This window comes from Cyprinodon tularosa, unplaced genomic scaffold (assembly GCF_016077235.1).
Source record: "Cyprinodon tularosa strain WSP-4 unplaced genomic scaffold, ASM1607723v1 ctg495, whole genome shotgun sequence".
NCBI lineage: Eukaryota > Metazoa > Chordata > Actinopteri > Cyprinodontiformes > Cyprinodontidae > Cyprinodon > Cyprinodon tularosa.
This window is the reverse complement of record NW_024039224.1, coordinates 405,405-549,583: the sequence shown is the minus strand read 5'-3', so window position 1 is coordinate 549,583 and position 144,179 is coordinate 405,405. Positions and strand designations below refer to the sequence as shown.

At 37.4% G+C, this 144,179-nt stretch overlaps 6 protein-coding genes and 1 long non-coding RNA gene across 10 annotated transcripts in view; 4 read left to right on the top strand and 3 right to left on the bottom strand.

The window, feature by feature from the left end:
* The window catches only part of tbcd (tubulin folding cofactor D), a 32,713-nt gene extending 31,177 nt beyond the window's left edge, over window positions 1–1,536 (top strand). Inside the window, exons 37-39 of the mRNA XM_038302555.1 lie at window positions 842–951; window positions 1,079–1,163; window positions 1,265–1,536. Of these exons, the coding sequence (XP_038158483.1) occupies window positions 842–951; window positions 1,079–1,163; window positions 1,265–1,285 (216 nt within the window). The 3' untranslated portion in view covers window positions 1,286–1,536. The remainder of the gene's footprint in view (window positions 1–841; window positions 952–1,078; window positions 1,164–1,264) is intronic.
* Window positions 1,537–27,261: 25,725 nt separating this feature from the next.
* Window positions 27,262–39,632, bottom strand: LOC119794840. Its single transcript, XR_005282265.1, has 3 exons — window positions 39,549–39,632; window positions 27,952–28,022; window positions 27,262–27,641 (listed from the first exon to the last, which is right to left on the bottom strand). It is a non-coding gene; the product is annotated as an uncharacterized LOC119794840 (long non-coding RNA).
* An 8,060-nt stretch (window positions 39,633–47,692) lies between these two features.
* Window positions 47,693–53,863, top strand: metrnla (meteorin like, glial cell differentiation regulator a). Its single transcript, XM_038302599.1, has 4 exons — window positions 47,693–48,026; window positions 49,402–49,790; window positions 52,811–52,870; window positions 53,459–53,863. The coding sequence occupies exons 1-4, from the start codon at window positions 47,929–47,931 to the stop codon at window positions 53,770–53,772; spliced, it is 861 nt and encodes a 286-aa protein (XP_038158527.1). The 5' UTR covers window positions 47,693–47,928; the 3' UTR covers window positions 53,773–53,863.
* A 15,277-nt stretch (window positions 53,864–69,140) lies between these two features.
* On the top strand, window positions 69,141–77,299 carry LOC119794862 (medium-chain acyl-CoA ligase ACSF2, mitochondrial-like). The gene is made up of 16 exons (XM_038302597.1): window positions 69,141–69,330; window positions 69,625–69,820; window positions 69,907–70,035; window positions 72,161–72,214; window positions 72,322–72,440; window positions 73,999–74,161; window positions 74,258–74,353; window positions 74,436–74,587; window positions 74,667–74,755; window positions 74,824–74,900; window positions 74,968–75,075; window positions 76,086–76,237; window positions 76,317–76,458; window positions 76,615–76,725; window positions 76,829–76,897; window positions 76,990–77,299. The coding sequence occupies exons 1-16, from the start codon at window positions 69,218–69,220 to the stop codon at window positions 77,038–77,040; spliced, it is 1,821 nt and encodes a 606-aa protein (XP_038158525.1). The 5' UTR covers window positions 69,141–69,217; the 3' UTR covers window positions 77,041–77,299.
* Window positions 77,300–77,428: 129 nt separating this feature from the next.
* ndel1b (nudE neurodevelopment protein 1-like 1b) lies at window positions 77,429–86,311 on the bottom strand. The gene is made up of 9 exons (XM_038302598.1): window positions 86,147–86,311; window positions 83,850–83,946; window positions 82,322–82,475; window positions 80,468–80,616; window positions 80,237–80,373; window positions 79,976–80,143; window positions 79,799–79,890; window positions 78,907–79,052; window positions 77,429–78,812 (listed from the first exon to the last, which is right to left on the bottom strand). Exons 2-9 carry the CDS (start codon window positions 83,933–83,935, stop codon window positions 78,731–78,733), a joined length of 1,014 nt encoding a protein of 337 aa, XP_038158526.1. The 5' UTR covers window positions 83,936–83,946; window positions 86,147–86,311; the 3' UTR covers window positions 77,429–78,730.
* A 2,423-nt stretch (window positions 86,312–88,734) lies between these two features.
* LOC119794859 (RING finger protein 222) lies at window positions 88,735–89,726 on the top strand. Its single transcript, XM_038302593.1, has one exon. It carries the CDS (start codon window positions 88,886–88,888, stop codon window positions 89,510–89,512), a length of 627 nt encoding a protein of 208 aa, XP_038158521.1. The 5' UTR covers window positions 88,735–88,885; the 3' UTR covers window positions 89,513–89,726.
* Window positions 89,727–90,908: 1,182 nt separating this feature from the next.
* Window positions 90,909–130,361, bottom strand: arhgap44a (Rho GTPase activating protein 44a). 4 transcript variants are annotated; one of them, XM_038302591.1, is made up of 23 exons: window positions 130,036–130,361; window positions 115,629–115,668; window positions 114,558–114,677; window positions 114,404–114,480; window positions 114,176–114,287; window positions 114,020–114,096; window positions 113,791–113,905; window positions 113,594–113,662; window positions 111,727–111,808; window positions 111,297–111,424; window positions 111,005–111,116; window positions 108,561–108,642; window positions 108,301–108,381; window positions 107,805–107,918; window positions 107,641–107,732; window positions 105,427–105,613; window positions 104,753–104,770; window positions 104,449–104,637; window positions 102,909–103,421; window positions 98,739–98,884; window positions 98,253–98,639; window positions 97,562–97,612; window positions 95,294–95,426 (listed from the first exon to the last, which is right to left on the bottom strand). In XM_038302591.1, the coding sequence occupies exons 1-22, from the start codon at window positions 130,086–130,088 to the stop codon at window positions 97,605–97,607; spliced, it is 2,802 nt and encodes a 933-aa protein (XP_038158519.1). In that variant the 5' UTR covers window positions 130,089–130,361; the 3' UTR covers window positions 95,294–95,426; window positions 97,562–97,604. The 4 variants fall into 4 exon arrangements, with proteins under 4 accessions (XP_038158517.1, XP_038158520.1, XP_038158518.1 ...); XM_038302589.1 differs by lacking the exon at window positions 97,562–97,612 and having other exon boundaries at window positions 90,909–95,426; XM_038302592.1 differs by lacking the exons at window positions 97,562–97,612; window positions 102,909–103,421 and having other exon boundaries at window positions 90,909–95,426.
* Between the last annotated feature and the right edge of the window lie 13,818 nt (window positions 130,362–144,179).

Sequence of the window (144,179 nt, the reverse complement as noted above, 5' to 3'; positions counted from 1 at the left end):
CAGTAGTTAATAAACAAGATGTAAATTATGGATGAGGGGCTAAATTTATCATGAACATGTTCTGTGGTGTTAATGACATTAATGGAAATTTATAAATTGATTGTTGGATTTTGTTTAAATATTTTACAGTATTAGTCTTAGTTTTATTCCTCTGTAGATGTCCAGTTTATTTACAATTTTGTTTTGTTACAATTAGGGCTGCAACTAAGGATTATTTAGCAAATTGATAAATTTGTCGATAATATTTTTGATCAATCAATTAATAATCGGATTGTTAAAGATTCTTTAAAGAAAACTTTTTACAAAATTAAACCAGGTGAAACTCAATCGTTTCCACTTGTGGAGTTCTGGATAGAGCGTATTGACACACAATTTATTTTTTATCTTAAATGGGAAATGTTTATATGTTGTTTTACAATCTTGGTATAATTAAGGCTCTAAGTGTGTCGCTCTGTAAGCTAAATGTATGTTTTAGATCCTCTACCCTCCAGTTAACAATTAATTGATTACTAAATTAGTTTACGAATATTTCAATAATCAATTAATCACAATTAATTTGATTAATTATTTAAGTCCTTGTCACAATATATGAGATGTACTTTCCCCTTTTCAGATCAATCAATCAAAACAAATAATACTAAATCAGAGATAACCTTTTCTTCAGGAGTCCTATTACTGCCATTTATTTCTAGATTTGGTAGTTAAATTGATGTAAATAGATTTTTTTAACCTTTTAAGGAATTGTTATCATTTTAAGTCTTTATTTAAATGTCATATATGTCAAATATATTCATGTTTTTTTAAAATTTCTTACACTTGAATGATTTTCTTAAAACTACAGATAAGAAAGACCACATCCAGCGAGATGTATGAGATGCTTCTGACCTATGATGACGTTACTGATCCAGATGTGCTGGATGATGTCATGACCCTGCTAAGTGACACTAAGTGGTTGGTACCATTTTGCAAAGCAGTTGGTCACAATAAATTCTGCTTTAGAAATGAAAATAAGAATTACTTTATATTGACTAAGTATTTGCTCTGTGTGAAATATTGACACTTTAAATATCCATTTAAGGGAGAGCGACCTCGCCACAGTGCAAACACACAGGAATCAGCTTTGTGATTGGTTAGGAGTCCCCAGGCCGCAGCTGGTTATGAAGGTGCGAAGTAACATTATTACCATAATCTGCTTCTGTTTTTTTTATATATTTTTTTTTATTGTGTGTCAGGTTAACTCTGACAGCTCTCTTTTATTTTGCAGGTCCGTGCCCCGGTTCCGTGATCTTTAATGGATGTTTAATCCTACAGGAGGAGCGGCCTCTCGCATGACTCAGGAGACACTCTTTAGTTATGAGTTCCCTTATTAAGGAGGCCTGCCCATCTGCCAGGAAATGACACAGCTAACTTTACAACCTGTTCAAAGAGTTTAACATTAGTGCAAAATAAAGTAAACTGTCATGGTGGTTTTCCCTTCCAACAGCAACGTTCCTCTCTGTTTTAGCAGTTGTAAAACAAAAAATGTCTTAAAATGTACCTGTTGTAAGTCCTTTTTGTTGTTTTCTGTCAGTAATTCTATTGTTCCACGCTCTGTTTAGGCCTGTTTACTTGTAAGCTGTACCTGGAACAACACAGCTATGTGAAATTTAAACTGTACTTTGCAAGCACTCCGGGGAAATGGTTGCCATTTAAATGTTTTGGCACACAGCGTTGAATGTCACTGAGGCCCCTGCTTCCCCTTTAGGGAAGGCAGACCTACTTTTTCTGCTCTGGCAAAGGTGCCAGTGGTTAAAGGAGTCTGAGGCCTGATAGCAGAGCCTTCACGGTTGCCTGCAGAACAGAGGCCGTTGTGTCACCATTGGTCCAGGCTTTCTAATTAGTGGCTGATAGTGGCCACATTGTGCTATGCAGCCACAATAACAAAGATGCAATTGTTACATTATTTTAGAATTAGCTGGTTTTACTGGCTCGTCATACACAGCCCAAGCTTCTTAAGCTAGTAATCACTATATTGCATTACGTTTTGTTGCATGGTTCACATAACTGTTGATTTTTTTCCCATGGATACTGGGGTTTAAATTACTTTATTCCATGTGTTAGCATATGCTGTGTTTGCGCCTTTACCACATACGTATTGGAAATAACTTTTGAATATTGGCTTTATAAAGGTATAAACATTTCTCTATTATACATAATTTATATGACAGGCCTTGATGATGATATTTGAGGTCATTTTAATAATTAGCTGTTTATATTTTCAGAAATGTATGTAAAATGTGATAATACCTTGACGTTTAATGAATCCAAATTCATTACACATCAAAGTATAATCTCATTTTATGATTGTTTCTATAAATTATTCACATCATTCTTAATGAGGAACTTTCATATATCCAAATTGAGTAGTAGAAAAGCTAAGTTTTAAAATATTTTCTACGAACCCTGGTTGAATCACCAGATTAGCGCCTTGCAAGGATTTTTCAATAATTTTGTTATCCGAGTCTCTCTTACTCATGCAGGCTGCAACCAATGGTCATGTCTTAGTTTTTGTTGATTAGCTTGGTTTATGTATGTTACATTTTGTGTCCTCATCTTTAATAAAGCAAAACACATTGAAGCCCTATTTTTATTTTAACCTTGGCATGAACCAAACATTTATCATAAGGATCAGCTCTTGGTTATTGCAAAATTGTTAAAAAAAGTTGTGTGTTCTGTTCCTAATTTTTTTTACATTAAAAGCTGCACTTGCTACCCTAACAGTTGTTTCTGTGCACAACAAGTTCGTGCACCCTTTCTATCGTAATAACAATCAAGAGACAGCTTTAGCTGCGGATAGGTGGTCCAAAACGGGTACTGTCCACAGAGATGGAGGAAGTCAGATCACCATACTGAGGACAGATTCTCTTACCTGAGCGGTGGATGTTTGTATCTCCTCCAGAGATTCCATTGACCTTTTGGTTGCTTCTTGATAATCTCCTGACCCAAGCTGTCAGGGGAAAGGTCTACATCTTGCTAAGTTTTTTGATGTGCCACACACTTTCCGATTTTGAATGGATGAACTGAATATATCTTAGTACAATACGGCTCTCTAATAGATGGATTTAAATTGAGATAAAATGACACACAGGACTAGAAAACATTACTGTTTTTTTTTTTATACCAACGTAAGGCACCCCTTTTTTTTCTCCTCATTTTTCAATAATTTGCTCCTTAGTTTTGGCCTGTGACAAAAAGCTTGTAGTTATAATCTGTTAAAATGTGAAAAGATTCAAGGGTAAAACTGCTTTTGCATGTCACCAGATTTCTAGCCTATTGTTTTGTCACTTTGTTGCCTGCTGCTGCTGATAAGTGACCAAGCTTTATCACCCTGCCTATGAACAAGGCCACATTCTCCCTTTACCCTCCTCCTCGGGTGTTGTTCAGCTCAGACCAGGTTTGCCCAATATTGCTGCAGCCCATAATTCGACTTTAATTAATTCCCAGCCACATGTAAAATTCCTGCAGTTGCCAATGAAAGAAACGGTGTGTTTCTTTTAAAGGCAGATCGACGGGAAAGCGAGCAGCTTTGCTACAGTGCTTAGGGTGCAGAGGAATGCTAATAATTCAGAAAGGCTTACAGTTCGCTGGCAGTATCCATGGCGATTCCTCCACACAATGGTCGCCTTTTTTTTTTTTTTAAGAGCGGAGTAGGGAGGGGGACCTTTCCCTCATTGACTGACTTTAGTGTGATGTTAGGAAAGACCTTCAACTTTGGGTTTAAGTGTTTGGGTCTAGCTGTTCCTCCAGGTTGAGAATGGATCTGAGTCTCATCCTTAAAACAAAGCCATGATGTTTACACTCATATACAAAAATATTGTTTGGGTGAGCATATCCAGTCTGCTTTTACTGCGGTTCCTTCAGAAACGGAGAGCACAATATGTCTCTTGGATCATTGCAGCATTTCTTTAACAAACAGCAGATTACTGAACTCGTGGAGCAAATGATTTTGATTATAGTTCATCCTCATCTTGTGCGTCATGATCCTCATCCCAGGGGTGGGATGGGCACTCTGAGTACTTTAACTGTTTTACCATAAATAAAATCAGACTCTTTCTTAAGATGTTTGTATATTGTTGTGCAGAAAATCCAAATCTTTCTGATTTTCCTTGTGATCATGTGATTGCAATCGACATCACAGAAAGCACTGATAAGAATCCCTTTTTCTTTCATAATCAGACTCCACTGTGGCAAACGCAGAGGCACATGTCACACTCATGGCCCTCTTGATAAACTTTTGTTTATTAAGTCAGTTTTCTGTCAACTTCAGTACCATAAAATCAGGTCAGTGCCATCTACTGAGCATGAAAAAACATGCATTGCTTTAAATTAGTAGTGAATAACATGGCACATGTTGTTATATGCCTTATGTTTAGTCAGTGAAAACAATCAGAAATTGACCTTTTAGAATTTATTATTCCCAGGTGTTAACCCCTGCTGAGACTTCCTGTGTATGGCCCCGGCACCTGGTGTAAGAGCAACAGCCCTCCTCCTGTTTGCTTGCTGGGCTTCATTAGTGGAGCTCAAGGTCTAAATTGCCCTTAATTTATGGAGTGGACGCACTTTGGAACAGCTGTTGCATCTAGACTGACTTTGAAAGCAAGTCTCTTTCAAGCATGCCAGATGGGCCTTTTTTTACTAAGGATGTTTTTAGGTGAATTCAGCATAAACTTTGAAAAGGGAAAAACAAAAGTTTACGCTTAAGCAACTTTGTGCCTTCTAAAGTCCTTTTTATTAATCTTTTCAAGTGTTAACCTATTTACAAAACAGCTTCAGCCACATAAAAACCTTAAGTTTAACCAGAAACGACCGAGGAAGATAATTATATTACAGATAGAAATAGCAAATATACAGTAATTACATGACTGATAGAAATAGGAGAGAAGCTGTAATTATAAATATGACAGCTGATGCGGTCTCCCTCCAGGAAACCACCGTCCTTATACGTTTCCAGCGTTTTCCACCAGGCATGTGCTCACTGCTGAGGAAATTACCATGTTGTATGGGATAATAGTCATTTTGGACTGCGAAGGCAGCTGGATAGGGTTTTGGGAATGTGGGTTAATTGCTGAGCTTATATTCTTTTATAGACCACAGGTTAATGAGGGGTGTGTTTTTATATCGACCTTGCTGACAATTACCGCTGAATTATTGTTCTGATTGAATAAGAGTTGTGATTCATGAATCAGTATTTGGTAAAAGGGTTTGTCTTACAATGATTATTTCCTTTATTTTAGTAAGATGTGACTCTTGTGTTCATTCTTAGACCACCTCCTTGCAGCAGCTATGTTGTCTTGGTACAATATTTGATCGCCTGCTAAATGTTTTCCGTCCATGATTTTAAAAGGACAGATGACCCTTGTTGAAGAGCTTGCAGTATCCAATTAGCTGCCTGTTTTTATCGCTGTTATTCTGGATGAGTCTGACAGCTGCTATCAGCGTCAGCACCTCCCAAATTCCACATCAGTTTACAGCAGTTTTTTTGCACAAGCTCCAGATTCATGCTGTGTTTGCATTGCTTGTTCAGTGCCTTGCAAAAGTATTCTGACACACTGAACTTTATTGCATTATGTCAGTTTATTACACACATTAGTTTTTTTATTAGGACTTTATGTGGCAACGCATAGCAGTGCATACCCATGTGGACAAAATTGTTGGTACACTTTCTTCAATGAAAGAAAAACCCACAATGTTTATAGAAATAACTTAGATCTGACAAAAGTAATGAATAAAAAATGAACAAATTTAAGTCAGACATTGCTTTTCAATAATTCTTTGACAGAATTATTTTAAAGAAATAAACTCACGAGACAAGCCTGGACAAAAATTATTGCACCCTTAGTTTAATCACTGCAATTAAAACGTTCATGTAACTGTGAGAATTTGGATCCTTTCAGCAGGTATTTTCACTCCTCATCAGCAAATTGTTGTCTCAGGTTTGAAGACTGCCTTCATGTTTCAGCTCTGTCCAAAGATGCACTGGAAAAACAACCTAGAAATAAGTAAAGTTTATTAAATTAAGTGTATTTATCCTTAATTTGAGTAGGTAAATGAAACTTGAAAAAAGATATTGCAATTGTGTTTTCTTATTTCTTATTTATTGTGCTTTCTTATCTTAATCGTAAATTGTCTTATTCCATTGGCGAAATCTTTCTTTTACCTCCTCATTCCAAGAACAAATGAACTTATTTTAAGGAAAAATTTGTTATCTAGATTTCCATTTTTTCCAGTGTGCTCAATAGAATTTAGGTCAGGACTCATAGGATGCCACGTCAGAATAGTCCAATGTTTTCCTCTTAGATATTCTTGGCTGTTTTTAGCTGTGTGTTTTGGGCCTTCCCTTTGCATGACCTATGACCTGCGACTGAGACCAGGCTTTCTGCCACCCTGCTGCAGATTTCTCTCTAGAATTCCTTAGTAGTGTTAAGATATTATTGTATCCTGCAGAAATTCAAGACACCCTGTGCCAATTGAAGCAAAGCAGCCCCAGAGCATAAGGGAGCCTCCTCCATGTTTCACAGTAGGGTTTTATTCTTAATATGCTTCATTTTCCCATCTGTGAACATAGAGCTGATGTGCCTTGGCATACATTTCTATTTCGTCTCATCTGTTCATAGGACATTCTCCCGTAAGTCCTGTGGCTCATGTAGTTTTGCAAATTAAAGTCTGACATTTTTATGATTTGCTTTCAACAATGGTCCTTGGTCATCTCTCATTAAGACCACTTTGGCTCAAACAACAATTGGTGTGATCTGTCACTGATGTTCCCTGAGCTTGAAGTTAATCTTCAATCTCTCTTGAAGTTTTTCTGGGCTATTTTGTTATTATCTGTATTACCTATGTACTGTAGAACTTTCATTTGTTAATTTTTATAGATTTTTTTCACATTAATACTGTTGTCAAATTTAAGGTATTTATTATTGTTGTTTTTTTCTTTTATTAAACATTATTATTTTCCAGTATTTAGAGTTCATCTGTTCCTAAGTAAACTCTTAATAAATGCTACAGTTTATACATCATTGTAGGTTTTGACATTGAACAAACAGCATCAAAAAGACAATGACACACCGCACTCAGAATTAAAGCTGTAGATGATATAAATACAGGATTAAATATAAAATTTCATAAGCTTTAGACAATGGCATGAAAGTAATACATTTAATTTCATGGTTGTATGAAAGAAAATATGGAAAAGTTCAATGAGTGATAATAATCCTTCTGCAAGGCACAGTAGGGCGTTTGTTTTGGAATACAGGGGAAAAGTGATGCTTTTTGGGTTAAGTTCCTTGAACTTTTGGTTTTATATAAGTAGCTCACGGCTGCTTATTTAGTGTTCCTCAGAATTATAAAGCTTCTACTGCTTGATTAGATTTGAATTTGTCTTTTCACAGTAGCTTGATTATGAACATATAATTAAATCTAGGGAAACATTTTTCCCCGTTTTTATAATCTCTCACAGCAGTAATATCACTCTCCATCTCTCAGTGAGTGCATTTAGCCCTGGGCCTGTTTCAGACTCTGTACCTCCTTTTCCTGTCATCATTCCGGCCTTGAATGAACCCTCATGATTGTGTTTATGAGTCTCCCTGCAGAGGCTGTCCTTTTCCTGCTGCTGCTGCTGCTCTTCTGTCTAAATCTATGCTTAAGAGTGACCTCACGAAGACAGCGCACACGTCAGGGGTCTGGCTTGCCTCTCTTTTGGGCGCAAGCCAGAATGAGCTCATCCATGACAGTGACTCCAGCTGCTTGGTTGTAGGAGTTTTGTTTTGCGACCTCCTCGCCTGACCCAGGCAGGAGTTGAGGAAGGAGTTAGTGTGACACTATTCCCAGAAGCGCCATCGTGGGCTGACCACTGGCAGCCTGCCGGCCCCTCGGCGCCTGCGAAGCAGCACGGCCTTGGGTCTCCACAGTTCCCTATGGAGAGGCTCAGTTTGTTCTGGACGCACGCCAGAACTGAGCGATGGGGGGGTGGGGGGGCACAGCCAGGTCAACTCTCAGGGGTGGTCTCACAGTCAATAAGTGTGAATGTATGTGCAATGTCTTTGGAGCCATAATGATTAGCTGATGTTTTTGTTTTAGTGTAATTCTGATGTTGCTCTGGCATTAAGCTGTCAGACTCTAAAATGTCCACGTCTTCATTAAATTTAGAGTTTGTATAGATAGGACTGGGTTTTCAGCATTGGGTTTTCATCAAGGTTTTGGTCCTTGCAGTTTTTCCCATTAATAAGACACTCAAAAATTTGCAAAAAAAAAAAGGATAACAAGCTATCGGGTAGCTACACTAGGCTGAGCTCTTTCACTCACATGTCTTCTTGGTTAACAAAGTCAATGTGGTCTCAATGTGGTAAATCTCACAAGTGTGGGGGTAACTGCAGGTCGGAGCAAAAAGGGAGTGATATCTCTCAGCTTGGCCTCTTTCTTAAAACTCTTCAGCCACTGCTTCCTGAGTCAGCCGTTTGGAATCAATTATCCGACGCAGTCAGAGGTTTAGATAATTAAAAGGAGATGTTCTCCTCGTTCTGTTTCAGATCAATGATTCTTGGGTCACCTAGGGAGAGGAAGTAAACAACAAGACAACGCCATCCCATTTTTTCCCCCTTGGTGTCCTAATAATTTTGGCAGCATAGTGTTGTGCATTTATATGCATTTAAGTCAGTAATGTTTAATTAACTTTCGGTTTGTCATATTTTGTCTTGTAAACAGATGCCCAATGGCCGTGATGTTACGACAACAAATGAAATGTGTGAATCTGAACATGATGATTATCAAACAGCTTATCCTGCACACATATAACATAAATTCAATCCATTCTAAATATAAGAATGTATTAAAAAATATACAACTCTGAGGGAAATGTATTTCAGTTAAAAAACACTAAGCAAAAGAAAAACAGCTAAACTAATATGAACACAAAAGAGATAAAGGGACATATGAAAAAAGGGTTGAAAAGGGTTAAAAAGTGCCAATTAAATGCGATTTTGTTACTGTTGGGTATGGATTATAAAATAATCTATCAAAGAAAAACACACCTGACTGGACCAGAGAGCAAGTTTTCTAAAAGAATGTGAAATAATGTCAGGGTTCTGCCCTTTTTTTAGGTTTATTTTTAGTTTCTATTTAATTTTGTGACTTTGTAGTTGTTTTCTGGCAATGTTGTGTTTTTTCTGTTACTCTCTGTTGCCCCCTTGTGCCAGTTTCATTTCCCCTTGGCTCCCTTCTAGTTACTTCTATCCACACCTGCTCCATATCAGCTCATTAGCCCATCCTTTGTTCTGTTCCCCATATGTACACCACTCTGCAGTTTTCTTCTCTTAATTCCTATGTATGTTCCTCCCCAGAGTCTCCTTGTTATAGTTCCTAAGTTCCCTGCCTATTCACTCTGGATTTATGCTTTTGTTGCCACTAATGCCATTACATTTGCAAACTCATCTCTTCCTCCTCATCTCTGCATTTTGGCCCCACCAGACCTTGACAGAAAATAGCCCAAAGTACCGTAGTCTGAAAACAATATAGACATTTTATGTGTTCGGAAATATTGATTAATTAGTTTAAAGCTGACTGAGGCTCATTATTTTTTTTTTTTACATTTGTTCCTTTTGTATAATATAGAATTCAATCCAAAATATCTTAAAAAGACATAACCTACACTCTTAAACAGGGTTTTATTGGTCCAGCGCTCTTATGCGGTCGATGTTCATATTCTGTTTTAATATATATAAGTATTTGAACACCTTGCTATTTTGCAAGTTCTCCCACTTAGAAATAATGGAGGGGTCTCACTTTGCTTGTCCTCTGTGACAGACATCAACTAAAAAACAAAATCCAAGGAGTGACTCTGTATGAAGCCTATTAAATTGTGTTAACCGCTAGTTCTTCTTCTTCTTTAGTGTCTCTTAACCTCTTACACCCTCAGGGGGTATAAATAAATTTCTGCCTGACAAAAACACACAAAAGTAAATCACTTATAGCCTCACAGCTATTAGATTTAAGAAGAAACTTTTGGTACCTCTGTAAAGGTAAGATGTCATAGAATGGTTTTCTGGTGTCAGCACCATTGTAGCTTTGACCCTGCCTGAAATATTAGGGACAAAATACAAAATATTTTGCATTTTTTGAACCTCGCCAAAATTTTCTTTGAAATAAACATTGCAAAACACTACCAAAATATTATTTATAGCACAAAAAAGTAGTACAGACTTTTAAATCTAAATGTTGTGTAAAAATATACCAAATTTGGACTCAATCAGATGAATCATATTTATTTTAGAATGGTATTAGTGAGAAACTTCTTAGGCGGAGGGGCCATTTTGGCACATTTATCCAAAAATGTCACCAAACTGTGCCAAATGTGTTTTTTACATCAATACTGGGGGTTTGTTAAAATTACGAGGTCACGTAGCAGCTGGACCCACCGGTGGGTCCGTAGGGTTCTAGGGGTTAATGGCTGTGTTTACTAGAGAAGTTTAAAATAATTTTAGATTTGTGACCAGGTGAACTAGTCCAGGTAAATTTAACCATGCAGATTTATCTAAATTGAGGTTTAACTAGGCAACATTTCTGCTTGCAGTTTTCGTTAGCCTGTAAATAGATGATATTCTGCACATCTTGGTTGCATTGGAGAGATATATAAGCTTCTCTTTCCGTCATTAAACTCAGCTGCCTATTCCGCTCTGAGATGAGTGAAAATCCAAGTAGAGTGTTTGAAGTACTCAGACCAGTCTGTCAGCAACCACATCATGTTACTTAAATCACCATTCTTCCTTATTTAGTTTGGTTTGATCTTCAGCACAATATCTTCGCCACATCTAAATGCATAAATGTGTTTAGTTGCCGTTATGTGATTAGTTAATTTACTAATTGTGCAAAAAGGTCATTGTTGTAGCCTAGGGCTGTTGCTAGTTTCTTGAATCTTAGATTTAAATATTTTAGAAATTAAGAGAGGACATAGCTTTTTTTATGAAAGTGACTGAATACTTCAGGGTTTGGAAAAGCAAAGCTGTTTAATGCATGGATATGGGTAATTGTCAAAGCATTTGTTCAGTTTTACATTTACATGTGTATTTATATATATATTTTTTTTTTACATGAATGCTGAGGAGCTGAAGGAAGATACATTTTGTACACCTATCACATAGTGGTGATATTTTAATCTCGTATCTGGAAAAAAATACTAATTTGCTTAACAAAAATCTTCTCAGAAGTATTATCCAATATTTCTACTAAAGTCTCTTTAATCAAGTTGAGTTCATGTCTGAGTCTCCAAAGTTAGTGTCTGTTTTCTGTTTTTATGACAGCTATGAAAACATTTTGTGAAGATCCTCCCCTTGCGTGGGAGTAGAAGTTCCAGTTCCATACCTAAATTTAATTAAAGCATTTAAGGAAATTATCATTTTAAGTCTTTGGACAAAGGTTATGCTAAAACGAGTCAAATATTCAGAGGCACATAGTCTGAGAACATCAATGATTTGTTTGTTGTAATGCAACTGATCTTATCAGATGGCATAAAGTCGGATAAAAAAAAATCAGCAGGAACTGCATCACCAACAAGTTTCATGTGATATGACTCATCTTCCATTCATACATCCTTTATATCTAAATGCATATCTGCAAACCTCGAGTTGCTCTTCACTGTCCATGAAATCACACAAAGTTTGGAGGGTTTTCATCCATTTTAACCACATCATACACTGAGATGGTTTTATGGCTGCAGTAGACAAACCGTGGCTGGTCTTGAACTTCTGACACCCAGCCAGTCACAGGACTCACATTGGATGATAATGTGGCTGATAAAGTCTTTTTGTTTTTTGTTGACAGCAAACTCTTTGCCGTTATATATTTGACGGTCATGTGATGCAAGAGGTATTTTGCTCTGAGACTGCACACTTTCAATTGGCTCTTTGTTTCATCCTCAGCTGCATCCTAATGTTCATATATTCTATTGTGTTGTGCAGTCAGTGAAAAAGATTTTGGAAGAACAGAGTTGAAAAATCCTTGGTTTTTGTCTTGAAGAGGAAGGAACATCCAAGCATTCATAATCAAATTGCTCTGTAGTTATGCATGTTCTCCACTATTACCAATCTTTTTCTAGTTCCTAAGACTTTTTTTCATAAAGTATTTATTTTGAATAAGTTTTCTTGTTTTCTGCTTATCTTGAGAAAAACAGGTTTCTTTTTAGTGTATGAAAAATGATCTGTCCTCCTATTTCTTGCCAAGAAATGCCAAAAGGCATAAATCACTCCATCTTCTGTTGAGCTGTTCATCAAATTATCTACCTGCTTGACTTTTTACTCACATACTGTTTTGTTTTTCATGTCTATCTGCCTGTTAATCTGTCAAATTACTTTCTTTTTACCACATATTTACTTATAGTTCGACTGCTTACATGTTTCCTGGTGCTTTCACTCAAATGTTTATTCTATCATTTATTAGCCAACTTATACATCTACTTGTTAAATTATTCATTTATGCATTCATTCATCTAATGAATTTACTTTTACTTAATATGTCACTTAGTAACTTTCTAAAAGCATTGCTTATTTGCTTTCATAATAACCAGCTTATTTACTTACTTAAAAATGCAGTTACTAACTTACTTATTTGACATCATAAGAATCATTTTTGAGCTAAATCTAGTGGACTTATGAATATTTTTCACTTAACTGTTTATACTTATTCAGTAACAACTTATTTATTTACATTTTATTTCAGCTGTTTATTTTGTAATTACCTTATCTTCTGTCTAAAGTTCTGGGCCGGAAGCCCTCATCCTGCTGCAAACACACACACTGTCCTCCTTTTGAAAGGTTCCAGCTGTTTTTGCCTCATTTCCCTCCATCCTTTATTGAACACAGTGACCAGAACTGTTACCCTGTGCCAGACGTGTGTGGTTTATTAACATGATAAACACCGCACCAGTTACAGAGCTGCCACTCGCTTGCAGCTTGGAGCTTGGAGAGGGGGAGTTAAACAGATGGTTCATATAAAGCAGGCTCTTCCTGCTTGATGTAAAAAAAAAAACACAAAAAAAAGCGTACTAATTAAAATGTTTGTCTTAAACAAAAAACCTCTTCTGTTTCAGCACAAAGTGTTGTTTGTGATCAGGTTTGGAAGGATATTGGTCTGTTTGTGTTTTTATAGAGGAGACAAGAAAGAAATTGCAATGAAAAGACAATGCGCACCCAGTAACCAAAAGTTTGCAGAGAAAAACTCAGATTGTACGTTTGAGGATGAGAAGGCCTCTAGGTCTGATACCATGGTTTTTCTGCCACGTGGCAGGCCTGCAGCTGCAGTCTAAAGTTGAAATCAGCCTAATGACAAGCTCCAATCAGAAGGACTTCTATACACCATGACCATTCACTTTCTTTTCCATCTCTCTATTTCAGAAGCCAGACCAAGGAGGTGGAATTACACTCCAATATGCCTAATTGTTTCCATCAGTGATTTAGGCTAAAGACTAGCAGGAAAGCTTCTCTCCTACCGCTTCAGGGCTTTTTCCATAAGGCACATTTGTGATCCACATCAGTGTCCTAAAAAAAGTGAGCACAAAAGCCTTTGAAACTGTCAGTGATGTGCGTCATTCCTGCTTTGACCCAGTGTAAGCAGTGCAGCGTGTGCTGAATGACTCCAGCTCTGGAGAACAGAGAGGATTCTGAATGAAAGGAGGGGGAAAATGGAGGACAGTTGATGTGGTTGCGGTGGTGTAGCAGTAGCTCTCCTCCAAAAAGCGTGACTTTACTCTAGGAAGTGACTCTTGACTTCCAGTCTAGAATAAAGGAAGTGCATTTCTCTAGAATGGTTAGCAGACGGCTTAATTAGGTCCTTCTCTGTTTGTGCCTCATGTTTCTGATTATGTCTTCTTTACCCCGCTTTTTTAAAACTGTTAAAGCTGATGTAAAGTTTTCCAGGGCTTTTAACAGAGACAAAAAGATGAAAATGCAGGATGTGGGATTCCCCCATGAAATAATCATCCTTCTTCCTGCCTGTCTCTTTATCTGTGCGGTGAGCGGAGGGTGGAGAAAGGAAAAAAGCCAGACAGACGCTGTTTAGAGGATCACAGAGAGGTTTTTTAGTAAGGCTAGCTGTGATGTGTTGACCCCATTAATACACATTGACACCACTGTGAGCCCTGTGAGGCAACAATAGAGTAATGTTTACCGGAAATCCCCATCTGTCTACAGAAAGACCCAGAAAGTGCTCCTAGGATGACCGTATATGTCCTCTGCTTGCCTCAGCTTAACAGGAATCTGACACAAAGCAGCAGACGGTTTGACGTGATCCTTCACACTCTAAATCCCTTTTCCTCAACTTGTTTAACCTATGCCCATTCATGCACAGTCTGGGTTTGTCTTTATTTTACTTCCTGTGCTCCCTCCACCTGTAGTTTCTTGAAAAAGCTAAACATCAAAGCTCCCCCAGCTCACATCCTGGCAGCGATCTTCACTTTGTCACAGAATAATCGACAGCAAAGGTTTGAAAGATTTCACTTCACCCTGTTATCGGAAACACCAACTGATTCTATGAGGTGTAGGAGGAGAAAGTATTGAGGAAATACATTTTTTGAAGAGTTTCTGTCTGGCTTTAGCGCTCATCATAGCACTGAAACAGCTCTGGTAAAAGTCATAAATGTTATTCTCATAAACCTCAGATAATGTACTTGTATCCGTACTTGTCCTTTTAGATCTCAGTGCTGCATTTGACACATTTGATCATAATATTCTTTCATTAAGACTTGAATATTTTGCAAGAATTAAGGGAAGAGTACTACTAACAGTACTACAATTCACCCCTCGTCCAAGAGGATCCTTCAGTTCTAACTGATGTTAACCTGGAAATCCATCTCAGAACAGAGGAGGTGATCTTAGACATAACCTGTCACCTACTTACAAAGCACTTATAGGAACAATACCCAGAAGATTTGCCTCTCACCTGCCCTCACCTGACTCATACTTCAAAGAGGCACGTCACTGAAACCACTCATATGAGGGAGTTAACAACCCATCAGAACCTCCTAACAGTCATCAACACCGCCCAATTACCTCCGTGGCCAATCTAGTTGGAGGGATTAGAGCAACCTTTTGTTTTTCCTCTAATTCTTGGTTACACCTGCAGTATATTAATATCTGTGCTCCCCATCATCATTTAGAACCGAGGAAGCCTCTTGCATGAGAAGCAAAACGTATTCTATAAAAAGTTAGATCAAGTTACCTAAACTGAATTTTTCAAGCCAGGGATCAGTGCTAGGACTAATTCTCATTCCTATATGTATGCTCCCAATCAGCAAGGGATTAATTTCCAGTTTTTCTGATGATACTCAGCTATATTTCAGTCTATAAATCCAGATGAAGCTAACCCATTACATAGACTACAGGCATGTCTTGAAGACATACAAACCTGGGTGACTCTTAACTTTCTGAAGTTATAGTCTTTCGACCAGAGTCTTTGAAAATGAAGATGATTAGTCAGTCACTTAATTTGTATGGGATTAAATTGATCTCAGATAATAAAGTAAAAAATCTTGGTGTTTTGATCAGGACCCGTCATTTCAATCACATATCAAATAGGTTTCTAGTATTTCTTCCAAATGCTGAATATTTCAAAAATGAGAAATATCCTGTTTCCATTGGTGATGCTGAGAAACTAGTCCATGCATTTGTTACTTCAAGTCTGGATTATTGTAATTCTTTACTATCAGGAGGTTTGCAAACTAGTTAAAAGCCTTCATCTGATCCAAAATGATGCAGCTAGGGTTCTGATGAAAATGTAAAAAAGAAATCAGATCTTTCCTATCTAAGCTTCTCTTCATTGGCTTCCTGTTAAACTAGACTAACATTCCAAATCCTCCTACTCACAAATAAAGCCTTTAATGGCCAGACTCCATCATATATCATGGATCTGATTGTTCCTTAAGTTCCTAACAGAGCACTGTGTTCTCAATCTGCAGGTTTACTAGTGGTTCCTAGAATGTCTAAAAGCACAATGGGAGGCAGATCTTTTAGTTATCAGGCTCCTCTCCTGTGGAACCAACTACCAGTTTTAGTCCGTGAGACAGACGCTCTGTCTACTTTAAAGCGTAGGCTTAAAACTTTATTTTTGATAAAGTTATAGTTAGAGTGGCTCAGGTTATCCTGAGCTATCTCTATAGGCTTAGACTACTGGAGGACATAGGGACAACTTCAAATCATTCTGCTTCATTCTAACTCTATTCTCCCTTTCTTCAGCATTTGTTAGTTCAGTCTATAACTTTGTGCTCTCTCAGCTTTTTCTCATCATAATAGCTTTATCTGGACTGTTCCTGTTTGGCTGTGACACCATCCCAGAGAGAATTATCAGATGGGCTGCTGCCATCAACACCTTTGTTTATAGATGTTGTCCTGTTTCTCTGACTGTAACTAATTATAGAAACCTATTAGACACTGAAAAAAGTCTGTGAAACCATCTCTTAACTGATATTTAACAAGAGATGGTGATAAACTGTGGATTGTAGAGAAAAACCTTGGTCTGCCTTTCTATGAATTTCAAACTTTTGGTCATTTTCTTCAGGAACAATTCAAATCCTTAAAAAAAAAAAGTTTCTATCTCCCTTTTCTTTTGTTCATAAATTGGTGGCTGTTTTTTTAAATACATTTTGCTGACTGTACCAAAAAGAAAAAGTTAAAGCTATGAAACACAGAAAAGTTAGTCAAATGAACCACCATGCACAGCATAACTGCATTAGCTATTAGGTACATGTAGTTAATATAATGGTCAATTTTAAGAAAGGGCAGAGAATAATCACTGGATTTTCTTTGTAAGGAAGAAACAATTTCTTTAAAGGTTAATGAAATATTTCTATCAATATCTATTTTACTAAAGGACTTTTAGTATATGTTTACATTAAGAATGAAGTGAAATATATTTGATGTAATAATGAGCAGAATGGAGTAAATAAAGAACTTTAGTTATCCCACCGAAGTTTTTGAAGTTTACTATTTCTGCTAATCACTCTTGAACTTCAGACTGCAGAGTTAAGCACCACTTAATACAGTGAGTAATCTGTAGTCAGCCGATCCACCAGAACAATAGTGTTACTTTGCAAGATCTCAGCTGTACCAATGAGTTTTTCAAAAGGACTTTGAAGAGAAATCCTCTCCAAAAAGCAACGGCTGCATTATAGCAGCTCTGCTGTTTACAATCTCTTTTGCCCTTTGACCCTTCTCCTCCTTCACTGACCCACTCTGCCAAATCCTGTATTTATTAAACAACCCCACCACCTGTCTGTGCAGGAGGAATGTGTGTGCTTTCAGGACTAAAACCGCCGCTGCTGCTGCTGCCAGCCTCCATTTCAGATTTAAAGAAGACAGGGGAGGGAGAGGCAATGAAAGATTAACCACTGGACTGCTGTGGTTTCAGGCCTGCATTACTGGACTATGCAGCCTACTGGTTCTCTCATTAGCCTCGCTCCTTTTCCTTCCAAAATCTTTCTACCCCCTCACTGTGCACTGATGTGTCAGTGGGTTTTTGGTGTACTAAAATAGCCTCTGTCTTGTTTTATTTGTCATGCGTTCAGTAAGAATTCCCCCTCCAACCCACAGCTGGTTCAGGAATGTCCACAGACTCCCCACTCAAGTCTCCACTCACATCCTCACCTTTTTATCCCCCCACTCACTTTTACCGCTCTAGCTCTCCTGAAATGCCCCTCTGTTCTTCTCTTCTTTGCTCATTTTATTTCCCAGCCTCATGCTTTGTTTAGATCTTTGCAGAAATGGCTCATAGGATAGAAAGAAGGGGTGCCAAGGTGCAAGCACTGGACTGTTCACAGCACCCAAGGAGTTGCTGTGATTTCCTCACGTAAGATATAATTGAATTTGTTTACCGTATCTCTTTTCCTCTTAACTTTCCTCATTCCACTGTGAACATATGGCGCATCAGATCTACAAATGTTCTCCTGTCTTTGCATTATAAGGTATTAAAGTCTGTTTTGTAATAAATCGACCAAACCTCAGTTTTGAAGTAACTTAAATACTTTGGTTTTGGGGTTTTTTGTGTTTTTTTTTTTTATTTTTATCTATGCCACTTAGTAACTTCTCTTAATCAGGTTTTCCATCTCCTTTCTGATTCCAAAGCTGGGAGCAACCAAGATATCATAAACAACCTTTGCATAAACCAGAACCCTTCAAGAAAATTCAACTGCTTCTTCAGGGTTGAATCTGGGGCTTAAGGTTGATAAAACAAGACATTTCCGAGATTTTGAAGATGTTCTTCACCTTTTTTTTTTAATCTTTATATAGAGAGATTAACTAAGGTGTTGTAGGAATTAGGACATAATATTACATTCCTTAACCTCAAACAAACTCCTGGAAGTTCCCTTTTTCCTTTGAAGTATTGCAACTAATCTTGTCCCATATATATATATATATATATATATATAGAGAGAGAGTAAAACTGCATTTTTAACCCTTTCTGTGTTCAAATAATATGCTCTCACCCAAATCACGTAAGAATATTCATAATTGTGTGTTACCAGCTGGTCCATGCCCTGAAACACAAACATGCAGGCTAGTGATCCAAAGCAATAGATCTAAACACACTGGAATGCCAGGGCTGCAAAAATAAACCACATGTGTGCAAAAGGAAGTCCTTTAAAAAAATTTCCTTACACAAGTGTGGGCGAGAACAAGCAGCATGGCTGCATTTCATCGGTACTGGATGACTGGCAATAGCTTGCAGTATGATGGGAATGTATGTTTGCACTCTCCTCGGTGCGGTTCATACATCACTTCTGCGATTCCGCGAGCAAAGATCCCTTATAGTCACCAATGTTTTGATGTGCACATCAGGAGGTAATTAAACAGCTTGTGTAGATTTTTAATGGACGTGTGATACTAAGAATACTGCAATTTTCTACATAAAAATGGTTGTATGATTTTCTTTGACTTTGAACTCCTGCCACTGGTCAACTATCAATCATATCTATATTGATAGTAGATTTTTGTGTACATGATTTTATTTTTGCTTATTTTAAATTGCTGAGAGTAGTTCCAGTAGAGTAATCTCTTACATTTTAAAAATACTATTAAGTTTTCTATCATTTAAGCTTATTTTCATTATTGCCTGTTGGTATTTAAAATAAGAAAAACCATCAAGTTAATTTGTTTCATCCAGACAATTAATTTCTTTGTGGTTGGACTCGGTACTGAACCAACTTGTTGTTTGCCACATTCCAAAATAAAACATTTTTCAAGAGGATGCAAAGTTGAACGTGACACTGTTGAAAATTAAGTATAAGGAAGCTATCATTTAGAATTGTAGGAAAAAAATGTCCTTAATAGGTTACACCAGTAACCAGTATCAAGTTTTTTTCCTTTTAACTTTTAATCATATTCTTTAAGCAGTTTTAAAAATAGTGCTTTTACATTTTTACTTGAGTAAAAAGCTTAAGTTGATACTCTAATGCTACTTGAGTAAGAAGCATTAATACTTTTGACATATGCATGTAAGATACCTGATTCACTAGTCGAAGGTCATCTACTTTCTATTATTTGTGGACCAGATCTGACGCTGTCACAGCCATTGACAATGCTCTACATGAGCACCCTGACTAAACAGCTTTGTAGCACAAAATAAATGCAGATTGCAATCATATTACAGCAGTTTTGAAGACAAAATATTCACTTGTTAACCAATGTCCCTAGAAGGAATGAAACAGAATAATGAAAAGTGGTCTCCAGGTCCCCCAGCAGCTTAAACATATAGCAGCAAAAATAAAGCAAACAGCTCAGGATAATCTATTTTGGATGAGGTACGACAAAGGTGAAGCCTTTCTGTGCAAACTATTCACCTGTTACCTAGTGTATCTCGCCCACTACTGGGTGTCACAATAAAGAGGTAATAAGTGTTATTTACTCAACATGTAAGTTGCTGTAATGATACATCTGGTTGGTTCAGCTCACAAACAAATGTAGAAATTAGAAATGCAAAGTTGAAAATATGTCCTCTGTAATAAACTAACATTTAGTCAGTAGTGTCTCAGCACTGGTTGTTTCATAATCAGCTCTTAATACTCAGCAAACAAGAATGTGATAGTGCTGGAACATGCTTACTTTCAAGCTACTGCTATCACACAGATAGCAGCAGCATTTTTGAAGCAGGTTTTCCCAAAGTACAATAAAAACAACGACGAACTACAAGTAAAACATGTGACTTCATCTGTTTTGAAAGATTTACAGACTGAGACCTCCTTCATTTTCCACTCTTCACACAGGAAACAAAGGGAGCGTTGTTCAGAACAGAGAGACTATGGTGGAAGCAGGTTTTTATCGATGAGGTTAGGCCAATGTTAAGGTGGTTAGGTGAATGTGCTCCTTTCTTGTGAACAGAGAGCAGTCAGTTAGTGGTGAGTTTCAGACCTGCTTTTAATAGCAAAAGATTATAATCCTGCCTACTGTGGAGCATAAAGGAAAATTGATTCCTTTCCACAGGCATAAAAGGTTCGCCAACTTACACCCACTGTTTCCAGCTCTTTTGCATTTTGCTTTCCTCTAAAACTTGAGTCACTACACATATTCCGCTAAAATATTACCGTGAATTCCTTCACAGTTAATCACTTAATACAATTATGAGGGGACTCATCCAGAGAATGAAGGCTGCTTTTGTTGAGCCTATGAATTTAGTACGCTGCAATTCTATTGTTCGGCTCCAAAACAAAATAACACAGTAAAATTCCATGAATGCTGCATCTAATGCCTCATGAAATAAACATTAATAGATGCTGCCATGATCTTTCATTCTTCACATGAGCTGTCTTTGTACGAAACAAAGAAGATGAGAGGCATGCAGCAGCCTTGCGCTGGTGGAAGCACTTGTTGATGCTGCTGCTAAAGTGATCCAGATGTATTGGATGGGATGGGACAGGCTGCGTTGCTCTGCACTGAGGTCATTCCTGAAATCCGGTTTCGGATGGTATATAATTTACAGGCTTGCACTGGTTTAAACTTTGAAGACAAATAATAGTAGTAGAGTTGTGTGCAGTTGTTTGGAAGGTAGGAAGCTATTAATGATCCCAAAGGAAAAAAAGTGGAAAAAAACTGGAAAGCAAGCATGTATGGTGTACTTCTTCCAAACTCTTTATTTTATTTGAATTACAGCCTGATATGAGGTGGATAAAAATGGAGATTGTCATTTTTCTCTGCCCCAAACCTTTCACCCATACCTTCCTACTTTATTAATAGACATAAAATATATATCTATTCTCCAGGTACACAGCTTTTATATTGTTAAGACAGTTTACAGTACTGTATTTTATAGTTTATATTTTAACTCTTCACTATGTCATTCTTATACATTTTTGTAAGGTACACATTTGTGTGACCATTTTTTCTAGGATCTTTTTGCTGCTGTGAACACCAGAATTTCCCCATTGTGGGACAATGCAGGAATTTTCTTTTCTATTCTATTCTATATCAAATTATGAATATATCCACACAAAATAAAGCTATAAAAAAAAACAATGTTGGATTTTATTTTATTTTTTATTCTGTACCCATTTTAATATGATACGTTGAAGATTTTTACGATCAGGAGGTAAAGCCCTGCCTTTCAGGTTGCACAGGGCTGCTAATCTTAGACAGATTGACTTTTATTTATCAGTGCCTGAAAGGATTGCTGATAGTTACATACAGCTGCTCAATAACCACATATCTGACTTTTTAAACATATAATAAAGTATTTGTTTTCTGCAGTCAACTGGACTGGAAAGCAGTGTGCAAAGATAATTTAAAAACTAAAGGAGCTTCATAACAGATCTCAGATCTGCTTGGTAAGAAAAAAAAACACATCGTATCATACCTCAGGTTTCCAATGTTTATGGTAAAATTGTATTTGCATGAAAGGTACAAACCAAGTAAAATGAATTTTAAGATATTAACTAAAAATAATTAAATGAGTGTATTAATATGACATACATGAAGTGTTTATTATACTTTTTGCTTGAGCCCGACTATTTAATGAAATAGATCTTGATGAATGTTTTATTGGCAATGACATTTTGATTCTTTCATTTTAGAGTATTTTTTTTCTTCTGCTGTCTCTGGGAAGCCCTAGTCCAGACTTTTTCCACAGTTGCCGTTCACATGTGTTCACTTTACTGCAGTGGTTTGTATACTGTCTCCCCCATTGATCATCCAGACAGGAAGCAGGGTGGAAAACATCTGCAAGATGTCATGAGCAAATGCTGTGAACATTTGTCTTCTTTCAAATTTCACATTTAGAGCAAACACTGTTTGGAAACAGCTAATTCCTTTGATTTGCCGAATAAAAACCATATGATAACATACATTCTATAAAAAAGACATATAACCATTTTTTTTCTCTTGGTCTGACAGTCAATCAAATCTTTTTCTGTTTTAGGATAGCCAAAATGATGGAATAATTTATCTTTGCTATAAGGAATTATGAGAGATTTAATTTTTAAACATTGTTAATTACTTTTTTTAAGTAATATGTCTACATAGACTTTGGCTCCTTCTGAATAACTTACATCGTAACTTCTAGCTGCCATGCCTTCACTTTCACCTTTTGTGGGGTCAAAATTAAGAAAATCTTCCAGGAAAGGAGCTCTGAACTGCTGTGCTGAATCAAGACAGCTTTCTGCCTTACGACGCCGATACACATGGATGACGCTGGTAAAATTGGGACAACAGTCTTCTGGAGAAGAACTATAAAAAATAAGTTGCACAAAAATAACAAACTGCAGAAGTTCGCCATTATAAAATCTGAAACATATCAAGATGCATACATTTGGATGTGTTACATGAGAAGAGTACTTGCGAAGAAATGTATTTTCTTAACTCCATTCCTCTACCTAGCTACTTCCTTACTGCCTGCACTATTCAGAAAGCACATATCAAAGTGACAATGGATGCACTTTTGCTTTGGATTTAGTGACCTTACCGATTTGCGCTATTCAGATGGAGCCGAGACTACTACTTTATGCCTTTAAAGAATTAATAAAATTCAACACCATGATACAGTGACTGTCAGTTTACTCACAATACCTGGGTACACTATAGACACATGCTTAGTGTTTTTTAAGACATATCAAACCTAATTCTTCATACCATGAAAAAAATAAAGAAAATAATTAAAGTTATCTTGAAGAGTTTTGTGGATCACCTCATTGGGTACAATTTCCAGGTGCCACAAAATCTCATGCTGTCTATTATTTCTATTGATAAACTAGAATTGATCCAGATTCATTGGGGACACCATTTTCTTTCTTTATTTTTCATCACCCACCTTCTCAGGTTGGGTCTGGTAACTTTTCCATTGTAAAAAAGTGGAAGAAGGGAAAAAAGGGACCAATCACAGTATGAAAAAAAATATTTAAAAGCTATATATCGAAGTTGATTTAAATCTTTATGCTGTGGTTGGAGAACAGCTCCTTTATTCTTTGAATCCTCCACACATCAAGATCAGCTTAGACAACGTGCAGGTCCATGGATACATCCAGGCTTGCAAAGCGGAGCCCTGCTGTCCTTCCTCATTGTTGGGGAGGGGGCCGCGGGCGTGCTTGGACGCATCAGCCGGAGGATCAGATTGCTTTTGTTGGGCCAGTCCCAGGTCCGCGCTGCTTCTCGTGATATCAAAGGGTCCTGTCAGTGTGTGTTAGCAGAGATGAGAAGAGGTGCAAGCACAGTTCAGTGAAGTGTGATCAGCAGGGACCATGGGGCACCCTCAGGACTGCCTGTGTTAGCAGGCAGAATACTCCACTGACAAGACTGCCATATGATGGAGCTGAGATAGAAAACAAAGGTGCTCTAGATGCTCTGATGTATGAGACTACAGCATCTGTAGTGAGATATGCTAGCCAGAGCTTTTCAATTTAAATGCTTCCGAAAATATTAAAGAGAAAAAAAGGTATCAAAGCAGGAGACATCATAGGTGGAATTAATGCTGTAAGAACCTTTGATAGAGGACTAAATAAGCCTAAATAGGTGGGACTAAATAAGTGCTTTGCAGATTGATCCCATATAATTTCATTACATGTAAAGGGGTAGAAAAAACTTACATTGTTTTAATTTCTGTCTTGCTGAAAGAAATGTGTCCCAAAGGGTGATGTCAACGCCCCCATATTTTAGCAATTTTTTTCTGACAGTGGAACCACTTTTACAGCTTTTACTATGTAGGATTAATTATGGCAAAGAAAATCCTTAGTTTATACAAAATTAATAGTAAAGAAAACCATAAAAGTCTTAAAGAACATCTTGCAGAAACCTCAGATTGTACTCACCAACATCTTTACTATAATTTCAATAATTTAGAAACTGAACCAGTTGAGGACATTTGATTCACAATGGTTTTAATGGGGCATTGTGCCCTAACAAACCCATTGTTTTGCACTTTTTAGCCAAATGTGAATAAATAGTGGCAACTTTTGCCTCATAAAAGAAAATCTAGTCAAAGAAAAGTTCTAAAAGGGAATTCTACTGTAAGACTTCTGCTTATGACAGGACCTTTGGTCATGACAATAATGCTATATATCATCATCTCTTCCCTGTCCAGTTCATAGAGCAAACTGTTCTTAAAGCACAGAGGTTATATAAGAGAGTACAACTACTTTTATAACCGTTATAATTCATGGAAATTGCGAAACCTGACAACATCCAATAAGTCCAGACAATCGGCTGCCGACTGTATTCTCAAAGGAATCGCAGACACGAAGGGCGGAGCAACAACATACTTGTGTACTGAAGTATTTTTTGATGCAAGAATCTGCCATGTTTATAACAGACCTTTTTAAACTGCATCATCTGTGCTAAAAGTCCAGTTCAACAGAAAGTATTACTGAAAAATATACTCCCATATCACAGGATTGGATGTGTGAACAATATTCTCCAGTATGATAAGACCTACAATAGGACAGAGGTTATAAGCAGATAAGGAGAGGATGGTGGAGGTCAGGAGTCATCACACAGGAGGCCAAACATCCTCTCTGATACTACAAAAAATCACGTCCCCCCTGCTGTTGTTGCAGCCAAACCCGAACATCCTCTCTGCAGCACAAACACAGTAAGTGCCTGCCTAACAACCCCTCCTAGTCTGTAACTAATAACATGCTGTGCAAAAAACAACCAATTATGAAAGGTTTTTTTTTTTTATAAAAATGTTGACACTTTGTACTGATTCTCTATGGGAAAAAAAGTTAATGAATATACATTTTCTTCCCTCTTTTAAACGTTACATTTGTTTAAAAGCAGGCTGGTGGGTTACTTTTGAAGACGAAAAATGAGATGTGATAAATTGAAACACTTGTTGACACAGCAAACACTAAAACACGTGTTTTAGCTGTTATTCTTTCCAGTTTGCATGAGCGTAAACTTCACATTTCTTTCTGGCTGTAGAGCAGGTATCACTCATCAGGTTAGCGCTTATGTTTTGGGGGTAACAGCTCCTCGTTTATAGAAGAAAAAAAACGATGTTTCATCAGCAGGTGTGACTCCTGACCCTCGTTGAGTCTCACTCTATCAACGTACCTGGGCCTGATCTCTCAGCCTGTGCATGCAGAGACATGCCACACAGCTACAGTCTTTGTCTGCTCACCTGTCTGCATGGATACAATATCCACTTGGTTAAACAGCAGCAGAACCTCTGACTACTCCTCATCACTCATCTCCTTTGCAAATCCTAGAATAATTTCTTTGAAATTATGGCTGCTTCTAAATCCAAATAATTAAATAGGATTTGTTTATTGTTCCTCTTAGAAAATGTTGGATTTTAAGGTGTTGATTCTTTGGTTAACCGTCCATTTATGACTAATGAGGAGGAGACTGATCGTAAAGCTACTTGTGTTCGGCAGGAATTTGCCGGTGATGTCAAAGCCCAAACATCCACTGGCGATTCACCAATAAGTTTCCTTGATTTATTTTTTGGGGGAGGCAAAGTTAATATTTTAAACAAGGATAACATTCCTGGCGACACTCCTGGAAGACGCAATCACACGCAGACACAAGCATGGGGTGTGCACTTTGATTAAACAGGCAGATGTTTCCATGTGTTTCCTAAACGGATGAAAGGCAAGGGAAGCTCCTCACAGACTTGCATTAGACACAACTTGGAAGGGGACCAGGCAGAACCACCCAGGCCTCCGTGCTGTTTCCTCCCCAGTGAGCCCTCCACACACTAAAATCACACAGTTGGGCTTTATCTCCAGAGGAAGGATCTGGCTCGTGGGGAGCATGTGGGGACATGATAACTTTATCGTGTTGCGATAAGAAAAAAAGTGGTTGGATGATAAAATAAATACCTTTTAAAAGACAAACATATTTTCAACATGTTTATTTTTTGTTTCCTTGATTGGACTACTCTTTGAAAATATTTATAGAAGCATCGTCTTTCTTGAGGATTGCAATTGGCAGTGCCTTAGATCAAGCTACTGGGTCGTTGCCAAACTATTTTAAATCCAGCTTATTAGACCAAAACCATATTGTTTCATTTTGCGGTTGTCAATCTGAGGGAACAAAGATCACATGTGGTTCTCCAAGGCTCTAATCTTAGAGCATTTTTATTTTAGCATCAATCAAGATTTACAGCATCCCTAGAAAATCTTTATTTCTGCATAAACAGATATTAAATAAATAAAGTCCTCTTTATGACTTTATTAGAGTTGCTGGTGAGGTATAAACTATCATGGTTTCTCAGAGAGCTGTGTTCCAAGGACCCAATCTAAACAAGAAGAAGCAGTATTTAGTTTCTCTGACCTTTAGCTTTGGAACAAACCCTCTAAAGGCTTGAGGTGTAAAGAAAAATAAGGTTTTGTTAAAAAAACTTCTGAAACCCTTGAAATTACTTTATCATTTAATTCTTTTCATATCTTAGTTATTTGTCAGTTTTAGACCTTTATTTCAATCTTTGGAATAAATTTTTTTTCTATAATGTATAATAGTTTTTACCCTAATTTCTTTATTTTCTTGTAATAGACCTTTAATTGCCATCTCTATGAATCTTGCTATTCAAAAAATGTACACTGCAAAAAATGTAAATTTAAGTAAGTAATTTTTTCTTAAAATAAGTGCATTTTTTCTTGAATTAAGCAAGTAAGTGAGACACGTTGCCAATGGAACAAGACAATTTACATATAAAATAAGAAAAAAAAACAGCAGACTCTTATTTCAAGTGCATAATATGTTATTATCATATTTTAAGGGTAAAATTGCTAATTCCATTGGCAGATCATCTTATTTTCCAACTCAAATTAAGGGTAAATACAACTTCTTTAAGACATTTGTGCTCATTTTCAGAATGTTTCTTGCAGTGTACCTTGGATTTGAGGTGTGTAAAACATACCCCTGCTGATTGTTTCTGATAAATGCAACATCACTGAAAGCCAGAAACCCCTCGTAATGCCACTGGGAGTCACAGGTGGGTGTGGCACTTACCTGAATGGGCAGATTGTAACAATTATGGTGTTACCTCCACTCATACAAGGGCCTCATTGTTGCATAGTATAACTCTCTGGGCTGCAGTCGGATCTGAGGCTTGGCAAGATGAGAGCGGGAGTGGGTCGAGGTGATGAGAGAACCCAGCGCTGAATTGCCGGCTTTGTTCGCAGGCACATCTAGGGATTCTGGAGCCTGCAATAGACGAAGCTCAAATTTGACTTTTTTTTTTTTTTCACTGAGTTTCACACGGCGTCAGACATGTGAAAGCATGTTTTAATCTTCAACCAGAAATCCTCCAATATCTCTTGCATATAAAAACAAAGGCGCAGCTATAAGGACAAAAGTTATTTGAATAAAGTCTGTATGATTTGAGTTAGATGTGGAAGTTGCTGAGTGCTGCACCTGTACATCATTTTTGCAGTCAACACCCTCCTTTGTGTGTGTTTCTCTACAGTTCATTAGTGGTGTCTGTATCACCTGCTGCAGCTGGTTTGTGATTCACCTGCACAGACGCGTGTCTCATCATGATGACATCTCGGGAATATTAGCAGGTGTGTTTCTGCCAAATGAACCCTGACAAAAGCAAAAGAAAAACAGATTTAAATGCCATGTACAATGCTGTGAAAAAGTATTCAGACCTTACAGACTTCTTCAGTTTTTTTCTTTATTTTCACATTTTAAAGTTTGAGGTTATCAAATAAATTTCAGTATAAGCAGAGTTTAATTTGTTGAAGGGAAAAAGGTAAATAAAACAAACGAGTACTCTTTGTTACCTAAACTTGTTTATGCCACTGCTGTTACTAATGGCTGCCATAAGTTATTTGAGGCAACTTGTACAAACTGCTTAACTGTCTTGGATGGGTCCTCAGTGCATTCTCTTTGTAACTTTGGTATGTTGGATATTCCTGGGAAGATTCAATATTTTCTTAATTTGCAGAAGTGTCAGAAGTATTTATGTTTGTTACTAAAGTAGAAGTATACATAATACTTAAAATATACATCAAAAACAGGTTCTGTTGAAGTTGAAGTGTCAACCTTTTTACTTAAGTAAAAATATTAAACAACCACTTTCAGAATTACTTAAAGGTATAGTGTAGCACTTTCTCAGATTTTTGAAAAGACTCACCCTCTCCACTTAAAAAAAGAAATGCACATACATAACCCTGTACCTGCTCCAGAGAGGGGATGCCTATTAAACATGCACAAGAGCGTGCATGAGCCCATTTCTCCTCATGCATGCTCTGTTTAAAAGTTTTCATCACTCATACAAGCCTACTCTCCAAAAGAAGATTTATAATTTCTCCATCATTTCAAACTCACTAAGTTAAAATGGGGACGAGCACGTAGGACGGCTTTACGTAAACATATCACCAGATGACTGACATTACAGTAGGAGGACCACTTATTTTGATGATCCACCTGGAAAAAGAACATCCTCCATTATACCTTTTGTCATGATTTTTGGTTCTGTTTAAGTTTTATCTTTGAGTTTTCCTTGGTTTTTATTTCAACTTTGTGTTCTAGTTATTTTTTATTGTATTTGAGTTCTTAGGTATTTCTTGTTTGCCCTCTGTTCCTCTCTTGTGTCCGTCTCCTTTCCCCTAGCTCCCTTCTAGGCTCCTCTGTTCATACCTGCCCCCAATCTGCTGATTAGCCTGGTTTTTGGTAAATGGCCTGTACTTATATAGCGCTTTTTCAAGTCAGGAGACTTGACCAAAGCGCTTTACACTACATTCAGTCATTCACCCATTCACGCACACCCTCATGGTGGCAAGCTACATTGTAGCCACAGCTGCCCTGGGGCTCACTGACAGAAGCGGGGCTGCCGTACACTGACGCCACCGGGCCCTATGACCACTATCAGCAGACAATGCAGATGAAGTGTCTTGCCCAAGGACACGACAACACTGAAACTCGGAGCCAGGGCTTGAACTGTCAATCCCTCGATTTCAGGGCAAACTCCTACATCCGACGCCACTGTCGCCCTCTTTGTTTCCCCTTCCCATATATGCATCTCCTGCTCAGTCACTGTTCGCTTGTTTTTTTGTCATTTCCTCCCCTTCAAGTGAATTTTCTGGTTTTCTGTATTTTTGTGGATCCCAAGGATTTATGTTTATAGATTATTTGCTTCTGTTGCCTTTTTTAAATAAATAAATCTGCCAGAAACCACCTTCAACATCATTCTCTGTGTTTGGGTCCTCCTCTCAAACCTTCACCCATCCTGATACCTTTAAAATATGAAACCAAAAGTAATGTACAAAAAATGCCATTATGGATAAAACTTTAGGCTGCACCATAGGGGCCCATTTCACACTACCCTTCCACCGGATTTTTTTCGAGCACTGTTGAGTATTAATGAAAACGAGCTAAAATAAAAAATAAGCCACTACTCTACTTTAAAGATGAAAGTAGTAGATATTACAGATTAGAGATAAGAGTAGAAGTAAAGCGTTTTCTAAGAAATAATTAGCCCAGTAAGAATATCTAACTAACATTTCTAAAGTAAGGTAACAAAGTATTAGTACCTCTTTACTTGACTACCTGTTTATCTATTTATTATAACTCTCCTAATTGGTCATTAGATATAAAATATTTCATATCTCTCTTTAGACTAATCAATGTCAATGGCTTTGTTTCTAACCTTTTTCCAGCATTTATTTAGACTGGGTAAGTTAAGATATTTCAGCTAAAAACATCCCATATTTTTATGTAATTCTTTTGGAAAACAAATTTTCACTGATGAATAAATATGTGAGAATCCTTTTGGTTTTACTTAGATCAGAGATTAAAATCTGTTAGACTAACATTTGTATTTGATAAAAGATAAACAGCTATATTAGGTAAAGAATTTTCCACAGGACATTTCATATTCTTTGATGTGTTGGAGATCTGCACATATTAATAAAAGAAAATATTAAAAAGCTTTGACTAGAGGATCTTTAAATCTTTCCACAGCTTTCAATGTGACATTTGACCTGCAGAAGCGTGTGGAGAAACCGGATCATGTGACTCAGGGAGCGTGTGTGGAGTGTGCCAGTTGTGTGCAGAGAGAAGGCGGGTTGGGTGTTGTAGGTTTGTGCATCAGATACACAAACCGGCTCGACCAGTCGCTGATTCAGCCCTGCTGTTCTACAGGTGTTTGTTTGATTGTTTTGCATGCTGCAGATGTTGAGCTGCTTCAGCAGAGCTAAACCAGCACTCCATACAGCAATACAAACATGTCCACTTTCAGTGATCCCTCAGCAGATACTGAAGCAGCAGCCTCTTTCATCATCATGCGGGTCAAGTCAGGGAGATTATTATACTTGATTCCTTTGATTTGGATTAAACTCAGGGGCAAGATTTTGATACTAGTGTAGCACTTTTGCACTGACAAAATAATTGTATATACTCATACATGACTGATTTCCCCAAGACGCCTATCTGGACGTTTCAGTGAACTGAAAATGGTGTTTTTCATTTTGCCCTATTCGCTACTCAGCCTGTTCAGCTCAAAAAGGCTCATTTCACCACAGGCTCTGTTGGCAGACAGTCGTGCAAGACCTTGAGATGAATAAGTTAGAAAAGACAGCCCTAACAGGTTATTTTTGTGCTGATGTACATTTTGTTTTTTCTTAGCCTCCTGCCTCAGCACGTCTGTATTGTTTTCCTTCATGACACCAACAGATCACTTTGAGTATTTAGCAATGGCCTGAAGAATTACACAACCAAGGAGCAGAGTTTTAGTATTTTTCTAAGCCTAAGTTCACCAATAGAAAAGCAATCCCTTAACAGCACACTGAAAGATAATAAAAAAAATGAAATTCAATAGTTTCATACCCTGGGAAAAATAGCATACTTTCCACTTGGAAACAGTTAAAACAACACCTCTTAAAACTTGGAAAAACATCACCCACAATGTTTACTGAGGATGCATTACCTTTACCTTTCTTTTGGTTTTGGTAGATGGCATTTCCTTTACAAAAACATACAAGGGTTTGAGTTTTGCAGGTTTGAGGTGAAACACTAATAACAAAGATAGAAAATGCAGAGAAAATAACATCTTGCAATAACATGAACCTATTTTCCAAGTTATTGTGCTCATAGCTGAAAATAGTTATACATATGATTTTAAAGAAGAAGAAGAATATAAGACACTCAAATGCAAACAGTTAAATTTCTTTGGATATTTTACCACTTCAGCATTATAGTCTTTAAAAGGGCCAGTTGCAGCTGCATGAATTAAACATCTAATTAATTAATTGACTCACAAAGACCACAGTGCTCTGCTACTATAATCTTACAGATGTTGATTTAGCAGGTTAAGTTGCTTTGTAGACTTAAAGATACCACATGACTCTATTTTATTATCTTTTGCTTCTTGAAGGACTTGATAAATTGTTTTGTTGGTCTGGATTCGGCCCTCAGGCCTTCAGTTGACACGCGATCTACAGACAAGGTTTCTCAAACTTCTCTGTATCATAATTGGATTTTATCTAAAAGAGAAAAAAAGAGGCACAAAAGCATAACAGACCTGCTTTTCTCATTTTCAAGAATTGACTTAAGCTCAATCTGATTGGATGGAGAGCAAAAATAGACTGAATCAAAAAAAAAAAAATAGAGTGTTACTGTATTATAGTCAATTAGGACTGGGGTAAATTGAACATTAGCCATTTTGTTGTAGTTCTTCCTGTATGCTCACGCTTGTATATGATTGAACGTCTGGCTACTTTCACGTCTTGCAGATCTTTTTGCTTGGATTTTTTTTCTTTTTTTTTCAATCCATCTTCTTCAATATTCCTTATATACTCATTGCTCCTACTTCAAGTCTATAGGGAGTGGTAGCCTAGTGGTTAGGGCATTGCGCTTGGCTCTCAGAGGTTCTGAGTTCAAGCCCTACTCCTATGGATTGCCACTCTGAGTCCCTGAGCAAGACCCTTAACCCCACACTGCTCCCTGGGTGCCGCACAATGGCAGCGCACTGCTTCCCCAAGGGGATCAGTTGAATGCAGAGTGTTAATTTTGTTGCTTTCTACTTGTGACAGTGTAATGACAATAAAGTTGAATCCTAAAAATTCTTCATTCTATATGTCTTTGCTGTGTATTTTCATCCCTTTCCCCATCTTTAGACAAACCTTTTATTAGCTTGTGAATTGATAAGTTATTATCACTCACTGTACAAACCACACCAGTGGCTAGACTCTATCTTTCTGAATTTCAGCTCTTATAAGAACTGCTATCCGTCACCAGAGGATATTAAAGAGCTCTTTGTCTTTTAGCTTCATAATCACTCCACAGTGTCAGAATTTCCTCAGATGGCTGCCGCACTGAGTTTATACTGAAACTTGAGTAATTGTTGACCCTCAACAGTTCAATGACTGTTTCTTAAGGCAAACCATGTGCTGATATAAAACTCAGCATGTTCTTAATCACAATACCCCAACTGTTCTCTGCTGCATTCGCTCCTCTCCTCCTTTCTCCTCCTGTGAGCTCCTAAATGGGAACAGAGTTTAACTGTTGAAGAGAAAACAGTCAGATTATTCACTGAAGACGAGCTCAAAACAAAGATACCAATAATCAAGATTTTTTTCTTTCAATCTTTTAATACATAGGCTCATTTAATGATATTTCCATGACAGTTTGTGGTTTATGTTTATAAATATGATAATTTTTTAGAGTCCCTCTGGTTTTGTATGAGAGAATCTTCTTTTTTGAGTGGAAGTGTCTGGATTTATTGTGCAGTTAATCTAAGCCAACGTGATCTTTGACATCTGAAAGTTCTCAGAGACATGGATGAGAACTTTGCATGCATGTTTTTTTTGGTTTTTGTTTGGGCTGGCATGCTGCACAACGGAATAAGATCACATTACCAAAAAAGGAGTAAGATGTTTATGCTCACATTCTTGAACTGATTTGGTGTCAGTTGATTTAGGTAATTTAGATTCCTCCGAATTTTTAAAAAGTACTTTCTTATTCCTTTGTGACACTATTTCCCTAGCTTTAAATTTATAGTAAAATGTCACTAAATCAATTAGTAAATACATGCAGTATTGTTTATCTTTGCACCATGTTACATAAATGTATTGAGGATATATTCTGTTACAGTGAATATATTGGGCCAATCAGAAAACTTCAAATTGTTTCTCCTTCCTCCTGTGCCTTGTTCCTATACCTTCACCTGTCATGGGGTCAATAGTACCGTAAGAACAGGGTAAGAAAGGAGCTTTAGACTGCTGAGCAGAATCCAGAGTGCTTTCCGCCTTATAGATGTTTTTGTGAAACAGGCATGCACATAGATGATGCTGGTTAAATTGGGATGTTAGCTTTCTTGATAAGAACTACAAAAAGAAAATAAAGAAAGAATAAAATTAGCCTTTCAATCCAATACTGGTGGAGTCCAGTGTTGGATTGGTTCATTTCTTACTAGACAGATGTTTTAGGGTGTCAGTTAATTACATTATGTCCAAGCCAGCTGACCTTCTGTGTGCTGTTTCAGTATTCCTTCTCAAGGACTTCCTTGTTTTTGTTCTTTGTTTTTCCACCTCTCCAGATGGTTCAGCATTTCAGTTATCTGGCCTACTGTATCATTGTTTAATGATGACATACAAATGTAATTGTTCTTTTAAGACAGTAAGTTGCATAAACTTAATTCCTCAATCAAAGTCTTGTCACAGGTGAAACGGTGGTTGCAGGATAACAGTCTCCAATAAAGCCAGATTGAATGGAGCCTCTTATTGTTTTTTCACCTGTCTAAATCTGCCCGGTTGTTCATTACTGCTCATCTAATTCACCTGCTGCTGCTTCTATTTATATGGCTTGGTCCTAGCCCTAGGGGCCAGATTATTGATGTTCTTGTTCTAGTGCTCGTTCTTGGGAGCCAGTGGATAGAGTTTTTTTTTTTTTAGCATTCAATAGTGATTCTGATTCCCTGATCTTGTTCTGCCTCTTATCCACTGAGTGTGTCTGTTTATGTCTTGGCTCAGTGAAAAGAGCGTTTTTTTTTAGTGTTACTTAGTGTTCCTGTTATCCTGACCTGTTATTCCTCTCTACCATTGAGCCTGCCTGTTTCCATCTGAACTTTCTACATGAAATATCTGTGGATTCCTGGAACACTGAACCAGCCTGTTCCTATTCTCATTGGTATCCCTGACCGGGCTCCAGACTCCTGGACCTCTGAGCCTTCCTGTTCTGATCTGTTTCCCTGACCTGGCTCGATCTCCTGCTTGTTCTCTGGGGCTGCAGCATCTTTTTCACTCTTGGTGGTGACTGCCGCATCTCCTTGGCAGCCCACCAGCTGGATCCTACCTTGTTCCATGGAGATGAACTGAACTGTTAAACCAAGTTATATGGATACTCATCCTTTGTCAGAGTATCTTGGTCACTAATCTGTTTTTCTCCAACTGGAGTTTCCAGTGATGGGCAGCCGCTGATACCACTGATCTACATCCCAATCTGTATTTAAATAAACACTTTGAATTATCCAACTGTCTTCTTGCCTTGAATAGCGATTCCTTCCGTCTTGCATTCTGACACTGACAGTGCAATCCCTGGCAACTAGATGGCTTGAGATTGTTGGCAAAAACAAGTTTACATAATCTTGTTATCATTGACAAAGCAATGTCTTTTGTTCAAAACTAAAAGAAATTAATCAAACATTTGCCTCTTTTAAATGTGCAACATCGCCAAACTTTGACTTCTTGTAATGAATTGGGAAAAAAAACTATCAATGCCTTTGTTTGATTCTGATTGGACTACTCTAACAGTCAGTTCTAATGCCTTAATCATAAGAATGAGCTGAATCATCTTGAATACATCCAAAACTCTGCTGTGAGGCTGCTCTCATTTTAGAATCCATACATTGGTATTCTGTTGTTTTCACGTTTACTTTAAAATCCTAGTTTATACATTCAGAGCCCTCCATGGAAAGGCTCTTGAATACTCAAGCCCGCTCAAGTTCCATACTTCCTCTCACAGTCTGAAGTCTTTGTTTAAGAACCTGCTGGTGGTTTCAAAGGAGGCGAAGGATCATCTCTCTTTGCAAGATGATTACCCCCTGATGATAATCGAGCCAAATACCTTGACCAAAAATATCTTTATTGCTGAAATCTGTCTTATCTGTCTCTTATGAATCTCCTTAATGTGGACATTATTATTCTTCCAGACAAACAGTGAACCCCACTCTCACAATGCTTTTGTGTTTCACTCACATTCTCCTGGACCTCAGGGGTACAGCCTGCAAAGCCTGCTGAATCAAACCCCTACAGATCCCTGCGACCTCCCCTCCATCACTCAAGTAAACAAATAAATCCGTCTTGAGCTGTCATCAACCAACTCCTTCCTGATCAGTCTGCTTTCTTTCCACAGACCAACCAGAAAGTTCAACTGATTTCCCGGAGGTCTCAGCTTCCAGATTCTTGTTGCTTTTGCAAATAAAACTTTAAAATACTTTGGTTCACTGTGTGATTCCGCGTGTGGTTCAAAAAACTACAAACCAAAATGACAACCTATTTTAAAACCTTAGAAGACCAATCCTTCAAAGATGTAGCACTCCTTCTTTCGAATCAACCACCCCTGTCCTTCTGTTCACTTTAATTGGTTGCGTAGCTTAACAGTTCAGACCTCTTTTTTTATAACAAAACAAGGTGGTTAACTATATGACTATTTGTGCATTTTACTGTATGTATTTTTTTCATTGCTCACTGCTTTGACTCCTTTCTGTGCAAAACAGTATAAGTAAAGTTTTCTTATATCTACAAACAGGGCAATAAAACTGAAACTGTTGACCACAGCATAGTAAAGAAGATTATAAAGGAGGCAAAATATCTCCAAAGTCAAATGTCAGACCGGTAAAGAGGGTCACCATGGCTCTATTACAACCATCAGATGCCATACACATGGTTGTGTTGGGTAAGTGGTGGCAGGAAGCAGCCTTATCATCAAGCTGTGATATTTAAGATGTTGCCTTTAGCAGAGTGGGTCTTGAGAAAAGCAAAAAAAAAAAAAAAAAAAGAATTAAAAAGCTCCTCTTGCAAACCGAACCGAGCAGAATCAGTGAAGCAGTGGATCCTGTCGGAACTACACTAGAGCGGATAGCATCATGAACATTTTGATTAACCAGGGCTTTCCAACTAATAACAAAATGTAGTCATCTTTGCCAGAGAAATGAAAATGAGTGGTCAGTGTGGTCTTGCAGTGAGCACTTATCCATTAGTCCAACACAGAAATAGCTTAACTGGAGAAAAAAATTAAAGCCTCTTCCATGCCCATATCAGTTCCTACAGTATAACTTAACTCCATTTAAACCTATAGGGGAAAAAGAAAGGGGCATAAAACAAAGCCCAGAACATTAATTTATGCATTTATGCTCAGATATTGTAAACTGTTTTAGAAGACTAAGAGCTCTCGTACGGTCATAGAAATTGTGTAAAATAACGTTTCTCTCTAAATTAATACAATTTAGAGCTCTTGTTTTTTCTAAGTGTTCCTCCTTGAGTTGATGTTGCTTTTATAAAGCATGCTTTTATTTTAAGCTTTGAGCTTAAAGCTTTTGTAAGTGGTCATAAACAGCTCAGTTTTATATTAAGATTAATTTAAATTCTAAATTTAAACAATTCTCACAACAATATCAATGTATCATATTGTAATAATGCTTTTAAACATAAAACCATGTTAAAAATAAAAATAATATAATTAATTGTATATTACTAATTTTGGAAATAAGTAATGTGAAGATATGTTTTAAATAGCTTTTTAAATAGTCTATTTGTGTAAAACAAGGTGGTACAAGGTAAGTATAACAAAAAAACAAAACAAAAAAAAACTAAAGTTTCATATTATTTGGATAAATCTCCAAACCTCAGAATGATTCGAAAAGCAATATGTACTGAATGTTGCATTTTCATAAAACCTTGTTTTACTTTCAATTCATCCATTAAAAAAGAAGATGCACAGAAATCTGGGAGGCTGAGGAGCTGATCTCCTCTTGTAAGCCATGGAATTTTGGATATAACAAAGAAAGGAGCCCTTTGCTTCATCTGTTCCACTCCACACCCTCTGGAGTCTATCATGGTTGTCATCTAACATCAACAGGAGCAATGGCTGAAGCTTTTTGTGCCCACTATCCTGGACTCAATGAGCGAATCAAAGGAGGAGCACACCATCAAAGAAAGCTTTGGTTCACCAGGGCATGACGAAGAAGGAGGAGGAAGCAATCCGAATCTGATCACTGAGTCTAATCTGGGGACCGGAAATCGCTTTCAGAGTTTTAAGCAAGCAGGACTACCATCCTTAAAAGGTAATCAGTTATCAATACTAATTCCAATTTTTTCTTGCTCTTGTGGTTTGAAAGTATGCTGAATGGATAATCCTAAAGGCCACATGGACATACAGATCCCTGTCCCTATCCGTGCCTGGTGAAACCTGCATGTAGAGCAAAGTGAATAACACTTTAATTTTGCTTCTATCTTATTACACTCTATCCATTCCAATGAGTTTCCTTTCACACTGACCTATGGCCTCATTTTCATATAACAGCCTTTACTGCTGGAGTTTCTGCTGTGATTTGCATACAAATGTACTGATAAATTAGTAAAGACAACTGCTCAGAGGCATTAGGAATTGACTAGGTTAAGGCGTTGACCCTATCTAATCAGTCTATGGCCTTGTTTTTTTTTTACAGATATCACAAAGAGCATGTTTTCAGTCTAAGCTTTTTCTCCGTACTTTCAGCATGCTCAGTTATTTCCCTCGCAGCTTGACATCATTCAAGGCTGAAACAAAAGACACGCATTGTCTTCGCTGGGTTGCAAAAACTTTGGAGAATTTCTCAGTGAGATCTTCCAGTTGGTGCATTCTTCAGATACGTCATTTTCCTCCCACACGTTTTCTCCCACTGACAATTACTGACCATGGTGAATGGTTGATGCACAGCAAGCTGCATATCTTAGAGTGCTATTCAAACAGGTGTAAAACGAAAGACAGCATGCAGGGTTATCAGACAAGATGCAAACATCATGACTGTCTTTGGGTATTCATAATGCCTCAAAATGAAACAGTTTCTGTTTTCAGCTGTTTCCTGAGCTCATCTGAAATTCTTACCCCTTGGAAAGAAGCCAGGGTAGACCAATAACAGGCAGATGGCTTCGTGATGGTATCAGCAGCTTCCAATCTGCTTTTGCATACCACAACACATCTGACATGCTTGTGTAACTGGAGTTTACAGTGTAGAATAGATGGGAATTTTGAATAAGGAAACAGACCATGACTAGTTTTGAAGATGAGAAGTAAACAGGTTTCCTTAGCATTGATGAAAAGGTTGTCAGAAATTATGCCATCTCAGTAAGAAGATTAGCTCCATCCCAGTCAGAAAATAGCACTGTTATGCTGTGGGGGGAAAAAATTAAGCCGTTTCAGATCAGTACTAGTTACAGAAACCAGCTGCCACTTTAAGGCTGTTAATCTGACGAAGATTGACACCAGGCTTGTTTGCAGCAGTTCCAGCTACATCTGACAATATGGAGAAAACCATTTTGAAATTGTTGGGAATTTATCAAAAATGTAAACATGAGAAATTCCATTTATGTCATAGGCATTGGTTGATGCTTTGTCATACAGCCTTTAGCAGCAATTACAGCCTCAAGTTCTTATGAGAATTGATCTTCAAGCTAAGCGTGCTTAGCTATATTTAGCTATAGTTAAATGGTTTCACCCATTCTTCTTTGCAGGCAAGACAAATAATTGCAAAGCTCCTGGAGTCTTCTTTGCTAAGATAATATCAGATCTCTCTAGTGATGTTCAATCGATTTCCAGCCTTAATGGGTTTGCAACCTTTTATCCCATTGGGGTATCATGTGTAGAAATTTAGGAATAGTTTAATATGGTACGACTGAGAATAAGGGTGTTTTATAAGTAAACACGGAAAAACAGTAGTGCTGTAAATGCTTTGTGAAAAATATCCTTGTTGAGAGCAAACTGAAACCTAAGTCAGATTCAGTCAGTTTATGTAACAAGTTAAAGCTGATTTTGATTTTACTTGTTTTTCCAATGACCAATTTTTAGGGAAAAAGTAAAAGCTGAGGGCTGCTTTTAAGTGACAGCGAGGATAAACAAAAGTTCACTCACCCTGGAAACACATAAAATCGTGTTTTGTCAGCATCTATCTGCTTTACAACTGCTTTTTCACCTGGGGGCAAGCTCTGGGCATAAGTCACACTCAGCAAGAGTTTAGGAGAACAGGCTTGACTGAAAAAACAAAACCCCCTTCCCCCTAGAAAATCCAGTCACCTCCCCCATTCCCATCTCCCTCCACTTCCCCCTACCTCTCTCTGCCCAGCTGCATACTTGAAAACACTTTAATCCCCTGCCTTAAACTGAACCTCTGTGTCTCACTGGTAAATATCTCGATTCTACTGCATGGTCTAGTTTTAAAGAGCACCACATGATTACTTCTTTTTTATTAACATCATGAATGAAGCTTGATGCACCCCCCAACACCAACCCCAACCCCCATCAAGATTCCTAACTGGTGGAGAGTAAGAGCTGAACCTGCCTCCTTTAAGCTGTGATGAGAAAATAACGAACACTGACACAACTGCAATAACAAGAAAAGTGCAATCTTCTCCTCTGGGAAAAAGAGGAGCAGCAATGCTGGTTGTGTAAGGCTTTGTTTCTTCAAACCAGGTCATCGGGAAGGTGCAATTGATGTTATTCCCATGGTTCATAAACATTCTTGTATTTTATGATAATTTGTTTCATCTTCAAAATGAGTAAAATTTTGAATATGCTCAGCACAATCACAGTGGTGACATTTAGAAATTGACTTGATTTGTCTGGATGACAGCTTAAAACCCAACTACTCCTTTTCCAGGGTGCTGGAAAGTGATGTGGCAGGAGGCCTATAGATGCACCATGTATTATTAGTGCAGTCATTGCAAAAATAATCACACATCTCAAAATTACTGTGTTTATAGATATGCACTGGATCATTCTGATGTAATAGAAATACATATGCATATAGAGGTGTTTTAAAAAAAATCTTTTTACAAATAAAAACTATCCATCTAGCAGTTGCAGTACCCCTTTAACAGTGTTACACATCTACAGGCTGAATTTTTCTGTCCATCTTTCTTTTTTAAGACGGTTTGAACTAACAAATATGGTTTGTTTTGATCTATTTCATTGCAGCTTTGGCTGTAGATTCAAGGCTGTTTCGTTGCTGGAGCTTAAACTTCCACCCAAGTTTGAAGTATTTTGCAGTCTTTAATAGTTTAGCAAAACATTTCCCTGTTTGTAATTCCCTCCAGCTTCCCATCACAATGATCAGCATTATTTTCCAAGTTGACTAAAATGATCTAAATATTATTCAACAACCACCAGTAGCCTAAAATGTAGGATTTTAGCCGCTACAAATATAATGCTATCACAATGAAGCTGCACAGTTTGGTGACTACAATGGTCAGATCAGTGGAGCAGAGAAGAAATATCTCTGCAAGCAAATTATTCCTTTCACCTGAGCTGTGAATTTCTGCAGCTCATCCACATTTTGCTGCCTCTCTTATTAATGTTCATATAAGTTCAATTTAGTTTGATGTTTGATTATAGGGCCAGATTGAACACTGATCTGTTCCATCCATCCATCCATCCATCCATCCATCCATCCATCCATCCATCCATCCATCCATCCATCCATCCATCCATCCATCCATCCATCCATCCATCCATCCATCCATCCATCCATCCGTTCTAAATAATAAAGTCTTTATCTTTAAACTTTAAAACAGTTGTGAGTACTATTTAATAAGACACTTATCATTTTAAATTGAATTTTTTCTATTTTTTAATCCATCCATCCATTTTCTTCCGCTTTATCAGGCGCCGGGTCCCAGAGTCCGCAGTCTAAGCAGAGATGCCCAGACTTCCCTATCCGCACACACCTCCTCCAGCTGCTCTGGGGGACCCCGAGGCGACACCAGGCCAGCTCAGAGACATAGTCCCTCCAGCGTGTCCTGGGCCTTGCACGAAGCCTGCTCCCAATAGGACATGCCAGGAACACCTACCAATGGAGGCGACCAGGAGGCATGCAGAATCGATGCCCAAACCACCTCAAATGGCTCCCTTCGAGTTGGAGGAGCAACGGCTCTACTCTGAGCTCATCGCGTAATCTCGAAGGGTGCGCCCAACCCCCCAGCTACATTTCGGCTTCTTGCATTCGGCCACTTGTATTCGTGAATAAAAACACTGATCTGTTGTCAAATAATCTAAATCTTCTCCAATTATTTTTATTAAATGTATCCTTTTACATTTAATTCATCATGATCAACTTTGTGTCGGTCTATCCTTAGAATTCCCAGTCACAGTATATTACAATATAAATTTTAAATATTTGTGTTTCATGTGTAATGCCTGTATGCTAAATCTCAGATCCCTATGTTATGTAAGAAGAAGCATTTGTGTCTGACTTTAGTCCACACAATAAACAACGAGAAATGGTTGTGTTGTTTCGGAGGAACTCTGCAGGTGTCATTATGATAGATCCTTGTCTTACCTGCCTGGACACGTCTTGTGGTTCTTTTTACCTCATCAAGAAACTTCCCAGACAACCTGCAATATGGCAAAGACAACAAAGAGTGCACAGCAAACACCCCCAAAGCCAAACTCCTAATCCAGATTACACAAACGAAGCTTTGCACATTTACTGGAAACAGTGAAGGGTTTGTGTGTTTTTATCGCATATATCACTGCACAGTAAAATTAAAAGCCTATCTAATTATCCATCAGAGTCCCCCCTCCGTTACTTTCTGGTGAGCATGTGTACCAAGCCTGGGCTCGTATCCTGCATGTTGGGTCAGCAGTGTTGACACTTCAGAGCCCTGACTGATTTCATGTTCTAAGAAACTGGAGAGTATAAGTAGCAGTTACAAAATGCTCTGGTTTTCCTTGTCGAACAGGTTTCTTTCCCATGCCAGATGTCATATGCACGCAAAACAAGTTGTTAATAAGAAATCATTGCGCAGGATTCACGACATGATTTATGAGTCATCCATGTTTACTGATGCGGACAGTAGTAACGGACCCCGCTGCTCTGCAAGTCCCTGCAGCTCTCGCGTCACTCAGACACAGAGCTTTAAGGTGTTTTTGCTTCAGACTCATTGAGCCTAGTGATGCTATTTTTTATTATTATCAAAAAGTACTTGTTTAAAGGGATTGTTGACAATTGAAACGTAAAAGTCAGTGGTTTATCATAGAGCCATCAGCGAGGCATGTTCCTGTATTTGAGCTGTGTGGTTTTCTGAATCCCACTAAACTGCAAATGAGTGATTGCAAAAAAATTAAAAATAAACCAGAGGATCTGGGGACCTTATTCCCTCATGTTTTGGTGACTGTCACTTTGTGTTTACTTGACCAACACATACAGCTTGGGTTCATTTATTTTGATGTGAAAGCGGATGTCACTGCGGTTGTGGTCAAATGAGCAACAAACCCACACTTTTACGATTTCAGCTCATATTTATATTCTACAGTAGAAGAAGAATATTGGAACAGTTTTCCAATTTTTAAAAGACTGATGGTCAGTTTTCACAAATGTTTGAAGGCAGCTCTTACTAGCATGGAGGTTTCATGACATTTTCTTGATTTCAAAATATGTTTAAAACTTTTAAGAGTGAGAAAAGGGGCCTAAGAAAAGAATGTGTCTGCAAGTAACATCCTCTTGCAGATATTAAAAAGAAAAATTTACCTCCTTCACCGATTTGGTCAAATGTTGCTTTTAAAGATTCGAAGTCTTCCTAAAAACTATGAGCAATTGATAATATTTGCATCAACCTTAAATTATTAGCTTTCTGTTATTGTTCTAACTGAAAACTGGCTTGCAAAGTAATCCAAAGATTTAGATGTTTAGGTTTCCGCCTTCATATCAATTTTTTTCATTTTGTCCTGGGGGAGGAGTATCAGTTTTTTGCTTTTGAAAAGTTTCAGTTCCTAAAAAAGATCCACGACTTTTTGAACATGCTGTCATAAATATGATGTAATTTAACAACAGTAACCTTAAAAAAATGTCATTTCTGATTTGTAAAAACCTTTAATTAACTACTCCCAAAATGCCATAGACTGTATCTCTTTTTATATTTTTCACCCATGGAGATTGTTTTGGTTTTCTGGAATCACCTACACTGTAGTATTTCCACAATCATTGGAATAGCTTAAATGAAAATCACTTGATTAATGTGTGGGCTTATACATTTCCATCATATCTTTGGAAAATCCTGCTGCAGCAGAGGTGATTTTTTTGAATTACAAATCATCATAGAACATAAGCATCTAGTGCTTCTTTATTCTCTAAACTGAAGCTGAAACTGAATTTGAGATGAATATTTTGATCTCCATCTACTACTTTTTAAAACATGACGGTGCCAGTTTTCTGTCAAATATCAACTTCTTCTCTGGAACCAGTTTTTACATCTTAAAAAAACATTTGTTTCTTTGTTGGTATTTAAATATATACTAGAGAACATTTTACTATCTACATTTTAGATTTTAGGAATCTTAGAATGCTATATAAGTTTTCTTTTTTTATTTTAGTACTCTTTTATTCAATTGCTTGTTGATATTAATGTACTGATGATATTATTTACACCTATATTTCTACTATTCCATCACATCTATATATCAATTGTATAACTTGAAAATGATTTTGTCTTATTGCATTCTAGGAATAAAAAATTATGAACTGAATTAAACTTAAACTGCTCGCATTTCACATTCTGAAGGACAGAGAAGACTGAGCTTTAAGCTCATTAGGTCAATATTAACTAAAATGCTGGAACTTTAATTAAATATTTCCTTTAGATATTTCCTCGTTTCCTCAATCATGATCCGGAAAGACATGGCACTTTACAGAAAATGTATTGCTTTAAAAATAACTTAGAAAACAAGTTCAAATGTCCGTCAAGGAAATTCCACTTCGCTTTAAACAGCATTGTATCACAGAACTGTATTTCCTCAACAAATTCAACACTTCATGAATATTCAACTTGTTTAATAGATGAGCTTTTGCTGAAAATTAGATAGGAAGACTTTATGGAGACATACAGTAGTTTCTATTATTTCCTGTCATCTGTAAGTCCCAAAATAAATCACTATTCAACCTTGAAGACGTGAGGGAATACTGAACAAAGCACGTATTAAGGGTATTTAGAAAGTGACTAAAGGGTGGTGTATGAATTTATCAATGGATGCAACCCATATCACACTTCAAATGTCAAATTATTCTAAATGATTACAGATAAGGAATATCACATATGGTTTGATAAGCTGTTTGTGTTTTTGGTGACGCCAGCATTTGCAGCCAAGTAGATGAGTTCATCATTTATTAAAGCACAAAACCAGTTTATGTCTGGTTAAGTGAGTAATGTGTCAGGAGCCTTTACCACAGAAAAAGGACTCCTATTACTGGCAGGGTCATGACAAACAACTATGGGTAAGCCTTCTCCATAATAAGGTTTCACAATTTGAAATTGTAGTTTCGAAACTGTAACCTACAAAGGAGTTAGTTAGACCGGCTCCCTAAAACAATAGAACTTGCATTTAGAATCTAGATTTATCAGGAAGTTTATATGCATGGGCTTTCTTTCCAGCTGCAGTAGAAGATATGCAAGGGTTCTTCAAAACGGTGAAGGGGAAATTAAATGCAAAAGTCAGAAAATGTATTTTGAAAAACATTTGAAAATAAAAGACCTGTTACCAGTATAGAAGTTTTAACTTTGTGCCTATTCATTTCCTGTTCAGACAACATAATAAATGTTGTTTGCTTATCATGATTTGTTTGAATATAATAGGTTTTCCTAATAAAAATAAACACTTTGCAGTTCGATACATGTTTTGGGGGAAAAAATGTTTTTTTGTTGATTACTTGGATTTTATTCATGAATAAGCTGCAGGTTTTTTTGTAAATATATAGGTATCTATAACCCTTAAACTGTTTTTACACTATCAATAAAAAAAACAAAAAAAGCAACAACACAATTTTAATGTGAGGAGGAAAATAATTCACAGTTAATAAGGATATAAAAAGTATGCTGAGAATTTTACACAAGCCTTTGAACTCATGAAACAAAAATGATAATTAAGTCCAGAGGGACCAGTTGCCTTCATTACCTAATAAGTAAATAGATTTTCCCCATGTTTGATTTAATGTCAGTGTTTCTTTCAAACTGCACAGGCTTGTTAAGATGAAGAAAAACAAGGGAACGACCAGAGATAAAGTTATGGACAAGTCTGAAGCAGGTTTAGGTTCTACAAAGTTATTCTAAACATTAAATATTTGATTGACTACGGTTCTACTTTTCATTAGAAAATAAACTGAGAATAGCACAACTGGAACATTATCATGGTCGTCCACCTAAATGGCCTGGCAAGCAGAGCATAAACATTTTAGTATCCAAGTGGCCTAGAAATTATTTGCTCTGTTACATTTTCTCCAGTAACAATAGAGGGAAAAATCTCCTATTACCTCCTTTGGTTACTTCATTGGCAATAAACAAGCAAATTTTAACCAAATTCTTACAGAAATCAATACATACACACACCCACAAGTTTATAGTATAGGGAAACTCTTTGTATCTACATATTTTCTTTAAAAGCACTGTTGAGAAAAAGAGGAATGGACATCTTCTAGTTTTGAAAATTGATTTGTATCTTGTAAGTATGTTATACGGTGTTGAATGAATTTGAACATATTTTAATATCATTCTCAAATTAAAACAAACAACAACAAAAAACATAATTTTTACCAAATACAGGAAAATATGCAGAGGTGATTCTAGGCCAAATTTACTAGGGTGTCCGACGTGGGGCCAGCATGTTTTCATGGGGGCACAGAAAAGCATAAAAAACAGGGCAATAGTTTATCAGATAAAACATATTAAGAGAACACAGTTACTTGTGGCTGTTACCAATGAAGTAACATTTCCATGTCATTGAGTGTAATTAAATTGTGTGTTTTTCCAATAGAACATTTCTAATATGTACATTTTATTAACCTTAAATTAAAAAAGATAATTTACCATGTAAAAAAAAAAAGAAACTGAAATAATTTGTTGTTAAATATGTATCTACCAAAAGGTGGTCTTTGGAATATTGGGTCAATATACATTTATAAGTTAGGAATACACATTTTGACTTATTTTGAATGAAAATGATCAATTTCAGTCAAATCAGAATTAGAACTTAAGTAAAACAGATAAATTCAGCTGTAACAAACGAGAGTATTTTTTTTCAATGTGGTTTAAAATAAAATTTAGCAGACAGAAACTTTGATTCTATCTCAAGAGAACTGAAAACATCACTTGATATTTGAAATCCTAATTAAAACAGAACTGTAGAGAAAAATTAAAAGGCCCAAGAGAGTTATCAGTCACTTTGTCTGTTCCAGCCCATATTATCATCAGAGACTGTAACAGAGGCTAGAACTAGTTCTATAGTCTATGACTACACATTTACCCTTTTATCATTTTTGTTATAGTCAACTGTTGTTTTCTAATCGAGTACTACAGAAGCACCATAAAGAGCTTTCTGACCAGCTGTCTCACTATGTGGTGTGGAGGCTGCAGCACCTCAGACTGGGAGAAAATGAGAAGAGTGATGAGAACAGCAGAGAAGATCATAAAAGACATTCATCCCAGCGTTGCGTGTCCTGAGCCTGTATAACATTATCAATGACCCCTCACACATAGAAAGCGCTTTGTAGCATTTGATGCAGGCCCAGCAGATTCTGCAACAGTTTCTTCCTCACTGCCATCGGACAGATGAACTGTTTAGAAAGCTCTAAATCATGTCACTGACTCCACATCACACTGATAATACCAAACGAAAATCCTGCATATATGCACCATACATATTTAATGCGTTTTGGGTTTTTTTTGCACCATATCTCTTCTCCCGCATTGTTTACATTTGATCACTGCTGTACTTTAAGAAATGGAAATGTCAAGTTTTACAAAACAATTTGTCAACAATATGACAATAAAAGTTGTCTAAGTCTAAGAGTAAAAATAGCTAAAAGCAATTATAATCTTACTTAAATGTAAATTTGTATATACTCTGCTTAACCCCTGGTTACGTATGATAAATAATAAATCAAAGTTCCTAAGATAAAGAGTGGTTTTGTTGTTTGAAACTGTCTTTTCCGAGCCCGAGGTGGTTCCATAAATGCAGCTGATTGAGCGAACGGGGTGTGACGTGGAGAGAGCAATCAGGGCTGCTGAGGCAGGGCGCGAGCCGAAACCAGTTCACAGTTGTCGGGGAGAGGGACGCTGGGAGAGCCTCTATATGTCCGAAAAGAGACTTTTTATGGTGCTGAAAGTCCAGAAAACAAGAAAAGAGAGGGAGCCCTTTAGAACCGAACAAGCGGAGCAGGGCACATGGAAACATTATGCGTCTGGACAGACGGCGGTGGACTTTCCCAAAGTTTTAGTCGCGCAAAGAGGCAAAGTGAGGCGAGATAAACATGCTCTCTCCGATGCTGGCCTCATTTCTGCCTCTTCTCCTTCTCTGTCGGATTTCTTTCTGTCAGTATTCAAGCGACCAGTGCAGCTGGAGGGGCAGGTGAGGTTCTCTGACTTTACTCTAAATTAAATCCCACCCAAAGATGGTAAATTCATGCGTTTGCAGTGAAAATAAGAGAGGTGCTGGCGGCAAAATGGAAATGATAGATTTAACCAATAGATAATCACATCAAGCATAGAATATAAATAGATAAAACTAATTCTAGAAGGTGGTATTTTGTTAATACATGTTTTTTTTATTTGCAATGACAAAAATCAATGATCTGTGCTCTTATTGTGAAAAAAAATTAGCTTTTACTTTTAAAAAGTTTTCTGAGCTTTTCATTAAAATTTTCATTGTTAAATCTTGTCCAGATGAATACTGAAATGCATATGCATGTTTATATTCTCCTATGTTTAGGTGTCATGATATGACCTGACACAAACAGGTGAAGCACACTCTGCTAACATCCCTCCTTGCAACTGCAGAAACAGATTTATACTTAAACCTACTTTTAAGAGTGATTTTTTTTTTCTTCTTTTATCCACCCAACAGGAGGGCTAAGTCATGCTTCAAGCATCTAAACCAATAATCTGTTATCCATTAGTGATATGCTTGCCTAATCTCCTTTAATTGCATGCAGAGGTGATGAACTTAGATAGAACTTAATTAGAGGCGTGCTGAGGTGAGCCTGGTTATGGGGCTTCAGCTGCATCTGCTCAGCATGTGCCTTTGGTTACTTTAGATCTATGGTGAATTTGAATTTTACTGTCTCTTTTTCAGCATACTGGGCGTTTCTCTCCCCCCCCCCTTCTGAAATAAACCACAGGCTTGGCATGTGTATGCTGATGGCTTCCTGCCTCTGGCTTTGCCACGGAATGACTGACACACTGGAGTTTTCAAACCCCTGACCAGGCATTAAGTTGTGGAGGGAGTGATTTGGTCGTGCTGGCGCCACAGTCCGTAGTGCTGCACGGACAAGTCTCTTCCACTCTCTTTGTTGGTGGTTTGAAACCAAGGGGAGGTTTGGTGCGTGACCGGCATTTGCACTTCCATGCAGCAGGCACTGCTGCTGTTGTCTCCCCCAGAAGCCCCTCTGTCCCCTCCATTCATCCACTTCTCCCTCCAAACTCTTCCCAAAGGCAACCTGCCAGTGGTGCGTTTTGCCAGAACTCGGGGCAGAATAATGTCTTATGGGGAGTGTGTTTGAGCTGAGGTCATGTCGGCTGCTGTGGCTCGTGACTGGTCATGCAGCCAGTCTTGCGCAGGGCCTAAATGCTTTAGAAGGAATGTGGTTTAGTGTCCTTACAGTCTGGATCTGGGTTGTTCCTGGTCGAATAATTAGTTTAGATGAAGTATCACAACAGGGTTTAATCAAACGGTCAGAGAAATTATGATTAACTGCTCTCCTCTCACCCTTTCTTGTCACTTTTAGCGGGTTAACCCATGAAGGCCACACCAGGGATGTGGAGCAGGTGTACTTGCGCTGCTCGCAAGGCTCTCTGGAATGGCTCTACCCCACCGGAGCCATCATTGTCAACCTGCGGCCCAACACCATGTCGCCCGCCGCTGCCCGCCTCTCTGTCTGCATCAAACCCTCTAAGGACTCCAGTGGGACAAACATCTACCTGGATCGCAATGGGAAGCTGCGGCTGCTTCTGCGAGAGGAGGAGCAGGCTGAGGGGAAGGTGCACTGCTTTAGCATCCAGGAGGGGGCGCTTTTCATTGAGGCTATTCCGCGTACGGACATCAGCCGGCGGATTACGGCATTTCAGTATGAGCTGGTCAGCGACAGGCTGAGAGAGGAGGCTCAGTCACCTGCTGGTAAGGTTTATTCCCATTGTGTTGCTTCTGTATTACAACAGTTGTGGTGAACCTGTGGTTATTGAGGTCATGAGCTGTAATACAAGTCATTACACACGGTTTGAGGTACAACGTACATAATAAGGTATTCTAGTAAAGTTTCAAAAGCTCAAAAATTCTACATCCCAAAGCATGCCTTTCCTTAAAGTTATAAACTAAGAAGCTGGATTGGGCTGAGATTTCTGTGTTAATGAAGAATCATGTAACTCTGCCCCTCCCCCACATGTTGCTGTCAGTTACCACGCTGAAATAAGACTATAGTGCTTTCACAGAAGGACAAACTAAGCTCTATATAAATAAATCTGGTCTGCAAAACTTACAATTATAGTGTTAGAAATAGGAGCCCCCCTTTCCTCCTAATAAGTGTTTAAAATTTTTTTTCAGCAGACAAGCTAACATGTTGCAGTCTAGAAACTAACTACTTGAGCATATAGTTTGTCTAATTATGCAGTTATTACAATATTTAGTTGCTCTGTTTATTCCCTGTGTGTTTATGCTTCAGCACCTGAATATAAAATTTATTTAATAAGAGAAAGTCTGCAAAAAAACCAACTACAGTTACATGTTTTTACAGAAAGTCATGATGCTTTGAGAGTCTCATACTGACCCATACCTGCTTGTTTCCTTTGTGGCTGTGGTGTACACTCAGGACTAAATACAGCCATCTGCTGGTGAAAAGCTTTATCAGGTTTAACACTAAACATTTACACAGTAGTTCACTCAAACCAAACTCCATTTAATTTTTAGTTTGGAGGGAAAAGGAAAGGCTGAGATTAAAACCTGAAAAAGTTTTAATAACTTGTCGCCTCTCTGCTTGTTTCACAACTGCACCGTTGCTCTGACACGGGAACACTCTGCTGCGAGCTGTAATTGTTTTCTTTTTTGTGGATAGGCTCTGTGTGTGTGTGTGTGTGTGTGTGGAGGGGCATGGCCAAACACAGGCCTTCCAATGAAAAACAGACGTATATTTTCATACTGCGTACCTGCCAGGCCTGCACAGCTTCAAGCTGCGCAACTGTTGTTTTTTCCACCTCTAGCAAAACATGAGTAGTATCAGACCCTCTTGTTTTTTATGGCTCTCTGGCTTCACGTTTCCAATTCCTGCGTCATTGCTTGGCACGCTGGAGAGTTAAAAGAAATCCGAGGGGAGCCTCTGCAGTGGGTATGAGCCCATGGCTCTCCTCCGAAGCAGTAAAGTGGTATGGGATAGCACTGAGGTGATTCACAAAGACAGTGGTCTCGTGTTGAAGTGGGGCCTGAGCGGCAGATTGATTGCTCCTCTGCTTCATCTGATCATCTTTGGTGTATTTCTTTCCTTTCTCTTCCTCCTCTCTCTGACACGCTGCACTGGGATCTGGTTGCTCACCAGCATGCTGGAATGCATTTCCAACCAGATGTTGGGAGGGACCTCTTGGAGCATATAGACTTATTTACCCCTCTACTCTTTTTGTTCTTCCTTCCTCTAATCAATTCCTACTTCTTCATCTCTGTCATGTCTGTTTATCATTCTACTATTTAGCTTTTGATTCCTTCCCCCTTTATGTATCTCCTGTCTTCTCTTGGCTGTTTCAAGTGGTTTTTGACGCTTCTGAATGGTATTAGCAAGATGTGCTCCATTTCACTGGAATGCATCTGGTCCCAGATGTTGCAGGGACTCTAATGTGTTTCTGCACCCCTCCCATCCTCCTCCGCTCTCTGCTCCTATGAAGTGGTTCTGATCAGAGCAAACGGGGCAGAAGGAGACGCTGACTCGGCTCTTGGCCCATTCCTGCGGTTGTGTTTCATCTTTCATATGTGAGCTCCAGTCGGCTCGGCTCTGTAGGAAAGCAAACACGCCCCGGTCCGGTCCGGGCCGGGCCCCGGCTCGCGGTCCTGCCTGATGCCACGGCAGTGCTCGGACTCACTTCAAAGCAAGTGTGCGCTTCACCCTGTGGCTCTGGGCGAGGTCCGCTCTCTTGAAGTCCACCGTGGGTCCAGCTGTTAGCAAGCCATCAAGGCTCGTCGCTGTCTGACTCTTGACCTCTCCAGTGACGTAGCAGCGCTTTGTGGTTCTGCTCCAGCTGACCTGCTTGCCGTCATTCCTGACTGAAAATTTTCAGCAGTGAAAATGAAGAGGATTGGAGAAAACTTGTGCTTTTTGAGACTTTTTTTCTCAATTAAAATTTCTGATCATTTCATTTTTAGAAATGCAGAGATGATCCACCTGAGTTAATACTGTTAGCCATCCTCCTTCTTTTCTGGACTGACAGGCACTTCTGCTGCACCCACAGTCCACCACTGACCACAAACCTTTCCCTCTGCTGACACTAGCTTTCTCCCCACCTGTTTCTGAGTACCAGCCTACCACTAAGAGAAAAAAAGCCTGTGTCTAATGAGAGCATTTAGCTTTATCTGGCTACAGGTCTATATGAGACGACTAATCTTGTCCCTTACAGCCCTATTCTTTGCACTGTTAACACTTTCTAGAGTTTGGCTGATAAAGTTGCTCCTGGTGAAACTCTGCATTATGTTAGCTTGTGTGGTGGGGCTAACCGAACAGGCCCCATACCATTTCAGTGTGTTTGATAACCAATGCTAACACATTTACAATTAGCTTTAGCACTGCACAACATTAGAAAAGCTCTGCTACTATTACTAAATATTTCCAGTATCTATTATGACTCACTCACTCTTGCCCTAGATACCTCCAGCACTCTTTTTGTGTAGATCAAGCATAGATCTAGTCTAGGATAAAATAATTTATATTATTGGTGTTGAGAATTTGCATGCAAAGCACTTGAAGTATTCAAATTTTGTGCAAATTGGTTTTATATGGATTTATGCCATAATGAATGTTATTCAGTAACTTTAAGATAAAAAAGATAAAACAGATTGATTGAGCTGAGGCTGTTTTCCTTCTGTGGAAGGAAGTGTCAAAGGATTCAGTTGTTCTTTTTCTGTGGGAACGCATACTTATATTCCCTGTTTCTTTATTCTCCTAGCACCCTGTCGACCCTGCACTGATGCTGAGATGCTCCTAGCCGTCTGCACTAATGACTTTGGTAAGTTTTAGTTATGACACCGTAGGTCCCCACCTATCAGAGGTCTGTGTCTAATTTCTAAGCAACAGTTTTTATTAAGCAGATTCACTTTTTTTCTTGAATCGCTATAACAGAAACTTTTAGAAACACTAAAATAAGAGGCAATATCACGCTGAGATTTTTACCATTTAGGCACAAAGAAAAAATGTTTAACTTTTTAGTTTAATTTAGTGGTTGGTGTGCAAAGCGTCAGTGTTTGCTAGTTATTTCTAAATATATCTGTAATGTATTTCTATAGAATATAGATGTTTGATATTATCTCTACCATTTCCCAACATTTAAATCCAGCACTCCATCACTCATGCAGATTGAAACTTTAAAGAGAATAATTTTTGTTCAGTATTTCTCACTTTCTTGGAAATGTATAAACGATAGATTTAATAACCAACTATGCTTGTTACTAAAAATGTGTAAATACTAGTTGTCTTCCCTTAGTAACTGCACCCACACTGAAAAGGGTAATCATTGGTAAACCGAGAGGCTTGTTTATGGTGCATTTATTGATAAAGTCATTTATTGATGCATTCCTTTTTTGTCATTTCCCTGCAGTGGCACGAGGCATCATTAAAGATGTGGGCCTGGAGGAGGAGCACTCCCAGGTGTCTGTGGAGATCAGTCGACTCTACAGACAGAAGACCCGTGTCTTTTTGTCAGGGGGTGTGAGGGTACGAAGCTGGACAGGCAACATTAAAATGCCGATGCAGTGTAGGGTGAAGCCTGGAGACGGAGAGTTTCTTTTCACCGGGACAGTGAGGTTTGGGGAGGCCTGGATGGGCTGTGCTCCTCGCTACAAAGACTTCCTGCGGTTGTATCGCGAGGCAGAACTCCAGGGGACGAACCCATGCCATGTGGACACTGACTGAATGACTCATTAGCTGCCCACATTTGGAAACAGACATTTTGTCAATTGTTGAGGATGGCTAAACTGAAATTTCAAGCCAAGAAAAAAAAAAAGACTGATATGCTATTCCAGTGTTCTCTTGGCTGTTCTGTGACTCTTGGAGTACGGAAATGAAAAATGTTGTAAAGCAGCACATGATGGGAGCTGAACGTGATCAAACTGTGTTCAAGTTGTCTTCTCAAATTTGAGGAGCTGGAGTGTTTTTTTTCTTAAATGTAGCAAAATTCCCCATTGTTTGTTTTTCTATGTATAAAATGTGAAATAATGTACATTTTGAAACGATGTGCTTTGTAAAGGAAAAAAAGAAAGTTTGTACAGATATGCTTTTAATTTCTTTAGGAAAAATGTGTAAATTCAAAGACTCTTATTTTGTTTAAAAAAATACTTGCAATTTCATGCCTGAATTATTTTCTTTTCAGGCTCTGCAGTTGTAAAAGAAAAAAAAAGATGAACCAAAAAAGGAGAAATGTTTTAAAAATAAATTCTTTGAATATCCATGCGAGTATTTTTTAAAATGTTGGTTTTAAAAACCGAGTACATCTTTATCTGGATAGTCAAATAAAAGTGTTATTCTTTATTATTTTACACAAAAAGGGATTCTCAAACTTAATGTTTTCATGAGGGAATTTATTCTGGCCAGGCTGCAGGAATAAAACCAGCACCATGTGTGCATTTGCCTTACATCAGCCTAGAGGTGGAAGAATTTATCCAAAAGGTAAAGAGAGATTGATATCAGAGATTCAGGGTGGATTCCTCTGCGTTGGTTCCTGTGGTGACGGTGTGGCCATGTGTCAAGGTCAATGTGAAAGGCCTCTTTGTTCGAGCAGAGGAGCCCGCTATGAGTAGGTCTGAAGACCAACCTGAATAAAGCCCTGTGACCGGGGACACAGCATAAAGTATGACTTTCACACCGCACTCCTAATTTTGATTGGCATGTAAACCTGCAGCTTTACACAAAGTCCTGCCAAGAACAAAAATAAAACGCAGTTAAGGAAGCATTGTGGCTACAGGAGTTCTTTGTGGGATTAAGATCAAGAGGCCCCAGCCTTTTCCATCTGCCTTTTCGTTTCAAACGGAAATGCACCTAGAATGCATTCAGCGAGGTGCCCCCCTAAGACAGTCACTTCTCCAGACAGAGCAGTGCACGGTGCTGAATTGACTGTCTGAATTCCAGCTGACAGCCAGACGTCCTCAAATTGCTCACTGGGAAATGCAAACAGAGTTTCTATGGTTACAGTCCCCCTTCTTCTGAAAATCTTTTTGCCTTCAGTCTGGCTTCAGGACTTAGAGCTTTGTTGAACAAGGTGCAGGAGGAAGAAGGGCCAGTGATTCGTCCAGCTGACATCCTGCCTTCCTCTGAATTGTACATTAGATTTTGGATCCACATATAAGATGCCCTGCTTTGTCACATGCCATCAAACATCAAATGCCATTAAATTAGCCATATACTTCAAAATCCAAAGCAAATAAAGAGCCTGCTGTGTATCAATAGTTTCCGTTCTACTTCAGGTTATCTTAGTTTTAAGATAACCTGAAGTAGAAGTTTTGACACGACAGAGGATTTAATGTTCCTACTACCAACCAACCTGCTGACTTATTACAGGCCATTAATTGATTTCCTACTTATATTTCATAATTTTCCCAGATATGTTGCTGGTGCCATAATATCCTGTAGGTGACTTATAATAATATAAAATCCTGTAGGATAGAAAATATATATTACTTTGCGTCTGAGAAAATGCACTTTTAGATATTTTAACAGAATATTGGACATCAGACATTTGCTTTTTTTTCTTTATACTTAAGGAATTTCTATAAAGTCAAGATGAGTGCAACAAAAGTCTTATTGTGATAAGTGAACGCATTTGTTTTGCCTTTTCGTGGTAGTTACAGTTATATTTTTGTTGCTGTTGACATAGTATGAGTTATTTCTGAGGTCTGAAAAAGGCTATTTTTTCATTCAGATTTTAATGAATTAATTAAGAGGTATGATCGGAGAAGATCTTGGTTAAGTCATGTTTAACATCCTATTATTTAGTACTACAGGTCATACCAGATATTAAAATTACTCTAAGCAGTTTAACCAGTGTACCTTATCTGATAGGTGTCATGTCTCTGTGCTCAACACACAAGACATCAACTGACCATTGTCGTTATTATTTTTGGGCTTGGGTGGTTTTAAAGTGAACTATAGTTCAGGTCAAAGCAATTTCAAAATTAAACAAATGTTTTACATCATTTTTTGTGGTCCTGTGTGTAAAGAATGAATCTACCTGGCCCTGATGTTCTCAGAGGGATGAAAATCAAACTGGAAATATTGTTTACAAAATGTTAAAAGACTAATTCTGACCCAATATTAGGGTTTGTTAAGAAATTTGGCCTTGGAAACTTGATGAAGAATGTCTCAGACTTTTTACGAAAAAAATGTACTTTTAAATCACCAGTTTCATTCACATAGCTATAAAGAATATTTAAAAAATAATTTATTTGTTAATCAGAGGTGGTCAGAATTTTACTCTGGTTAAAAATGAACTTAATATTGACAAAACTTTTACTACAACAATATGCATTAGAGTACTTTTTGTAAAACCAAGTGTGGCAGAAACTGTTGTAAAAACAAAAGGATAGATAAACTCACTAGAGACCAATGGACAGAGAGAGAGAGGGTAGCTAAGTTAAGAGGCAGGAAAACCCCAGCAGAGAGCGAAGGCCTGCTGTGGATTCTTTGGGAAATGCAGGAATGTGGGGAATGTGTTGACTTCACACACACGGGATGTGCAGCCACCATCCCAACGCTGCTGTCTTGATTAGCCAGAATCAATAGTCTCTGTGCTTTTCTGACTGTGTGTGTATGTGTGAGTGTGTCAGTGTGTGTGCCTGCAGTGTGCATGTGGCCCTAACCCCAGCGCACATAAACACATCACCCCAGCAGCCAGATAGCCACCACCCACGCCGAGAGACAACTCAGTTTGTAGCTGCACAGCTGACATCTGATGATGTGCAAGTGTGACATTTTTTAAATGCACTTCTAACACACTCCACATTGTTTATAATGTCAAATTTTTTCTCTCAGTAGGGATAAAAGTAAAATGTATGTCTTTATTTTGATTCATTTGGATAAAAAAAAAAATGTAATCATCCGTCATCATTAAAAGTAACATTCTCCACATGGTCTTTTTATAAATCTTATGTAAATTTACGTTTTTTAAATCAGTTTGTTGCAGGTAGAAAAATAAAGAAATTATTACATCTTTTAATGCTTTTTTTTTTAAATAAAATTCACATCATTCCTATAAAGTCAAAAAATCTGCAATTATCTTTAACAGATTAGTCAAATATTCTCCAAGAGTTTCTTCTCCTTTTAAGTGATTTTAGACACTTTGTACCAATTTCCTTTAAAAATCTAAAATATGAGAGACTGAAAAGAGGAGGTTTGATTTGCTAAATGCTTACTCTGTACCGTGGACGATGACTAAAGTAATACTTTGAAAGGCATTTGGAAGTTCTCTTCAATTATTTATTAAAACAGTTTAAGTTGTTACAGGTAAACACTTTAAGGCTTTGGCTCTCTACTACATATTAAATATTCTTACGTTTGATCACCACATTCCAAGCTTCTTAATTATAAGATACCATGTGGATGTTTCCTTTGTCTATGCTTTTCTATTGTACAGTAACATGCTGGATTATGAATTGAGGTGTGAGGGGTCTCTAGCAGAATATATGTGAAAGTCAATCCCTGATCCTTTCCCATAGCTAAACATGGTGTTGGCAAGATCATGCTGTTGGGATGTTTCCTTCTGTGGAAACGAAGAAGCTGCTCAGAGATAATAAAAAGCATGGATGACAGTAAATACAAACTAAAGTAGGAAGAAAACATGCTTAAAAAAGACTTGAGGCTAGTGTTAAAGCTCAAGTTCCTGCAGGAAAATTACCATAAATATGCAGTCAAAGCTGCAATATATATATATATATATATATATATATATATATATATATATATATATATATATATATATTGACTACCTTGGTTACAACTTAAAAAATGTGCAATTGAATACATTAGATTTTGATAAAACATGAAAAAAAGTGGTATACATATCTTTGTAAGGGACTTTTGAGTCTGTTGCATTATAAAGATTAACACAGAGATGCTGACCCTAAACACACATGTAAATATGTAAATCAAATGTTTACTGACTGAGCTTATGAGATTTTCCCAAAACATTGTTTATGACTAATAAGATGTCATCATCTGCTGATTTATATAGAACAGAAAATAATTCAGCTTTTTTATCATAAATGTAGTTTGCTTCTATTTAGAAGTGCTATACACTAATTATTTACATCCTGTATAGCTCTTCTGGATAGAAGTGCTATACAGGGGTAGTGCTATAAACATGCAAACCAGTACCACTGTTTACATTTTTTTTAAAGTTAAGTAACTGTTTATGGTTATTGATTTATATTGAAATATATTTTATTTTGCAGATTTTTTCCGCTGAAAAAATTAACAAGAAAACATGAAATGAATAAAAAATTTTGTTCTGTCTTAAAATGATTTAAAGTATTCCTTTTACTTCTCAGTGGTTTTGGTGCTGAGTCATCCCAAAAACAAAAAGAGACGCAAGAGGAGAGATTGTGAGACAAATAAAAACTGACTTACATTGTAGGACTTAGAAACTGTACAAAATCAAGTTCACAAAGTAGGTAATTCTGAAGCTCAGGTTAAGGGATCCATTCATAATAACGTTGCAGTGAAAAAAAAGAGAACTGAGGCTAAAAGTTTATATCAGGCTGTTTTCTATTTCTATCTCTTCCAACTTTCCACAAAGGTTTTACAGCTATTCAGAAAGTCAACTCATCCACAGGTATTCCGAATTAGCTGTCCACAACGTGTACAACTTTATGTCTCAAAGCCCTTTGAAAATCCTTCATGTGTCATCGTTTTGGTTTTATTTAAGTTTCCTTTTAAAATTTTCATTGGTTATATTTACATTTTGTTGTATTCTAGTTGTTTTTGGTTATATTTGAGTTCTTATGTATTTCTTGTTTACCCCTTGTTGCCCTCTCATGTCAGTCTCCTGCTCCCAGCTCCCTTCTAGATTCTTCCTCCCACACCTGTTCCTCGTCTGCCAATTAGTCCTCCAATTGTTTCTATCTCCCATATATACGTCACTGTTTGCTGGTTTATCGTCATTTCTATATCTCTCATATGTTTTTTACCTGATGTCTCCTAGATTTTGGTTTTATTAGATTTTGTTTGTGGACTTTTGGCTTCTGTTGCCTCTTAGGATTATTAAACCTGCAAAAACAGCCTCAGCTGCAATGCATTTGGTTCCTCAAAAAACCTCCTCTCAACCTGACATCATGTTTGCTTATTGATATCTTGTTTTTTTATTAAATCAAGTTAAATTAATATCATGTAAAAATGTGAAAAATCATTTAACACAATTTAATCCTTCCTTTAGAAGAAAAATACTAAAAATAAAATATTTTTCACATATTTCTTTGTTGCGATTTAGGCTACCTGACAAACACAACTTACCTATTAAACTTCAATCTGACAGGGTTTAAAAAATTAAGAATGATTATGACAACATTTAATAAGACTGGTTTTAGCTTTATACAGATCTATGAATGGAAATCCTATAAATACAGGCTTGAGTGGGACATTTTTTCTTATGTAGGGATAATTATTCTGCAAACCTAAGCTGACATCTACAGTGTATTACATTTAATTATACTTGTGAATTAGTGCTGAAGTCTGCATCTATAAGGCAGCTTTCTTCTAATATTTTTCTAATGTTGTCCTCTACCTCTATTAATGAATGAATGAATGAATGAGTGCTCTCACTGTCTGCTCATATGGCCCCCAGAGGCACCTCTGGCTTCTCTGGTTGGTTCAGCATCCTCCGGAGTGGGGGGTCCTGCTGCAAACAGCTTCATATTCAGCAATCTAATAACAGAGAGAGACTCTGGTTTAGAGGACGCCTAGCAAACATGTAGCAAATGGCACTTTTATTTACTTGCCCGCACATCCCCTCCCCCAACAGCCTTCATTTAGGAGCTGTAGCGCCTTTTTCAGCAGCCCCATGGCAACGGCAAGTTCTGTCAACAGAGGTAAAACTTTCTCATGATGTCACTAGAACTATGAAGCACCATAAATTGTTATATTGTTAAAAAAAAAGGTTGAAGGTTGTTTTTTGGTGTACAACATAATGAATAGTCTATCACTACAGACTATTTCATAATTATTCCTAGACCTTAATAGCAAACAGCATACTCATCCCACAGCCCTATCTAGACATACCGTAATCTTGGCACTGAATGAGTGTGTTGTTTTGTGCTCCATGCAACCTGTCATTTATCAACACTTGGTTCTTGTCTGATCGAGACAATGCAATCTGCAAAGGCCCCATTGCTCTCAGGCCTGTCAGTTGCACGGCTCAGAAAGGCAAATCTGCTGTTTGCACAGTCCAATGAGCACCAGTGGGTTTGCCTTGCTTCTTGACTCTTCCTTGGCAACTGGGCCAACCTTTTCTGACCTCTGACCTGGGTTGCAGCCTTGTGATGAAAGAGAAAAATAGCTCTTGTCTAAATTTAGCCATTAAAAGTTGGAGTAGACAGGGCCATGCCCTTATGCCCTAAAAGGAAACACGCATCTTTGAGCAATGCGAGGTGAGAGAGATCATCAGCCAATGGCAAAGACGAGTGCAGAGCGTGATAGATTGCATTATTGGACATGTAATGCTTGATGGATGCCCAAACTAAGGGAATAATAAGTTGTGTGACAGATAGGTAGGAAGTGAATCCTTAGATTTTACTCAGAACCGGATGTGAGCTGTTTGCATATAAGCAGAGAATGATGGATGGCTTTGTGGAGAAAGGTGCATGGTGCAACAAAACACAAAAATATCTTTTCAATTAATTAGAAAAATTTTCCTCTTGTAAGCTACATCATTCTGAAGTAAAATGGCCTAAATGTAGTTTAAAAATATATATATTATAGATTGAACAGCATGAGCATTTATACCCCTTGGATATTTTTTGTTGTTTTTTTTTCAGACATGATACAGCCACAAACTCGGACATGATTTTTTTATGAATACTAAAGTGAAAAGTAATGAAAAGTTTAGAGTGCCTTTGTAAACATATGCTCTGCATCATCTTATAGAGCCATCTTTCAGTGCTAATCCAGCTGCTACTCTTCCTTATATAAATATCATGTTACTTTATCAGATTTTTACATTTAGCGATAGAAATGTTTGCTCTGTATTCTCACTCAAATGGTATCAACTTGTTTGATTGACAGATTGTGCTCAAAGTGTCTGTGAGCCGCAGTTTGAAAGTCTTACAAGACAATAACTTAGGTCTGGACTTGATTGGGCTTTTCTAACAAAATAACATGCTTTTATCTGAAATAAATGCATCAAATAAATGCATCTCTGGCTGCATGCTTACGGTCAGTATACTGGGAACTAAACCTCTTTCACAGTTTTCCAGTTTTTTTTTTTTTTATTCAGTTTATCGTCTTTTTAGCTTCATCTATCTTACCATCTCCCATGTTTTGCATCTGCCACATTACGCTACCACCTCACTGTTTCACAGTGTGCTTGTGGTGATGCATGTGCAGAGGTACTTTTCTTGTAGAAAGAATTTCGCATGAAGGGCAAAAAGTTAAATTCTGATGTCATCTTCTATAGGTTGTTGCAAACTGCAAACATTTGCTTGGGTTTTCTCCTGCCACTGACAGATCCAAAGCTTGGGATGTTTTTGTTTTTAACTTAATCTTAATTAAAGAGTCTTTATGATGCTATCCTTCATATGTCTGTGTATGACTTGGTCCCCAATGTGCTACTTGTACTAAGGCCTTGAAGTAATGGCTACATTTATAATGAGATAACATTTTGCACACAATGTTTATTTTTCATTCATGAAATAATTCTGGTAATTACAATTTAAATACGGAACCTTTATGTGAGGGTAATACTGTAAGTGTTATGGGGAATCTACAAAACTGCACAAAGCTTGCATGTAACTGACAGTTTGAGAAAAGAGAAAGATATTGTTCCAAGTCATGAAGTTGGAGGTCATAATGATAAGAAATAAATAAATAAATAAATAAATAAATAAATAAATAAATAAATAAATAAATAAATAACAAAGATAATATTTATATATGTTATTTATTGTTAGAGGTGGGAAGAGTACAAAAAATATGACTGAAGTATAACATTTTTACTCAAATAAAAGTAGAAAGCATTCATGCAAGAAATTACTTAAGTTAGAAAAAGTATTCGGCAAAATGGCTAATTAGCTGTTGAGTACCTGTTTGCTTGTAACATCTCCTTTAATTAAAAAAATGATTTAATCAAACAGACAGCAGTGACTCTGGTATTCCAAAGCATTAAATTAAACAAAAAAAAAACAACCCAAAAACAAATAGTTAACATGATTACGAAATAGCTCATTTGAGCAGATAACCACTCTTCAAAGTCAAAATATTCAACATAAACTGTAGTAATATGTCAGGAAAGGGTCATTATACCTTACAATAACTCAAGTTACTCGAGGTGGATAGAATAAGCAGAATATTTACTTAAGAGTAGAGACATTCTAACAAGAATATAACTTGTTTAAAGGTTATTAGTTCAATAAAGTACAACTAAATCTAAAAGTGCATTACTCAAGTAAATGTAACTAGTTACTACCCACTTGTTTTTTTAGCGCCCTTTCCAACACTATTACACAATGCTACAAACAAAAGTTTTTTAAAAAAGTCACAAAAGAGTTCAAAGATTAGTTATCAATCATAAAACCTGGAAGAAGCTTACTGTCTGCTCATTCCTAAGGAACATGCAAAAGGTTTGCATGCAATGCCCACTGCACATGCAAATCGCTTTTAACCTTCTAGGAAGAGCTTCTCTGTGCATGCAAACTAGCTAGTACCTGTTTAAATCCATGCAAATGTTTTGAAGACGATGCTCTGAATATACAGTTAGAGCTACAAAAGAAGGGTTTGTTTTGAATTATATTCATGCATTACCAGTCAAACTGCAAATCAGTCGCCAGAATAAAAAAAATTGATGTTCAAACATACTCTCAACACATTCTAAATGAATCTGAGTCCCCTTTAGCAGCAGTTATGGCTGCAAATCTTTGGGCTGGGGTTGGTACACATTCATGACACATTCTTTTGACTATAATATTTATACATTTTGAAAACCATGCATAATTTTTCTATCCACTTCAAAAATCACACACTGTGTGATAGTTCAAAGCTCAACTAGAATGGATTAATGTTAGTGGTTGTAACTTTAAATCTAAAGAAATTCAAGGAATGCAAATATTTTTTTGCAAGTCACTGTAAAATTTAGCTGAAAGCCAAAAACTAAAAGCAAAACTATGGGACAAAGTAAGTCTTCTGCGTTATCTATTCCCTCAGTTCTTAGAGCCACATGGGGTTTTCATTAAAATCATTACAGCTTGTTAAACAGTGTGCCGAGTTCCTGAGCTATGGCAACAGTTATCAAGTGGACAAGTGTTGGCAACAGCTGAATGCTCTTTGGGGAAAAGAATGGCGGAGGCAGGGGAAAGTAGAGCTGCAGGGGGTCATACGCCTACATGTGCACATGCATGCCTGCATAGCAGCTTAAAGGCACAGGTGACAGCAAGTGACCCCTTATTTAGGGGTGAGAAACCTGTTGAGTTGCTCGCGACCTGCTCGTGCTGAAGAGGGTCAAAAGCTGGTCTGATTACTTAGAAGCCTGAATGACTCAAACCTCGAGTGAGTTTTGTTTTGCAGCTAAATCTCTTACAAAAAATAAAACATATCTAAAAATGTTTCTCTGTAGATGTGTTCTCTTGTTAAACTGTCATGGTTATGTTCTCAGTTACCGACAGAGACCATGTGTTCCCTGGTGACATTATATGCAGCTTTTGGTGGATTATCACTGCTCAGCTGGGGAATGTATAACTTTCCTGAAATAGGGAATCAGGATAGAAGGGACAGAAAGTTCTAGATGCCATCCAAAGTGTGATGACAGTTAAAATATGACAGAAAAACATGGGGCTATTCTAAAGGCAATGGTGCTTCTCAAATTCCTCCATCAATGTTTTATGGGACACAATATTTGATTTGGATAAAGGAGACTGTGATATCAACTTTGTTCCTATACAAATCAAAACATGAACTCGTCTCATAAACTACATAAAGAGAAGATTATTCCACCAGACACTATAAGGGCTATTATATGGTTTCTGCATCTGTGTGCCAACTGGGTGGGTTTTACAGGCATGCATGGAAATATATTCATAGCATATTAAAGAACAACTGGACCAAAGGTTTTAAAGTATTAATTTAACTCTAAATAACTTTAAATACATGATATCGTCATAACCCTGGATGGTTTTAAATAAACACATTTTGTTTCTGTTTTGGAGAATTTGTACTGAGACATTGCTTGAAAATTAAACGAAACTAATAGCTAATAGCTGTTTTTTATAATGAAATTTTAGATTCCTTTTTATACTCCATAACATGTATATGGTTTTCTGTACTATAAGTCTTACTATAAGAATTTCATAAGGAATGTTCAAAATGTTTTCACTTTTTCAATTACATTTTTTTTTTAAATCTCTGATTGCCATGATTCTCGCAAATAAAAATGTAATCCTATACTAATAGTCTGAACATCTTTACCTGGTGTTATTTTTCTGAGCTTTATTGAAACACTGTGAAAGTTAAATATTTTAAATGATCAGATAAAGAAACTCAAAATTCCTTTATTCTAACCAATTCTTAGCAATTAAATGACAGACCTTAAATGACTTTCATAGATAGATATTTTAAATAAAACAATCACCCTTGCAGGCAACTGAATAGTTTTCTTGAGAAAAGGTCAATCGTGGCCACATGGGCTTATGATGGCTGATCCTCATTGGGGGAGCAACACTACAGTAGTTCTGGTGTCACACAGCTAAAGATCACCCAAAGACCTCCCAGGCCTGAGTAGAAAAGATTGTAAAGTAGTTATGATCAAAGAAAAAGTTGCGATAAAACAAAGTATTTAATTCCAGGACTGCAGTTTCTTTTTGTTGTTTAAAAGTGTAAAGTAATGATGTGAGGTGGGTAGAGTATTAATAAATTGTACTCAAGTAAGAGTAGCACTACTTCAGCGGTAGTTTTACTTAAGTAAAAGTAGTCATCCAAGAAATTACTCAAGTTAAAGTAAAAAAAAAATGTTAAAAAGACTACTTGATTTCTGAGTAATTGTTGGATAGCATCTAATTTAATGTTATTTAATGTCTAGTTAGAAAATCTATCATCTATCTATCTATCTATCTATCTATCTATCTATCTATCTATCTATCTATCTATCTATCTATCTATCTATCTATCTATCTATCTATCTATCTATCTATCTATCTATCTATCTATCTATCTATCTATCTATCTATCTATCTATCTATCTATCTATCTATCTATCTATCTATCTATCTATCTATCTATCTATCTACCTATCTATGTGTGTGTTTGTGTGTGTATAAACATATATCTAATTTATATTAAATACAGAGAAATCTAATCTTTCTACTAATTTTTGCACCAAAAACTTTAAGGAAGCAACAATTTTCTTCTATGGAAAAAGAACCTCCAGCATAGTCCATTTCAGCAGAATCTGCCTTCTACATTGGGAATTAGAGGACAGAAGGAAAGCAAATACTAAAAAACTCTGAATCACTGGAACAGGGTAACTATTTATAAGAATAAAAATTAAATCACATAGATTCAAATGTATTGCAGACTTAACCTCTGTATCATCAGTAAGAATAGATTATGTAGAAAAGCTTTTGTGCTTGCAGACAAATAGTCCAACAATATTTATTTTGTTTATAGGATGGCCTAATCATTTACACATCATTTAATACAACTCTATAACTCCATATTATGATTTTTCTGGTATATATAACACATGAGGTATCCATTTTGTAACTGCAGATCTTTTAAACACATCCCATTTACTAAGTACAGGCCAAAGTAAATCCACTAAAACAAGATGCTACGGCAGCAGGACAGGAATGAACCAGGGTAGTTTTCATATCGATGCTGCCTTCTGCAGGATGTATTGACCACTGCAGCTGGAATTTACAGAGTCATGCCATGACCTTACAGAAAATGAATAACAACGTTGAGTGAGTTCAAGATACATTTTCTTACATTTAGAGACCGAATCTCCAGTGATGAATTGAGTTATGTACAGTATTAACCCACAACCTAAGCCATAATGACAGTCCAGTGCGTGTGCAGGAAACAGCCGTTATATATAAAATCTTGCACCATGCAGTCCCAGAGAGGCTGCTCTCATTTCCATCTGTGGTGAAATGTAGATTCATGCTGTAGTCAAAACAAAGTCTGAATAAGACGGACACAGCATAATGAAAGGGTTAGTGGATAATTTGTTCTGCAGTCAAGCAGCTCCAAGCCTGATGAATGACTTGGTGTTCTCTAATGTTTCTGTGTAAACTTTGTGTTAGTTGGGTAAAACATTAATTTAAGTAAATGGGAGGGTTTCCACATTTACAGAGGAAAATACACAAAGAAGGGTAGAATGCTCCTGAAAATTCATAGTTCTTTATGTGGAATTGCAAATAGCATCAGATATAGAAAGGTTTTAATCTGAAGGATAAACATTGCAAAGGGCTGATGCTCACTACTTTTTATGTATGTGTGTGTGTTTGGTCCTGTTTCTCACCTAGACATAGCTATGGGCTTAGCTTTCACTATCACTATCTGTATGTGCTCTTTTCGTCCATCTTACATGAAAACTGACTTAGAGCTTGTCTGCTTAGCAATTTATTTCCAAGACAGAGCCACCTAAGGAGCTAGTTTACCATTACCTTCTCTAACTTAGAATATATTTATAGATCAGTGCTTTTTTATGTTGGTTTATACGTTTGCTTCGGTCTCCTTGAACCCCAGTCAGTATAGACAGATGGCCACTCACACTAAGGCTGTTTCTGCTGGAGGATTCCTACTGTTAAAAGAGAGATGTTTCTCTCCACTATTGGTGCATGTATGCTATGTACCAGGGATTGCTGTCAAGTCAATGACTCAATCCAATCAGCCGATTTTCCTTACATAGAAAACCAATCTGACTGCATTGACTCTGCAAATACAACAATGTCAGATGTGTCTTGAAATGACATGGTTTGTGAATGGACAAAGTATAAACACAGTGAATTAAATTCAGTTCAATTCAATCTAAAGATACTTTAAGATTATTTAATGGGAAGTTATTTTAACACAGATTGATTTTTCTTTGTAAAATTATCTTATTTTTTCTAGGGGGCTTCAAAGAACAGAACTTAATGATTTTATTTTTTTAATAATTTGCTCTAATGTCGCTACCACAACAGATGATGGCAGAAAAGATCACTCATATCCAGCATCTTGCTGCAAACCCTCCTGAACCTGGGCTTCTTTAAGGAAAGTACAGTCTGCTTGTTCCATTCTTGTAGACGACTTCACAATTGTGTCTCCAGTCTTGTCAATAATCCAGCTGAACACAGACGTATTCATACTCCTCAACCACTTCCACTCTTTTCATATGATAGTGTTTATTAAAATTCATGTATTTTTGTTTGTGTTCCCAAATACAGAATCTTTTTTTTTGAGAAATTATTAAATGCAATCTGTCCAAAGCTGAAAAAATAGTCATAGATTTCTAATCTTTCTCTATACTGTGAATACTATACTATTAAATTGTTATATTATCTTTTTAACTGTTTGGCACTGTGGATCATTAACTATTAAAGCATTTGCTGTGCTGCATGATGTAACAGTTTGAACATGTAACAGAACTATTCTTTTGCCCCAAGAAGGTCCTCGGTTCAAATTCCAGCAGAAGGCCCCTGGTGCACCATTTACATCATCTCCCCCTCGTGGGCTCGGGTGATCTGGCATCCTCCCTCAGTCAAATAAAATGCATGTTTGGCTTGATGGTCCTGTGATGGTCTCAGACAATTAAGTTGCTACAGCAGATGGATGGATAGATCGCTTTCATGCATGCACACTGTGAGGGTAGGCATTAAAAATATCCACCATGTATTTCAAGGTGGAATACAAACAATGCAGAAATGCAGCACTCCTTATCTTGAAGTCGTTATGCCTAATCCCCTGTTCAAAGGCCAGCCAGTCACCAGCCTTCAGCACAACTTGTTCCACAGTGAAACTTCAGGAGCTAATAAGCAAATGACTCAAAATTTCTGAAATGCAAACAATCAAGGTCAGATGTAGGTTCTTTAATACCAGCAACGGAATAGTCGCCACCTGCTGGTCGAAGTCTGCGAGGGTTACCTAGTACTACTAATCAACTGATTAATAAACCCAAGCACATCCAGAAATCTGATAAAACTCAAAACACTTTAGACTCACTACAGAGTCTCTGAAGTAGGCCTGCCCAAAGTCGAACCTCATCCTGCTGCCCTGCAGGTTTTAGAAGTTGCCCCGCTTCTTCCCTAGACAGGTGATTCCAAAGATTATAGTTGAGGAACATGCCTGTTTAGCTATCAATGGGCATCATCTATGGTGAAGCGGGGAAACCTCTAAAACCTGCAGAACAGCTGGCCTCGTGGGCCGACTTTGGGCAGGCCTCACAGAGTATTTGTGTTTCTTCAAAAGGAGTTACATGACCTAACTGTGTCATATTCTGGGCTGGAATTCAAGTACTTCTAGTACTTCTTCTAGCTTCAGAACATCATTTACTGTAAATCAAATAGGAGGTCCACAAGTCTGTTTCAGTGCAAGGTGCACTTGGAACTATCTGGTACAAAAGAAAGAGCTTATTTTTATTAGTTAAATTTTCCTTTAGGGGCACCCTATACTACTCTTCTTTTATTAACCCTTTATGAGCTGGGCCTAAACATTTAATGCTTATTTTAAATATGATATACTGGCAAACACATAAGTACAAATCTTTAATATTTACCTACTCTTTTACAAAATGTTCAAACATTTAAGAACATATCAAAAATAATATTACTGACATCCTCAGAATCAATGTCTTCACAAGCAGTTGTTGTTTCTTTAACTGTTTAATTTCATTTGTTCCAAGCTATAATAAGGTTAAAGTAAGCACCACAGTATTTATTAACTCTTGGGAAATTTGTAAATTATAAATGTTGAATTTTTGGTTGAAAAATCTAGGTATGTGACATGGGCTTAATAGAGTTTCTGTTATCTTTAGTGTGTACATACCTAGTGAGGGTGAATATAAGTTAATAATTACACATGCTGTAATTAAATCCAACCTGAGTGAACCAGAAGTTTTGCAGAGAACACTCTGCAACCCAAACAGGTTCCTGCTGCATTTACATCCAGCTGACTGTGAGAGCCAGGTGAAATGTCTGCACGGATTTCCTCCTCACTGCTCAGGGTTTGCCCTTACAGTTTCAGATGCTTGGATGTCTTAAAAAGCTGCAGGGCATGGAAACCAGGAGGGGACATTTTTATTCGGCAAGTCACTCTTTTTTTTCAAATAATACATTTTTTTTATAGATGCATTTTGTTTTTAACAATGGAACAGAAAATTGAGGGCTGTTGAAGTTCTTTGTAGAACGTAAAGTATGTGTAAAACATTTAAAGTAGAGTATTTCTAAAGGAAAAATTATGATTTACAAAGAAATCAAAACTAGAATTTAGTGTAGATAGGAAATGATAAATCAGTTACCTGGTAAATTCCAATTTTTTTTTCTTATACATCTTAGAATATCTTACTCTAAACTGATTTGTGAACCTTTTCTTTGGCAGGTCTCTCCATGTAGACAGTCCTCCTCAAAAACCATCCCTGACCACCAGCTACGTCCATGGTACCTCTTCCTATTCATTGCTTCCCTTGACTGTAAGCCAGAGCCTAGAGGCAACAGTGGAACGCTTTCCTGATCGTGAAGCTGTGGTCTTTCTACAGGATGGCATCAGGAAAACCTTTGCTGAATTTCAAAAAGATGTATGTTTCAGAGTTGGTCAATTGAGAAAAGTTTTAATAATCCTGCATTTATTAAGTTACTCTCTGCACCTTTTTTTTTGTGCAAGGTGGAGACGGCTGCTGCGGGCTTGCTTGCTCTGGGCTTGGAGAAAGGCGATCGACTTGGGGTTTGGGGTCCAAACATATATGAATGGATCCTTTTCCAGTTTGCTTCAGCTAAGGCTGGAATTATCTTGGTCAGTGCAGAAACTATCCATATTTACAAGTCAGATGGACATTGAACCTGTCAGAGCCTTGGGGGAAAGCTGTGCAACTGCATGTTTACCAGGTTATCGTTTTCCACATGTTATATTTTCTCTTTAAGCATAACTTCATACAGATAGACTGAAGTAATTTCTAGAACTTTACAAACTCATAATGGCTGGTAACAGGTTTAGTTCTTCGGGTTTTTAAAATGAATGAGCTCATGCATTCAATTATTTCAAACATTTTATGTCGATTTTCTCCAATCAACACAGGGTCAAAAATCTATATACAATTATATTGGGTAGATAAATCTATTTTTCAACTGCTCATAAGCATAGGATAATTTTGGGAGTTTTAAAAAAAAGTTTTTTTATAAATTGTCAGATTTTAGGTTCTTTAAGCAATTTTAATTAGGAAAATAATTATAATATATATATATATATATATATATATATATATATATATATATATATATATATATATATATATATATATATATATATATATATATATATATATATATATATATATATATACGGAACTTTAGTGAAAACATTTAAAAATTCCTGTAGGTGACAATAAATCATTTTAAATTTTAATTATCATCTTTTCCAAATTGTGGTTTTGAAATAACCAAAAAGTTATATTTATTTATGATTTCTTTTTTTATGTAATCTTTTTTCTGCTGAGGTAAAATGACTCAACAGAATGTAACAGTGTCCTTTTTTCCCCAGGAATAAATATTTCAGCACACTCCGAGTCCTTGATATCCGCTCCCAGCCAGTTCTTATCAGCTATATTTAGAACACTATCTCTCAGAAAAAGTAAACACAGGGTTAAAAAAAAAAAAAAAAAATGCAAGCGTATTTGTGTATTTTCCTAGGAAGCATCTAGGTTGGATATGATGATCATTGGCTTCTGTGAGCCTCTGAGATGTGAGCCAGCAAAGAACCAGTGTGATGAAAGGAGAAAGACGAGTTGTGCAGAAGACCAGGAGAGATTAGCAAAACCAATGTTAAACATTTATTTCCATTTATTTTGATTGCTTGTTGGGTTCCTTGCAATTTTAAGTTCCAAGAGAGGACCAGCCAAAGTGATAACATCAGAAACTCTTGGCCTAAATTATGTTTTCTGAAGGGAGACTAAACTAAGGTCTTTATCAGAAAAACGGAATATTTAATCACATTTAATTTGAGAAGTGGTTATATCATGTCTATAAATAGATGCAGTGCAATTAATTCCAAATTAAGTGATAAAATTTGGATTCAGATACATTTTCGTGGTGAATATCTCCTACTTCTTCCATGCTGTTTCCTCCTTTTTCTTTTAATAATGTGAGTAATACTAATATTTATATTAGTATTACTCAATATCTTAGATATTGCACATGTTTAGTTTCCTGTTACCGGCATACCTTGAAAGAAAAATCATTATATTCAATATGTATTTGGGGACTGCTTCCAAAATCTTAAACTTAGATTCAATGTTTGGAGGAACATTTTGTAATAGTTTGTCATTTAGGTCAAGTAGTTCAATCTTTGTCAGGACATAAGAGATTTTTTTTTTTTCCAGAGGTCATTTGGTCCGCTGCTAATTCAGTTTAACGTTTAGAGCAGAGGCTTCCTTCTTTGTCAGGATCATCTCAGGTCACAGTGATGAGAATCTGTCTTTAGAAGTTGACAGTTTCCAGTCCATGGCAGGTCTAACCTTTGGTGCTTTCTGGACTGTTCTTCATCATTTTTTCCCACCATTCTGCTTGAAATGGTTGACATTTGGACAATGCTTCATATTCCAAAAGAAAAATAAAGCCAAACAGACAACAAAACAGTTATTTTCCGGAATATACCTTAATACTTATAGTGCCTTTGACTATTATTAACTGGAAGCTGGACCACTTAAAACAAACTCCACATATAAGTGGTTGAATATTCAGCCAAAAATATGCCAGAAACTGTCTGTTGGCTTCAAGAATCATCATTGAGGACATGCAAAAATATTTGAGGCCATATTATTTTGACTAATAAAGAGGCAAATTGAAACTTTTGCTCCTAATTCCTGTTTTTAAATTGCTTGTAGATCATTCCAACTCAGGGAGCCTTGTTTCTGTACCTACAGGTGTCACTGAATCCAGCCTATCAGGTGGACGAAGTGGAGTTTACACTGCAAAAGGTAATTGGTCACGTCCTATAATTAAATACACAAAACATCTTAAGAAATGCCTTTTGAAACGGATATATATTTTATGTGATGTAACAGTCTAGATTAACTGTGCATAGGTCCAGTGCAAAGCAGTGCTGTGTCCAACCAGCTTTAAAAGTCAGAACTTCTGTGAGATGCTGCGAAAGATTTGCCCAGGAATCGATTCTATGCCACCTGGAATGATCAAAAGCTCCAGGTTTGACAGCATCTATTTCCGTAATGTGCTCTGTTGTTAGTATTTAAGGATAATTGGACCTCAACGCAGCAGTATTCAACCCAACCGCTCCCCATCCAGGCCAAAGAACTGTAAAGTTTAAGTATAATAGATTTTACTTTTTTTAATATTATTTTTGTATTGGAATTGTTACAAAAAATCCTCATTTGTAGATGCTTACAGTGAGAAAAATAAGTATTTGAACAACCTGCTATTTTGCAAGTTCTCTTAGAAATCGATTGCAGTTTCAATTGTCATCATAGGTGCATGTCCACCGTGAGAAAAAATGAAAAATCCAGAAATCACAATTAACAAATATTTGTATGATACAGCTGCAAATAAGTATTTGAACACCTGTCTAACAGTCAGAATTATGACCCTCAAAGACTTGTTAGTCTGCCTTCAAAATGTCCACCTCCACTTCATTTCTTATCCTAAATTAGATGCACCTGTTTGGTCTTTTGCTGCATAAAGATACTAAACATGACTGTCAATCTCCCTTGGACTGGGGCTCCATGCAAGATCTCAACTCGTGGGTCTCAATGATCCTAAGAAATGTGAGAAATCAGCCCAGAACTACATGGGAGGAGCTGCTCAATGACCTGAAAAGAGCTGGGACCACCGTTTCCATGGTTACTGTTGGTTATACATGAAGACATCATGGTTTGAAATCATGCGTGGCACGGAAGGTTCACCTACTTAGACCAACACATGTCAGGGCGCTTCTTAAATTTGCCAGTGACCATTTGGATGATCCAGAGGAGTCATGGTAGAAAGTCATGTGGTCAGATGAGACCAAAATAGAACTTTTTGATCATAATTCCACTAACCGTGTTTGGAGGAAGAATAATGATGAGTACCATCCCTACTGTGAAGCATGGGGGTGGTAGCATCATGCTTTGGGGGTGTTTTTCTGCCCATGTGACAGGGTGACTGCACTGTATTAAGGACGGGATGATCGGGGCCATGTGTTGCAAGATTTTGGAGAACAACCTCCTTCCCTGAGTTAGAGCATTGAAGATGGGTAAACGCTGAAAGAACCAGGGCTTCAACCGACAACCCTCCAGATGCAGGGCAAACTCCTTCATCCATCTCCACTGTCGGCCCAAAAACCCTAACAATTAACTAAAAACACAATATTTTGATAAAATTAAATGTTTGTATTAATTGAGAAAAATCAATCCATCTTTGTTGAACTGAAGCATAAAAAGTGTCGGGCATAAGTTATTTATTTAGTTAGAAATGTTTTTGTCTTTGTAAAGCAAATGCAATAAGGTCACTTATCTGATTTACTGCATATTTGTGATTCTATTTACTATGAAATTTAAGTGGTAAATAGAATAAATGTTGTGCTGATTTCAGTTTGTCAGGGAAAAACTAAACCAAAGAGAACAAAGCTAGCAAAAAACTAATTTGCGGTTGGAGGCATTCAATCATTTCAGTGATCTACTTGTTGGACTCCTATGTTTTTGAATTACTTAAACCCTTTAACTCAGTCAGTTCTGTTGGAGGCTCAGGGATTCTGTTTTGGATCCTGCAGGGTGCCAGAGTTGCGTATGGTCATTGTGACCGACAGCAGACAGCCGGGGATGTTTCATGTGGAGGATGTGATGCAAGCAGGGGAGAGTCAGCACTACAAGCAGCTGATGGACCTGCAGAGCAAGCTGTCCCCTGATGATGCCATCAACATCCAGTTCACCTCAGTAATCTTCATTATAGGCCCTTTTTTTTTGGCACTGTAATGATAGTTTCCTGACATATTGATTAAGATGTTTTTTTTTCTTTTTAACCGGAACTAGGGTACCACTGGGAATCCAAAGGGAACCACTCTTTCCCACCACAACATAGTCAATAATGGATATTTCATTGGTCTGCGTATGGGCTATCACAGCAGAGTAAGTCCTAGTTGTCTATCAGATGTTTGGAACATCCCAATAACTTGATTTTAAAATTGGTGTATTTATGTTTCACTATCAGCCTCAGGTGCGAGCGTGTCTTCCTGTGCCTTTGTACCATTGCTTCGGCTCTGTGATTGGTGGGATGGCCATGGCACTTCATGGCATCACCCTTGTGTTCCCTTCTACAGCTTACAACAGTTCTGCCAATTTAGAGGCTATCCAAAAAGAAAAGTATGTTCCCCAAAGTCCTTATGGCATTCCAGAACAAGAGCTTCTTTTTTATGTCCGTTTGTCTCGTTCCTTCAAAAAGGTGCAATTTTGTCTATGGCACTCCAACTATGTACGCTGACTTGCTTGGTCAGGATTTACACAAGTATAACTTGTCATCGATTGAAGCCGGTAAGATATCTAAAGTCAAGATCAACGTGTTTTGTTGAATTTGGTGAGAACTACTTTCTTCGCTTTAGGGCTCATAGGAGGTTCTCCATGCCCTCCTGAGATCCTGAGGAAGCTAATAACACAAATGAACATGAAAGAGATAACGGTGATTATCAAATATTTAGTCTAGAACCCATTTAAAGAGCTTCTGAGCCTAAATTAATCTTTCACAGGTCGTGTATGGAACCACTGAAAACAGCCCTCTTACCTTCCTTGGATTTCCAGAAGACAACGATGACCTGAAGATGAACACAGTGGGGTGCATCATGGCTCACACTGAGGTATGAGCTTTTGAGCATCAGTGAAATTCCAGTTCTCACCTATTCCTTTAGAAGATTAAGAGGAATTACTGCTTAGACACCTCACCAGCCTGCCACAAGGCAATTGAGACAACAAACCATATTAATATTCACCATGGGGGACACTTTATGGATTCCAATTACCCCAATATGCATGTTTTGGGGAACGGGAAGTTAGTGGAAAAACCTTCATGATATTTTTGGTAAAAAAAAATAAAAAAAACCCACCTCCACCGCTTTGCAACTGGTCTTATACTTTACTAAAATCTTTATCTCTTTGTGACTCTATGCAGGGGCGGAGCTAGATGGGGGGCCAAGGGTGGCCATGGCGACCCTTAGCCAATCATTGGCCACCCCTGTGGCCACCCTACCGTTTATTTCCCTCTAATACAGATGGTGGCAGTAATAATCTCAAGTGGAATATTGAAAACATTTTAATTTTTCATATATTAACAGTTACTTGACAACAAAAACACTGGTTAATTATGCACATCAATATACTAACATTAAAGATGATAAATACAGAATTCAAGCAGAAATAGATTTTGCGTTTTATGGGGTAAAGAGGAGTCTTCATTGAAATCATAAATACCTATTTTAATAAAAACTTATTAAATAATCAATTTATGTAGATATTTGTACTTGTAAATATCCATTTTATGCAGAATGATTACTGATAAAAGTAGGTAAATAATGACAATGGAAAAGATGTTTGCCCAAAACTCAAACCTGAAAGAATTGTATCCACTATACCTTTTATTTAGAAAGCATGGATGTTTGAATATATTCGTCTATGTGTTAGCAAAGGCTGTGGCAAAATATAGTTTGCCAATTAGAAAATATGGATGTTTTGCTCATTAAAATCTGTGGTGGAAGAGTATAGATTGACCCTGAGGTTTTGGTGCCCATCTACTTTTGGCCACCCCTCAGTGTACAATAAAAAATTTACTGGCTACGCCTCTGCTCTAAAATGCTTTAATGTGTGTCTCAAGGCAAAAATAGTGGACCCCAACACAGACCAGATGGTCCCGCTCGGTGCTTCAGGAGAGCTCATGATCAGAGGGTACTGTGTGATGCTGGGGTACTGGGATGAACCTCTGAAAACCAGAGAGGTTATATCTGATGATCGCTGGTATAGAACTGGGTATGATTCACATCTAAGATAAGAGATGTTTTGTTTTTAAATTTGCTTCTGAGATTAGTGAGATCAGATTTCTTTCCAGTGACACGGCCAGCCTCAACAGTCTGGGATACTGCCGCATCGAGGGACGCATTAAGGACATGATCATCCGTGGAGGGGAAAACATTTACCCTGCTGAGATTGAGCAATTTCTCCACAAGCATCCAAAAGTTCTGGAGGTGCAGGTGAGATAGAAAACAGCAGGACACTGTACTTTTTCCATTTCTAATAAAAAAAACTTTTAGTAGGAATTTAGGTGGGCTGCTTATGCAAAAATAATGAACCTTCTTTTATCCTTACAAACGGCTACAGATGAATTTATTTAATGCTTTGCTTCCCAGGTTGTGGGGGTAAAAGATGAGAGGCTGGGTGAGCAGGTGTGTGCCTGCATAAGGCTCAGGCCGGATCAAACCGCAACTGCAGAGGAGATAAAAAACTTCTGCAAAGGCAAAGTAGGAACACATAATGAACGTTCAGTTTCTTGCAAAACAGAAAAGCATATTTTTATTTAGAAAAAAAAGTGCCCAATTATGCATGTTTTTTCCTTCTCTTCAGATGTCCCACTTTAAGATTCCACATTATGTGATCTTTGTAGACAGCTACCCTCTAACTGTCTCTGGGAAGGTAGGATGGTAGTTTTATCGCCAGCATTTAAAAGATGTATCTGCTTTAAATTCATGCTTAATAACTAAAGTACAATTTCTTCGTTTCTCCAGATCAAGAAGAACGTATTAAGGGAGGAAATGGAGAAGAAACTAGGTCTTTGATTTACTATTTCAATATCTTACAGGATGCAATTTTAGAGTATTAAGTAAAACCTGTAATGAAACTAGGTATCTGAATAATTTATGCCTTATTTTGTTAAGTGATGTTTGTACTTTGATGCTGCCTGCTGTTATTGACCTGAGGAACAATGTTTAGCTTAGCAAGCAATGGCAACTAAATAATTCAGTTTTCATTTTAATTGTTCCAAAGGATTTTTAAACGAAACGACTGTAAAACCTTCAATAAAGAATTTACCTCATCATAAAAATGCATCCGTTTTCTATAAAACATCTGTCAAGCATCAGAAGTATTAAAAGTTACAGTTTCAAAAACACTTTAAGTCGTTTCTTTAAACAATTTACTGTTTCATTCAGTAAGACCAAAGCAACATTTTAAGTATTTCAATCTTTATTTACTTTAACAATCCTTTCAATTTAACATTACAATGGCTTTAACCACCATATGATAATAAAACTCGTTATCTCAACACATGCAATACAGAATCTGAAATAAATAGGACTTTAATGCCAAATGTTTCTATATACAGGTAAGTAAATTTCCACCATTTATAAACCCTTCTATACAAACTCGCTATAGAGATCACTTCAGTAATGGCCCGTCTTGGTGCCTAAAGTGAGATCTCATTAATAACATCTAACTTAAATGGTCTTCAGGCTAATGAGGTTTTAAAATAGTGAGCTGCATGAAGTAAAACTGATTTAAATTCAATAACAAAGCTGCCAAAAAAAAAAATAAATAGAAAAAAAAAAGTTAATGCCAAATTAACAAAAAAGCAGCACTTTGCTGCAATGCAAAAAAGCTCACATGGTTCATGAAATTCAGACAAGTTTAGTAAAACTCAAAGTCAGAAAGGTTCTTTAACATCCAGTCTGGCTTTGAGAATCATGTACAGTGGGGGGAGTGGTTTTAGGGCCAAATTCACATCCCCTAGATATCAGCAGAAAAGCAGAAGCACTGCTCCAAAAAACATTAATAAAAAAAAAAAGAAGAAAAGTAAGGCAAAAAAAAAAAAAGATGAGATGGGCAGCTTGTTCAAGAGCAGCAAGTGTTGAACAATCCTTCACCCGCTCAGAAAAATGGCAACAACTGTGCTACATGGCTTTGGACGATCAACATTCACTCAGGTCTGTTGTTTCAGCACAGAGTTCACCCAAACCTCTGCAACCGTATGCAAACATGCAAAAGAAAAAAACAAATAGAAAACAGGAATAATGCATTTCTGACCAAATGAGATAAATCAGCTGAAATAAGCATATCCCTTTATAAATATTACACATTCAAAATATAAATTAGTCTATTGTGCAATTCAAGAGAAAATAAAAAAGATCAAAAACGAAGCTGTGGTCTGCTATGGGCCTTTTGTCGAGAGTCAGTTCATTTGGGCAGTCGAGTTAGTGCTGCAACATGAAAGTCGACATCTAGAGGGCGCAGCAAGTTCTGAGGAGCTCTGGTTTAGGCACATGCAAGGATGTGGGAGGAACATATGCAGAAGTGGCTGTGTACACCTAAACCCAGACGCACTGAGAGCTCTAACCTGGAGGGTACACCTGTCAAACAATCATCCAGGTAAACTATCTTTCACTCACACACACACCCACACATTGACACACACAGCAGCACAGATGTCCTGTCTTTTCCAATGTATGGAGGTCATAATTGCACATGGGTTCCTCACACACTTAAAGGCAGCATTCCTGGAGGAGCTATGGCTCTGGGTGGCGCCATGGAGCTAGGATCCAGTCCATTAACAGTGCTGCAGTTGATATAGGAAATGAAACATGTTAGCAGATATGGGGGAAAAAAAGAAAAAAGAGAAGTGTGCAAAACCAAATCTTCGAGTTGCTTACGTTGTTTCATAGTAGGTTGTGTGAATGGGGTGTGAGAACTTTGTAGCGTTGCTGTTGATGAGAGCGCCCGTGTCTGCAGAGTATTTTTTCCGTGCTGTCTGGTCTTTAGCTAAGTTCCTACAAGCTGCAAGTTTGGACTCCAAAGCCTAATAAGAAAACATATGCACACAGTTAGCATTTAGCATGGAAAGACATCGTTTTGGACTCAAAGTTTCAAAGCTACATTCCCATAGCAGTGCTCTTTCTTCAGCTATTTAATGTATATCTGCAGTGGTTTCAACTGCGGATGCAAACATGCCTTTTAAGTCCTGCATGCATAATTTTCCTTCAGCACAACATCAGCAGAACTAACCCAAAGACAATGTTTAATTTATCATTTAGTCTGGAGAAATCACATCAAAATATCTGTAAAACAACAAGTAATATTGTAGATAATTAAAAGTTGTATCCTTTTAACCAATTCATTTGCAGATAGAACGTACATTTATAATATAAATGCATGTAGTTTACACAAGCATACTGTACAAACTTGTGATTTCACCCAAAGGGAGGATAAATTCTGCGTTGTGAGCCTGATGGGGCCACCCACTAGCTTTAACAGATGGTATTTTTTTTCTGATACAGTGTGCAGCACAAAGAGCTTAGCTGTTTAGGATGCAAACTTATTTGTCCTGGTTGTAATATACACATATGGGTTGTGGAGGCATAATGCCTTTTGTGTGCCAATGCCATTTCTGAGGCATATATACTTCTATTTTCATTCAAAATTACGAGGTTAAGGAATTCACTTCAACCCTTGGAAATACTTGTTTTCCCAAGAATTTCTAACCTTACACTGTCACACAAAAGGTTTTTTTTAGTTAACGTTTGTAATAAAATAAACTACACCTACCCCGACTTTTCTCAGAAGGTCTCCAACTATATTAAGCGCTGAGATTCTTGCAGAAGGAGTGAGGGCGGAGCCACCGCAGCCATTTGTAAGTCCTATAGTAAAAAGGCAAAATTAATACAAAAACAATGTTCTTTTTTTAATATGTATGTAAAAATAAAGCGTGGGAATAACCTTTACCCTTTTGGCTGACGAGTGCATGCTCTATACTCTTTCCCACAGGTGTAGCAGGGAGGGATAAGGAGGCCTGTACTGCAGAGTCAGTCTTATCGAGGTCTGATGTTGGTGAGCTTGGTGCAGACATCCTGTCAGAAGTCCGCTCTCGAACTGCCAGTTCTTGTCTCAAGTCTGCAGAACATAAAAGTCTCAATCATCAGATACTCCATAAAAAAAAATGATTATACATATATATCTTTTTCATATAAAAAGGAGATTTCTTACCTCGAGCTTCATCTTTCAGCCTCTGAACAGAAACGAGGAGGGACTCCTTCTCGTCAAGCTCACTCTCAAGGAAAGCATTTCTCTCGATAGCCTGGTTTAAACGGCTCTCAAAGTCCTCTAGTGAAACTATCGTTGCCCTAGAATCAGAGATACAGTTGGTTTAATCTTTTATTTGTCAAAACCCATTAGCAGAGTACAGCATTTAAATGAGAACTGAATTGTCATTCTGACCTTTTCGCTCTCTCCAAGTCGTCATTGGCTTGTTCGAGTTCTCGTACATATTTGTGCAGCTGCTCCTTGATGCTGCGTGTCTGGCTGAGGTCATCCTCCAGCATGGAAATTTGCTTGTAACTCTGAGCGTACTGCTGCTCTAGCTTTTCCTGATGACATTGATAGAATAAAGAGGAGAAAACATCCTGTGAGTGAGCAAACGGAAAGGATCGGGAACGCAAAAAACTCACTGAAGCATGATGGACGAAAAACAATGTCATGCATTTAGTGAGGGTCACAAACAAGAGCAGAAAAAGTAATGAGAGTCACGAGACACCTAAGATGTTTTTTATGGTATCATTTCTCTTTAGAAAGGCCTCTTTGTTCCCAGCAGAGGCCCAGTGACTCTTCTTCCTCAGCTAGATTATGTTAGTTAGAGGCATTGCTGCATGCCTTTACTCTGGCCCCTCACACACAAAGACAGGAAAGCATCATTCATATCTTCTTTGGTTCATTTACAGTGTTTGTTCTTAGAGTGAGGGGCTCACATGTTTGACCATGTGACCACCATGAAATGTTGAAGTTCTTATTGTGCGCACATTAATCCAACGCCAAAGATCTGAACTTAGTGTTCAGAGTCACTGTGGTTTATAACAAGACCTGTCCTTCCTATTTTCTTCCACTTTATCCTGGCATCCAATTAAGCAGTGCAGCAGGATTACCTAACATGCTTTATGACCTCTGTTCCAGAACACAGATCAGATGACTTCCTTAGTAAGCACACCTAACTGCTTTAGTGGCCTAACTATGGATGAACGGATGACAGGTCCTGTAAATGTCTGAACCTCTGATACCAATTTTTGCAGATTCTGATTAATTTTTATTTAAAAAAAAACTTTCCATTATCCACATTAATTAAATCTGCAACTTCACAATTAAATGTTTTTACATGAAATAAAAACTCTCGCTGCATCACCAACTACCAAAATCAGTCAAATCCGCATAAGACAGAAGCATGTGTGCAAATAAAAACATATCTTATTAAATCACTTACAGAAAACTTGTAGTAACACTACTAAAGCTGTTATTCAAAATGTATTAATGACGATTTAAAGGAATAAATCCTGAAATGATTTCAAGCCATGGATTCTTTAATTACCAAAAAAATAATTCATTTAATCTATCAATATGTGAGCGTTAACTAGCTAGTCAATTCTTTACAAAGACAGGTTTGGTGAACGATTTAACTGGACGATTCAAAATAATAGAAAGAATCAGCTTTGCTGTAACATGTTCCAGTACTTTTCTGAAGCCTCATTTCCTGTTTAAGAGTGAGGGCTAAAATAAAAAAGGCACGCCACTGTACAACAACAACTCAGTCAAACATAAAATACTAAATGATTTTTTTTTTCTGTAAGTAAAAAACTGCCACAGAGAAAAATGTTGTCAGTAGGTCTGCAAGGGATCAGGATATATTTAGATGCTGATATCAGTTGCCATATGCACCGGCTTTATTGTGCTTCCATAACTCTGACCTTCAGCATTTATTGCAACTTCTGTCTGAAGTGAGCTTCAGCTGCTGTCCAACTGGATAAATATAACATTACATCACAACATTACATCACTTGTCATTTATTATCTAACTGTTACTACACTGAATACAGTCCTTGGTGATATAAATATTACACACACTGGTATTGCGATAACGTTTACTTTTTGAATAGTGCAGCCATAATCGTCCGCCCAGCCTGTTAGAGCTCAGCAACTGTGTCAGATTCCCCAGCTGCTGCTGATTGATCAGCTGATGGAGCATTAAAAAAAAGACCCAGCAGATTTTCCAGGTGCTTCTCTCGTCATACCAGGTCAGCCGTTTACCTTAAGGTTGGACATTTCGTTCTTCAGTCTCTCGTTTTCGGCTTGTAAATCTCGAAGCCGGTGTTCAGCCTGGGTGAGCTGAGCCTCCAGTTCAGCTTCCAGTTCCCGGCTCCCCTCCTGGAACTCCTGCAGCTCCTCCTGAGCATCTTGGCAACTGCATGATGCAATCACAGAGAAGGAGGAAAAAAAAAAAAAACAAAAAAAACAACAACAGTCATTGTCACATATAACACTGATCAACACTAGGACCATTCAGTTTCACAGAGTCGCCCAGCAGCATTACTTCTAGAAAACTATCTGGGTATTGTTCTGCATCAGAGCCGTGCTCAAGCATTTTCCTGTAGCTTTACCTCTAAATGGGCACAAAAACAGTCAAACATTAACAGCAAACAAACTTTACTTTTGGTTTAAACATAACGGATGCAACACTCTCAACTTAGCATTTTGAAGCTAACAATGTAAATGGATTGCTCCAAGGAGATAGCTGAACTGCCTGAAGCACAAACAAGGGTAGCTAAAACAGCAAATATAAACCTATACCAGTAAACTAAGCTGCAACAGAAAAGCTAATTCTTTTATGAGCGTTTCCCTGATCAGATGTCCAGCTCTGCCCTGCTTTCAGCTGACCTGCACTGAGATAATGGTCTCAGAAAGCTGGAAACCATGAATCAGTCGCTGCGTGGTCGTTTCACACAAGCCTGTGATCAAGCTTTCCAACTCCCGAGCACCAGGTAGACAACTTCAGCTACACTCAATGTCCACATTTCCAGCATCTAAATCCATTACACAACATAGTGAGAGAAAAAAAAAAACACAACAAGGGGACTTATCCATTTCAAAGGTCATTTATTAACATTGCAGGCTGCAGTAGCTGATGTGTTTGTGTTAAAGTCCGACTGAGAAAAGGCATGCTTGATACACGTGTATCCAGCCTCAGTAAACCATACGTCTGTGGTTCAGTTTTTCCATGGCTGGATGTTTTCCCTGAATGCACCCAGTGCTGAAATTTCCCAGAAAACCACCAAGTCTTTAACCCCCTGAGTGCAACTTTAAACCTCGTCTGACTGCCTGTGCGGCTCCGAATAAGGGACCAAGTAGAGTTTCAAAAGATTTACGTAACACAGCTGCAGGACTAAGAAATGCCTGTGGCTTCTGTTAAAGAAGTCAAAGCTTCTGTCACTTCCTCTTGAGACGGTCAGCAGTTGTTTTTTTTCTTTATTTAGGTCATTAATCTTGGTTTGTCATTTGCTGTTACTCAACTCAGTAGCTGTGCACAGAAACCTTCCACAGACAGAAACCCACAAACATTTCCCCCATGAGGTTAGATTTTATTTTGGGGGCCAATATAGGGGAAGTGCTGCCAGCTACAGAATAAGCAGAGTTATGCAGCTGCAAGATGAGCTGACTGAGCAAAAAAAGAAAAGAAAAAAATCTATAATTACAGACACAAAAGGCTGAGAACCAAACATGAAAACAAGCTGTTACTATATCAACACTATAAAAACAAAGTCATATGAGCAAGACCTACCTCTTTTTATACTTCAGGGCTTGAGTTTTCCAATAATCAACCTCCTCATCCTTTGATGAAAATTTAGGAATCATCTCTGTGTCCATATCAGGCAAACCTGAGAAGAAAAGACATTCTTAACACTTTCACTCTTTAAGTTCTTTGGCATGTTGAAGCTAACAAGAAGCATTCCCTTCTTATCTCAAAGGCACCAGTGAAATTGCAACATTCATACCTAATAAAATCTATTTGACGGCTAAGTCAGGTCATTCTGACACAACATGACCAGCATGAGGTCAGTTAGTTGTTAACGGCTGACGCATTAAAACATTATGTTATATTTAAAGATTCATAAAGCTTTTAGGGCGAACACTTTCCAGAAATAGCATTAGAACTAAGAGTAGTTAATGTTTAACAGTGTACGGCTGCAACTAACAGTTATTATGCTGATCAGATAATCTGTCCATTAGCTTTTTTTTGATTAAACAATTAATAAATGGATAGCAAAATCCAGCTGAAGCTATAACTATACCACCTTAGGGGTTATGGATAGAACTTATGGACTGACAAAAAAAGGTTTTTCATCATAAATGCAAAGCATTGATACATGTTTTTCTTTTCTACCATTTCTGCATAATTACCTCTTTGAGTATAATACTCTTACAGCTTATACCATGTGTTAGAGATTTCTGTAAACAATTTAAATAGCCAAATTAGTGGACGATAATTTTAAAATCAATCACGATTAACAGTTTCAGCCCTAAAGGTGACACAGGCTTTCCATAAAAGCCTAAATGCTTTTTCTGTTAAATCCCCTCTCCAGTTAGAAGAGTAACAAAATAACAGATGGTTAAATCTGTTTTCTGACGGCATATTAACCTTTTTATCTTTCACAAACAGCACATATTAAAAAAAGTGTTTTCAGAACAAAATAAAGATTTTTTTTTTTTTTGCAACATCTCATGGATTTGTTTTTCTGATATTCCCACAAAAAGTCATTTTTTTTTTTTTTTTTTTTTTTACACACAACCTCAAAAGGAAAACTATCAATCACAAATAAACGGTTAAAAAAAACTTTAGGGAATTTAATTTGACTACCATCTAAAAAGCATGAAGGGGTGATGTGTGTATAAGACAGCTCTGGGTTTTGAGGTACTTTAGATTTTGCCTTATCTGGCTTAGACCAAAGAGGATGTGTAGTTTTCTACACACAGCGGGTGGGCGACTGAGGACAGACCGCCTGCGCTTCCGTTTAGACATTCTTCAGAGGTTGCCTCATCAGTGATTAACCGACTACATGTGTTAGTATGCAGCTTTAACATCAAAACAGTGGAAAGCTGGAGGCCTTTTCCCAAATATATCTGACATCACAAGTTGGGTGTATCATGTGACAGAAGGGAGACTTACAGGCAGTCCATGAAAGTACCAAAAATAACACATAGTAAAAACTCATAGATAGGATACAGTACAGTAGTTTTCATAGATATGTGGAGATCAACCAATTACATGTGATAATCAAGAGTAGCCATGGCAACAGATCAAAACATCATGAATTAATGGGCTTCTTAGCAGCAAAAATGTTGCTTTATCAGAGCTAAAATACCCTGCTTTATAGACACAGTTTAGGTAACATAAAAACACCACCAGGAGATGTCAAGCCTGATCATGTAACAGATTAAGAATGAAACACTGGAGGAAAGAGACTGCAGCAGTAAGGATGATAAATAATGTGTTAATTTGCTATAACAAAACCTGGACAAAGAGGAAGGTCTGGAGAATCTGTCCTCTGACTCAGTCAATGAGTGTATATATAAAAATCCCTTTCAGATGCTGATGAGATCAGCAGGATTACATCAATTCCTATTAAATGTTTATTAAGTCTTTTTTAGTTGGAGCTACAGATAACAGTCCCCTGAGGGTCTGACAGGGTGCGGTGGTGCTTCACCCAAAAGCTTTGGGGAAGGATTTTATCATTTGATACACTGCCATTTTATTTAGGATCTTCAGGTGTGAATATCAGGAAGGAAAAAAAACAACAGGAAAGTACTTTAAACATTAACAGCTACTGAAGGTACAGGCAACAACCAGCTTTCTATTTTAGACAACATATTTAGCTGAGCGGTGAAGAGGTCACTTCTCGACTAAGGCTCTAGAAAGTTCCACATACAGAGTTTTAACAGAAAATAAAAAAAGAAAGATAAAAGCTACGCAGTTCAATTGAAATATGAGCATTTAAGCGTCCACAAAAGAGAAGCAGCAAAAGGACATTTGGCCAACAGGCCAAGCAGTAAGCTGTGTATGATTAGATAAATCGGTACCTGCTCATATCAACCCGGTGTCTGGTCCTCTGTCTCAGTAAAGCTCCGTCTAACCGGCGAAACTGAAAAACAACCGCACTCCTTCGGTAGAGCCTGGCCTCCGAAACTGGCACAGCTAACTGGGATGTGTTTAGGAAATTGCCAACGCGTCTCCCGGAACTAACGTAAATCCTCACAGAAGACATACGCGGTGACGTCAATTCACGTTGCGTAAGCCCCGGAATGAGAGAAGCGCCACTCCTTTTCATGATTTTTTTTTCCTTCGAAGGACAGCTGGAGTTTTGTAAGTGACCACAAGATGGCGCACAATTAGACGAGGAGTAACCTGACAACAAACCATAGCCAGATGATAACAAAAACAACAAAACAAAAACAACTAAACACAGATGAAAGCCCATATAATAGAATAGAAAATGCCTTTATTGTCCTACAATGGGGAAATTCTGGTCTATACAACAGCAAAAACATTATAGAAAAAAATTGTCACACAAATATGGACCCTAGAAAAATGTATAAAAATAACACATTACTGAATAGTTAAAACTAATTAAATAACAATATTGTAATGTAAAGTGTTTTAACAATATAAAAACGTAATATTGCAAAAAACACAGGACAATTTAGGCATTGACATTTAAAGTCTCTTTAGATAGTTTATTAACCTAACATTACAGTTTTTTTTCAGACACCAATTGCTCATATCTTCACTGCGACCTGAGTCCTTAAAAACTTAACATCATATGTAAAGAATATGCTACATCATGTCTAGGATCATTTCTCATCACTTCTTATATTTGAATATTATACAACCAATACAATTTTTTTTAACAATAAACATGTGTTGAAAATTATAGCAGGCCTATTTATTTTTTAGTGTATGCCAAAAGCTTTAATAAAGAGTATATCTGAAATAGAACAGAAATAACCATGATGGTGAGGGAAACTCAATGATATCAAAGTAACAAGAAAGGTAAAAAAAAATAAATAAAACAAAATATCATGCATTTTTTATATTTAAATTGTAGATTGACCCTGATCCAAATCTGTATGCTGTGCCTTAGAGTCTAGAATTTATTTGATACTTATAACTCTACTGAAAGTTTATAACAAAAATATGGATGCAAAAACATTTTGTTTTTTTAGCATGAAAAACACAACAGTTAGGTTTCACCCATGGATATTTTTATTGAACATATAAAATCTGCAAATTGAGGTTAGATATAAAGGGATCAGAATATAAATACAATACAAAGTGGTTTAAACAAACAAAAACAAAGATAAAGTAGGTATTCCCAATAAAATTAATAAAGAATTAGTGCTTCAAAAAAAGTTTAACCACAATTATAACAAAATAATAAATAAAAAATTTAATTTGAAATTATTTATCTTAAACGCAATATTTAAGTCCCTGATTAAAGATGTACAGTAAAATAAAAAGCTGTAAAACAAAAAAGGCCACTTCTTTGTTTTATTTACTTTGCTCAGCCAAATGTTGAAAGGGCAATAACATTGCCATCACTGTTAATATATATTAAAAATTTCACACATTTAGTAATACAATGTCACAGAGGATGGTCATTTAAGACGGGGGATGATTTTTACGATTTTTTTTTAAGAAGGGGGATGCCTTTCCCCCTCATCTTGAGTACTGTGTAAAAAGCAATTCTTTCAGTAACCACGTGGGGCGTAATTGAAGACAAAACACAAAATTTAAAAGATAAACAATCAAGTACAACTTTTAAAGGTTTCACAGAGATACGTTTTAATCAAACATCTAAATGTTTCATTAAATTAATTACTGAAAAAAAAAGTAGAAAATGCACCACCGATAAAATCATACTTGATTATACTTACTTGATTATACATACTTGAATAGTCATATCATTCTTCTGTAAAATAAACTTTTATGAGTTGAAGCCAATTCATATATACGTAAGAGGATTAGGGCCACTGAAAAATAAAAACAAGTTAACTGATTTTTAGATTTTATTTCAGTTTAATATGGGAAAAAATAAATCAGAATTCTGAAATTAAAGTCATAATTCCGAGGAAAAAAGTCAGAATTCTGAGATTAAAGTGAGAATTCTGAGATTGAAGTCATAATTCTGAGAAAAAGTCAGAATTCTGAGATTAAAATCAGAATTATGAGAAAAAGTCATAATTCTGAGAAAAAGTCATAATTCTGAGATTAAATTCATAATTCTGAGAACAAGTCAAAATTCTGAGATTAAAGTCAGAATTCTGAGGAAAAAGCCAGAATTCTGAGATTAAAATCAGAATTCTGAGAAAAAGTCAGAATTCTGAGATTAAAGTCAGAATTATGAGATCAAAATCAGAATTCTGAGAAAAAGTCAGAATTTTGAGATTAAAATCAGAATTCTGAGAAAAAAGTCAGAATTCGGACTTTTTGCCCATATTAAACTGAATTAAAATTTAAAAAATAAGTTAACTTTATATATTTTTTAGTGTCCCTAATCTTCTTCCGTACTTATAACACCTTTCACTCACTTTGATAGAACTCTGTTGGTTCGAAGGTGATAAATTATGCACCATTTCAGATGTTGAAATGGATCCAATTAGACAGGTTTCTGCTGTCAACTCAGTGACAGGCCCTGTTAAACTAGTCTCTCTGCCCTCCACCCAACCGCGCAGAGTCAATGAGGGAACAAAGGAGCACCTCAGTGTGTCTTTACCAAAGAGTTATTATTAGACAACCTTTTTAGCATCCTCTACCTCTATATGGCACTTTACAAGGACAACAGCCAAGAAGACGCACATGAGTGCCCTGTGTGCTACGAGAGCCTGTCGGGCAGTGAGCGGACTTTAAGCTGCGGACATGTATTTTGTCACGACTGCTTGGTGAAAACGCTGGTCAGCATTAACAGCGACGGGATCATCAGGGACACCATCGCTTGCCCCATCTGTCGACATCTGACATTCATCAAGAGGCAAAGGGACGCGCTTGTATCACTGGCAGCGAGCAAGAATCCAGATGAAGGACAGACCCTGGAGGTGCCTCTTCCTGTGACGCCGCTGCAGCTCCAGAGCGCACAGCGCGTCTCAGAGGCCCCTTTAGAGAGCGGGCTTGACCGGATAGCCCGCTGCTGCGAGAGCTTCTTTCAGCGAGTCCGTCAGGAGAGGTTCGTCGGTCACAACCGTAATGCGTGTCAGATCTTCATCATTAGCGCGCAGGGACGGCCGATGGCCGAGGAAGATGCGCTCGATGTCGTGATGACAGTGGTTCAACCTCAGCGGAGGAGAAGACGCAGGATTTGCAGCACTGCGCGATGCTTGCTCTGTCTGCTGTCGGCATTTACCGTCCTGGCACTGGTGGCTGCGACACTACCCTGGATTTTATTGGCTTAATAAGGATACTTATGGAATAAATGTTTAAGTTAAAACAACCGAAAGACTTTAAAGACACAATTTTGCCTTGGAAAATCTACATCATTACACATGTGAATCCAACTGGTCAGCATGGAATGTATGACAACACTAACTATTGGAGTTATGTGGTTTTGAGTAATTCTATGAGTGATCTTGACTGAAATGCACAATAAAACTTTTATTTGCACAGTAAGGTGACCAATAGGTTAACAATCTTTTTTATTAGGAATCTTAGTATCAGTTAACCAGCATTTTATCCCATCTCGTCAAACAGTGCTTGCATACTCAGAAAATTGTTTGAAATAAGGTCCTGTTATTGTTTTGGTGTATTGCTCAGTGGTCTGTTTCCAAGCAGCAGACTTTAGGTTTGTGGCTCAACCTGTAGAGCCTGACCCTCCACTTTGTGGCTACCTTAAAACAGGATTCACACCCTCATAGATTTTAAGAAGTAACAACCACAAGCTTCAGTTTTTTACTTGAATTTCATTTTAGCTAAAAGCATTTTAATTAATGCCATGATTAGATGGTTATTTATTCTTATGAATTAAATCCTCATAAATTACACTAAAATCTCAAAGTAGGATCTTGAATGAGGACTTCAGTAATGTTAGATTTGAAGCGTTGCTGAAGAAAAAGAAAATCTTCTAAATATGATATAGATGAGAGAATAAACCAGCTGATAGGAATCATTCAACCAGTTGCTGAAGAGGACCGTGTAAAGAGAGACACCTTTAAGGGATCTGTTAGAAATAATTTATGGACCCATGGCAGCCTGAAGGAGATGAGCTGTGCCTGTCAACAGTAAGGAGAGACACTGCTCGACTGATTTGTTTACCATACAGTCCTTTAGAAAAACATTAGATAAAGATGAAAGTATAGGGAGTTAGTCTTTCCAGTCAGATGTATGTTAAGGACTTTTATAAAAAATAAGGTTCTGTTCATTCAGCGTTTTGTGGTTTAACTTTAGAAGTGCTGAGACTCTTGCTTTGTGTGACTCATCATTTTTACGTAGATGTACACTCCTATCAGCAATCCTTCAACCATCCCGCTTGGCCAGTTCAGCCAGTTGGCTCTCATGGCCTTATAACAACATTTTCCATGCATGTTTATCTATTAGTAACTGGAAGAGTTAGATTTTGTCCATTTGACCTGGTTTTTTAGGGGGGCCTAGAGGTGGGTCACTGTATCACATGTATGGATTAACCCCCCAAATGCATCATGTTACATGAGAGAGGAAAGACAGATTAAGGATGCAGTCAAAGAGAGAATGAAAAAGGACCAGTCAAAAAGAAGTAACCATTAGTAGTGAAAGGGGTACAAACTGTAGTATGGGTGTTTGTTAATGAAAAGAAATAAAGCAGCAATAACAAGGTGGGATTAATAAAAATGTAGAGTTTAATATATATTCATTTCTGACATTCTGATAAGGATTGCAGGTAGGCTTCACAGTACACACTGTGTTCCACTCGTTACGCTAAGCAGAGGACGATGGGTTGGGCATGGTGGGCTCAACAAGCTGCAGATTTATTTTGTACAATAGCTTTGAAAGCAGAAGGAGACTGTACATCCACAGGCAATCTCTGCTTCTCCTCTATATTGCTCAAAATCTCACACAAAAAAAAACGTCCATTGCAATTCACATTTCACATTCTCTCACAACCCCTTAAAATGACAGTGCTTATGAAAAAAATGGTCTGTTAAAATATTTTCCAAATGCATGCATGATCCTATTTGTTCCTTTCTTATTTCAACCCAGACAAAATGCAAAGGGACTTGCCTTTGCTTTGGAGCAACATTCCAAGTGATGTGGTGAAAATAGACCTACAGTCTTTAAGAAGATTCATTAAATAACAGAATATCATTACTGGAAAAAGTTGCTTTAAGGAAAATGCACTTGAAAAGAGTTGCTGTAAAGTTAATTTACAGTAGCAACTAAAAAAAATAAGGAGTCACATTTTTAGGGAGAGCACAGATCCTTTTTTTGTTTTCTTTGTATTTGCTTAATTATCACACTTATAATGAATTAAATGCATGCTTCCAAGTGGTTGTAAGTTCCAGTTATGATGGCTAAAAGCATTAGAGTAATAATACCACGTTCTGATAACAACACATGCCAAAATTTGAGACCAAAGGTATTTCGATCCTGATCTGTTGGGTAAAAATCTGCATCACTCACATTCAGAGATGCACCCCTGTGTATGAATGAATTGATCCAACACACAAAATAAAAAGCCTCTAGCACACATTGAATAATCCTATTGTTCAAAAGTAACAACCAGAGTGAGGGCACTTGTAATTATTGTTATATAACTACCACAACTATCAAGATAAGCAACATCACCAAAATCTTCATAGAAATAGCTCATTGAAAACACACAGACTGAGGCATACCGTAAATCCTGGATTAGAGGAAACAAACCAAACGTATTTTTTGGATTCACTCATAAAACGTAAAAGGATTTAATAAACTTCATGGCTTTTTTAAAGCAGATTCAGAACATGTAATTTCTAGCACATTTATAGACTAAGGTGGACCTTTAAATCATGTAAATCTACTTTTATTGATAGCATTAATATTTTGTAAAGATTCATATCAAACAGAAAAGCAAAGCTTCCGCATCTACCATCTGCTAAATTTAAAGGTTCTACTGTGCCTTTCTGTGCGCATTACTATCATTTCAACTTGCTTTTATGTTTATCTCGTTACAACCTCAAATGTCAGTGATATCTGTTGGGATTTTCAATGTTATAGTTTGACACAAAATAGCATATGATTGTAAAATTAACTAACATTTCAAAGTTTTCAAAACATTTCACGAACAATGCAGAGCAATTGTCTGCAACCCATTTTACTGTGCTACCCCTAAAAAAAACTAAACCCAGCAGCCTTCAAAAGTCACTAAATCAGTTAACAGAGTCCCCCTATGTGTAATGCACTCTTAAGCAAATTAAAAAAGGATCTTCTGTGAAGGTTTAAGAATTTTTGTTACAGAAAAAAAGCACCCAACCACAAAAATAGGAAGGAACATGGATGGTGGGTGAAGGTGAAATTCATGAAGAAACATTGGATACTGTTTAATATCCAAAAAATAGGGGGGAAAAAAGTATAGGGAATAAATGCAAAGCTATCATGACATTACCTAAACTGAATAATCTACTGAGGAGATCATGAAAAAGAGAAGCAGTTTGTGAGGCCCATGATAACTCAGGAGAAGTGGATCATGCTTTAATTTAATCGTGCATGTTATACCTGGTTTCAATAGAAGCATGGCAGATTAAACATTTGATTGCAGTGAGCCACAATCCATAAAAGGGAAGAGAGCATAGGTAATACACAGTGCTCATGGCAGAGTGTACTAAATGTACACTTTTAAGTTAAAGGTAGAGTGGAGAATGTTCTTTTTCTGGATGGATCATCAAAATAAGTGGTAATCCTAAATGTTAATCATTCTGGTGATAAGTTTACGTAAGGCCATCCTACGTGCTCATCCCCATTTTCACTAACTGGTGGTGATTCTCTGACATAGTGGAGAAATTCTAAATCTTCTTTTGGAAAGTAAGCTTGTATGAGCGATGCAAAAAAGCACCTTTTAAACAGAGGGTGCACGAGGAGAAATGGGCTTGTGCATACTGTCGTACGCTTTTAATAGGCGTTCACTCTCGGAAGTGGGTACAGGGTTGTGCATATGTATTTTTTTTAAAGTGGAGAGGGCGGGTGTTTCAAAGACTGCACAAAAATCCTCCACTATACCTTTAAATTAAAGGTGTACCAGAAAACCAAATAATACCCACTGTGAAGAATGGTGGGGGCTCCATAATGCTGTAGGGATGCTTTCTAACAAGCAAACATGGAAGTTTGTTGGGTTAATGGGATAATGAATAGAGCTACAAAGTAGAGCAAAGCAGTATAAAACCTTATAGACGCTGCTGCTGCTGCAAAAAAAATGCTGACTGCAACCAAAACAAACATTGAAACTACTCTTATCGAAGCATCGAGAAAAGATTAATAAGAAATGGTTGTGAGTTGTGAGCTGTTCTTCACAGAAAGCATAATTTTCTCTTTCACAAATATTTATTGCTATGCATTGGTGAATAAAGTATTCTGAAGTTTATGTTCATTAAGTGGTGCAATATCAAAAAAGATCAAAGTATTGCATTACTTCTGAAAAGCACAGTAGAATTATTATGGACTAAAACCAAAATATGCTTATTTAAACATTTTTTCTTATCAAAGCCATCCTTATTAATTGGATCCATATCTAAACCAATTAAGTTTAAAAAATCTGGAGCATTTCAAGCATTTTAAATTCTTTACGAAGATTAACTTTAACAGCATTGCTTTTAAACAAGGGATCGTAAGCCGTAAGTGTGCGGTTGTTAGAGCTCAAACACCTTAGATATGTTGTAGCAGGAGGAACATTCTGCATGTCTGCTGCAGCATTGTAAAAACCCTGGCGTTAAAGTAAAAAAAAAAAAAAAGGAATCAGTACACCTGTTCAATGTGTGCAGGGACAAATCATAACATCAAGATTCTGATCATGTCATTTTCTACACAATAAATATCAGCACATATATTAATATCCTTATATGTTCCAAATATGCATTATACATATACTCTTTCTCTCAATTTTATATACATAAACCTATGTACAATCTTTGTATTTACACTCTGGGGTCAAAGGTCACTGAACCTGAAGCACTTGAAACAAAGTTAAGAGAGAGAATCACACAAACATAAAGGCAGTGTAGTCTTCCGTCCATAATCATCAAGTTGCAGCATCCTAACAGTTGTTGGCTCATGATTTACTCTGAGAGGTGAAAAAAAAGAAAGGCTGTAAAATGTATATTTAGAAAATAAACAAAACCACTCAGTTGATCTGAAAAAGGTCAGTCACATTAGTCTCTCATGCAAAAACACTGCAGTACTTTTGTCTAAACTGAACAGTGGGTGGAAATAGAAAAAGCTTGAAATTCTATAACATTCTTCTGATTATTTGCTGGTACACTGTTAAGTGAATTTAAGTGAGTTTTACCTATAAATGTGTACATTTTCAACAAAGACCCCCCTTTTTTTCACAAGAGACTAAAGAAGAATTGATTGAATCAAAACTGAGTAAAATGTTTCATCCTGCAAGCAAAGCCTGACTTAACGGGCCCTGCATGTGTGCAAAGTTGAATACCCTGTGAGCCCCACTCTCACTATGCGTTTCAGTCTGAGGATTTGCTCCAGCCATGCCAGTCTCTCAAAGGCAATAAAATTAAATTAAATTAAAAAGCCCAACCTGTGAAACTTCATATTGCAACTTGAATTGCATGTTCTTATAAGGCAAACACAACAAAACAGAAAAGGACAAATAAGAATAAAGCATCTCACTGTGAAACATAATGACAAAAGTAAGCAAATAAGCAAAAATAAAACAGTGATAAAAAATATCTCTTGACGAATACTTATCTATTTTCCAGTCTTTTCTCTTGAAGGCAACAGTTCATCCACTATGGCATTTGGTGTGTGTTTTTTTTTTTTTCATTTTGTTTTGTTTCTGCAGTCACATAAATGTTAAAGCAAGCAGCTGAGAAAGATGAGTTTCTTTGCAGCCTGTAGCAGATGTGAGGGAGGGTTTATGTTCTGGTTTCTGGTGGACACTGGGGAGGCCAGTCTGTGTTTCCTTTAGGCCTTAGGGTGGACAGCCCATGTACAGCCCCCAGGATGCTGGTAAATGATACCTCTGGGTCATAGGTCATAGAATGGTACTCTGGGGCTCCTCCTCAGGCTCAGCATCCCCCTCTGGAGAGTCTGTCACCGCCAGGGACCTCCTGCAGGGGGCGGCGCTGAACTCATCGATGAGGCTGTCCAAATTGACATTGATGGAGGGGATTTCATAATTGAAGATATCTAATGGTGAGCATGATAGGGGGAAAGGTGAGTGTGAAAAGTGAGATAGTGAGAATGGCATATTAATGAATGAAGAAAAGAGGGAAGGGGAAGGCGTATGATAATGATTGTGAAGTAAAAATGGAAGAGAGCAGAAGTAATATTAATGACTCCTATCCGAACTCATAGTGAGAGGCACAAGAAATCAGAAAACTATATGTGCTTCACATGGATGTTTCACTTTGATATTTACCGTTGCAAACAACTAGTTTTGCACAGTGCCAAAAGTATTTACACCCCACAAACTTTCCCATATTTTGTCTCATTACAACCTGAAACCTCGATTTATTGGCTTATAGATAAATTACACCACTTCTTTAAACTGGAAAGGAAAGAATATATATCTTAAAATGTTTACATATAAATATCTAAAACATGTGGCATGCCTTAGTATTATGCCATCTTTATTTTTACACCAAACTGTTTTATGAAGTTGTGTGCAATGTTTCCTCCTTAGTACGAATCCATATGTACTGTAAAGGCCTCAGAGGTTTTTTTGTAACAATCGTCTTGGATTTGTCTAAAACAGGTCGAGGTTCTAAAGCAATATCTTATTAGAAGGATTGATCTGTTTGATGACTGTTTGATCCAGCTTTAAAAAAAAAAGGTACCAAGATATGACCTTCGACTTAAACTGATGGGCATGTTGTCGACAAATCAGAGAAGCAGCCAAGATGCCCATGGTAAGCTTCAAGAACCTACAAAAATCCACAGATGAGATCTCTTTCATTTCAGACTATAAAATGTTCCTTTCATATGTCTTTACTAAAAAAAGTGAAAAGTAGAAAGCCATTTTGAAATTATCCATAAACAGCTTGTTAAATGTTTGCTATAAATCCTTAAGAAAAAATCAAACATAGAATAAGCTGCAGTGCTCAGATAAAATAGAAAAGATTTGGCTCCTTGCAAAATGTCACATGGGTATCGCTACAGGAAAAATGTGTCAATGTCAGCATCATGGTTTTCTAGGTTGATGGAGCTAAATAAATCATAAAAGATAACATATTAGAGGATTTCACCTTTAAACAAGACATCCTCCCTAAAACTGCAACCATACTACAATTTAATAGTTAGAGGAACGCATATTTGGAGTTGCTATGGCCTAGTCAAAGTCCAGACCTAGTTTAAATATGAATCCATGCATTTTTTTGAAAACCTTGTTTCCGATCAGACTTAGCAAAAAGTTAATGTTCCTTTTTTAGAATTGTAAATAAATAGTAAATAAATATTAAAGTCCAGTATCCTGTCCTGTATTTTCAACCGAGAACAATTTTGTGATTTTTTTCTTTTTCCATATAAACACATAAATAAAAGAAATAAAAATGAAATTGGAAGTTTTTTCGGTTAGAACAAGACAAAATGTGGAAAAAGGATCCAGTGAGAATAATACTGTAAATTCACAACATAAACACATTTCTGTAAGTAAAAAAAGAAAAGAGATCCAACAACACAGTGACAGTACACGTCTACAACAACGGCCGAAACACAGAGGCAACAAGATGTTTGTGTGGAACTCTGTGGGAAAAAAAGGCACCGAAATGCCAAGTGGCTTGAAGTAAAAATTGAAATTCTTCTCTTATTATTTGCAAAAACTACATCTAATCTAGTGAGTTGCACGATTTACTGGAAGCCACACATCCAAACAAACTGATGACTATTCCTGTGTAGGAATGAGGTGGAGCTTGGTAAGAGGAAGCAGAGGTTACAAAAAGCAATGAACCTGCCGAGTACAAGAGTAGGAGGGGGTTACCTGAAGACCCGAGAGACAAGTGGGAGGATGATGTCTGCCAGCATGGGACTAGGAAATAAAAAGGTACAGGAAGGTAGGGGGGGGGGCTGCTTTAGAATGAACCTGTGTAAGCGATGGTTACCGCAACATGAGCTCAGTGTGGTGCACTCTGGGAAATCCTTTAGCCTTGCATCACTGTTTGAAGAAAGTGCAAAAATACAATATTGCTACAAAGAGGGCAACAGGTGACCTGATTGAGAGTTAAGGGTAAGTGTTTGAGGCGAGCTCCAGGAGACCCCAGAGGCATCCACACGTCGACGCCAGGCAGTGAGATGGAGTGCATGGGGCGGGGGGCGGTCTGGCTTACCCTAAAAGTCCCCCTCACATTAGCCCACACTGAATCCCTGGCCTCACACAGCTGCAAAGTACACAGTAGTAGCAAGGAGGGAGGGGACAAGAGAATGGTGAATATAACAAATAACCAAAATAGACTGGTATATAGTTAAGAAAATACCTCATCATCATAACATAATACTGTAAATATAATATGGGGTTCTCTGTCTGCTCACAGGGAGAGATGCTCATTTTGTGCGTAAACTGTGTAAGCCTCTGACCTACCTCTGCCACATGGGGGGTGGGGTCTGGGCAACACAGATAAACAGAGAGCACATGATGAATCTAATGGAAACCTTTCATACAAGCAGGACGAGCTATGCTGTTTTGATGTTTCCACACATTACTTAGAAACATCATCACATAACACAAGCAATGAATACATAAGTCAGGAGATCTGTTTTCTAACACAGTAAGAATATCAATATTCACATTGCATTATTCCCAGGTGTCTAAGAGGCCACTTTGTTTTTTTTTGTTTTAATCAGATGTATCTTTGGAATGAGTCATTTAAGGGGACAGGGGTCTTCTGTGTCTACAGTCCTAAAGGTCCTACACCTGTCCACCGTCTCCATTGGAAAGAGCCACAGCGAGTCTGAGAGACGGCCGCTGTAGCCCAACCTGTGGTGGTGGTGGGGGGGTTGTTTCCATTGGCTGGTGTTTACCTGTAGACATGCTCTCTCCAGGAGACAGTCCATCCAGGAGGCCCTGCTCCAGAGGCTGAGGGACTGGAGCCATTGGTGGGGGCGCTGGGGGTGGCTGAGGAGGGGGCAGGCTCGGTCGCTGCCTAGGTTTAGGGGCGGGCCGCGACTTGGTAAGCGTCCCAGACAGGGAGGGCGGAGATGATAGGGAGTGGGTTGGCCCGAGTGGAGTCTGCCCAGGGGAGGGTGGAGGTACTTGCCCTGGAGGGCAGGTCAGTCCATAAGGGGAAGGGGTACTGGGGGGTGTAGGGGACAAGCTTACAGGTGATGGCTGACCTGTGGACTGGTCAGACATTCCTCCAGACTGGCCGTAAGGGACCTTTGGAGGCACTGGGGCCAACTTCTTGGAACCTATAAACACATAGGACATCTTCTTCACTCAGAAAATATCAACAGATGATTTTTACATTTTGAGAGCCAACATGAGGCCACAGTTAGAGAAGTACTGACCTTTGCGTAGGGTGTGTGGACTGTGCTCAGTGGAGTGGGGGGATTGGCTGCTGCTCTGAAGGCTACAGCTAGGGGGCACTGTTGGACTAGCCACCTGGATGCCTTTATGCCCAATCACAGGGGAAAGTTCTTTACTCTTTAGTGAACTGAAAAATAGGCAGACACAATTAGGTGCACAAGAATGGAAGCATAAAATTGGTAAACGAAATAAAGACAACAACAAAGGAAAGTTGATTGTTTGCTTTAGAACCGAAGCTATAACCACCATCATCACCATCACTTGTAACAGAAAAAAATGAGTATCTGAAACAAAACTTTAACAATTAACTATGTCCCTGTTATTGAAATGCAACATACCTTAACCTTACTTAAAAAAATCGAATTGAATGAATCCACACTGCAAACATCTAGTTACAAGGTCAACAACTGATTCCAGATGTGTGGTAATTAGGAAATTATTCAAGAGCAACAGTTAAAAAAAAAGCGTTGATAAAAAAAATATATATATATTTCGATCATTTTAATATCCTGATTGTAATCCAGGGTGGAATAATTGAGAGCTTTATGTGTCAACATTATTGGATGGAAAATGGAGCAGGTCTCCTCTCTGCTCTCTTTGCTTTCACTGCATAGCTTCTACAAGGAGGAAGCTGCCTGTGTATGTGAGACAGGGAAGTAGAGAGAGACTCCTGCTGCTGTCACACATAAAGTTGGCAACACTGGACTGCTATCTCTAGTTTTCCCTTACTACAATATAGTGCACTGTAGCAATACGTTTCATACTTTAGCCAGCTTTATGGCAGGACAGAAAGAAGCCAGAGCTGTTGTTTTGCTAATTAAACATTTCATGATACTCAAATTAATTTTAAACTCTCATTAGCATCAGAATAAATGCGCCAATGGCAAAGCTGGAGCCGCGAGAGGGGTCTCTTGGGAGAGAGGGGTCTCTTGGGAGTCTAGTACTTCTGTTGATTAGCCTCCTTTAAAGGAAGACTAAAAAAAGTCAGAGACCTCTCATTGCCGAAAAACAAATTCCCATGACATTGACTTTAGCAAACAATTATACGATTGTTGAGATTAGTTGCTGAAAAGGCCACCTCAACTCAACAAAAAAGTAGTGGGCATTTGTTTACTGGGCAGGTACAGTTACGATAGGTGCGTTTTGGACGCAGTGGGTTCTGTAAAGTCTACGTAGACCTGGCTTGGCTGTTTCTTTTCCAGGGAGGGGGGGCTGCTTAGAGAGCATAATTCATGATGACTATGTCTGACATGAATCAATTAAGTAAAATAACAGTTCAGATATGAATATAATAAAGGGAAATCATTACAAAATAGCTAAATGCTCAGAAAAGTTTATTTTGCATTGTATAGGCCCATAAAGTACTGAAGAGTAAATATGAGAAAATCTGTACAAAATTGTCAAGGTTTGCTCCTTGATATCCCCGACCACCCTTTACAAAAAATAATGTATGCACACCTTGATTGACAGCAAAATTAATCTTTAAAGAGATGTAAAATGAAAATTTCTAATAAAAAAATAACTATTGGCAATCCTTCCAAATTTTAAGTAAACCAAAGGCAGCTATCATAACAAACAACTTAGTCTCCAAAAATTTATAGAGGTACCAGACAATGTTGTCCCCTATCTCCAAGGATATTAGCACTCTTTATTGAGTCTTTAATCATTGAAATTCACTGTTATGAAATAAAATCAAATTATATGAAAATGATACACTCCTATTTCTACAAAAATAAATAAATAAAGGAATTTATCTCAGTTATTGAAACAAAATCCAACACATCTGATTTCACAACCAATTAGACTAAATCTGTCCCTTTGACAATAAATGCCAACTCTCGTTTCCACACATTACAGATGCCCTTATCTGACACCTACTACTGACCACATCAGGTATTTAGTCATGCAATTCTCCTCTGAACTTTCAGTTTCATCTTCATTTTACCACTTGGTTGAAAAACATACAAGATAAATAACAGTCAGAATACCACTATCGGTCACAGCACGCTGAGGTACACTGAAACATGCTGGCACACATCAACAAACAGCAAATACGTAGAGAAATTTTGAGCATGCTAAAACCTCTTTGATGTATGCCAGCGTATGCCATATGTGGGCCATAAGTTACAGGTAAGTTATCTGATCGTTGACACACAATGAATGTAAGTTACTCATAAGTTGTGGTGTCTAGCTTATCCAAAATCTAAAAGCAACTTGTGCATAACTTATGCGTAACTATCAACATATCTGATGACAGCTGATGACAACCTTCTTTATTTCTATTTATTTCTTTATTTAATTATATATTTCTGGCAGGCGGTAAACAGCAGCTAGGTTAATACCGCGATCAAAGAAATCTTTCTATGCATGACGGTGCCTCCGGGTGCATTGCTGCCCCCATCAGGACACTGGCTTGTGACATTTCATTGGCATTACGCTGCCGTGCGTTCTGCATAAGTTAGGCTGTCGCTGGACATAAGTTCTGGACTTGTTATGAATACTCGTTGTATACGCCCCCAAAATTGAAAAAATACATAGAGAGTTCAGCGTATTTCTGCGTTTTAGAAGATTCTGGGACATCAAGCATAAGCTGGCTAAATCGTCAAGGTGTGACAGGGGCTTTATCAAATGGATCTACTTAACCCAACCAGCAGTTTATCAATTAGCAGGTCAATTATATAATCACAAACAGCTGCTTTAAATATCCTGTGATTGCATATCTAACTGAAGTTAAATATGAAAAAATGAAGTATCATAAAACAATAGTCTTTGACTATTGATTACCATATATGTTTAGATGCACACAGAATCTCTCTGCATCATCTGGCTTTGTACCAATGCCTTACCTGTGGCCAACATAACTGCTGATATTGTTGCGTGTTTGTTTGCACCTACAACTGAGTTTCTGATTTGGGAAAACTGTTTTGCATGTGAATAATATTTAGATGTGCATTTCCTCCACCCATGAATTTGTGCAATTTAGTGATCAGAATATGATCTCTGTATTGATGAAGGCAAACACGCAAAAAAAAAAATGGCTTTGTCTGCTAAACTGAAAATACAAATCACTTTGCGCCTTGTTTGAAGATCTGCTCTGTGCTTACAAACACATTTGTATGATTTTTAGGACATGCACACCTACTTAACATTAGGGTGTAAATATATAAAGGAAAGAGAGCAACCATCCTCATTGTCTTGTCTGTAAAGTAGTAACAGAAGGCATAATGGTATGTATGACATGGGTCACAATATCAAAAGTCATATAAAAAAGGAAAATCCAACATGTAAATAATCTTTAGAAAGAACAAGAGGTGAGTTTACTAAATATGTTAGAATGTAACAGAGACATAAAAATATTATATTGTTGAGCGATCAATCAGTGTCCTTTGGAATTTCACAGTTACAGGATTCATAGGGGAACTTAATACTAATTTAAGTATATAAAACTAATAAAAGGTACGTAGATATGAAAAATAGATAAAACTGTCAAGACTTTTGATTTGTATCTAATTTCTGTATTAATAAAATAAAGAAATCTGCTTAGCTTGGAAGTTAGAATTTTTCCAAAATAAGTATACTTTAGAACAGTATCTTATTTCATATGATCATATAAAACATGTCTGGAATTCATTTAATCATCATACTTCTAATCTTAGCCATGCTGGGACACATTTTGGTCACATTTGAGTTGTAAACGTTTGTACTAATTGTACTGATGATAACTGTGGGTGTCCATGAAGCTTTGCCCATGTGACTCACACTTCTTTGTGTTAGTAAAACCAACAAAACAATAAGTTAGGAAGAATAAAGTGAGCCTTAAGACCTCTGCTCAAAGATGCTTCTGTTCTGTGGAAAACATTTATACAATAATCTAGGTCTATCAAGACCTTAACGATGATTTAAAAACATTATGCTTGATCTTATTAAATACTGACTTAAATATAAAAATACAAACAGTCATATAATATCTGTCCAGCTTTGGTTCTTGGGGTACCAACTTTTTCCAAATACCTTGAACATCAAAGAATATGGGGTCAACTAAAAGGGAGGGGTAAAAGACAAAAAGCAACTATGAGCCAGCGAACTAGAAGAGCAAAAAGAGCTGCCACTCTGTGATGCACCCACAGTAGCCACAGAGGTGTTGTATTTACCTAGTCAGCCTGGGGGGTCCTCTCTCTCGGGCACATGGACAGGCAGCCCACGGCGGGGGTGGGGGAGCGGACGAAGGGAGGCTAGGGAGGTTGCTGTGACTCTGCTCATGGCGGGTTAATAGCAAGGGGGTTTTGACATAGAGGGGTGAAGCGTTAGTGTCAGGGGGAGGGGCTTGTGCCATGTCACTTGGCGGACTGTGCTTGGGGAAATGCAGGCAGCTAGGTTTCGGGTTTGAATTGATGTCGAGCGATGAAGAGGAGGAAGAGGAAGAGGAGGAAGGGGGTGGGGCGGGCGGAGTGAAGCCAGACCAGCGTACTGGGGGTGGTGGCGAACCAGGGGGCTGGGATTCAGGACCTGGTGCCACAGGACGAGCGCAGGGTGGGGGTTTGGGATAAAAGTGGTGAGTGGCAGAGTGGCACGAGGAGGAAGGGTAGGGAGGGGGCGGCCGGTCCTCCCCAGGGGTTGAGTGGGCATAAGAGGTGTCTGGCCGATTGAACAACACGTTGTCTGAGCTGTAGACATTAAGAGAATAGACAGCACAAGTAAAACAGCTCTTGCGATTGAACAGGGAAACGCAATGGAGCAATAAAAAAAAAAAAAAAAAAGCCGCCATGATTCTGTTAGCTGAACTGTTGCTTAAACAAGGTGTAAAAAAAAAAAAAACACATTTTAGGCAAAGGTTATGGTACCAGCCTCGGGACACAGCCAGCACAGTTTAAAGTGCGATACAAAGACAAGCACAAAAAAAAGCTGGAAATTAATTTCTTATTAGCAAAGAAAAAGAATACAGTGTGTAAGACTACCTTTGTGATCACCTTGTGTCTGCACACTGCAGCGAGCTCTGAGGAATCTCTGCAAGCCAAAGCATTCGTCTGCAGCTCACAATATCATCAAGCTCGCCTCAATGCTTGAAATTGGACACCTAAATTCGTCCTACATGACTTGATTACATCCTAAAAGTCCTGCAGTCAGCCCAGGGCAGTGTGAACCAGACACAAAACCCTTTCATTGGCTGAAAGAGCCAAAGGAAATGAGGGTAAAGCAAGCCAAACGAGAAGCCATATTATCTTCTCTGCCAAACAGGCAGAGGAAGTGACTGAGAGCTGATTATTCATGAGTATGAAGGTGATAATGAAGCTGTGTAAAAGTCAAAATCAGTGTGTCAAAACAAAAAGGAAATAAGGGTAAATTCTTTGCTAGCTAAAAGAAAAAAGCCAAAGCAGTTCAGAATATTTTAGCATGCTTGGAAGGACAGAAAAATTAAAGCATAAGGCAATTTAAATGGTTGCAAATTCAACACAGAGTTCAGACAGACCATGTTACACAGTGACGGTTACATGAGAGAGACGTGGAAGTTAGCAATCAGCAATGCAGGGAGTGTAACACTCTGCATAAGTAGACATTGCTCAATAATGGAATGATGGGTAAGGCATTCTCTCACCTGAGAATGCCGTTGGTGGTGATGATGGTGGTGACAATAAGAATGACCTGGTGTTAATATGTGCTCGGTACGAGGACCGTGTCCTTACAGTTACTTACCAAACCCTTTCTCCAAGCGGCGGCGTAGCAGAGGGTGAGGTGGCTAGTTCTCCAGGCTGCTCTGGGATCAGCGTGTCAGCCGGTGAGCCAGGTCCTTGCGTGCCAGGGGGGGTGGAAGAAGCCTTGCGCGTCAGCGTGGATGAGCCCTTGCGAGACACCCAGGAAGTATCCATCACTCGGACTCCCATACTGTTGAAACAAGTGCCAAAAGTCATGTATGATGGTAGCAAAGGGATTATGAATTTACCAGAGTGAGGGGAAATACGGAAGGAAAAGAAGTGGGAACGATGGAACAATACAGTACCTTTGTATCTTCCTAATGCTGCGTTAGTAGGGGAGATAAAAGGCAAAAGGGATATGAGGTCATAAGTGATGCAGACATGGCCCACAAAACAGGTATAAGAAAGGAATATGAGATACTCTGGCAGGGGACAAGGAGAAGGGAATGTGCAGGAGGTGAGAGGAGGGTTTTTGCAGCAACAGACCAATATGGAGTCTCTGACTTTTTTTCAAAGACATTTATTTCTTGAAAAGGAACTAAAACTAATGATTGCTGTCTTTTAGAATGTAATATGGTCACTGTTTGACAAACTTTATGTTTTATTTTTCCTGATTTTTATTTTATTTTTTTCACTGGCAGAGTGAATGAGTCAGGCGAGGTGACGCACTAGCCAGACTGTGAAGGAGGAGCTCAGTGTGGGAGGATAAGAAGATAAGTCAAGAAAAATATTTCCCAGAGGAAAAAAAAAGAAAAAAAGAAATAACAAGCAGCTCTCCATCAGAGGCATGTTGCCATAGAAACAACGATACAAAGGTAATTTAGACCCCCGTTGTTGATGAATTCTGAGAACATGGGGGTGTATTTCTATGTAGGAGAATGATAAGTGGCCAGATACTCCAGGATGCCCATCTCTCTACAAATGTGGCAGTTGGTTTCAGATACAAAGAGAGAATGAGGAGCGGGGCTTGGTATCATACCCGTCTTTCTTGTAAAACTCCAGCATCATGTTGTCAGTGGCGACACTCAGTGGGCGTCGACTCTGGTCGTGCTGCTGCTGCTTGCGTTCCGACTGCTCCATGTCTGGTGAGGGCATGGAGCTGTAGTTGGAGTTGTGGTTGGTGTGAATTGGGCTCCCATAGCAGCCTGTCAGGTTGAATTCAATCTCTGTGGCATAAGCAGACATGCAGACAAGCAGGGCCATGTAAAAGCATTCAAAACCAATAAATATACTCCCATTACTAAAACATCTAATTGAAATGTATTTTATTCAAATGTTATTCAATAGTCTAACAAAAGATAGTGTATAATTGAAAAAGCAGAAGGAAATGGAGCAATGATTTTCTTTTTCTGTTTCTTTTATATTTCAACAGATCTCAAAAGCCATGACACGCATTTGTATTCTGGTCCCTTTAGGCGATGCTCATAAGTACTTTTTTCCACTAACAAAGTATTTTGGAGTTTGTCTCCTCCAACTTTGCACATATAAAGACACTTTTCTTTGTGTCAAAGACCACTAAGCTTGGGGCAAATGTGAATAGAATGCTTTCCCTAAGCCATTCTACCTGGTGCATCATATGTTTAGGGTTATATTTCCTCTGAGGGCTGAAAAGCATCCCAACAGCATGATGCTGCCACCACTGTGTTGCACTTTGAGAATGGTTTGTTAGGAGGAAGTGCAGTTTTTTTTCTGCCATTCAAGTATTACTTTCACATGGTCTTTTTGTGATAAACGGTTTGTTTGTGCCACCCCAGAATGGCTAAAACAGTTACTAACAGTTTTTAAGTAGAACATTATATCTTAACTTCCAGATCTTCATTATTTCTCAAAGTTACAAATGGTCTCTTGGATGCATTATGAAGCATTATAATGTGTTCCCCACATCCATATTCCAGATGTGCACTCTAAAAACTTATAGTAATTGCTTCAGTTGGTTACGGTCACGGTTTTGAACTTTTTTTTTTCTGTTTAAGTCTTCTTTTTGAGTTTTCATATGTTTCATTTCCAGTTGGTGGTGTTTTCTGGTTTTATTTGAGCTCTTATGTATTTCTTGTTTACCTTCTGTTGCCCTTTTGTGTTAGTCTCCTTCCACTGGCTCCCTTCCAGACTCTTCTGTCCACACCTGCTCCCAATCAGTTCATTACCCCAGTCTTTGTTCTGTTTGACATAAATACTTCTCCTCTTCAGTTACGATTTGCTGGTTCCTTGTTGTTTCTTGGCACCTTGTGTGTTTTCCCTGATGTTTCCTGGTATTTTGGTGTGCTGTATTTGGTTATTTTGGACTTTTGCTTCTGTTGCCACTTTTTGGATATTAAATCTGCAAGAAACCACCTCAGCTTCCATCTCTGCAATGTAGTAATTGAATCAAGTTGATCCAACTTATTTTTATTCAATAAATTAAGTTGGGCAAACTTCATTCAGTAACTTGTTACTAACTGAAGCAATTCATTTAAGATGGAGCTTCATTTTTTATATTGTGTCTAATATATCATACATGTGCCATTATTTATCAAAGTTAAAGAAGATAAACAGGGAGTTCTCTATTTAAAATCCAGTATTGAAATGATGCATTGTTCATGAATCTATGCACAATGTAATGCAAACATAATGCAACAATCTGGTGGGTTTGCATTAAATTGTCATAAAAAATCAATCAAATGTTTCCTACAAATATTAATGCAGTTTACACACGGTGTTCATACAGCAATACATAAACACTTAAAAAAGGGCAGCACAACTAATAGGAAGCATCTTTAGTGAGATGTCTAAATAATGAAGTACAGCAGTATCCATTCAATATTTCCCCACTTTCCTTGATGGGCCCCTGGCTGGTCCCCTACAACTCCTTTTTAAACATCAATCTTTGTACTAAAATATTTTTTCTGTCATGATTTGTTGACATTAACATCTAAAAAGAAGCATCATCTTCTGGTGAAACCATGTAATTCACTGAAAAGTGTGGAGTCAGAGTAAAAAAATATACACGCTCAGGAGAAGGAAGGGGTCTACTCCAGTGGCTGGAAGTTGGGGGGAATTTTGCTGGGAGTTTCAGGGACGTGGGATGCCTTTCAGCTGGCGTTTCACTTAGATGCGCCAATTTGAATGACTGCTACTGTACAGTTGCAATGATACACAACATGTTCCCTAGTCTAATAGTAATGCTTCCTCTCGTACATATTGATGTAATTCTGACCTCCAGGGAAAAACCAATCAGCATGCTGAATAATCGGCTCAATGATGCCAACAATCTGCAAGGAAACGGTGGTCATCATCTCCGTCATGTTCCTAGAATGAGATAGCAGCTTGTTAGCACACTAAAAATGCAACATTTGGTAAATCAGAATTAGCAATACATACGGTTCTGTTTGTGTCCACAGCAAGTTAGGTCCAAGGACAATAGCCATGTTGCCAGGTGTCATTTTGTTCGAGTCCTGATACTCACTCAGCTTGGCCAAAAATTTTATAAGATATCTGCAGGGTTGCAAAGAAGAGTCTTGAAGTGTCATCATTGTTCAATTCACAATCTGACTTTTTAATTCTGATGAAAAAAAACTGATATCATGTTCAGCAAAGAAGCCAATTAGGGTTATGATTTGTACATTTAACAATATTGAATCAGGAAAAATGTAATATCTGATCAACACTAAAGAAGTCAATTTCATAATAATATGTAAATCTGCATTAAAACTGAATCATCTTTAGAGGCATACATTTAGAAAGTCAAAAGATTCTAAGGTGGATCCATGATACAGATAATTTGTACATAAACTATCTTATCTTGAGAAGCATGAGTAATGTACAACATTGTTGTCATGTTACAAGACAGTTTAATGTGCTAAAAAACCCAGCTCACCTGAAATTGTTTAAGTTGTCTGTGGGGAGTTTTTCACATACTGCCATTAAGGCTTGTAGCCTCTTGTCCATGTCTTGAACACTGCAGAAATATTCATGATAAAAAAATTGGTGCTCCACATTTTAATAAATGGCCCCACTTGTCATGTTGGCAGCCACCAGACTCTCTATGAAGACTTTGGACTGCTTTCCAGTCATCATGGCCAATGGCATAATCAGCATAATCAGGGAAATGTTTAAAATGAGGGAACAGCAACTCACTTTGATGCCTGAATCCATTCATCATAAAGTTCAGTGGTCATTAGTGGCTCGGGGAGTTCACGGAGGTATGATTTCAGCGCCCCTGCAGGCGAGGAAAATGAGACAAGGAGGGAAAAAAGTTGCTCAGCTTTCTGAGAGGGTGGAGGACTGTTCTGGGCTATTCCTCAAGAGCCTGTGAGGCCGTGGCCTATATATTTACTCCCCTACAGCAGCCTGCCAGTTTCAGCTTACTCGACAAAGCTCTCATGTTGATGTGTGTAAAAAACAACATCTGATCAAAATTATTGTCAATGTAAACAGTTCCTTTTAACTCCATCATTTATTACTTGAAATAACATTTTCTAACAACATGGTTGTGAATGCCAAAAATGTATTATTGATATCTGTTCAGAACCCTTGTGTTATTTTTTTTAATCATCTTTTGCTACCAGCTTGGAAACACTGTTCTGCTGCAAAGTCAGATCAAATGTCCTATTGTTTAGTAGCATCCACAAGGTTGTGGCAAACTGCAACAAGAACCATACACAGATTACTTAAAAAAACACAAAAAGTTTTACCTCTTGCTACTCCTCCATAAAGGCCTGATTTATAGTCCCTGGTTCTTCTACCTGAGCAGTGGATTTAATTTTAGGTGTGAGAGCAATTATTAAAAACAATGGAGAGATACCAAGAATATCTCAGCTGCTTTTCCAATTAAATAATCTGCTCTCTCAGTCCAGTTGAATGACCATCCGTAAGTAGTCTAGCAGTTGTAAAATATTGTTTCTATTTTCAGTAGTTGGAATTAAAAATGTTGTGTAAGATGTTCAGATATTTTAGATATTGTTTCTTGAGGTACCTTGTTACTGTTACAGCAACAGTGATAAACGACGCATTAATGAAAGAGAATAGAGCATTGTGGCATATTAAATTAAAAGGCTGAATCTAGGTTACAACCCAGCACAAAAATGTTTTTTAAATGAGCAAATAACAACTAAAATTATATCCAAATGAAATAATATACATGAAGACAAATCACAATAGCAACCTATGACATTTCAGTCTCCAAAGCAACAAACCCATATTAAACCAGCACAAAATACATATCATATGGAAGCCGGGACTCCCTAGAATCAGGGGGGGGGACACGTGGGGACATGTCCCCCTGTACTTTTTCAAAAGTCTGTTTTGGTCCCCTGCACTTTTGCCAATCCAAAAAAAATGTAACGCTTGAGTACACAGACAACTGTCGAGCCCTAGGACCAAGCGGAAAACAGCAGCTCAAGCTGAAGCCTGCTTCCCTAAGGTTAGACCACCCACCAGCTCCTGATTGGCCGGCCGTCTTTTCTTGGGTGAATCGCCAATCACTGCTGCCACTCCTGAGAAGCTCACTTTATAAACATCTGATGCGAACGTAAATCGGGTCTGTGATATGATGGTCACAGTGCTGCTAAAGACCTATGCCCTACCGTAATTAGAAGTGTAGGGTCGCAAGTCTTTATCTCTGCTTTCTGATACCTTTTGGATTTGTGATATAACTTAAACGGCCCAGGGGTTACAGTCTTGTAGAAAAACTTGGGTCCACAAATTGTCCAATTGTTCATGTGATGCATCCATATATTTTGTCAGGAGAGGGATAGCAGAGATGCAAGAAAAAGTAGAGGGAACATACACAGAAGAACTACTAGAAACCATGCTGCATTTATATATAATAGTTATATTAAAAATACCTGCATCCCCCCAAATTCCGAAATCAAAATTTCATCCATGACCAAAGCTAAAAAACAGCAACAGATGAAACAAGTTTTAAAAATATTACCTCTTACCTTTGCTGATGCAACATCATTTTTAATTAGAAATCGTGGTTGCAGATACACACATTTTAATTGGAATATGTAATTTTGAGAAAATAGGCTTAGGATTGAAAGGGTTAAAGGTCTATAAAACTTTCCTCTGACCTGTCCTTTATGTTCTTTGCTTTTTACTGTGTTGTTTCATTACAAAGGTTCCCCAAACAACAATCTGAGGTCTACACAAAAGAGCTGTGTTAATATTGACATTATACCTTGTAAGTTAAGATTTATAAAGGTTATTGGTTGGTACCAAACTTTTTATATTTTAGAGTAAATATATACTTTTTTTAAATTCCTCTTTATTTTTGCCTGTTTAAAAATGAAAAACCCATCTTTTATTTAATTACAATTTTAGTAATGTTGCACAATTCCGTTGTTGGTCTATACAAATAAAGATAACTTAGAAAACGTGTGCAGTAGTTTAGTGGTTTTCATTTCACAAAATGTGTAAAGGTTGGATATATGAAGGTTTATGTTTCTCAGCATTATCTAAATCTAAAAAGAACTAAACTGATGGAGAAATCTTTTTGTTTTCACAGATTTTTTTCTTGTTTCATTTTAGTAAAAAAATGAAAATGGCTCTGAATGTGCATTTGCATCAGTGTAGCTTACCGGCGATGGCGTGTGGGTCGGACGAGTACTCCTGTACATCAAGAACTCCACAGTCCAGCGAAGCTTTCAGTTTCTTTAGCTTGGATGCAGATGGAGCCACTCTAAAAAGACCCTACAGCCAACATCACCAGCGTATCAGTACCAAGATATATGTGAATGTGTTCAGACCTTTAAATGTAATCCTAATGGGATATACATTTGGGGGTATTTCACATGCAACAAACAAAACACAGTTATTCTCACCTACAAGGTGCAAGTTTTGTATGAGTGTGTGGGTGTGTTTGTTCTGTACCTCCTCTTGCATACCACACTCTAACAGCATGGTGACGCAGGCCTCGATAGGAAACGCAATCTCTCTCCCACTAATATTCAGGTGCTCCTCCAGAGACTTGCCAAACGATGGCTTCTCCACCCACGCCTCTGCAAAACAGAGCAGAACGCAAGTGTGAGAAACTGTAAGTTGCAAATCTGTCATGCTTATCAATCGGATTTTAATGCATGAAAACATCTTTGGACTAACTTTGAGAAAAATATGCAAATGTGTCCAGTTTTAATATTTTGTTTAAGCCAGTAAACTTTAATTACTGCAGCAAATTTACAGTATTAAATTAAGTTGTTGTTGAGACAGAGCAATTAAGTTCTCTTTTATATGCTACCATTATATATATTTACTGTAGGGACAGAAACAGAACGTATCCCCACTCAGACACCTCATGACTCACCTTGGTGGGCTTTAATCTGGGGCAGGACACCGTGAAGAATTTCTAATGATTTCCTGTGGTATTCTGCCTGTGTTTCTATTAGCTACAGAGGAGAGAAAGAGAAAAGGTGAAAAACAACCTTCCATAGTGAGAATGTATGCAGAAATGTATAACGCCTTGCAAAAATATTCATACCCCCTTAAACTTTTCCACATTTTCTTATATTAAAACAAGACATTCTTTTGTTTTTTCATAGGAAGTCTTAAAAAGACCAATGGAAAAAAAAGATTGAAGTAATGAATAAAGGGGAAAAAATCCCTATGGTCATTCTGGAGTTGCTGCAGAGAGCCATTGTTGGGGAACAAAAACTAGTAGCATTGCCTACCATTAGTGGCGTTCAACACAAATTACTTCTTAATGGAAGGTGGCCGGAGGAAAGGCATGGTTAAAAGAAAGCAATACAACAAACCACACAGGGTTATATAAGATTTTAATAATTTTTTGGAAATTTGGCCAACATGTCAAACTCTTATTTAGCATGAAACTGTCAATTCTCTACACGGTAGACACAAACAAACACACGTATATGTTGTATCACTCTCCTTGTGGGAACTTTCAATTGATTTCCATTCATTTCCCCCATTTCCATTTCTATGGGCTAACCCAGACCCTTACCAACACATACCTAACCCATCCTCATGAGGACCAGGTGTTGGTCCCCACAAGTACCTATAAGTCCCCAAATATAGAATATTACAAGGTAACAAAAATATGGCCACATGCACACAAACAAACTTGTCTCACTCTCTTTGCAGGGCATTTTCATCAACTTCCATTCATCTCTGCAGCCCAAACATGACCCTAACCCCGACCTAAATGTAATTCGCACCTTAAGCCGGGAGTACACTGTGCGATTTTCCAGTCGTGCAAGAATTTTTTGATCGGGACAACTTTTTGTCCCGATTGTGCGTCGTGTAGTATACGGGGGTAACAAGGGGCGATCAGCCTCTAACAAACACCTCCCGATCAGGAATCATGAGGTCGGGAGAAAGTGGGCATGTGCGAACAAAGAATCTTCTTCCTCTCGTAAACACAGAAGCATGGTGGGGGTGCAATGAGTGAAATGGAATTCTTTCTGTAAAATTGAAAGACCAAAGTAGCCATGTTTGCTCAGCCATGTCTTTGTCAAAATACATTGTTGCCTTTTCTTTTTAGTGCTTTCAGCACAAAATTGCACAAATTGCCAAGGCAGTGCATTTCACTCTATTGAGCTTCATATTCCTCTTCTATTTGTTTGGCTTCCGTATAGACGAGCCAGAGCAGCTCCATCTCACTGCGGAGCTGAGTCTGACGTGGTTTTTAGTCGTACAGTGTGAGCAGGTAGACCGCATCAGAGCGTCAGGTCGAACATAAAATCGTGAGCTGTGAACTCACACTGTACAATGAAACCCTGCTGTTTAGTCGTACAGTGTTAGCTGTAGCTGTGTGCAACGTTTGAAAAAAACCACACAGTGTACGCCCAGCTTTATTGTGACCCAAAAACGGTAATTCTCTGTGTGGAGTCTAGGGACTGGGCCCCACAAGGAGCAGTCGGTCCCCACATCCATAGTATTTTTCCACAAAATAGGCCACATAATGTATTATAAAAAAAGGCACATAAAAAAGATAATAATACAAAGTGCAGGAAGAGTCATGCTGCAAGCCTTTATTTTCAGCAGGGATAATGAAATGTGAAAGAGTTCAGGGAAGATGGATTAAGTAAAATATAAGGAATTTTTGTGCAAATCATTAGCAAGACATTTTCCTTTATCTTATTACAGTGCATAATGGGGCGATTCTATTAGGGTAAAAAAATATATATCAGTAGTTAAATGTGTGATGAACTTACAGTCTGGAAGTAGTTTGCATAGTCTATTTCTTTGGCCACAAAATTGTACATATCCGCAGACAGCTGATCCTGAAGATTAGAGAACAGAACCGGAATGTGGTACATCAGTGTCTGATGCATTGGAAGAGTTTATAAATCAGAGAGAAAAAGAAGCTGGAGAGAACATGATTAATGATCTGCTCTGCCTGGACACTCACTCTACAAATTTCCATTCTATTGGCTGTTTCCTCCATCTCCTCTCTGAGGGACTCGGACTTGGCGCCGGGCTGCATTGTGCTTGGGTGGCTGGATGACTTAGATGACTGCTGATATCTGTTGTGGTAAAAAAAAAAAAAGAAAAAAAAGAAAAAAACAGATCTTTGAGTTTTAACAATGTTTTAACAGGAGCAGACTGCAGCCTGGGATATAAACATAAACGCCTGTCACCTTGTTCGTGCTGAGTCCATGTCCAAGACAAGTTTAGCTAAGTGCTTCCTCTGTTTCTGGATGTTGGGAATATCAACCTTCAGAAGACATTATTAGTGTTTGTTATATGGGGGAGGAGAAATAAATTGCAAAGGTTAAAACTTGTGCCAGTTTTACCTCTGCTAGCACATAAAGAGGCTCCACCACATCTCTCTCTATCTGGAGCTCAAACTGCAGCAACTCCTGTGCCAACTTATCTTCAGTGTCTCCACACAACTTTAGCATCTTTCTGTTACAAAGCAACCAAAGACAAAGTCATTTGCATGAAAACGCAATCAATCAATGGATATGCTGATGAAGAAAGATAGCTAAGGATGAGTATGTGCATATGCAGTAGATTGTTACCCCAGGAGAGAGTCATCCCCTAACACTGCTGCTCCCTCCTCCATGCATTGGGCCAGGATTTTGAGGGGAAGCTTTTTCTGACAGGGAGAGATCATATTTCAGTGACATTGTTGTCAGTTATCACACAATCATGGTCTGAGAGACAGACACTCACAGAAGGTGACTTGACAGATTTCTTCTCGGTGTCAGTGCTCTGCTGACCCTGCAGGCAGGCAGTCAGTTTCTTGTGAGTGCTATGTGTCACCTGCTTGACTAGATCCAGACGCTTCTCCACCTATACAAGGAGAACCACACACAGGACACAGCTGAATGCAAATGTTGAAACACAGACACCACCCTGTTTTCACGGCTACACATCTGCCACTTCTTTGCAAGCTTAACAATACTGCATGTGTTTACAGGCATCACATTTTAATGAGATGCTATCAAAAGTATCATAATAAACAAAGATTTCTTTGGAACATATAGTACTGTAACACTACAATATTACACACTGCTAGCCAGAAAGGATGTTTCTATTTTTGTAGAACTCAACAACAAGTAAAACAGTCCAATCCCAAAAATCAAATAATAAAAAAACCCAAAATAGTATAAGAAAGGTGTTTGCAAGCTACACACACCTTGGCTGTTGAGCAGCCATCAGCTCTTTATTTGAAAAAAAGTTTGACAGAAAAACAAAAAACTATTTTTTGTATCATCTACACTGTTTCTTAAAAAGGGTAGAATGGCAAACTTTTATTCTTATAGTTTTGAGCGTTTACGTTCCATTTTACAAGAGAAACACTGGTGCAACCTGATGAATTTAGCTTGATCGTTAGATAGTTAAAGCTGGAGGTTGTTATCACCAGATTTAGTTTGCTGCTCAAAGCTTACCAACTAGAGTATTAATATAGCAGAATTAAGGATAGGGCCCATTGATTCTTTAAATAAATGTCTATAGTGTCAAATTTTCAAAGTCAAAGTCAGATTTATTTTTGTTGTAAGTGAGGGTTAAAGTTAGTGCCACCTATTTTCAGCCAGCTGACTGACAGTCGGGGAGAGGCATCTCGTCAGCAAATTAAAATCTGCCGCCAAATGTGTTAGGGAGCATTTAAGTTGATCTGAAATTTTAATTCTTCAAAGTCTTAATACATCTTGAAGTCTTCATATGATTTAAATATAAGACTTCTTTCAGTTCAATTCATGCCATTTTAGCCATGAGTTTATAGCTAGAAACACAGCTTACCTGTAGAAGATCTTCACTCAGCACCTCTGTCTTTTCTGCCCTGTATGAATGAAAGTTTGAAACTATGAGACCATAAGGACACCAGCAACTGATTACAACCTTTTTTTTCTTTAACAGTTACCTACTCATTACAACCAACAATAGCAACTAGCATATTTTAGATAATATCTAGGGGATGCTTTTAATTTTAACAGCTATGACTTTAACATTTAATTATATTCATTTACATTTTGCCTCCTCTTTGTTACTATATACAAACAGATTTAAATGTGCTCCAAAATGGGTCACCCATATTCCCACAAAGGTAGATAAGCACAAGTGTTTACCAACTGCCTATCTGACTCATGATCTAATTCTCCACTTAACAACATTATACTAAAGCCATAGATTCATTATGCCACTTCCTACTGAGGTGCTTTGCATCCCACTGTAATTGATGCAGGCAGGGGCTTATAGACTGTGACGTGAGGCTGTGAATGAGAGCTGAGCTGCTACCCCGATGGGGCTGATAAAGCCACTCAGTCGGAAAACTGAGTGAAGTCATTAGCACAGGAAAGAGCAAACCAGTGAAAGTCCAAAATAAATGTTCTCAGCTTAGATAGCAGTGTTTTATATCCTCAGTCCTATAACAATTAAGATTTTTTTATTTTTTACAAAAAAAGCATTACTAATCACTTTGGGTTGTAAAATATATATATATTTTTTTACTAAATTTGCACTAAATAACTGAATTAGGAACAATTTAGGTACGCTAATCCTAATTATCAAAAAAAGCATGTAGACCAGCACAGGAATGCAAAACGCTTGAATGAACCGCACCTGCTTACCCCCAGCATCCACCTCGCAGTAAAAATATTCTCTCTCCATTTCCACTTCCTGACTGCATAGCCCCCTTCCTGCAATTGTGCCTGAACCATGCCAATCTCAGCAGCAAATAATGAATGAGAACCTATCTTAAGCAAAGGAAAGGGGCAGACTTTTGTTTGTTCATCTAATATTCATTAACAGGCGAACATCAGCAGCTTATGCTGAAACGTTTATATTCGAAAGATATACACTACAGCAGATCTCTAAGGTATTTTTATGGAAATTGCTGTAAGCAAATATTTGTTTACTGAGTTCTAGATTATTTCCAACATTTTCTCTTTTTATTAAGCATCACTGAGAGCAACACTTCAGTGATGTCAGTTATTAAAATATCGTCCCTCTGCTCCAAGGTGTTAACAAGGAGCCATGGGAACTGGGTCAAACAGAGTACCAGTGCAGCTATTATCAGCTGATTGCTCTACTCAGTAAACTATGAGGGGAAATACAGAAAATTATTACATGAATGACAACAAAATATATAGATTGAGTAAATATAATTAAATTCACAAATAATGATAGAGGAATAAAATTTATGTTTTATGTTGCCTGATTTCTTTTAACCTTATGTATCAAGTGTTATGGATGGAAAAGAAAAAAAATCTCACAAAAAAAAAGAAAATGAAAAAAAAAAAAAAAAAACACGATCTCCAGAGATAAAAATGAAGAGAACCAAATACTCAGGCACCTTACTCTTATCAATCAAATAGAGAGCTCTCAACAAGCATTTTAGGCTAAGAAGAAACATATACACCTCCAAACTGTATTGTATTGATGTTGTGATATCAAATGAAGATATGAGTTTTACTTTCAGTAAAGATACAAATTCTACATTTTCAAATAGGGATGTATTGAAATTGTATTGTATTGTATTTTTCCAATTCTGAAAGACTCTCATAATAATTTCTAAAGATAGATTGATACAGCCAAAGATCAGTTAAAAAATAATACTTTTGAAAATTTGAACTGAAATGTCTGAGCTACCATTACTTTGTATTAATTTGTTGTAAAAATGTAACATAATACTAGTATCAATATTTTGCATAACTAAAACAACATGTAATTCAGGCAACAGATTGGATTGAAAACAATCAATTTTAAATCTTGAGAATTGGAATTGAATGAACCTTTTAATATGAATTGACATCCACCACTAATTTTAAAAGAGAAGAAATAGAAATTTACAATAGCAGCAATGCTATAAGCCCAGTTTAGAGTGAAAGGGAAATACACCATTGTTGTGCATTTCTGCTTGAATCCCTCAGATTATATTTGCCTAACCATACCATACCAGCTTTATTTATAGCATGTACTGTATATAACAACAAATAAAGTACTGAATAAAGCTGCATACTGTAAAGATATGTGAAATGTATATGAACATAAAACATTAAGAACAATTTAAAACAAACAAAGTCAAAATAAGTCCCTCTAGAGCTAAAAGCCCCCCCCCCCCAAATTTTTTTTTAAAATATTTAATGCCAAGTTTTTGCACAGGGGTATGTTATCCCACAAATGAGGAGCAGCAACGAAAAAGTATTTGCCCCATCTAAGCTTCCTCTTAGACCGTGGTAGCTGCAGGAGCTGCTGTCAAGCCAACCTAAATAACCAATAAGGAAGGTAGGAAGGAAGAACTTCAGAGGTAAGGAAGGGCAAAGTCATTTAAACATATAAAATGAAGACAATAAAAAACCCAGGTAGCCAGTGGATTTAGGCCAGAACCAGAGGATGTGTTCTGCTTTTAGTGCACAGGTTAGAAAAAAACTGCTGCAGCTTTTTGCCAAGATAAGAGCACAGAACAGCATGTTGCACCTGTACTAATTTCCCCTCATCAGCAACCTCCCAGTTTGCTAATGATACATTACTCATGGTGTTTCCCCTCCACAGCAGGCTTGAAGCAATTGCAGGTCCAGAAACCTAAAACTGCTCATAGAGGTATGACTCAAAATGTAGGAACAACATTACAGATGTAATACCACTGATGCTTTATGCTCTATCTCTAAACCTCAAAACTAAAATTAGGTTTTCCAGGGTTGTTGTAACAAAATTATTCTTGGTTTTGGAAGCAATGGGGCATTTGTAATCTCCTTTAAATTTGCATCATTCTGTGTTTCTTTTCAGCTAGTGGCGGTTCTTCTTTCTAAGACAAAACCACATTTATTCAGCCTGAAAGCACAGCTTAAACCCAGGACCAGTTAGTAATGTGGATACTGGTTTGATTGCTGCTAAAGATCCTTATATATGAAGCTAAAGCCTCAGAGAGAGGGCTGAGGTGAGGAGTGATTTTCCTCTCAGCAAACAGTGTGCAGATTGGAGCCCTGGGAGGAAAAATAAACACGTGGGAGAGTTGGCAGCCATGTGGGTGGTGTACTCATGGAGAGGAAGGGAGATGCAGCCAGGTTTATGCCAACCATCTGCCACAGCGCAGGCATTCCTTTACCTAAAGCTCCTGATGATTCAATACATGCAGGAGCCCAGATACAAACACGTGTACGGACATCTTTGAACATTAACACTGATATGCTCAATATGAATAAAGACATTTTCTGTCAATTCGTAGAATAAAAACATTATTTTAAGATTAATTAATTTCTATGCACTTTTCATGAGAATGTCTTGAATTCTCAACAAGATAGCATAGATAATTGCTTAGAATAAAAACATTATATGAGATCAAATCTGAGCAAGAGAATGATTAGCTTCAACACTTTGAATAGCAAACAGTCTTCCCTTGGTAGAAAAATTAACAAAGGGCTACTAAGGATAAAAATCCTAAGGACATCTGGGCTTAAGTGGTAATGATTGTCTGGGAAGAAATGCAGTTGATTCTGTATCTGGGACATTCTGTACGGTTGGAGCCAAAACATCCATCAAAAACACAGCTGACCATTTCAACAGCACATTCTGCATAAAATATTACTAAATATTTCTATCTTGAGACATGTTAATGCTTGACAGCTGCATCTCCTGCCCCTTAGCGCAGTCCATAGTTATGAAAGCCATGACAAACCGAGAGCATGTGGACAAAATGTGAGCAAAATAACTTCTGCGCTCAAAAACATGTTGCATCAAAAGAACTCAAACAATCTGCTGTGAGAAATCTGAGCATTCTTTGAGCAAAAGCAAAGCTGGTGTAAATTTGTTAGTGGTTAATGCAGCTAAAAAGGGTACTCTGTCTGAGGGGAGAGCTATGCTAGATGCATGGCCCTATGTTGCTTGGGGAGGGTAAAGAGGCAGAATGGTGGCCCTGGGCATCAGCAGGGCACCACACAGCCTGGGGCGCTGGCATAAGATTCACATAAAGCTAGGCACACACACAGGCCAACTCACAGCATATCTATGAAAGGAAATACCACTATGTACTTCATAGTTAAAACATTTTCTTTCCACAACATTCCATTGTCATGCAACTAAACACTCAATCGGGTTCCTCCCAAATGACCAAAGCAGAGGAGGCCCTGATGCGATATGAGATTACTTAAACAGAGAAACCCACTTACTGTAGCTGTCCAGCAAACTAGGTCACTGTTTTGTCAAGTATGCAAGAATAACTGTGAGAGAAGCAACACACATGCATACATAAGCAAGCAGTGCATACAGAATATGCACATATGTCCAGAGAGAGAGCAAGAGAGCAAGACAGCCTGCAGCTTTATGCTAAGTTTCACTGCAAACAAAATCAGTCAGTTATCCTAAATAGGTTTATTTATAGTAAATCATTTTAAAATGTTATCTGCATCCAGACTTCATTAGATTTATATCCAAGTTCACACACCTTGCATGTAAACGATGAAATTTAGTCACATTTTCTGTGGAAAACTGCAAAGAAAACTGGTAAACTAAAACTAAGCAAAGTGCAAATTAAAAGCAAATGCTTTATACACCCTCAAGAAAGAATTCTGTTGGTTTGTTTTTTCATTTTTCTGCAAATATCTCTCCAGCTTTGAAAATTGAACATGTGAGTTGGCAAGCAAATGTGATGAAACACGTAATACCAAGTGAGTGTTTCTAGGCAACCAGGCAAAAGAAGTTGCAATCTTTGACTATACAAAGGAGAGGAGTTCTTTTCTAATATAAATAAAATAGCAAACATGGACCGTGGTGATGGAGGTAAGGGGTAAGCAAAACAGGAAATTTATTGGTGTATTAATGCTTCCTGTTTTCAGCAGACTGGCATTCTTAAATGGAAGGAAGTGGGCATGCTTGACAGGGAGTGACCCGTCTTTCTCTGGCAAAAATAACACTCTAGTCCCAAAAAAAATGAATAGTGAGATTTTTTTTACTCAATTTTAGCAAACATTTTTTCATACTAGGTGTTTAAAAAAAGAATTAGATGTGGATCAAACATTGTGCAGCACATGGGGTTTGTGATCCTATTTTGGCAACTGATGCATCTCAAATTTAAATTCCACAGAAAGGTTTGGATAAGTGAACAATTCAATTCCATCAGTGAAACTCCTTTACTTTATACTTTATAGCTTAATTGCTCACATAAGGAATGTACTTCTAAGGCCTCTGATTGGTCAAATCTATATCCGCTCTACACTATGCATATTTCCTTTTTGCTACCTTACCGGCTAGTTTTGTTTGTATGACCGCCATTGTGGAAAACGACTCGTGAAGTTGGACCAGCTAGAAGAGCAAACTGTGAGAAACAATGGTAGTTCATGATGTCCCTCTTGCGTTGTGGGTAGAATACCATAGCGCAGACCACGCTTCAATATTGAGCATAAATCAAAAATATCTACAACAAGCTCACTGCAAAACACTGCTGCGGGGAGTATAACCAACCCTTAACTCTGCCTGGTTTCTCATCACTGCTCATCTGATCTGTCTCCTGCCTCTATTTAAGCTGCTTTCATCCAGTCATCAGGGTCAGATAATCTTGTTCTCTCCACCCAGTGGTGAGAGTGTTTTTATAGTTCCTTGGTGTTTCTGATTTCCTGATCCTGACCTGTTCTGCCTCTCAACAACTGGACCTGTTTGTTCCCATCTGAACTGTTTGCCTGGCCTGGCTTCTGACTCCTGGCCCTCTGAGCCTGCCTGTTCCTGTTCTGTTTGCCTGACCTGGCTTTGGCTGCATTTTCTCTGGGGCTGCAGCATCTGGGACACTCTGGGCGGCACCAGGTTAGTGACTCACACATTCATAATCATCCGCCATGAGATTATCTTGGTCACTAACCTGTGTTTCTCTCCTGCAGAGGTTACTTCCCTAGACACTGCAGCCGCTGCTACTGCAGATCTGTTTGTTTTAATAAACGCTTTTTGAAGTAATCCCACTGTCTGTCTTGCATTGAATACTGGGTCCTCCGTTCTGAGTCATTACAAAAAGAGGATACTAGAAACAAGAGGCAGTTGTTCAGATGGGCTGAATGCCCTTTATAAACAACCTGCAGAAGCATAACTTCAGTACACAAAACTGATACAGACATTCCTGCAAAAACAGTCCAGAATAATTATTAAGTGCCTAATGTGTACTACATAAATAATACAATATTTACATCCTTTTAATGTGTTGATTAAGAGGGTTAAGATTGACCACTATTTGAGGAGTTCCTATAGAGGCCAGGCTGTAAAGAAATGGCTGCACTCAAAGGGAGAAACTGAGCTTTGCTCTGATATTACATCATCTCTCTTTTGTTGGCTATAATAGCTGGCCCCTTCACAAAGGCTCTTTATCACCGCCATTATGCTGTCCCTGAAAGGCACGAAAAGTTATCAACATGGATAATACGGAATATGTTATCAGCTAATTAACACATTGCAATAATTCTGCCTGTAAAACACAACATCATGTTTTTATTATGTTGTTAAAGCTAGTTTTAGAAAGCAATCATAATTTGAAGGCCTTTTTTGTGAGTCTTTTGTAGACAGTAAACTCAGAACTAAGATAAAGAGTAAAAACAAAATCATATCAGCTGTTTATACTGTTTTTTTAATCAGCTATACAATGCAGTAAAGACCACAAAGAAGAGGAGAGAGCAGAGGTACAGAAAGGCTACACAGGCGTTTAGACAAGTTGATCCCTTTCTCTAACCTGCATATGATCAAGCTTTCTTTAGCTTTCAGCCTTGTTTGTTGTTCAGCATGTATGCATTTCAGTTTGGAAGAAAAGATGCAAACAAGCTTCAGCTTATAGATAAAGTAGTTTATTAGCTAACAGTTTTTAATGCCTTCTTTCTTTTGCTTTAACCCTCTATTTAAGATTTTCTGCATGTCGTTTTAACATCTTTAAACAACAATCAAGGTGTCCAGTAATGCATTCCCATAATGCTTGAGACCAATAACGGAATCTTAAGCAAGACGACGCAACCCACAAATTGCGCCCATTTTCTGATAATTGGATTTTGACGTACTGAGCTATTCAGGACTATTCCTAAAGGCAGAAGCACCAAGAATGCATTTATCACATCAGTATTATGAAAGTCATGCTGGATGAGCATGCTAGTGTGTGAGTGAGAATACTAGAGTTTGTTTGAGCTAGAATTGGCGGCAGTCTATTGTCAAATATCCCCGATTGTGGGGAATAACAGGTCCAAATGGGGACGTTCAACAGGTGGTAAATGGTAAAGCTTTCTTCTTTGGGTTGGGGTTAGGTTTAGGACTAGGGTGTGAATTCAGTTTAAGTTAGGGTTAGGTATATGTAGGTAATGGTTAGGATTGCGGTAAGGGTCTGGGTTAGGCAAAATAAAATGAATGTTAGTTAATGAAATGTCCCCTAAAGTCATGCAAACAAAGGCTGTGTGTTTTTCTGACTATTTATTCAACTTTAAAAATTTTACCTCAATTACAACCTAATATTAAGGGAAAAAAATACTTATTTAGAAAAAAACTTTGTTGCATGTGATTTGAGGTGAAAATATGTGAATGCTGATTAACTACATATTGGGATCACAAATATGTGTCTGCCTTGTGTTTAATACAATCTAAAAAGAAATCTAAAATACTTAATTGATCCCAAATGGAAGTGAACTGTTGTAACTCATGGGTATTGTTCAACAAGTTGCGGTATATGGTGAATGGCAGGAAGAATCTCCTGTAATGATATGTCTTGAATTGGAACTGGAAAAGTCTTTGAAGATACTCTGTTGATGTTCAACAGTCTTCTTTAGAAGATGCTAGCAGTTGGCCATAATGTTCTTTATTTTAGTAATAATGACTCTCTCTTCCCAGCCCAGGGTCTTTCTGCATGGAGTTTGCATGTTCTCCCTGAGCATGGATGGGTTCTCTCGGGGTACTCAGGCTTCCTCCCACAGTCCAAAAACATGACTGTTAGGTTAATTGGCTTCTCCAAATTCTCCTTAGGTGTGAGTGTGTATGGAAATGGTTGCTTTTCCTGTTTGTTTTCTGTGTTGCCGTGCGATGGCCTGGTGACCTTTCCAGGGTGTACCCCGCCTCTCGCCCATTGACAGCTGGAGATAAGGACCAGCACCCCTTGCGACCCCACTTGGGATTAAGAGTGTTAGAAGATGGATAGATGGATGGATGGATAACTCTCTCTGAAATCATCTCCAGCAGTTCTAAAACAGTTGCCAAAACAGATCTCTCCTTCTTTAACACCTTGTTAGACTTAATTTATGTAAGATTCTCTGCTGCTGTTACAACAGCATAGGAGTTTTACCTGCAGGAGACTTATAGAAGATAATCATCTCCCTTGTTTTGTTTACATTCGGGATCAAATTATTTTTTTCCGCACCTCGTACCAAGCCTCCTGTGGTCAGCTTCTTGTCCTTTATTGAGGCACCAACTAACTACAGATTCATCTGAGTATTTCTGTAGATGATGTCTTGCACTGAAGCTGGAACTGTACAGAGTAAATAGAAATGGGGTGAGGACCCCTCTGTGCTCCTTCAGTGCAGACTACCTATTTAGATAATTGACCCTTTAGTCTCACAGTTGTCTGTTTGTCAGGCAGTCTTCGATCCAGGTGATTGTTCATGCCTCCAACTGAGTGTTCTGGAGTTTCTGATGAAGGAAGTCAGGCTGAATTGTGTTAAATGCACTGGAGAATTCAAAGAACATGATCAGTGCTGTCTGCCTTCTCTAGATAAAAGTGGATTTGTTAAAGCAGGTGTATGATGGTATTTTCCGTTTCAATTTCGTGAAAATTGCAGGTTGTCGTGATAGCTGTTTGTTTGCTTGCAATTTCATTTCTCTGTAATTGTGACAGTGTAACGATAATTGAAAGCTGGAAAAAAAAAAAAGCATGCAATCTTCTTCATCCCTGACCACACATCTCTAATATTTTGTTTTGCTGGAGCTTGCTCTCCAGTTTCTTCCTGTACACTTCTCATAACTCCTGACTCTCTTCCCGAAGATTCTGGTTTTCTCGTTTGGCAGTTCCTGCTGTTCAGTGGTGATCATGTTATTATTACTGTGGAACTAAGGTGGAATGTGAACAGTTACCCTATGACCCCAGAAAACTATCTGGGCAAAAAATATGGACAAACCAACAGTTCAATATCTGAGCTACAGAAACAAATAAGATGTGCTGGATGACCCCATTTCTGGCTTGTTTTCTAAATATCTCACATTGCCACAATGAATGATGGAAGCAACAGCTTCAATTTCCTGCTCCTCTCTTTCTCCTTTCTCTTGCTCAGAATCCTCTGCACCTCCTTTTGAATTCAATTGGTGCTTGTGTAAGTAGTAAAATTATTACTTTCGTTATTTTTGAATCTTTAATGACTGCAAAAAAAAAAAAAAAAAAACTTACTATGGTTACTATTGTTAAAGATCAGAAAAAAAAATTTCAAAAATAAAAAGAAACTGCAAACATCCTTTCAGTCGCACAACTTCTAAAACCAGAGGAGAAAAAACATGAGATAAAAAGAGTTGATCCACAACCAGAGGAAATTAAAGTAAGTTCTTAAAAAGAATATCAGAATCATGCTAGCACAGCAACTCCAACATACACTTCACCCTAAGCAACGAAATTTTAGATTAATCGTGTATAAGATAAATTACTTTTAAGGCCTTTCCATAGATCTGATATTATATCATATGTAACATGATCTAAAGCTCTGAGAAAACATGTATATAAAACATTTATAATACAGTTAGGGCATTTGCTTGAAAGTTAGGCTCTTCTTGTACTAGTTATCCGGAAAAAATGTTCATCTCATGCTGCACTCTGCAGATGCTCTGTCTGCAATACGGAAAATTCAGACAGCTTACCATAAATGGGTGATAAACAGGTGATCCTACAAGGATAAACTCTATAGAAAATGGCAAAATTGATAATAGTCAATGGTATCTCATATTTACAGAGTAACCTTGAAATCTATAATGATAGATTTATAATTGATCCTCTTTCATTTTAAATGTTATTCATTACCTCATAATTTATATTTTACTATTGAGTGAAGATCTAGTATTTTGGAGACCTTTTGGATACCACCAGAAATAAGAGTTATTTTGTCTGTAGGTACTTATGATTAAGAAAACACAATTTGAAGAAAAACCCTGCTCTTGTAGGTAAATCTAGGACTTGAAAATAAAACAAACTAAATAAGCAACTAATTTGGATTTTAAAGAAAATATTCACATTGCTCACATTTTTTCAGGTGCCAGAGTAATTTAACTAATTTAAAGCCATTAAAAGTAGAACCAAAGATGATTTTTGTGTTTAAGTTTTGTCTTATCATAAATTTTCAAAGTCACCATGTAGGGCTGAAACCACATATTAAATTTCACTGATAAAAAACCAGACATTTTTCTCATACTGTCTGATATTAAATCAGATTAAACTTTTCTTGTCTTTGTTAGTTAAGATTATAATATTTATATTACATTATAAGTCAGTCTTTTACCGACCTGGACTGAAATAGCACTTAAAAGAGTGGTCATTAACATAAAATTCCAGGTAAATATTTGCAAATGCACTTAGAGACAAAGAACCTTGAATATGGAGATTTGTTCTGTGCTTTTATGAAAGTAAATGATGTGACTGTTCCTTTATTACATTTTGAAGAAACAGGCGTAAGCTTGCATGTAAGGAAATCTTAAAGATGACTAGGACTGAAACCAACAATTATCTTGCTAAATGAATAATCTGTTGATTATTTTTTCAATTAATTGTTTAATAATCGTTTAGCAAGATTCCTTATAGAAGATTTTTTACAGATTAAAACCAGGTTAAACTTAAAATTTTCCATTTGAGGTGTTCTGGGTAGAGCATATTGACAGATAAAAAACATGTTTTAATCTTAAATGCTAAATATGTATTTTTAACAATATTGGTATAATTAGTTAGCTCTAAATAGGTCGCTCTGTCAGCTAAAGGCATGTTTTAGAGTCTATATTCCAGTTAATAATTAATCGATTACTGAATTAGTTGACAATTATTTCAATAATCAATTAATCTGATTAATTGTTTCAGCCAGGAAAGAGAAACTTGTGAAAGAATGGCCAAAAAGTTTGATTGAAATCTTTCTGTGTAAAAAACATTTCTACAACATTCTATAAAGTAGTATGTTGACTTACTACTTTGGAAAAGCAAAAACTAATTCTGGCTCAAAATTTTCAACCCATTTAGGAAATATATGTAATCTATTGGAACAATAACCAAAAATAGAAAAAGAGAAAACACAAAATCACCCAAAAGAAAAAGAATTGTAGTCCACTGTAATGTCGGAAGAAGAATCTTAATGTCTTTTTCTATAGTTTGTCTAAATATCTGCTTTCACTGCTTTAAAAGGCCTCCTGTGTGGGGCTTACGTAGACCTAAATAGGACTCTGAGATAGGAACAGTGAAATAGGTCAAGATAAATGGAGGGTAAGAGCTGTCTGAAGCAGTGTAATACAACGCTTGTTCAGTCTGTATGCTTGAGGACATAATAAAGTCAATGTCTTCCATTGGAATTTTGAAAGTAAAATATATATATATAGAAATGAAAGCAATAATTTTCTTAGACTTAAACACGTTCCAGTCCCTCTTACATGGCAATACCATGAAAGCTGGTTTTTCCCTAAAAAATTGTTTTGCAGAGGTAATAAGTAGAACTAATGACCAAATAACATGGGTGCAGAAAAAGCAGCAAGCACATTTAGAGTCAGAGTGCTGCTGATACAGCACACCTGAGCACCAACCCACTCCACTAGATGGAGACCTTTACTTTCTGCAATATATGAAACAGATAGCAGTAAAGTCTGTAAGATATTATTCATATATTTTACATGCTGTCTCATGAATAGAAGTAATATTATTAGACATACGTAACTAATCCATCAATAAAAATGTTGGAATCTTATGTTGGAAAACACATATTTTTAACCTGAGCTGGATGAAAAGACAATGAGAGCTGCACGGCAATGATCACTTAGACTGTTCAAGTTTAAAATGATTAGAAGCAGAAAACAGCACAGAAGTCGTGCCACAGTCTGAGACGGTTCAAGTCTGAGTCAGCAAGAACATTAAATCAGAATATAAAATCATTACCTTGCTGTTATGATGTCCTGATGTGTTTTCATTCTCTGTTGCTGATAGTTTTAAAATCCTGACAGAAAATCTAAAATGTAAATCATACAGGCACTATAGCAAAGTAGAAAAATAACTTGTGGAAAATGAGCAGAAATACAGCAGAGATGCAGCATCATGCGGATTTTTGAAGTGTGAAAGCTTACATTAAAATGCCTGATTAATCTGCAAAGGGACATTTTTCCCACCCACTGATTCAACACTTAAACAGCCTGCTGAATGTGGGTGCAACGACACATGAACCCCTGCATGCATTTGCTGAAAAACACTGCTCCAACTTTAAAACGTACCATGCAAACATACTTAGTGGATGACATTTTGATGGCCTTTTACCCTTCATGGTAAAAAACAAACAAAAAAACAGTAACAATAACTGTAATTCAGCTTCAATTCATCATCCATCAGGTGCAGTTGGACGTAAAAGATTTTGTAATAAATTACTCCCATCAATATTACAAAGCACCCCATGTTGCTGTGCTTTAATTCAACATTAATATGTCACCTTAATGTTATTTACAGAGCTATTATTTTAATGAGAGGGATCACTTGAGTAGGCCTATACATGTTTTAATCTTCCAAAAAAAGGAAAAAGGAGTATAAACATCGCCTTTAGATGTTGTGCATTTGGTATAATGGATGTGATTTCATGTCAGTACAAATAAAGCTGTTTGCTGACGACACAACTTTGTCAGAGAAGGTTAGTGAAAGAAAGAGCATGTTGGAAATCAAGAAATGCAGCAGGCATGTGCAAGATCAGTTGTGTACTCCACAGATCTTGCATCAAGATAAGAGGTCCCAATAAACTACAGTTGAAAGGCGAATAAGTTCAAGGGGTGTTATACCTCAGTTTTTTTGTCAAAAAAACAAACCCACACATGAAATCCTCAAACCTGGATGTCTACATATATCTAGAAGAGTGCCTGAACACACCTGACTCAAATGTTAGTTCATTAGCAGAGCTCTGTAGCACTTGACAGCGTGCTATTAGAGCAGTTGGATGGAAAGGTGTAGGCCAAGGGACACATTTAAAAGTTGCAGCACCGGCCCCTGAAGAATTGAGTTTGTCTGGGATCAGATGCACACACTGAATGGTGCAGGAATCCTTAGACTGCAGCAAACAAAATCCAATCACACCAAAGGCTGACTAACATACACAGCATAAACAAAGCACTGTGATGTAGCTCTCTGCTCTTCAGAGAGCCTTTCACTCAAACAACCTTGTAGTAATAATGAGCAAACCCTCTGGTTCTAATCCCCCTGTGCTGAGCAGAAAACACCTTCTGGCCAAGTGCTGCTTGACAAGCTGCTCTCCTTGCGCGCAGAGGAAAGGGGAGGGAGCTGATAAGCCCAGTAGACTTGTCTAAAAGGTCACAACACATCCATTCCTGAACACAGGAGGGAGTTTTAGAGAAACCTATAAGCTCTAATATGGAAATAATTCAAATATTGATGTGTTAAGCTTAAAAAGGTACATTGCTCTCCAAAAGGAGCAATACCAAAATCCCGCTCACGTCTAGAAAAGCAGGTGATTGATCCACACTGAGGTGTTTCCCTCTTCTCAGCCCATTTTGCTGCGTTAAGACAACATTGCGCCTTTTCTCCATTTTTCTCCGTCACGTTGCAGCCCTCAGCCCTATCCATCAGAATCATGGTCACCTATTGACAGGTTCGGTGACAGGCAGAAGCGTTTAACGCAGCATAATCCTCTCAATGTGATTTTCAGAGCTGATACGATGCTTTAAAAACAGGGACGCCTCGGTGAGGCTGACTGCGTTCAAGCGATGGTCTATTTTTAATGTGTTTCGTGGGCAGGTTGGAGCTGCTGGGGCAATGCGCCTGCCTGCACGCTGCCTATGCGGTAGCATGTTCCATTGGATATTACGCATAGAGGAACCAAGGTGTTGGCATTTACTTGTGCTCCCTATAATTAGCAGTCTGTTATATATTACATGTATACATTAATTAGATCAGATTTGCCTGGAATTTAATAAAAACGGGGACATAAAGGGAGGGGATCTGTTTTAATTTCACTTGGCCAATGGAGAACTGAGAGGTTTTGCTTACCTTCCCACCGTTTGGTTGGCGAGCTGTCGCATTCGATTAAACTGCTTCTTCATCTTGTATTTTTATTTTTTTTGCGTTAACACCTATGTGAGGAAATATTCCGCATTATTTCTCTTAGCGCGGTCCGTCCTCTAAAGAGGCGCAGCACAAAATCCTCTCTTCCATAATTTCCGTCCGTCATCGCAAACAAACGAGCACCCTGTCCTATCCCACGATTACATTTTTTATTATATATTTCTATTTCTCCACATCATTTTTTTTTGTGTGTCCTGCTGCCTGCGCAGGGATGCTGGAGCGATTCACGGGGGATGCACACGCATAGGCTGGGGGCGACAGCCGTGACAAGAAGCGGCTGCGCAGCAAAGCACTATGGGAAATGTAGTAAGAAATCTAAAGCTGTAGAATTAAATCCTCTAATTACTCTTTGATAGTAAATATACTTTTTTCATTATAATAATGATAATATTAATAAAAATACACTGATGCTTAGATCATCTAACCCCCTTTTCATACCATATTGCCAAAGCACACTTGGATCACGCCAAAACACTGAATTACTTCACTTCTGCATATCTATAAAGAATGATGTGAAATTTGACTTGCCTCCAGAGTCCTGACCTCATCCTTACAAAACACATTTTGGATGAAAAAGGGCGGATCCTGATATTCATCTTTCCCTGTGATGTTTACATCATATTTCAACTTTAGCAGGATCCATCAACAAACTGAACCTTGTAAAATGATAGGATGTCATCAAAGCTAATGAACACGTACAAGTAGGCAAATAAATAAATAAATAAATAAATAAATAAATAAATAAATAAATAAATAAATAAATAAATAAATAAATAAAATACTTTTGGCTTCATTATCTCCACATAATTAGGCTGGCAGAGTTTGTGTTTTACAGTTTAAACCAATCTGGAATGTAGTATCTCCATCTAGTGGCATTAACCCGTTAATGCAGTTACTGTTTTAAATTATTCCACTCAGAACCATTATATTAGATCAGACACATTACATTCTCACAGGTTATCAAAAGCTTAAGATAATACGTGGGTTCTTCTTAAAAAATACATTAACATTTAAAAAAAAACGTACACGGTTGTGTAAATCCATCTTAAACTGTAATTGGGTTTCCCTTCCTCTTTGTAATTAGTAGTTTAGTTTAGTTGAGTTTTACTAGTTTTGGTTAAGAGTGTTACGGTGAAATATGTTTAACTTGGAGCTATTATTTTTGATAAGCTCTTATATTTTAAACAGAAGTTGTGGTGAATTTATTCCATGTATGTGCAAAATTAACTGTTTGACCATGATTAGTGCTCGAATCAGTCTTTCATTTATTGTTCCAACACACAGCTAGAAGGGCATGTGTTCATAAACAATATATAACAGCCCAAATAATATCTGATTAAATAAGATATTTTACCACCCCATACCAGGGGGGAGGCAATAAACATCTTAAAGTATCAGAAATATAAATTCCCAGCTGGCTGGGAATAGAATTGAATATAAAATCCCAACATTAATGTGACATCCTACCTGGGTGGGCATTGAACATAAAATCACAAAAACACTGTATTAAGCATATATGACCCTCTGGGGAGGGTGGTAGAGACAAGGACACTTAACGAACTGCTAGACATTATGAACAATGCCAGCCACCTTCTGCACATTGTCTTCACCACCCAGAGGAGCCTGATCAGTGGGAGATTGCATCTCCCCAAATGAAGGACCAAAGCATTTCCTATTGTCACTCGTGCAATATTCTACTCTCTCACTGTGCAATAACACATGCCAACTACTGTGTAGCCTTCAGTGTGTGAGTGTTTGCGTAAATGGGTGAATGAATGTAGTGTAAAGCACTTTGGTCAAGTCTCCTGACTTGAATAAAGGCGCTATATAAGTACATGCCATTTACCATAGCCTGTGTAATGTTTTACTTATTTTATAAGGTCAGTACATATCTGCAGTACAAGTACAATAATCCAAGTTAACTACTGTGTAGTCTTCCCTTAACTCTCTATTGTGCAGATATTTTTATATCTAAGGGAAATTACAACTTTTTTTTATGCTTTGTTGTACTATATGCACTATTTCTATTTGTCTCCTGTATAAAAAAAAAAAAAACAAACTTTAATGACATCTTGCTTTAACTCTTTTTACTCTATATAAGCTACTGGAACCAGAATTTCCCTGAAGGAGTAATCCCAAGGGATAAATAAAGTTGAGTCTAAGTCTATAGTGATTATTTATGGGAGCCTTATTGTTACCTTTTAACAGGTTAATGGATGGCTGAGAGTAACATGGAACTCCCTGCCCACACACAGGCTGATGGTTTGGTATATTATATATAAATCAGTAATTACTACTGATTGTTTAACTAAATGAGAGTACCTGATACCTCAACTCCAAGGCTTCTGTTGGATTCAGTATTCCATCAGAATGAAAGAACTCAGGAAAACGCATTTCCTTAATGCCGCTTTGAATTGACTTGAAAAATTATTTTTAAAAAACAACTAAGTTCTTGAATCTAAAACATTAAGGAAAATATTTGGATTGCCTGTTTCTGCTTTTCATTTTCATTGATCTTTTTGTATTTCAGATCTCAGGGTTGATTTGATTGTGTGAATTGTTCTGATGGTATGCTTTAACATACATCTCTGTTATAAACAAATCACTTTTAAAGAAATCTCATGTAATAACACAATTACCTGCATAAATAATTAGGTAAAACTTGTTATAAATATTAATGATTATTTATGAATGTTTATTACTTTTGCAATTAACGGTAATTTGGTAAATTAGATGTACTTTTTAGGAAGATTTCGCATTAACTAAGAAAAATTAACCCCTAGTAAATATTTTATAAGATATTAAATTACATTTTTACCAATAAATGTTCAGTAAAACAATAGAAAGTGCTGAAATAAAATTAACATCGAAATCTAAAATCAACATAAAAAAAAATCTGAAACACTTCACAATAGGAAATTTATTAATTATTATCTTTTGTTTGTTTTTATTTTGGCTACCTTAAAAAACAAAAAGCAAACAAAAAGTGGCTATGCAATTTATTTTGTGTAGAAGGCTTTGCTTTTATTGAAAATGTCCAGAAGAGGTCAGCCTTCTCTCTTCAAAACATTCTAAATGCAGGAAAAGCTAATTTTTCCTTTTCAAAGTATAATTCTTCACTTGGTCTCTCTGATATTACTCTCTATACTATCATAAATATTTGATATCTTATAATTATAAATAATGTTTATTAATATAACATGTCATGCTATCTTCTCAAGGTTGCATTCTCTCTGACTAAATAAAGAAAAGCAAGGCTGATTAGCAAAAATATATCTATATATATATATATATATATATATATATATATATATATATATATATATATATATATATATATAGAAAAAATTGCGGTATATATATATATATATATATATATATATATATATACCGCAATTTTTTTTAGTATAGACAAATATATATGTTTAAAAAGATTAGCAAAACAATAACAAATTCAAAATGTAATGTTTAAAAAGCTACCTATTTGATTACTTTATATTTTATGTATAAAGCGTATTTACATTGCTTTATAAGTTTCCATCTTTAGTTAATTAATCACAACTTTTAATGATTAAGTTTCTCTTTTCAAAGGTGAAACACTAATTAATATAATTATGTCTGTTTTGTCATTAGAACTGCAGTCAGAATGCTACAAGAAACTTTTTGGTCAAGCATGTTTAACTCAATTTGCCACCGCCTGAACTGTGATCAGTAGAGAATACCTCCAAACCCAATTCAGAGGCCATGCCCTCTAGCTCGCTGTCATGAGTCCCTAATGGACCAACAGGTGGGCCGCACACTGAAGCCATAAGGTTTCAGTGGCCTCAGGGGGTAAATGATACAGAGCAATGACTGTTTCTGCCCTCATTAATCTCCTAAAGCTGGAAATTGAGAGGGGCAGGGGGTACCTTCAGCCTTGATCTCAACCCCTGGACCTTGTCAGATCATTTATTTTCATTAGTCCTCACTCGGGATGAACTGGTCAGTCCCAGTCGAGACATTCACCCTGCCCCCTTAAGTAGGGATGATTTCTGCACATATCTCTCGGGGGCTTCTTCAACTAAGCCCAGCCTCTGAAACATATAGCTCCCATCCAGGTTCAACCCTTGAAGCTGCTCTGTACTATCAACTGTTTGCCAATTTGTATGAAGAAAAAAATACTGGGTTGAAGTTATGATAGAAGACGATGCTGGTTAGCATTTTAGCACAGCTGCCAGAGTGAAGCTCTGATGTACATAAGCTGTTTGCACCACAATGCAGGAAAATAGGATTGCAGTAAATATCTTTATCTGGTCTCAAACTGTTTTTAAAACTAGCTTAAGTAATTGAATGTTTCCCGTACTCTAATTCTTATTTGCTGGGGAGCTTGTGGCTAATTGGATCCCAATTTGCCTAATGAAGCACGTGCACAGGTCATAGCCTTTCCTTCCAGTGACCCTTGACTGCTACTGATATGACACAGGGGTTAGTGCTGCAGGTCACTGTCTGCACCTACTAACCTGAATGTTTTTAATGGGCTTTCTTTAGAGCAACAGTAGCATTGAAGCAGTTGTTCACGCTGATGTGTGATAGTTCTGCTCTAAACTAAATGGGAAGCATCTGACAAAAAGTTATAAGCTCTGCTTAAGCATCGCCTAGTCAACAAAGGGAAGATTGGTGGGGTGGTCACCTCACGCTTGTGCTTTATCTTCAAACACATAGCATCATATTACCCAGATCAATGACTTTAGGGGCAAGGTGTGGTTACCACAAGGCTTTGGTCTGTCATTAAGAAAAATCAGCTTTTTAACCAAGGAAGTATGTGCAGTGGAGCTTGTAAACACTTTGATTTTTTTTTTTTTTTTTTTAGAAGTTGCTATAAAGATAAGCAAAAAGTTCAATGCATTTATCTGGAAAGTTTTTAAAAGAGAAGCACAGAGTTTTGTATATTTATTAAGTGAAATGAAAATGATTTATGGTATGATGAGCAAAAACCAATGTAATCTTCATTTTTATTCCTCCAAATAACTACCTTCCCCTAGTCAAAGAACCATCCAATGAAATCCCAGGAACTTCTCACTTAAGTTTAATGTGATGTGCAAAAGATTAAGAGGTCTATATAGTTTTGAAAGACACCATGTATAAATATTCAACCTCTCAGTTAAAAGCAATTTCTTACATTCTTATTTCCTAAGAATTAATTTTGTAAAACAAAGTTCTACATAGGCAGTAACAACAAGAACATTTTAAGTGATACTGGGAGATGAAACCAGACTCAGCTTGTTTTTTAAGAGTTTTCTGGAGCCAAAATAAGCCTCAGCAACTCTAGGGTCAGTCCTAATTTAAACATTGTGACATCTGAGGGACAGAGGTAATATAGGTCTAAACTAAAGGGACTGCTTTTAACGTGCATAAAGTGGCACAAAATGATGGTTATTACAAACACTCCTCAGACAGACTAAATGCAGGTTTGCCCGCTAACTGAGCTAAAGTTTAACAAAACAAACTGGTTATCAAACCCTGTGGTAGTGTTTGGGAAGGTGTCACCACGGATACATACATCAGACAATTAACTAAAGGACAAAAAGCACTAGGGAAGATGCTTTGTTAGTTTTAGTATTAAACCTCATAGATTCTATTTATACAGTGAGGTGATGATGCGATTTGACAGCATGGTGCAGACATCAGCTATTGAGGTGTTATCTTTCACAGGATAGAATGCAGAACCTCTAAGATATAACTGTGCTGTGATAGAGCAGGAGTCTCCAACAAAACATTAAAGTGATAAAACCCTTAAAATTTCCAACGATGTTCTCGAATCTTTCATGAAATTTCAGTTTGGAGCCAGCTTCCTTTAAACCGCATCAAATCCTACTGTGGTGCGTAGATGATTCTGTCTTACTACTAAGACTACAAACATAAATAACGCAAAAAACTTCAACATGAAAAAAAAAATGAAAATGAAAAATAAAAAACACTTCCATGATGCTGCATATATTAAAATCGATGATGGTTTAGTCTGGCTGTTCGCTTCATTTAACAACCAAACTAAAACAACGTAAATTTGAAGACTCAAGTGACAGTTATGCCTTCTCAGTATCATGAAAAGGATCTTGTTTATGCTTTACCACCTTATTATGATTAGAATGCGTCATATTTCACTGCAGTGACATGTTTTTGCCTCTGGCTGACTCTTTGACGTATTATGCCATATTATAAGACAAAGTCGCTGGCAGGCTACTGTTCCATGTTTTGAGAGGAAATTCTGTAACTGTTTGCTAAGGTGTGGTGAGCTGAAACTATGGAGTTGGTAACTAATGCATGTATGTACTTGCAAAAACACTAAATGAATGCACAGTTTGGCTTTTAGGAGGATTTAAATTCAAAGCAAATGCCCTTCTATCTCCTGAGATCAATGCATGAAGAGTTAGAACTTTTGAGCCTGATTATTTATAAATCTGTCTGATTTAACTGAAAAATAAAGAAAATATGTTGAGAAATATAATACACCTTAAAAAAAGCTGCACATTTGAATCTGCACAAAATTATATGAAGGTTTCTCTTTTTTTAAGCTGATTTAAATCCCGAATGCAAAGAAATCTTAAAAAAAAAAAAAAGATAGTTTTCATTTAGACTCAGGGATGCAGTGCACTTTGGATTTGTTATATTGAGGATTATATAACTGTGTGTGTAGAAATGCATTGTCTAACAGAGGATCTTTGCTTTAATCAACCTAAAGCTGAAAAACAAGGTAACGCCGCAGTGATACACTATCACAGGGATGGAAGAAAGCTATGCCAGGGTGAAGAGACCAGTTTGTAAATGGATCCCGTTGGATTAAGGGGTATGCATATATTTCTTTACCATGATTCTTTTTTTTTTTTTTTACATTTTGTTTGTTCTCTGTTAGTATTAAGTCTTTGACATATTTTTGTTACTGTCTGTTTGTGAAGATTCTCAGTCATCCAGGTCATAGTCATTCCAAAAAAAAAGTAAAAAAAAAACAAACCACTTTGTTTTCCAATTCTGAAGATGTTTCGCTTCCCATCCAGGTAGCTTTTTCAATTCAAAATGTCAGAATTAGCGTAGAGCTCCAAGCTTTATAGAGTAGCCCGACAAAGCCTTGTTTTGGCTTAGAAAGCATGTAAATTTAACTGGAAGAACAGCCCCGCCCCTTAGGAATGGGGAGTTGTTGAGGTCTTTGCTAGCCTGCAATACCCAATACTGGCCTATATCTCTAGGGGCTGACCAGGTGATATGTCTTGGTCCCCTGCATGGCGATGAGCGTTATGGTGGTGGGAAGGAATCAGCTGTAATGCTGCAACCTGAGTCCTTCCCCCTATGATTAAGGTTTTTTTTTTTTTTTCTCTTAACATAAATGACATCCTTCACACTCCTTTCAAACCACTTGTCTTTATCCAAAATTCTGCATTCTGCTCCTCAAAAGAATGTCCTTTGTTATAGTCTTTTTTCTTTTTTTTTAGATTCGCAAATTTCTTCTATATCGTGATATAAGGTGGTTTGACAACCATGAGCAACTGCAAGCCTCAAGATATCTCGAGAGAAGTTGTGAATAAGGTGTCCTGTCATTAAAGATCAGTTCTCTAAAATCTGCCATTAATCAATAAACATTGTTGGCTGAACATAGTGTCACATCTTCTAAATCTCATATAAACATTTCTTTTTAAGAATGACAACATCAATAAAGTCCAAATTTTCTTATTTTTGCAGGTGTAGGTGGAGGGAAAAATCCTTGTGCTGAAATGTATTCAAGCGAGTTGCGTACACATGCACACCCACGCACATCGGACATTTGATATGAGACCAACATTTGGAAGCCATGGCCTTGAGGCTGCCTTGGCATTTCATGGATGTAAAAGACTGATTGACCTCAGATGCTTAAGGATTTATGATGCAAGCCAAGCAACCTGAGGGACTAGCCAGCTCCTCAATGCAATGGCAGCCACTTGCAAAGGCGAAGATTTACACTCAAGATGTTGCCTGCGTGCTGCTGATTGCTCATAAACTGTGGGAAAAGGAAAAGGGAATGCTTTACACAAGGATAGTGCTTTCTTGTACTGACTTGGAAAGCTGTATCTTGTTTCATTTCTTACGGCCAAAACCGTTAACAACCGAAAACGAGCTGGCCAATAGTACAGTTAAAGTCCATAAACAGATCGTTCACAGAACTCTGAATCCTTAAGTAATGAGTTTGTACCTCTATCAGAACAATGTTATCCCGTGTTTTACAGCTGAGATGTTGAGTTTTAAAAGTCAGAGCTGAGTGTGAAATCTCTGCAATGTCCTGATTTATAGATTTATTGTAGTTTACTCAAATTCCACAAACAGCCTTAAAAGATAACATGAGCATTTCCCTTTACTGCAGCATATTGCCTTGAAAATGAATGTTTTCCTAAATGCCAGCTAAGATGAGCGTACCTTTTATGCTTGTGTTTTTGCAAACATTAATCTCAATGTTATAATCACCCTGTGTTCCTGTGCAGGAATGCAGGAGGCATCACCCTCCATAGAAGGGCTTAAGTGATGGAATGACCTTATTTTTCTCAACCCTAAGCTGAACTCCATTAAGAGCTGCCTGAAGTCTGTAATTTTACAGACAGCCTCTTATCGTGTTTGTCTTGTTTCCTCCTCAGGGGGTTGACGACTTGCCCACGAACCGCTTTACTTAATTTCAGCTGCACAGGCTCTCTGCAGAGAGCACAATCAACAGATAGGACAACGACGTGACTGAAACAAAATTAAATTGACATTTTTCTTTTCTTTTTATCAGTGCTGTTTAAGGATCTGTTTCATGTCGGCTGAGTTATTTCTGATTTATTGAAGTGGTTAACATGGAAATTTCTTGAAGTACAACTCCATAATCCCACGCTAAATGTTGAGATAATTGTTTTTTGTAACATTGAGTTTAACTGCAGTATTACTGCAAAATATATGAATTGAACAACTAACTACAGCATTACATTGACTGTCACATAATGTCTAACTGGAATTTTACATGGGCAGTAGAAGAATACATGATGCATTTTATATTATCAAGCAAGTATTAGAAAAAAACTTGAATATTTCATATTTTAGCTCAGCTTTGACCAACAAGACAATTTTTAATTACTAAAAAACTATATTTTACAAACTGAATTTGGGTGTTTGCATGAACTAAGGACCAATTCTCAGGACAGAAGAAGTGTAACTATTGCTTTTTTTTTTTTTTTTTTTTGCCTTGCTTACTCATATCTTATAACCGTTACCCATAAAATTGCCATGGGAATGAGATCAGTATCAGTTATTGTAATGTTGCTTGAACATTTCTGTGGTGTTCTTTTTAGAGGCTTCTTATTTTCTGAAGTGCTCCAGGCTGTCCTGCAGTAAACCGATCAGAAAATGTAAAATGAACCGTCACTCCTTATTAAACAGGCTGCATCACTTTGGGGAGTGGCGACCTAGTGGTTAAGGCACTGCGCTTTGAATCCTGAGGCTCAGAGTTCACTCCCCCGGAATGCCACTCTGGCTCCCTGAGCAAGAACCTTAACCCCACACTGCTCCCCAGGTGCCGCACAATGGCAGGCTACTGTTCCGCAAGGAGATGGGTTAAATGCAGAGAGTTAATTTTGTTGCTCTGTACTTGTGACAGTGTGATGACAATAAAACTAAGCCTTTTTATTTGTAGTAAATCTCATACTCAATATGGATTTTTTGGACAGACTGAAGCAACCAGCATCCAACACAAACACCAATGGCAACTTCACATAATGTGAAAAAAAAAAAAAAAAATTGTGATCATATTTGAGTATTTGAGTATTTTTTACTGCAGCATTCTTAATTTTTCCTAATTAATGGCATTCGTACTGTACTTCTGTCTTTATGTGTTCTGTTTAGTGCTTTGGTGCATGACCACCCTGTGGTAATTTGAAGTGTTTCATAAATAAAGTTGGATTAGAATTAAAATGTCATGCGAGAGATCTTACCAGTGGGTGTCTGAAACAGATCCCGATCCCTGAACCAGCTCATTTGATGCCCATCAATGTTGAGGGGCAGCGGCTTTACTCCAAACTCCTGGATAACAGAGCCTCACTATGTCTCTGGATGGAGTGACTGGTCATCCATGTTGCTGGGATCTCATATTTTTGGTCACAATTTAAATGATATGATCTTTGATAGTAGATAGGAGCATAGACTTCTGAATGTTTTGCAAAATGGGTTATTTTTTTGTATTTATTATATTTATTTAGTATATTGTATCATTATATATAAAAACATCTACAAAAAAACAGAAATGTAAATTTAAAGTCATATGTTTATATTACTGTTTTCATATATTTATTTATTTATTTTCTTACTATTTTTCAAGGCTGCACTTTTAAAAAAGATGAAATTGTCCAGAGAGCTGTTCCAAATGAAATTTCTTTTTGTTTTACACTTGGGTAAAGAAATTGACTAATAAAATCTGTCTAAGTCTAAGTCTAAGATCAACCCCTGAATCAAGAGCTTTGCCTTTCAGCCACATTTCTGTGGTCCGTCCCCCTGTGCCACCCGCACCCCTACCCTAACGAGACCTAAAGAAAAAAATTCACTCCCATTTTATTTGGTTTAATTTATAGTAATCATAGTTAATATAAATTTGAAACTTTGAGAAAAAAAAAATTACAAAACACTATAAATAGCTGTCTCTCAATTACCTGCTCTGCAAACTGACGACAAATGTAAAATATCTATTCTGCTTTAGTTCTAGACAGCGGAAAAGGTGTTTTTTTACACAGTTTATGCAAATTTTCCTTGTTTTAAGAACAAGATAAAACATAAGTTCATAATACTTAAAAAAAAAGCTGTTACAAATTTTGACACATCATAAAGTAACAAATGATCATGTTCCCTCAGACTTCCCCTGATTGACCTTGTCATAATCTGCCTGTGGTGACAGAGGACCCCTGAGGCTCTGGAAAAACGCAGTCTCCTCACTTTAGCCCAGATCAGAGGTAGACTGTTCTTGTCTGACAGCTGCTAAGACTCACAATAAAGGCTATGAAAAAGTATGGAGATGGACAGTGGATGTTGCTCAGCATCTTGAGAGTTCATACTGATCACCAAGTGTAAAAAAATCTTAAGATAGAGCACAGTCTATCCAAGATTTCTCAAGATGTGTGAATTCTTTTCTGATATAGACGGATGGGGAGAGAGGAATGAAGCATGTGTTGAATGTTGAAACCAAAATACCAGGAAGGAAAATTGGTGAGAATGTGCAAGATAATGTATCTTTAAAGCTCCTCCACCCAGACAATCTGCGGTGGGAAATTATTCCTGGCCAGAGATCTGTTTTTAAGGGAGTTCAGAATACTTCTGATCTGCTGCATTTTTTTGCTGAAAAACAAATACCAGCTTTAATTAATTTAATCTTAATCCGTATGTTAGGCTTTTTGTCTGTGCCAGCAAGGAGCATCATTAAATAATAATAAAAACATAGATTTTTTTTTTACATTGAAATGTAAAGACATGTAAGGATTATTTTTGTATTATCCATGTATTTGCTTGCTAAATCTTAATAATACTGCCTGTTACAGTAAGTGAACTGGCTAGTGTTTTCCCAAGCAGTTTATGTAATTAGGACAGTTCTTCTGTCAGGATAAAAGGTTATCATTTTCAATATGTACATAACGAAGATTTGGGAATGAAATGAGAGCACAGACAGAGTGGATATTTCTTGACTTAGCCAAATCCTAATGTCATTTTGTATGCACAGAGTGCATACAAAATGACATTAGGTTGCATACAGCTTACAGCAGGTATGAAATTGTAGTTGAAATAAATCACATTACAATATACAGTGCAGTTGTGTTAAGGTGTATCAGTGCAAGGAGAAAAACAGTTTTTTAAACCAAAATGTGCAGAAGAATGAACGTTAGTAGTGCAGGAAAAGGATGGTGCAAAAAAGCTACCATAAAGTTGAGTTCTGTGCATGTGTGATGTTCAGTTTAGAGTTTAATAGTTCAACAGTTTGATGGCAATGGTGAAATAACTGTTCCAGAACCAGCGGATGCTGCGAAGCCTATTTCTAGAGGGCAGTGTGGAGAACAGTACATGGTGGTGGTCACTGATGATGTTATGAGCTCTCTGTCACCGTGCATTTGAAATTGCATTGATCTAGGAAATTGTAAGCCAGTGATTTCTCCTCATTTACAATATGCATGATGTAATAATAGGATGTGATGACATGACAGGGTTTGATACTGGAAATGCATAAAATTCCTCTTTAACTGTTATTCTGGGCAGACGTTCAGAAGAAGTGAGCCCACTGGTAAACGCTGCCATTGAAACCTCAGCCATTTGATTGTTCTGAGTAAGATTACAATATCTATAAAAACTGTTGTCATGTCTCATAGTTATTTAATACATATACATTATGAGGTTCTATTTAAAGTGTTTGTTCTGAGTGATTACTTCTCAGAAAAGAATCAGGGAGAGAAAACTGAAACATGTAACCATAGAGCTTTCCTTTACAGACAAAAAGATCTATAAACAGTAAGATAGTAATTTCCTTTAACAATGCTCATATATCAGGATACATTTTTATAACCAGAGACTTGTAAGAAATCTGCTACAGTGACATTTATAAAGATAGAATGTTGGGAAAAATGTGTATACTTTTTGGGCATTATTTCAAAAGCTGTAAAACATACATAGATATTTTACACATAGAATTAAAAATGAAACATTAGTTCTAATAAAAATTATGATTTCAGCTTACAAACATTAAAAACCTAAAATATTACATCTCAAATTTTTTTTTATATTGTTTAATAGTGAGAGATCAGAGACCCCAAACTAATCAGAAATGAAGTCAAAGGACCTACAAAGGTTACCTAAGCCTCTAAATTGTTTCTCTAGTAGGCTACACAATCACAGGGAACACTACAGCCTGGACAGATGTCCCTTACACCCTGTGCATGACGGGCTGCTTTTCCTTATCATGAATTCAGCTTTATACAAAAATATTTTAGAGACTAGAAATGACTGGCTGGAGGTTCACCTTATAGCAGGACAGAGAACCTAAACTACAGTGGAATGCATTAGATTGGATATGTGTGTAGAATGAACAAGATCTAAATCTAAATTATAATTCTGACTTTAGCATTTCAGCTCACTTATTTCCATGAAATCCAACTTACGCTAAGACTTTTGGCAAAAAAAGAGTAAATAATTTCCAAATACACAAAGGTTGTAAAGACAGAAATATAAAGATTTGCTTCTGCAGTAAAATTCGGACTCCACAAGTACGTATACCCCATTTTTATTATAAAAAAATTTGAGAACTCTTTATGTCCTCCTTGTTCCATGTCATTCCTATACTGATCTAAGCAAAACATACCAATAAAGTAGATTAAATTTGTAGGGGTCACCTTACAAAAAGTGGGAAAATAGATATTAATACCTCTGCAATGCAGACGCAATGGAAAGAAAAAACAGCAAATGAATAACCTCCAACAGCATCTTTCATTTAAACTCATAAAACTCTTGACAAAGCATATAACTTTTCTTCTTTAAGGCAGAAGTGTCCAATTTCACTTAGTATAGACATGAAAATGAGGTGATAAAGTTGCAACATTGCAGACACTTCAACCTTGAGACTGAACCTGTGAACCATCTGGATGTTGCAAAAAAAAGGTTCAAAGAACCACATGAGGGGTGCATAACTATCTTTATTTGCCTATGAAGCAACTGTTAAGGGAAACGAGAGAAAAAAAACTAAACTAAACTCCAAAAATATATTTTGCTTTGTAAATATTTCCCAAAAGGTATAACCTGAGTTTTTATGCAAAATATGCTTTCATTTCAATTGGAAAGTACATCAAAGTGAAACAACAGATATGTCAAGTCAGAAATGCAAATTAAATCATCATTCCCAAATGGATGGAGGTATGAATGTCTCTTCTAGTAACCTGTAGAGAGTTAAGAGCATTAGCCTTGTGCAAGACTTAGCAGAGCCAGAAAATCTAAGCCACTTTGAGATTTCTAACCTGCCAAATGGCTCCTTCTGTATCCAGAGGGATATGGTAAGGCAATAAGACTTTTTCCAAAGG

What these genes read in the sequence shown, in the direction of transcription:
- metrnla (XM_038302599.1), top strand. Translation starts at nt 47,929, where the DNA reads ATGCTCTCTCCGATGCTGGCCTCATTTCTGCCTCTTCTCCTTCTCTGT. An exon ending in CAGTGCAGCTGGAGGGGCAG is followed by an intron (nt 48,027 to 49,401) that starts GTGAGGTTCTCT and finishes TGTCACTTTTAG; the next exon opens with CGGGTTAACCCATGAAGGCC. An exon ending in GGAGGCTCAGTCACCTGCTG is followed by an intron (nt 49,791 to 52,810) that starts GTAAGGTTTATT and finishes TTATTCTCCTAG; the next exon opens with CACCCTGTCGACCCTGCACT.
- LOC119794862 (XM_038302597.1), top strand. Translation starts at nt 69,218, where the DNA reads ATGTCTGCACGGATTTCCTCCTCACTGCTCAGGGTTTGCCCTTACAGT. An exon ending in GTATGGGCTATCACAGCAGA is followed by an intron (nt 74,354 to 74,435) that starts GTAAGTCCTAGT and finishes TTTCACTATCAG; the next exon opens with CCTCAGGTGCGAGCGTGTCT. An exon ending in CTTGTCATCGATTGAAGCCG is followed by an intron (nt 74,756 to 74,823) that starts GTAAGATATCTA and finishes TCTTCGCTTTAG; the next exon opens with GGCTCATAGGAGGTTCTCCA.
- ndel1b (XM_038302598.1), bottom strand. Translation starts at nt 83,935, where the DNA reads ATGGACACAGAGATGATTCCTAAATTTTCATCAAAGGATGAGGAGGTT. An exon ending in ACGAAATGTCCAACCTTAAG is followed by an intron (nt 80,617 to 82,321) that starts GTAAACGGCTGA and finishes CAATGTCATCAG; the next exon opens with GAAAAGCTAGAGCAGCAGTA. An exon ending in ACCTTCTGAGAAAAGTCGGG is followed by an intron (nt 79,053 to 79,798) that starts GTAGGTGTAGTT and finishes TTTTCTTATTAG; the next exon opens with GCTTTGGAGTCCAAACTTGC.
- LOC119794859 (XM_038302593.1), top strand. Translation starts at nt 88,886, where the DNA reads ATGGCACTTTACAAGGACAACAGCCAAGAAGACGCACATGAGTGCCCT.
- arhgap44a (XM_038302589.1), bottom strand. Translation starts at nt 130,088, where the DNA reads ATGAAGAAGCAGTTTAATCGAATGCGACAGCTCGCCAACCAAACGGTG. An exon ending in AGTGTGGTATGCAAGAGGAG is followed by an intron (nt 111,117 to 111,296) that starts GTACAGAACAAA and finishes TGTTGGCTGTAG; the next exon opens with GGTCTTTTTAGAGTGGCTCC. An exon ending in CCGCTTGGAGAAAGGGTTTG is followed by an intron (nt 103,422 to 104,448) that starts GTAAGTAACTGT and finishes TAATGTCTACAG; the next exon opens with CTCAGACAACGTGTTGTTCA.